At 47.3% G+C, this 144,179-nt stretch overlaps 1 protein-coding gene across 1 annotated transcript; it reads left to right on the forward strand.

The window, feature by feature from the left end:
• The first annotated feature begins 25,623 nt into the window (after positions 1-25,623).
• WBP1 (WW domain binding protein 1) lies at positions 25,624-84,641 on the forward strand. The gene is made up of 4 exons (XM_069632480.1): positions 25,624-26,089; positions 52,851-52,953; positions 81,757-81,918; positions 82,277-84,641. Exons 1-4 carry the CDS (start codon positions 26,000-26,002, stop codon positions 82,996-82,998), a joined length of 1,077 nt encoding a protein of 358 aa, XP_069488581.1. The 5' UTR covers positions 25,624-25,999; the 3' UTR covers positions 82,999-84,641.
• The last annotated feature ends 59,538 nt before the right edge of the window (positions 84,642-144,179 follow it).

Consider the following 144,179-nt stretch of genomic DNA (forward strand, 5'->3'; position numbering starts at 1 on the left):
AGCGCCATCTTGATGGGATAAAGACCCTGTTCGGGTGTCTTCTCCTCCATGGCTGCCTTAAGGACCATGTGTTTATATAATATGATAGGTTATTTATAACGTGCTTAATACCCAGAGGTTTCTAAGTGCGGACCCAGGAATCGAACCTGTGTTGCTCCGTGTCGTCTTGCTTCCAAGGCAAACATGTTGCCGCTGAGCTATCCTCCCGAGATGAGTCCTAACACTATCGGCTATCTTGCCCCCACTCCCTGAAGAGCCCTGACCCAGGTGATCCTTCTGCACTGGTCCACCACCAGGGTCTGGATCCAAATGTGATGGCCGTGCCCTAGACACCTGAGAGGGAGATCCTCAGGGACTAGAGGGTGAGATACCCTCTGGTTTCAGATGCTTGCCACAGATTTAGTATTCTTTCTCAGATTGTTAGAATACTCAAGTGATTGATCAATGTTCTATATGCTTTAGTTCTGCTCACAGGGTTGTTTATATACACAGTCTGACATTCAATATGTCGGTTTCACTTCAAATGTTTGTTCAGTATTCAATATAGCCTGGTCTTATTCAAATAGCAATTTCCATTTTGTTTGGTATTCAACATAACGTGGTTTCATTCAAATGGCAATTTCCATTCAGTTCAGTATTCAATACAGTTCGTATTTACTTATGTTCATGGACCATTACTTGCCTGTGCTCCCCTGGGAACACTCCAGTCCTCCAGTGTCCTCACACACTCACCGGCTCTTCGCATCTCCCCACAGCGGTTCCGGCTGCTCCTGCTCACCTTCTCCACAGCCGGGAAGCAGACCGCCTGGGCTCTGCTTACTCGCCAGACACGTCTCTGCATACCACAGCGTCCTTGTTGCTCTTCATTGGACGTGGACTGCATCCCCTCTGTTCCCGGCACTTTCCACAGCTCCGGCTGCACCTGGGCTTTGGTGTCGGCATGGACTGCGTCCTCTCTCCTCATCAGCTGTTTGGCAGCTCCAGCTGCCAGCCTTCCAATTCGAAGACACCCGGTCCTGCAACCACCACAAGACCTGATAGCTCCGGGTCCTGCAGGTCCTCCAGGATCATTACCAGCCTCCGGACCTACTGGTATCGTTCCACCACGGCAGTTCTCCCTCTCTCACTTCTTCGGGTTTTCTCCCTTTATGCACATGAGCCCTATCAAGGGGCCACAGGTGTGATTTGTTGGTTTGTCTTGCCTGGCCATAATGAACCCAAACAATGGGACATGCCTGACCTTCAGTACTGTATGCCTTCAGACCCCTCTTCTTCGTCCCAGTACTAGAGTGGTCTTTGGCATAGGAAGTGTGCACTACTCCTTATCTCTTCTTCCTCTTCTCGGTACTTGATGGGTATTTACAGGAGGAAACAGGGCATGAGTGGCAATAGCCTATGAAGGCTGAGAGAAGGGAAGATAAGTCAGAGTTATGGAAGTGGGGATACCATGTCTCACCGTCCAGCACACAATCCACAATCCTCGAGGACCCTCCACCCAGGTGATCCTCCTGTGCTTGTCCACCCCAGTGTCGGCATCCAACAGCGATGGCCTTTCCCTGGCCACCTGAATAGAGGATACTGGGGGAGAAAATGTGAGGATAACCTCTGACTTCTCACACCTTAGACAGTGGTATACGAAAATATACAATTTATTAGACCCAAGAATAAACACAAATGATTAATGGAAACATACTAATATCACAGTTTCAATCCAGGAATCTACCGCAGGAACTGGGGTAGGATGTGAAAGAATGGACGGTAGGACTGAAGGATGAAATCCTTGACTACAGAAGAAGGGACTGGTCTTGATAGCAGAATGATCCGAATTGTTGTATGCAAATTCGGCCACAGGTATTAAAGGATAGTTCCGGGACTTTTTTTTATTGTCCCTACGGTTCGGCCATGTGTTTTTAAGCATAAATCGGTAGATCGTAGAAAACTTTCCTATGGACCTTACCCGACTTTTCGTCCATTAATGCACTCGAAATCAGCCGCCATTTTCTGATAATCCTATCATTTCCCCCCATCGACCTGGCTCACCTGCTTTTGCGGCACTAAATCAAATCCCCCGCCCCTGAAACAGACTTTATCAAAACATATTCCCCGCCTCTATCCGTGACGTGACTGTGCTGCGTAGGCAAACGCGCCCAGGCGTCTTCTACGCGACTCCACACAGAACCCGGAAACCAACACAGATCAGCTCACAACACAGCGCGCCACAATTCGGAATATGAAACTGTACTTTTAAATCAAACCGCAAGATTGTAAATTTGGTAAAGTACATTTATTGGACATCAAATGTTTAGAGAATATTCAGCGATTTGCATTTTTCTTTGCTCTCGATCCAAAATAGTTCGTCTTGAGGCAAGCGATGTTCGTGTGCAGTACATAGGGTGTTGGTTTACGATAAAATAAGCTCTTCGGTCGCACTGATAATCGCATGGCTGTTCCAACAACGAGGCACTAGGCCACCACAACGGTCTGTATGTTGCATCTAGCCGTTAGTACCGCGTAAGGGCATACTTGTACTTGGCGATCGTCCCATAAAATGGTCAGGGTGGTAACGTTGTTCACGCGGAGAAGCAACTGGCGGTTGAAAAAGCCATCCGCCGGTGTCTGGTACTCGTGACACATACAATAATGAAGGATGTACCTGTTTTAAAAACATAAAAAATGAAATTAGTCTCACCATCAGATCTTTATAAAGATTATTCATTTTATATATTAGGTCGGGAAATTATTTCATAGCTAGGACAGTGCAACTGGGTATTATACGTCATGGGGGGGCTGTAGGATACTGAGACAGTCCCCCAGTGCAGGGGTTGACAGGGAGGCAGTGCAGGTGGAGAGTGGAAGGGCCCAGGACCGAGGTCGCAGACAGTGGACCACTTCGTCACTGATATGATATAATATGGCATTTGCAACGCGCCTATACACAAGTGTTTCAAGGCGTGGCGAGGCAGGGAGGGGGGGGGACAAGGAGAAGACAGACAACGACCCTACTAGGCCAGGTGTCATTCAGATCGCGCAAGTGCAGGGGTAGGGGGAAGGTAAAAGTGCAAGGGGAAGGGGAGGGGGAAGTGGAGTACAAGGTAAGTAGCATAAAATAATAAATACATAGGGCCAGCTGGTGGGGAGTGCAAGGTAAGTGCAGAACAAGTGCTGGGAAGGGGGGGCTATAGGATACTGAGACAGTCCCCCAGTGCAGGGGTTGACAGGGAGGCAGTGCAGGTGGAGAGTGGAAGGGCCCAGGACCGAGGTCGCAGACAGTGGACCAGTTGTAGCAGGGGAGAGGGAGAGAGAAAGCAGAAGCAAAGAGGAAGGTTTTGAGGTGCTTCCGTAAAAGGAGATGGTTCTCCTCAAGATAGTGCGCGGTACAAAACAATATGCCACATAGAACGAACAAGTACAACTTAACCCGTCTTTAAAGCTACTGTATAGTAATTAAATTGCGGTATAAACTCATCTAAAGAGTTACTTACATTATATTTGCATTTTCCATTGTGTCTGTGCGTAGGGCAGCCCCGAAATACCACTCCTTCTATGCCGACGTTATTTCTTCTAATGAAAGAACATTAAATGGCTTTCGTTTCTGAAATTATATTCATTATCGTTTCTTACGTTATTGCCCCACACCCCCAAAAAGAAGTCTTTCGGGATGGTCCCGGCCTGTCAAGGTCAAATAACATTAGAACCTTATACTGAGTCGTGGGCCATTCCGGGACCCGAGCAAAAAATCAAAGCAGCTGACCTTCACTTTGAACGAGCACACATTCCTAGTTAGCTACATTCAGTGTAAGGCCATCTCACAGGACTTGAAATTTACACTCCATCTTTGCATTTTGTCTGCGTGCATTTGCAGCCCCAGCGAACCATAAATACGGAGACATTCTATATTTTTTGAAAAATGATTTATATTACTGTTTGGTTTAATTTAATGCGCAAATGAACAAGGGTGGATAGACACATTGCATGTACACTGAGCAATCACTTTTATTTACACAATACATAGCTACACATATTCAATGGGCCTGCAACATGAGGAGACTCGAGAGAACAGACAATCAAATTACAATCATTTAAACCGTGATGTGTATTTCTCAATGAGCTCTGCTTTAGGTGGACATGGAACAGAGGCAATGTTGGGTGGCAATGCAGTTGTCCCCTGCAAAGGTTCGTTCACAACTCCATGTATGTGCCTATCTAGGACATCAACAATAAGTCTCTCAATAAACTCATATTGCATATCCTCAAACACTGGTTTTATCACCCATTGTTTACTTCTTTTAGTGAAGGCCTTATTGTAGCAAAGCGTCCCTAAAGTTCCGGTCGTCCTACTTTGTTGACGGCCAACATTATGGTTATGTGCCAAGACCGCTAGAAGAGTCCGATTTATCATGCCCTCCATGCCAAAATGCAATCGTTTTGGCCTGTACTTTAGGCACATATTGTGGAACACCTCCAAATCTCCTGTGTGGCAGAATTCCGTGAGTCCCCTCAAATCTCTTGTTATAGTTTTATCAAATACAATCTTTTCAATGGCTTTGTGAGTGGGTGATGAAGGAATCAACCACTTCTTCTTCCGTGCCTCCTCTGTGGACAAATGGCCATGTTCACAATTGTGGAAATGTTGGTTTGTGGTCCAGCGGTGAACGTTGCTACAGTGTAGCATTACTGACCGCCATTTTTCCAGTAGAATTTCCAACGACCCTCCACATGTTTTTGAGCTCCACCAAAGATGGTTGCTGATTGACTTGGACCACTGTGAAATACCTTGCATATCTTTTTTTTTACCTGCAGCCGACATTTTTTTATTGATTGTTTTTGCAAGATGCCAAACGTCAAATTGGTGATTTATATTTTTGTACTCTTCTCTCATTGTCTTGGCAATTGAAACGTGTCTGTCCGTGGCTATCAGGTCGATCACCATTCCCCGCGATTGTAGTTCTTGCAATGATGCTACAAAGCCAACTTTCTCCATGGCCACTGAGGATGTACTTTGTGACACCTGCACGACCACCGAACTCACAATTTTCTTACTTTCCATGTCCTGAAAGTGGTAGGTGCAGTACTTGGCTGAAAATCCTGGGCTGTCGCACTGTCCATCACCGGCTAGCCTGAAACGTTTGCCCGCGAATGTACTATCAATAGACATTTTTTCCATTCTCCAAGCTTCGCTAATGGCTGGAAATAGATAATCGGTTTGGTATTTGTAGAACTGAGTTTTCGCAATGAAATGGATTCCCACAAACTGAAAGAAAGACTCTAACTTTTTAAAACTTGAACCACTAAAAAGTGCATCCGCTGCACAAAGTAGATTGCCTGCTGGCAGTTGCCCCAGCATGGGTTGTGCAGACCATGAGAAAGGATGATATTCTGTACAGGTGGCATGTATTTTAAGGTTAGTGCCTCGAATTGCACGAGTCACATTAATCAATGGCTCCCCACATACTTCCCCACCAACCGAATGCCCACATTTCATCCGAATAATAATATCAATCAAACAACTATCGAATACAATGAATTTGGCCTCTTTCCTTATACTGTCACTCTGCATCCCAGCTGGTTCGGCCTGTAACGTTGAGGACATGTCACTCACATGAAAGGTAGAATCTCTGATATCGTCTTCCGCTATGTTCAGTGATATTGATGGTGTTTCATTGTCGTCCACTTCATTCTCTTCCATTGCAACATCTGTTCCTTCTCCGGCGATGGGTGAATAAAACAATTTCTTCAACTTTCTTGCGGTCTTAGTTTTTGCGGGTGTGGATTCTGTGAATTGATCTCCGACTGCATCCGAACTACCAGGAGGACATTCACTATCAATGGCTGGTGGTGGTATAGCTCCGTTGTCAATCACTTCATATTCTTCCCATTGGCACGATGCATCTCCAGTCTCAAGTCCCTGCCAAAAGGTTTGACAAGCAACATCTCTCGTTCGCTTCACTGTCTGTGTAGATCTAGTTCGTACACCCACTCGCAACTAGAGGACAGATTGGAAAAGGGATGTTCAGTTTAAACACAACTTACAGTATTGAACTATTAACAGTGAAAAACAACATAATATAGTGACCAGGACACTAACCTTCTTTTGCTTTCTTTTCTTTGAAACTTTCTTGCCTCGAACTTCAACATCAGGACGCTGTTGCTCCGACTCGTGTGTGCATGTCTCCACTTCTTCTTGCGCTGCAACGACTATATTTTCATGATAAGCACATCCATCACGCACTGACGCTCCATCGACTCCCTGAAACATAGAACTTTCATTAGTATGTATAATAATATTGAAAACACAAAATGTACTTGGGGACCAATACCCACGTACATCTCAATAGCAAAACACGAATGAACGCTTTGTGTAGAACATTCAAACGACAATTATTCACGCATTGTTGATCTAGTTAGATGGAACTGTCCATTGATGATATTATTGAAGATGATGCTTCAGTAACTCCCTGAAACACAGTAATTGCATTAGTATGGTTTTCTATTTTGTTAAAAAGAACATAAACTTTGTGCAGGCGTCAACGGCTCATCTAAATAGACCTGCACAAATGATCAGTTGTCTAAAATAAATAATGGATATGTAAATATGATTCCATTTGCTCGATCGTTGGAAGTGTCACCACCCAGAGATCTGCATCAACTACTAGGGGTGATGTTCTTGTAGAAGAAGCTCCGTCATCTCCCTGAAACATAGTACTTGCGTTAATAAAGAAGGAAGTATAGCGGATGTAATCACGTCATATGATTTCGCTTGATCGAACTGTCAGTATCCATACCTCGAAATGCATAAGAACATCAAGGGACGATGTAACTGCGGTGCACACTTCTGCAAGCTGTTGCGCCGACCCGTAACTGCATGCTCCCCCTTCTTCTTGGACTAATGCTCCATCGACTCCCTGAAACATAGGACTTTCATTAGTAATGAACACAATATTGAAAAAAGAAGACACATAGGAGGGCGACGACAGAAGGACGTATCAATGGCTAAAAACGAAAGAAACATTGTGTGTAACAATCACGCTACAAGAATGCAAGATCTGATGATCTCCATCGATGGAACTGTCCGGAAACGTACCTCGAGCATCTGAGTGACATCAACGGTTGTCGTCAATACGTTGGACTCCTCAGCATCTCCCTGAAAGACAGTACTTGCATTATTTTGGATAACAATAATTATAACTGAAAACAAAGTCTAGAGGACGAGTACAAGGGTGTACCATTAGGTAAAATAATTACACGATAAATTAAAACTATTGATTTACATGCCTAAAACAAGTCAGTGGCAGAATAGCCAAGTAAGATTACCCGATAGGCGCTTGAAGTGGCTGATGACTGCAATAACGACACGGATGGAGAATCTTCCGCCTTCATATTGAGTGGATACATAAATGGGGAAATTATTGTTAGCTAATGCTACACACTTCCGCAAGGCCGAGTGATAAATACGTAAACTTGACTCACCAGTGGAGGGATGTGGACAAATAGAGTGGGAATAGCGGTTGAGAGCAATTTTCGCCTCGCTCGCGGTGTGTTCTTCTTTATTAGCAATGATGTGGAGTACATGTCTGAGCTAAAGTGCCTGCTGCAGATGCGGTATCGATCACCCCTCTTGTCCGCAAAGACTTCTAGGACTCTACTTTCAAGCTCAGACGGTGGATATCCGCAATATCGGACCCATTCTCTTATCTGATCTATTGTCTTAGGGAAAACATGCATTATAGTACCTTCAGATTTATTATGGGTCTTCGAAGGGCAACCGCCAATGGAACAGGCAGGCATTGTGGAAAGTTCTGAAAAGTAAAGATCAACAATTCTCTATGAATACCAATGTGTTAAAAAATTAAATGACACATAAAAGGTTCAATGCAAGGTTCGTTTTGGTTCTTGGAACTATACACGTTATTCACATGCGGATAAGTATTTGAATAACTTTAAAAAAATAGAAAAATAATTTGACTAAACTCAGAACATGACCAAGTATTCAAAATGGCCGAAGGGTGTTCTAAAGGCTGTTTTCCATTCACCACCTTCTTTTATACGAATAAGATGGTAGGCAACCCTGAGATATTGTTTTGTGAAGATGACTGCACCTCTGACTGCTTCCAGGATGTCCGAGATGAGAGGCAATGGGTAACGATCCGTGAGAGTGCATTGGTTAAGGCCACGGTAATCCAGACATGGCCTGAGCTCCTTGGAATCCTTCTTTGGAACAAAGAAAAGGGAAGCGCCTGCTGGGGACTTGGATGGTCGAATAGTTCCATTTTCCAAGTTGGTATCCAGGTATTCCCGGAGGGCCTTTTTTTCAGGTTCTGACAAAATAAACATTCTTCCGAAAGGAATTACGGCTGAAGGTTCAGTGTCGATGGCACAATCCTCAGGTCTGTGGGGTGGTAGAGCTTGAACAATGGCTGTTGAAAATACATCAGTGTAAGCCTGGTAGGCCCAGGGAATCCGGATGATGTTAGAGACGGTGACTGGAATTTGCTGAGTTTCTTGAGAGTCTTCAGAGGACCTTGGTAAGGTGTCTAGGGACAAACAGTGGGGCATACAATGTTCTGAACCAAGAAACAAAGAGCCTGCTGCCCAATTGATGTAGGGGTTATGCTTCTGTAACCAGGGCATGCCTAGAACCATTGGATAGTGGGCAGATCTTATGATATCAAATTTAATCCTCTCTTGGTGATGTTTTATAGAAAGAAGAATCTCTTTGGTTTGAAGGGAAATGGGTCCTGAAGACAGTGGTCTCCCATCAATAGCTTCTACTCGTGTTTCGTGTGAAATGTTGTGGGTAGTGACCCAATCATGATCAATGAATATCCCCATGGCTCCGCAATCCACTAATGCCAGGATGGGGTAAGTTTCTTTCTTGGAAGGCGATAGTAATGCCTGTAGAATCACAAGATTATTTTGTCCAGGAGAGTTCAAGGAAGGAATTGATGTGGAGCAGACACCTTTCTCCCGAAACTGTGCCCCATCTAGGATCGGGAGCTGGCGTTTCCCGAACGCCGTGGAGGAGCGATAGGGCACTCTCTCACGAGGTGTTTATCGAATGCGCAGTACATGCACAGACCAGTGTGAATCCGGCGCATCCTTTCTTGTGGGGTACTGGGTCCACGGAAGGCCCCCGGTTGCATGGGTTCTGGATCCGAGGTTGGAGAGGCTGCGGGCTCTGGTCTGTAAGGATGGTCTGTGGAGCCTTTTGGAATGTTGACTTAGACTTCTTTTTCTCCGCCTTTCTTTCCTGGATTCGAAAGTCGATTTGTAGAGAAAGGCCCATGAAGGCCTGGAAGGATCTTGGGCGAGCTACGCTGGCTAACTCATCCTTTATTTCTTTGTTCAGGCCTCTTCGAAAGAGGGTGATGCTGGCTTCTTGGGACCAATCAGCCTCCTTCACAAGTTGTTTAAAGCGGGTCACATAGGTAAGCATATCCTGGGATCCTTGTTGAAATTCAAGTAGCCGTTCTTGAGCGCTGTAAACCTGCTCTGGACGATCAAACATGGTTTTTAGGGCTTCCACAAACCCATCATAATCATCCAGGAGGGCGTCGCCCGAATTAACTAGGGGGGTTGCCTAAGTCAAGGCGTTACCAGTGAGGTGTGAGATCATAAACCCCACCTTTGCTCTTGGGGTGGAAAAGTAGTAGGGCTTGATGGCGAAATGCACCAAACATGAATCAAGGAAGGCACAAAGGTTCTTTGAAGAGCCATCATATTTGTCCACTACTCCTCCCAATAACACACTTTCCTTAGTTGCAGAGTCACGAGACAAGACTAACTGCTTTAAAGCAGTGTTCTCTGCCTTAAGATTCTGGACTTCTGTGGTTAGTTCCTGCATACCTTGCATGAGGTCTTGAACCGCGGCTTCCATCTCTGTATCCGTATCGTTTTTTAGGCGTCTCAATCTGTCACAAGTCTCTCCCCTACTCACCTGTTTTTCCTGTTTGCTTGCGACCTTCTTTGATGATTTCTTTCTCACAGTCCGGGATTTATATAGACCCGTGTGTTGGTCTTGGGTTCCAGTGTGAGGATAGCAATCCAACTCCAGGAGACGTTCAGATGTCCGGGACGGGAACCAGGAAAGAACAATGTCCAGGCTCGGAGGCACGGAACGCCGTGGCCGAGAGCAGGCGAAAATCCAGTAAAATGCTCGAAGGTAAGTTCGAGGAAAGGAAAGGAAGGGAGGAGGATTCAAGGAATCGGAAATTAGGATTCGGAAGAAAGCCCAGAGCGAACTCTGGCAACACACGTCCAACTACAGCGAGCGGTAGCGTTGAGACGCGCAGAACCGCGGGGGCGTGTCTGTTTAGTAGAACGTTGAGCGTGGCGCGCAAAGACTGGCAAGCTGCGTTCGTGTCAAGCGGCCACGTTGGGAGGATCACGGCATTCAGTCCTCTATGAGTCAGGGACCACTAAGTCCAGAATGGTCGCAGGCGACGGTTCATGACAGTATCTGTCGTCTCGGTTGCAGGCCAAAGGAAGAACTGGTGCAGCTGGTCTCAGGACACTTGAAGCACCCTTACAGGTCTTCAGAGATCGAGCGCAAAGCAGGGCTCTACCGGGACAACAGCAGGCTCAGGGTGCCAACCTTCTTCTGCCCAGATCTGGATAGTCCTTTGGTCTGCTCCGCTCTTCTGGGTACCAAATCCACAAGTCCAGTGATTGCTCGCACCCAGCTGGCCAGTGAGGAGATCTGCCCCACTCATGCTCACCAGCTGTCGTCCAATCAGGACCACTACGGCTCTCCTGCCCTTGTGCACACAAAATGTCCTGGCACAAGTAGTGTTGATTGGGAGCAGACAGTCCAAGCCCACTTCCTAGGTACCAACACACGTGACCTGCAAAAGCCCACGAAAAGCGGCGGCTTTCGTAGGCAAATGCAGGCACAATTGAGGCCAACAGACAAAATGCAAAGGAGAAGACAAACGACCTTGTGGCACGGCCATGACGGACACTAGCCACAGTAATCAGCCAAACGCTGTAAGTGCAATATGGCTCTATAAAATATTGTAAAAATACATGAAAAAGCTTCTGCTGGTACAAGTCTACTCCTAGGCACATTGTCCAGTTACCAGAAAATCCTTAGTGAACGTCTAGGGCCCGAAAACGCAAGGATCCAATTGCATGGTACAGTAATGTACTTTGCGTAGTGAAATAAAGTTGCCAAAAGTGGCAACAAAGTCAAAAGACTAAGAGAAACTAAGTTTCTCAGTACTGACATTCTGAAGGACATGTCAGCTTCCCCATAACGATGAGCGAAAGCCCAGTAAAGTGCAGCTGAAGGCTGTGCTCCACTGGCAAAAGTCAGGACAGGAGGCTGTAACAAAAGCAAAAGGTTTTGGGTGGTGGACAAATATAGAGGTAAATTAGCAGGAAGTGAAATGTTCTCTAACACTGGCCACCACCTGCATACATCTGCAATAATCCACTACTAGTACTCACATCGCACATCACCTCTGCCACTAAAATGCAGCTAAGTTCCACGAAAACATTCGGTCTAGCTGGGCACATAGTATCCTTGACTTGCATATGCTCCAGACAGCTCATCTCAGCAGACTAGCCAGATCTCCATGGGTCGATAGCAGGGAATTAGCTGTCCCCAGCTACCTTCGTACTGGCTAAAATGCACACATGCATTCTAACATCATCATATCAATGCTCATACTCGGACTTCGATCGTTCAAGGGCGTTCACCCGCAGTGCTTGAGGCCATACTAACAGCCTCCCTGCCCCCTAAAACTTCAGGAGAACCATCTCCGGTTCCGGAAGCACCTCAAAACCTTCTTCGTTGCTTCTGCTTTCTCTTCTACTCTCCCCAGCTGAACTCCTGGCTAAAACTGAAACTGCAACGGTCGCCTGACTGGCTACCCTCTGATCCCGAGCCCAGGTCCGCTCCTCCGCCATTTGCACACCTGCACTGCCTCCCTGACAACCCTCACACTTGTGGACTGTTTCTGTATCCCTACAGTCCATTACCTGCACTTGACACCTGATGTCTGCACTCACCCTTGCACTTGCCACCAGCTGGCCGCACCTTTTACTTATGGCTTTCTATTTATTCTATATGTTCTACTGTTGATCTTGTGTACTGAACTGACTCATCCCCCTTCTTCCCCAGCACTTTTCCCCTTTCCCCTTCACCTGCACTTGCGCGATCTCAATGTCACCTGGCCTAGTAAGATCGTTGTCTCTGTCTTCCCTCTGTACCCACTCCCTTGCCTCATCGCGCCTTGAAACACTTGTGTATAGGCGCGTTATAAATGCCATATCATATCATATCACTGGGCGCTATACAAATGCCATATATAACATAACATACCTCTCAACTCACCGGCTTTAGGCCTTGGAATGAATGTGTTTATCCGCCAAGCCTCCCACCTGTCCCTTCATTTCAATGGGCTCTCACCTGCCTTTTACCTTTTTCATCTTCCCTGGGGATCTAAAAGGTTGAGAGGTATGTCTTGGGCACCATTCGCACTTGTCGCATTTTGCAGTACATGCATGTACGTTAATATCCGACCTTGGTCCTATTCCTCTGCGGCATGATTCAGTTGCCCTGAACCTCACCTACAGCTATGATTGTCAAATCATACAATGTGATAACAATAAAGGTAGACTACGTTTTTTTCTGTAAATGCTTAGTTTAGGAGAGAAAGAGAAAGAGAGAGATAAAGAGAGAGATAAAGAGAGAGAGAGAGAGGGAGAGAGAGAGGATGAGAGAGAGAGAGAGAGAGAGAGAGAGAGAGAGAGAGAGAGAGAGAGAGAGAGGGAGAGAGAGAGAGAATATATCAGCTTAGCATCAGCATTTTTCATTTATTTCCATCTGGGCAAACCTAAATAGGCGCATACGCATACCATGTTTTCTCAGGTCTAATTGTTACAAATGTGTTTAATCAGTGAATTCCATGAATACTCTGTTTTAATGAGTGTATTTGTAAGGAACATGTTAGGGTTGGCTCTTATACTTGCATGTGTGCTGAGCCAGGATTGATGTCATCATCAGAATGTGGGCTGTGAGTGTGGAGTGTGAGGTCAGAATGTTTAGAGTTGAATGGGTTCTAACCCAGGCAGTTAGATTATTTGAGCCTGGGTGGTGGGAGCCAGTGGGCTCCTGTCCCTTTCCTCTTTATCTCCTAATAACTATGATGTCATCTGATCCTTGTAACAGAAGAACCCTAATAAAGTAACCACTATGCGTACCAGGCCTGTGTATCCCGAGTGTCCCTTGGATTGACCCCTATGACCAGGAGCTGGTCATAACAGAACACAAATCATAATATACCATTTTGAAAAAAGCATAATCCCTTTTAAACATATATTAGGCAAAACATGTATAATGTTATAGCAGTAAAGGGCAGATTGGTCATGTCGAACAAAACTTCACGAACACTATACTTCAAAGATAGCTCACTGAGCTGAGTGCTCTTTAACGCTGCAGTGTCCCAGTGGATACAAGCTCAAAACGAAATCAAACGTGATTGATTCCCGTCACACGCAAAACATTTTTCTGCAGCTCAGAAATCCCAGAGCTATCCGCCTGCCTCCTGGAGACTGTCTGGAAAACCCAGAGTCTCCTGTCCAAACCTGGAGATTAGGCAGCTCTGCTCCGGCCCCCAACTGACCCTCACAGAACTCTCACCAGCAAACCTGATTTAGGCTGGTTCGCCTGATATTTTCATGAGAAACATTGCTATTTTCTTACTAACTCCTGCCTAAAATAATTAAATCTGTGTTGTAACTAAGGCTCTTCCTGGGGTCGTGCTCTGACATGTGTTGCGGACACGTTGCACACATCACGTGTCTGTGGCATACTTGCTAACCCTACTGATTCAGGCGGTAGAATACTGCTTTTTAAGTAGTGCTACAGCCTACCGATTTAGTGTCAACACCTTACCGATTTTATAGGCCTGGCTGCCTGAGGCCCAGCACAGCATGATCAGCATCCTCTGGTGGGCGTGTTAATGGCTTATGATTTTGATTAATGACTGCGCTGCCTGGCCAGCATGAAAGAGACACTCAACTCTGCCCTGCGCATCCTGAGGTCCAGGCAATCACTGTCCGCGTGAGATGCCTGCCATCGGCCTCCCGTGACACTCTCTGAGCAGAGCTGGCTGCCTGCCTCGTCGTCGTGCTGTGAGCTCCGAGCCTGTGTCTCTCACTAGAAATTCTTCACTTGTCTCGGTCTCAGCTCAGCTGTAAATATACCGCTGCAAGCCCGTAGTCTCCAGAATCTCTGCAGGTCAAATTTGTGAATTATTACTTTGGAAGTGCTCAGGCAGAAATGAGGGTGCCAGATCAAAGGATAGCGCTGCGAACTTGATCATCTGCAGGCAGGCTCTGGAGTCGCTGAAATTGAAAGGAAAAAGGTCACACACTCCACAGTAAATTCCATTTTCATGTGTTTCAACTCTTTACGTGTGGAATAGTTGCATACACACACGTCCCTATTGATGTTTCAGAGCCAACAGCTTCATGTGACTGGCTCTCGAAAACATTTTTGGGTTAGTGCAAAAATGCCCCACACTTGTGCAGAAGCAACTTCATGAACGGAGGCGCCTGGACGCTTTAATAGCAAAGCTTCTTTGTGTAGGGGGCCATGTCCGAAAGCCCAGTGGCCTGTCATCTGAGGGCAAGGGTAGAATCATGCGAGTGCTTCCTTCCCTATGAGGCCCTGGCCAGTCCCATTAGCTCCATGAGGCAGATTGAAACTGAAAGCAGCACTGAACACTTAGAAGGAAAGCTTGACTGAAGGGGCAGAGCAACGCGATCTGTGGCGGCAGGTAAGGACAAATGGGGGAGTGGAAGAGTGAGGAGGGGCGAAAGAGAGGTAAGCAGGGGGTCGATAGGAAAGCAATGAGCGAGGGAGGGGACAAGAGAAGCCGAGAGAGAGAGGGGGAAGAGAAGAAATCCGGACGTTAGGCAAACAATGGGAAAAATGTAGGGAGGGCAGGAGGCACCGAGGGGCCATGAGAAAAAACAGGCAGCTGCATGAGAAAGATGATAGGAGGGAAGGAGGCACTGAGGGGGCATGAGAAAAACAGCCAAAAAGCCAAGCAGCGATTCAGGGAGCCCTCCAGCAACTGCCCCATGTTGCCATTTAGCAGTCTTATAACGTGACAATATATGTATCGCTACATTACTTTTGTTCTGCTGGGGTTTGCCTTACAAGCTGCATTTGTGGGAGCCCTTGAGGCTGTCACTTCCCTTGGGGTGAGGCAGGTTTAATTAGTTACTTTTTGAAATATTTGATGTGTCAAGGGCATGAACGGCATCAGGGACTTTCAACATTTCAGTTGAAAGGGGCCATGAGCCTCAGGGAGGCCCCAGCAACTGCCCTATGTTACCAGCCAGCAGTTCTATAACACAGCAATATATTTCTCTCTATATTACTTTTGTTCTAGGCTTGCCTTACAAGCTGCATTTGCGGGAGTCTTTGCGGCCGCCACTTCCCTTGGGGTATACCGAAGTGTTATCACCTCGTTGCCTTTTCACACTGCTTCCTCCACAGCAAGCAGTTGTTGAAATAGAAGGATTTCAGTGGGTATTTTGTGTTTCAGCTCCCTGCTGGTTGGCCATCTTGTGATTATCAGCTGGTATGTTGAAGAGGAAAATATGTGTTAATGAGGAAGACGCTGGTCACATTTTTTGGTGCATTTCTTTCTAATGATGGGTCAGAGAATCTGGGATATAGGCATCTACCTTGATTCTACCCTATCCCTTACAAGACAAGCCAATGCAGTGGTCTCAGCATCTGCATACACATGCAAACATATCACTGCATGTAGGCCCTTCTTGACTACAGCCAACTGTATCATTTTAGCTAGAACCCTCATCATGGCCAAAATTGACTACTGCAATGCCATGTATCTCGGGACCAACGAAAGGAATATCAACAAGTTACAGGTATCACAAAACAATGCGATAAGAGCTGCCCTCAAAATTTTCAGAAAGGCCCACATCTCTGACACCAGGCGCAGTTTACACTGGTTCCTTGTTACACACAGAACATCCCTTAAAACACTTGCACTGACCCACAAATGCCGATCCAACTCAGCCCCTGCCTACTTAGCCAACCGCTTTATTACCCACTCTTCTTCCCGCCCACTTAGATCAGCTCATGCTCATACCTTATCCACACCCAGATTTAAGCTACAAAAAGCCGGTGGGTCCCAGTCCTTGCGGCCAAACTCTGGAATACACTTCCCAACGCACTCAGAGCCGAACCATCTTACGTCACATTCAAAAGTGAGGCCAAAACTTGGTTCTTTACCCAGGACCTAACTCCTACTCGAGCCTAACTCCACCATTTTATCTTCAATGTACCTTGAGTACCTGCTTGTGTATAACCTGTGCCTTTAATGTATATCATTTCCTATATGTACTTGACCATCTGTTTTTCTGGATATGTTTTTGTGACTCCTGTGACATTTCCCTTTCTGTACTGTTTGCTCTGCAACCTTTATTTAAATGTTTTATTGTTTTTATTGGCATTTATATGGTTACAATCGTGAAATGCAACTTCCATTTTCCATGCCTGCATTTAGAATATTAACAACAAATAACAACTGTCAAACAACTTCCTACATGTGCCATGTATATTTGTTACATTGGTTGGGGGCAAATGGTCCGAGTCTGGGGACCAGCTTTATTTGTGTTCTTCGTGTCAACCAGTTGGCCAATATATTGGATGTTGTGGAATGTTTGGCTGGGTTCATAGTGGGTGACTCCTGCCTTAATTGATGTACTCATGGGGGTTTGTCGTCGGACGGGTGGAACATGTCCCAGATCAGCGCTTTCCATGCTGCGCACTTGTCGTTACCATCTGGTTTTGACCTGTTCACTCCCTCCCCCCACATCTTTATCTCCGCCTCTGCCCACCTTTCAAGTTCCTTATACCATTTTCCATATTGTGGTCCTGCAGCGCTTTTCCAGGACATGGCGATAGTTCTCCTTTGTCAGTATGAATGCCGGATCCATAATCCTAACTACATGTTTGTGTTTGCTGAGTCTGGGATAAGCGCCAAGCAGGCATTCTTTCATTGACCACTCATACCTCTTTATTCCGGCCTCCCTGTAATCTCGCCCTATGTGTGCCCAGAAGGTTTGCATGCGTACACACCTCCAGAATATTGAAGCAGGTCGGCATCCTCACCTTTGCACCACGGGCATTGTGAACTCGCTTCCTTGTTGAACGTAGCTATCCTGTGCTGGGTCATGTATGAACGGTACAGCACATTCAGTTGTATTAGTTGAAGCGCTGGTTCCTCGACACTGCTTTAGGAAAGCACAGTATTCTCTCCCACTCTTTTTCCGTTATCTCTACACACAGGTCTTTCTCTCATTGCTCTTTCAGCGCTGTACCCTTGGGGTTAGGTGTGTCTATCAGCATGCTGTATAGCCGTCATTTAAGTTGTACATCAGGGTCAGCAGTGGGTACACCTGTGGTTCCTCTGGCCAGCCCTCCCACCTTTCTTTGGTCACTTCCCGGATTCTGTGATACCAGAGAATTTGCCCACACGGTAGCTCTTCTTTTTCTTGCATTGAGCTGAATTCTCTGAAGACCCTGTCTTCGTATACATCTCCCCATATGTATTTCCCTTTCCCTTCCCATTTTCTTACCACGACCAGGTCCGTGCTGTCTTTGCATATATCTGCCGCTATCGGCACCTCTGGTGAGTAGGGATGTGTTAATTTCAGCAGGGTTTGTGTCCTTCCCCATAGCTTCTTGCCCAGTGTCACCATCAGTGGGATGTGTTTTCCGGGCCTCTTGTGTTACCCGTAGTATTTCCTTTAGTTTGTTGGGAGCCACCATGTGTTGTAGTAAGACTGTTTCTGAGGTGGACTCATCTGTTGGCTGAGCTGGGCTGCCAGCTAATATCTCTCAGGGTTTGGCAATTTCACCCCTCCTTTGTCATATGGTAGATATAATGTTGCTAGTGAGAGTCTATGACGGTTAGCGCCCCATAAGAATTCACGGAGCAGCACCTCCAAGGAAAGGAAAAATTACACCTTAATAGTGCACATTGTTGAAGAAGTACAAGAACCTCGGGAGAATAATCATTTTGGTGATGGCTACCCTACCTAACAGTGACAGTGGCAGCTTGGTCCGGAATTTCATGGCCTTCCTCAAGCCTTGCACCACCTTTGTCGTGTTGTGTTTGTGCATTTGTTCCGGTGTGTGTCTGACGCTCACCCCCAGATTTGTTTGTTTGTTTGTTTATTTATTTGTAGGGCGCCCAAACCCTTAGGTAGCTGGGCGCACATCATGACAAGGTTACTTATAGCTTAGTTACATTTAGCATAGTTGAAGGTATATACAGGTGCATATATAATTACAATTTAGCATAGATACAGGTATATACAAGTGCATGGATAGTTGCAGTTAATACATAGTTAATGACTAGGAGGAGAGAAGAGAGAATGATCAAGTGTGGCTATGTGTTAGAGGTCGTTTTGACGTAGCCAGATGCGGGTGTTGCGCCTGAAGCTGTCGTAAAATTGCTCCCTTCTTAGCTCGACTGGTAAAGCATTCCATTGCTGTGCTGCTTTTATAGGGAAGCTGTTTCCACCTATTTTTGTAGGCGGAATCTGGGTATTTGGAGACAGCAGGAGTTGGCTGTGCTAGTAGGTCGTGAGGATGGTTTTCTAGTTATTCTCTCCTTTAGGTATGGGGGTGCTGCATTATTTAAGCATTTGTAATTTAAAGTGACCAGTTTGAAAAGGATCCGATCAGTAATTTTTAGCCAGTTGTGGTCTCTTCTGGCGTTAGAAATGTGCTCTCTCGTAGGGAGGTTCAGAGCCATTCTGAGCGCATTGTTTTGCAATGTTTGTAGTTTGTTAGTGATATATTTATTAGCTCCTGCATGAAGTGCATTGCAGTAGGTATTTGAACGAGTCCACCTCCCAGTTAAGTCCCACCACAGGCAGTTCGTTGACACCCTTTCCTCGTAGCCCGGCCAGTGGGAATACGCAGGATTTGGTCTTGCCAAAATGGATCCTCGATACTTTGGCATAATTGTCGAGTATGTCCAGGATCACCGGAACATTTAGGGGTCGATCTCTCACGTACAGCAGCACGTCGTCCACGTATAGTGACAGCAGGTGTCCTGTTCCTCCAACCCAGGTGCCAGCATCTAGGCGTTGCTTCCTGAGGTATATTGCTATTGGTTCTAGGCCCAGCACATATAGCATCGGGGATAATGGGCATCCCTGTCTTGTCCCTCTCTTTATATCCCAGATTGCGGACACTAACCTCCCTCCTTTTGACCCTAGCCTCTGGGTTCTTATATAGGATTTGTACCCATCAGATGAATCCCTCCCCAAAACCAAATTCTCTTAGTGTCACCACCAGCCATTCCCAGTATATTGAGTCAAATGCTTTTATGGAGTCCAGGGAGAGTATAGCGTATTGTTCTTGGGAGTCTACTGTTTGCGCAAGAATGTGCTGTATTCTGCGTAAGTTCAACGCAGTGCTGCGCCCCGGTATAAAACCCATTCTGGTCACTGTGTATCAGGCCCCCCATTATCTTGTTCAGACGCTTTGCCAGTATTGTGGTCAGGATCTTGACGTCATAATTTAGCATCGCTAATGGGCGTTAAGAGTCGCATTCGTCAAATGGCTTCCCGGGTTTGGGTATTGGTATCACTAGTGTTTCCCTCATGGATTCCGGCAGCTCCCCTTTGGTGTATGCCTCCCGGAAAACCTCAAGCAACACCAGTGTTAGGGTTGCCTCGTATGGTTTATAAAACTCTGAGGAGAGTCCATTGCTTCCTGGTGTTTTACTAGTGGCTACTGACCTTATTGCCTCAGTAATGTCGTCCCCTGTTATCTCCGCCTCTAGTATTTCCTGTTGTGACGAGCCTATCTTGGGGAGGCCTATTTCGTCAAATGTGTTTATTATGTCGATTATTGGCTCCTGGTGGTCATGGCTGTAGAGATGAGAATAGAAATCTCGGAATGTATCATTGATTCCCTGCGGTGTCATGCATGTTGTGGCTGTTGCGTCTTTGATTTCCGTGGTTTGAGATCGTGGGTGTTCCCTTCTACATAGCCAGGCTAGCGATCTGCCTGGCTTGTCTCCCTCAGTGTGTGCTCTTGCAGTTTTCACTGAGTAATCAAACTTGGAGAGCCTTCCCCATGCTTCCTGACAACTCCCTTGCAACCGTGCTAGCTCCCTTTCCTCCTCCCTTGTCCCACTAGCGTCTGACTCTTTGTGTTTTATCTCCTCTTCCAATTTCTCCAGAGCAGCTCTCAGTATTTTCCGTATGCCCCCTGCTCCTGCAATGGCCTCGCCTCTCACCACTACCATCATTGCTTCCCAAACTGTGCCACATCTTTCAACGCTGCCTACGTTCTTTTCCACATATTCCCCTATTTTATCTCGCAACTCCTCCGTGAAGGCCGGATCTGTCAGGGCATCTGATGTCATTCGCCACAGCGGTATGGGCGGTCTAGACCTCGTGTTTTCCAATTCATCAGCAGTGGTGAGAAGTCTGATATAGATCTGCCTAAGTACTGTGCGGATTGTATTTTGTGTTTGGTGGCCCTTGGCCACAAACAGGTAGTCGATTCTCGTGTGCAGAGAGTGTGGAGATGAGAAGTATGAATAACCTTTGTCTGTGGAGTGTAGCTCCCTCCACACATCTATTAGGTCCAGGGGTTCTACTAGTGCTTTTAGCGCCCCTGTTGCAGTGTCGTTTCTGGTTGCTGTCGGTTTAGACATGTCCAGCTCTCAATCCCTAACACAGTTAAGGTCGCCTCCCCATATGAAAAAGCTATCTCAGCATTGTGCTAGTTTGGCCCCCTCTGCGTCTAGGTGTTTAGGATTCCCATGATTGGGGAAATACGAATTTATTATGCAGACTTCCACCTGCCTTTTACTAATAGGTACCGGCCCTCCGGATCTGCCTCCCAGCTCAGTAGTTTGAATGGAATTGCTGGACTTATCCAGATGAGCACCCCCTTGGCGTACTTTGAGTAGGGGGCAAGGTAACATCCCAGTGTTCCGTTACCGCGGCCATGGCCTTCTGGGTCAGGTGGATCTCCTGTAACAGCGCATAGCCACCCTCTTCCTGTTAATGAAGGATTTCACCCGATTCCTGCCCATGTATGTTCCAAGGCCTCGAACATTCCATGTCAATACTCTGATTTCATTGGCCATTTCAGTGTATGGACCCTCCCCTACTTCCCCCGTCCCTCTGACCTCTAGTTGCTTCCTCAGGCTTTCCCAGTTGCATCACTCCCCAGGTAGCCCCCGCCCCAGTCCAATTGGGCAAAACCACATTCATACATCCCTTGGCACATACCTCGCTCCGTCTAGGATTCAAACCGATATAAACTTCAAACAAAACCAGAACTAGTAAACTGCACTCAGCTGCCACTTTCCAATCTTGGCGCTCGAGCGCCCCCGCATCTGCTTGGCCCATCCGGGCTTCAGCGTGCGGGCTATGATGCGTCAGCAACTGGCCGACACCTTCCAGCGTGTGGGGTGTGTCTGGTTGCTCCTTACGAGGTTCCCACCACGCTCCAGCCGTTTTTCAATGCAAAGTACTGTATCGTTCCATGTCGCTCACCCACAGGTTTGCTGTTGACGTGTCCCTCGTAAACCCGTTCTGCCCCTAGGCCGGCTGCCTCTCATGTGTTCGCCTCCTGTCCGTCATCCAAGTTATTATGTTCCAACCACATTGTGGCCGCCGCCACCTGTGTTTCCAAGAAAGCAGATTGTCCTTTGTAGATTACCTTGAGCCTGAATGGGTACATCAGCATGTACTTGAGGTTCAATTTCCTGAGTTTGAGCTTAATTGGCATGGATGAGTTTCTTGCCTTTTGCACTGCAGGTGTGTATAGCTATATTGGCATTGTCCCTACGAATCTCCCCTCCTTCTCTAGAGAATTTTAAGATGGTTTCCCTGTCACGAAGTTCAGTATCTTTGCTATCATAGGTCGAGGGTGTGAGCCCTGTGGCGGTCTCTTTTGCAGGGATCTGTGGGCCCTTTCTACCACAAATCCCTGCGACAGTGTTTCTGCCCCAATTTCTTGTAGTATTAGGTTCTCCACAAAGTCTGTTGGGTTGGTGCCTTCCATCCACTCCGGGACTCCCAGTAGGTGTACGTTGGTGCGCCAGGCGCCCCCTTCTGCGTCCTCTGCCTAGGATACCAGCGCCGCATTTTTCCTTTCTAGTTCAGTCAGCCACTTTTCTAGTACTGTGGTGGTTTCTGTCATGTCTTTTAACTCTGATTCCGCCGCTGTGACCCTTTCTGAGAGGTTGCGGATGTCTTGCCTCATTTGCTGCATGTCATATTTAACCTCCTCTATCTTGGTATCTATGAAGGATCTTAGGGCTGCAATTGCTTCCAATATTTGGCCCTGTTTGGTGGTGGTTTCTTTGTCTGGCTGTGCTGTTTGTGCTTCTGGGGTATCGTGCGGTTGCCCTTTCTGTTTGGCGGCGTTAAAGGAGTCCATAATCGTAGGGTCCTTTTTGTTTTTCGTTGAAGGCATATTTTCGCTGGTGTTTGGTTATTGGAAGAGTGCGGTGCAGGTGCTGGGTGCGCCTTCGGTTTTCGTTGTTGTCCCTCCCGTGCGGGGTTCCCTTGGCGTCTAATTGGTGCCTTGTTGTCAAGTTTTTTGTTTGTGTGCCTTGGGTCTGTGTTCCTTTGGTTCTGGTCTCAAGTTATGGGGTCTCAGTTCCTCTGTGTGGAGTCGCAGCTTGTCGGCGCTGTGTTGTGCCCTGTGCGGTGCCTTGCTATTGTTGTGATGCAGGTGCCGCAGCGTGTGGGCCTTGTTTCGCCTTTTCCAGCCCCAATCAGTGAATTTGCTAGTGACCCGCTCCGCCCCAGTCCAGGTTGTGCCTTTGCAGCGCGCTTCCGATTTACACTGCTGTCCCTCCCATGTGGGGGTCCCTCAGAACCGTTCAGCGCTTTGCTGCCAGATTTCCTATGTGAGCGTCTTTGGGTCTGTGTTTCCTTGTTTCTGACCACAAGCTATGGGGGCCTGGCTTTTCTGTGAGTGATCACAGCACTTTTGGCAGCGCTGTGCGTGTCTTGTTTAGCAGCGTGCTGTTGTTGCATTGCCGGTGTCGCTGCGCTGTGGGCCTTGCTTCGCCTGCTCCGGTCCCCGACAGTGCCTCCGTGAGCGCCCAGCACTTTTCCAGGTCTGTTTTTGCCTTCATGGCATGCCTTGATTGTGTTATTGTCCCTCATGCTTACTTGCTACTAGGCTTCTTGTACGGGAGTCTTGGGTTTGTATTCTCCTGTTATTAGCTGCTGGTCAGATCTTCAGTGTAGGGACTCAGCTTGTTAGTCGTTGCAGCCTGTGTTCCGTTTTGCACTGCGTTGTTGTTGCGTTGTGGGTGCCGCAATGTTGTGGGACGTGTTTCCCTTTCCAGGCCCTCCGTTAACGCCTCTGTGTATGCCTCGCTCCCAACAGTTTGGTTGGGACCAAGTCCCAGTGTGCTGTTACTGCTGCCTTTAGCCTTCGCCTCTGTGATCAGCTTTCAATCCCGCAGACCCAGCCCCCCGCCGTACCTGGGTCCGCCGCACTGTTGTTTCTCGGGTCCGGGCCAGGTTGCCACTCTCCCGTTATTGTGGCTCGACTTTGTTTCTCTTGGCCCGGCCCGGCGCCTGCCGTGGATAGCTTCCTCTGCCGTCCGCCTGCTTGAGTCCCTCCAGTGTCTCCTCTGGTTCATTGCGGTCCGTGTGTAGCCTCCTTTTTTGGCGAACCGAGTCGTGCTCCTTCTCCGTGCCACGCAGTGCCTCCTGTGGGTTCCGAGCCGCCCTCCGGGAACCTGCCGCTAGGTTCGCGTGTTCGGATTTGCGCTTCCAGTGCCGTACTGATCTTGGTTTACTTGCTTCTCCAGAGGTCCTGCTCCCCGTGTGCGTTCTCCGCCGGGCTCTTGTTGTCTGCAGTATCGGGTCGCTGCCTTCACCCTTCTGCTGCTGACGGCCAGGTGTTAAGGGCCGCCCGGTAGCCTGTGCTTCCAGTCCCCCTGGTATTGCCGGGAGCGGCTGTGATTCTGTGCTTCTCCTTCACTGTCCCTTCATCTGTGCTGGGGTCACCGCCGTGTGCGCAGTACGTCGCTGCTGCCGTGACCAACTCGCTCGTAGAGCCTTTTCTCCAGCCGCTATTGGGGTCCTGCATTGGGGCTCCCTGCGTTATCTCGCGTCTCGGCCCGTCTTCAGTTTCTTCCTCCTCACCGGTGTGGCGCTTCGTCCGCCATCTTGGATGTGCAGGTGGGTCTGCTTCACCGTCGCCTCGTTTCGCTGCCTCTGACCGATTTTTTCTGCTTTTTCGTTCCAGGCTCAGGGAATCGCTTGCTACGTCCACCGGTGTGCTTTTTTCCGTTCAGGCCGTCTTTTTTCAGGCAGTTATTCAGGATCTTTTAAAGGATCTCTGGAGGAGCTCAGGACGCACGCAGCCTCATGCCATGAGCTCAGGCCACGCCCCTGCTCTGTAACCTTTATACCTTGAAGCTATGCGCCCAGATGCCTCCAGGCAAGGTGCGCAACACAAATAAAATAAATACAAATAAAATAGGCCATACCAGGCAGTCTTTCTGTGATCTATACAAGGCCATATGTCACTTGAGGTCATTTCCTGCGATGTCATAAGGTCAAAGTTCATGTGGCATCGTGATATCATCATTATACTAATTACTATTTTTGAAACTGTAAGATTCCTACAGATTTTTGGTCACAGAATGTGCATGCCATGGTAATAAAGAGGCGAATGGGGCTGACACTCACCAGTCAATGCCACCCTGACTGCTGCCAGCAGTGTCTATTTGCAGTGCATGCCTGCGCTGCATGTGAATGCAGAGGCCTTGCCCAGCAGAGCTATTTATTCTCGTTGCTGGTCTGCTGGCAAAATAATAATCCCCAATGCAATTCTATGGGGAAATTCCTGTGTATGCTCTCTGTTGCAAATTCTCCCTCCCCAGACAACATTCTTGTGTATGCATCAACATTCTCCTGAGCTGCCACTCATTCCGGGCACCAACATTCTCTCAGCATATACATAGTTGGTGAGCAGGACAGGAGAACATTTAAACATCACAACAACTATTCTCACTTCCCCCTTCTCCCTCCCAGCCCCCACCTCCCAGCTGGGAGGATGTGGAAAAGAGCAGTCATCTTTAAAGGGGCATCCTTGTCTTCTCAGGTATGTACCCTCGCTCACAAAGGTGTGAAAGGAAGGATGAGATGTATTCTTTGTATTTGAAGGAAGCATCTATTGTATATGAATGGAAGACTATCACTTACAAAAAGAAGTTAATAAATATATCTAATTACATTTCCTAGGAACATGTAGATGCACTTTTCACAAATGTAAAAGCAAGTAGAAGTATTTGAGTGTTTTCAAAGTTAGCATAAAGTAATATTTTTCTGTGGTCATTGGCTTTCTGCCTGGAAATCACCCCTTCAAAGATGGCCGCCGCCCTGACTCGCAAATGTTTCCAAGGTCACAGAATTTCCCCGGAGCTTGTCTTTTTTTATGTCTATTAAACAAACAAGTTTTCCGTCTTGTTGCTGGGGGGAAGTCCAGGCAGTGGGGAACTTTGAGTCACGTTAGGGCGGACATATTCCGCATTCTTATTGTTAATTGGATAAGCAGTCGAGAAAAACAACAATTCTTGGCTCCTATTGGCCGCTCTGTCCGTCGTTTAGGGTGCAATGGCGTGCCCTGCGGGGCTCTTTGTCTGTCCTGTTGTTTAGCTCTTCGGTGAGGTGGAAGGGCGGGCCGCCGAGGTTGCTGATTGGTGCCGGATGGCAGCCTGGCTCGCGATTGGTCGAGGGGCCCGTCTGTCCGCTGGCAGCAGCGCTCCGTGATTGGCGCAGCCGGGGCCGGGCTGCATCTGCTGCTGGCCGGCGGGTGATGGCTGTGGTGGCCGGAGCGGAACAAGCGGCCGAGGCCCTGGCGGATCCGGGCCGGGGAGAGCCGGGAATGCTGGTGCGGAGAACGGCGGCAGGCGAGCAGGACGGACTGTGACGGGGCGGAGGGATGGAGCGGGCTTGGCTAGGCCTCGGGAACAGCAGCACAGAGCGGCCGCTCGGGGAGCAGACCTGGGCTGCCCGGCAACGCCAGCAGCAGGTGAGTGAGGCAGGCGGCCTGTCGCGACATGAGGCGCTCTCGCGATATGGGGGGGCCGGGAGACCGCCCTGTCCACTGCCGCAGTGTGCGCCGGGAAATGGAGCTCAGGAATGAAGAGGGCTGATGTCTGGGTCCCAGAGGGGGATGAACCACGGGAAAAGGGCGCAGAATGTGCATGTCCCCCTGGGGTGCAGTGGGGGCCCCAGAGGGGGAAATGCACCACGGGAAAAGGGTGCAGAATGTGCATGCCCCCTGGGGTGCAGCGGGGACCTCACTGCAACCACGGGAACAAAGGGTGCAGGAATGTGCATGCCTCCTGGGGTGCAGTGGGGACCCCACTAAACCATGGGGGGAAAAGGTGCAGAATGTGCATGCCCCACTGCACCATGGTAAAAGGGTGCAGGCATGTGCATGCCTCACTGGGGTGTACTGGGGACCCCACTAAACCATGGGAAAAGGGTGCAGGAATGTGCATGCCTCCTTGGGGTGCAGTGGGGACCCCACTAAAGAATGTGCATGCCCCCTGGGGTGCAGTGGGGACCTCAAACCATGGGGAAAAGGGTGCAGAAATGTGCATGCCCCCTGGGGTGTAGTGGGGACCTCACTGCACCCATGGGAACAAAGGGTGCAGTAATGTGCATGCCTCCTGGGGTGCAGTGATGTTAAGATGGATTTCTGAACTCTGTACTGGAGGGGTAAAGGTTCAGAAGGCCAGCCTAGTTTCTTGGAACAGGGTAACCTCTGGACAAGCCAGACCAATCAGGGTAGCGATGGTGGCGCTCAAGACTAGGTCTCAAGAGGGTTGAGGGTCACTGAAAGCCCGCAATGAGCACACAAAGCAAGGACACTTACAAATTACTCCAGACAGGTGTTATATTAAAAATATAGACACCTTTATTACAAGGCCTCTGTAACATTGAGCATAGTAAAGAATCACGATAAAACTCAAGTAAACCAACATATCACAATCAAATACAATATATATACAACTACTGAAGGGTCTAAAGAGTTCGAAGCACGAAATATGCAGACCACCTAGATTGGGAGGAAAACGGGCAGTGCAAGTAATCGTTAGACCCAGTTCGCCTTCAGAGGCCACCTAACTAGAAGGAAGTCCGAGCCCTACGAAGAGTGGAGCCTTGTGCTCAAAAGTACCTGCACACGCTGGTGCCAAGGGGAGTCTCTTCAAGGAAATCGGGCAGTTCAGAGCGGTGAACAAAGGAGGGCGAACATATCTCTGCTACTCAAGCGCAGCCTCCACTTGCGGGCAGAAGCAGAGTGCGAAAAAGGTGTGCTGTTTAACACGGCGAGGAAAAGCTACGGGCTACTGCAGGAGGGCGTCCAGTTCCTAGCGTTGCTACTCACTGGTCCCCGATGCAGGCAGACCCAGGCTTCTCCGTGTCAGTTTCCGTGCTGGCAGGTTCAGATACGAGCAGGGGACGTCTCGGCGTCGTGTAGATTGCGCGGCAGCAGAAGTTAGATTTGAGGATGTCCCAAACGCAGTGAACCCGCACAGATTGTTACCACAGCAGGGCAACGAAGCGGCTGTGTGTATTTCAGCCCAATGTACACTTCTCACTTCAGACCTGGGAATGCCAAGTGTACGAATCGTGTGAGAGTGTCAAGGACTCGGAATACAGCAGCAACCTGACGGCGGTTACAGAGCAAGACTCCTGGGTAAGCTGATCAGTCCACTGGATGGCCCAGAGACGCTTCCGAAGGTTTACGTGCAGGAGATGACGAAGATGCCGAGAATAGTTGTTCCCACTATTCCAAAGGGTCGAAGTACCAGTACAGGCCTTCTCGGTCGATCAGAGGCAGAATGGTTTCACAGGGCTACAGCCGTGCAGAGGAACGGTCCTTCAGCGGGTCACCAGCGATTCCTCGGTTCAGCCTCTTAGTTGCAAGATACTTGGCTCCTGTATCCGTCGTTCGTGAGAACTCGGGAGATCAACATGGTAGTGGTGTTTCCAGCCTCCTCTTATCCAGAGTTCCCTCCGCGCCAAAAAGGAGAGGAAACAATGGGAGATCTCCTCACAAAACACTCACACCATACGTGGACCTATCACGGACCATGGTGGTCCCAGGCATTCAAGACACACTAGACTCTCTGGCACCCAGGATGTGTATTGGGACCAGACATCCCAGCCCACAGCTTGGAGGCACACACAAGGCATGCAGAAGCCCGCGAAAGCATCTGTTTTGCGGGAAAGTACATGCCCAAATAAGGATGGCCCCGGGTCGGCTCGACCTGGGGAAGGTGAAGGGGCAAGATGGTCAACGGACAGGACAAAGAACTTCGTGGCATGGCAGTTTTGGAAGCCAGGCCACCCATTTTGGCCAAACGCGAGAAGTGCGGTTAACAGGGCAAAAGGGAGTTAAAAACACAAAGAAACGATCGCTGCCCGTCCGTGACATACTTGCACAGTTCGTTATTAATCCATCGAGAGTTACTAGGGCCTGTAGAATGACTAGAGACCCAAGAGCGTGGTAATGTAAGTTACGGTGCACTCTTCTGCCATGCTGCGCGAAAGCTGCAACATGAGAAAAGAACTACGGAAAACGTTTCCCAGTACTGACTGTCTTAAGGGGATGTCGGTTTCCCCGTAAGAATGGAGCGAAAGCCCAGAGGAGTGCGGCGGAAGGCTGCGCTTCTCTGGCAAAGTCTAGATCAGGTTGAAAACAGCAAAAGGTTTAGGGGTTGCCACATGGAAGGAAAATTACCTACAATTAAGAAATCTTTCCTAACAAGTGGGGACCCCACTAAAGAATGTGCATGCCCCCTGGGGTGCAGTGGGGACTGCACTGCACCATGGGAAAAGGGTGCAGGGATGTGCATGCCTCCTGGGGTGCAGTGGGGACCCCACTAAACCAGGGGGAGAAGGGGGATACTACCACCTCGATAGGTAGTTCATATACCCCAGGAATAATGGGGTGAATCTACCACAGTGTGATGAATCAGATATGTATAAACCACAGGGAGGGGTGGGAATCCTATATCTTGGGCATTGGGGTTACAGTAAGAAGGTGCAGTTGATGGCCTTATACCACAGGCAGAAGTGGTTGGGGTGTAGCTATCCCACAGGGAAGCTTGGGGGTGAGGGGGTCATATACTACAGGGATCTGAGGTGTACTATAGCACAGTCAAGGTGCAGGGATGCAATCTCCAGGTGGGATAGGTGTATCAAAACCTGGAGGTTGGGTAGGGGTATAATCATATAACTGGGAGAAGGGATACAATTCCACAAGTGAGAAGGTCCAGTTGTAATTTTATCACGGGGAGAAGGGATTTGGATGTGCCAGGGGGGAAAGGAGTGGAGATGAAACTAAACCACAGGGATAAAGGTGTAATCTATCACAATAAGAAGATGCAGGCATTTATCTATAACTGCGGTGGCGAGAGTCCCTGTGCCACCGGGAGAAGGGATGTGGATGTTCCTATAGCATAGGGGAGGTGGATCCAAGTAAGATGTGTATTGATGCTACAGAGTGAAGGGGCAACTGTACCAAGGTATGTAAATGCACCAATAATACCTGATGCCTGGGGTTGGATACAAAAATGTTGTGTGGGGATCCTATATCGGATGGCTTAAAAAAAAAAAAAGCACAGGTATGTATTTTTACCAGAGGAAGATGGGGCACACTGTACAATGGGTAGCAGTTTTGTTGATGATCCGATACACCTGGAGATGTGGCAGGTAAGTTACTACACCACAGCCAGAAGGGTGCCCACTAATGTACCACAGAGATGGGTAGGCAGAGCAGACGGAAATCCTACCCCAGCAAAAAGGTGCAGGGTATGTTGTTGCCACAGTGGTAAGCAATGTGGGTGTACCTTTATCGCCTGGAGATGGGGTGGGTTTGAAACTATCCCAAGGAAAAGTGCATACTGTCCCTCACAGAGAAGGGTTGCGGAGCGTACTGATAGGAGTGGGATACTCTACTGCAGGGAGAGGCAAAAGTGGAGGGATACCATCTACTGCGGGCAGGATATGGGGGCATACATGCTAACAAAGAGATAACATGAGGGTGTACACTATACCGTGTGGGGGCGTTCATGTGCCGCTGGAAAAAGGCAGCACTGTTAGCTACTGCAGTAGGAGTGTGGATAATGCATCACAGGGAGAAGGGGGTGTAACTGTGTTACAGAGAAGGGCTGCTAATATGCTGCCTTCAGAAGTGGCGTAGCTGCAGAACGGGCGCGGGGACATTGCCATACAACAATAACACAAGTACATGGATCAAAATGTAAGATTAGATAAGCAGGAGCTGAATACAGCTCCTGGGTATCCAGTGTTAACGAGTTACCTGGAGCTAGCAATGGGGAACGGGGAGCTAGTAAATAGTGCTCCCAAAATGTACCTTCCCCAAAAGTTGCAACCCTGTCCTTTTGTCAATTTCTTACGACACCTTATGTTTTAAATGTTGTAAATGTGTCCTAGTTTGTTTTTATTTATAGTGTGTCATAAATGCACATAGGTGGGTTTGTTCAGTTGCCCTGGTAAGCCACAAGTTGCTCCTGGTGGTTGGTATCAAGCTAACCAGGCTCTCTTGGGCTACAAGCAGGAGCTAAATAGCTCAGAGTTCCCCTCAATTTCGAACCCTGAAATGATGGCTGTGGTGATGGATAAACCACACTTAGCAGAACTCTGTGCTCTTTCAAAGCCACAACTTTCTGGGCAACTTTCAAGACACTCTCTATGGAAATCCTCACTGCCACCCTAGCATCCTCAGGGCCTCACCGTACGCAGACTACACTTGAGACATTTTGGACTCCATTGCTCAGGCAACTTCCCCATGTCCCTCAAGGACAGACAAAACCTCCTGTTTCTCATGAAAGCAACACTGGGCCCCGATAACCTCAGCAACTACTGGCCCATTACCCATCTTCTCTTACTAGGTAAGATCCTTGAGAAAGCAGTAGCCATGCAACTTCAACAACCTTATTCAGTCTTGCAACATTGCTTCAGAGGCCGCACAGAAATGGCTACTATCAAGTTGATTGATGCACTTGAAATTCTTGATGGTGGCTCTCTTTGACCTCTCAGCAGCTGTCGACACAGTAGACCACCAAACACTCGGTGGCATTCTACGTTGCCACATGGGGATCAGCGAGACTGTCCTCAGCTGGTTTAAATCCTACCTCGCTAACTGCCACCAATTCATGGATTCCCCCAGATCACCAATTCTACCTATCGCCAGTAGAGTGCCGCAAGGATCCATCTTCTGCCCTGTGATCTTTAGTCTTTACGTGGACCCGCTCGGAATCCTCCTGGCTCCGCATCCACCCATATGCAGATGACGCCTCACACTCTCTCTCTCTCGCATCAACAGCCCTTCGAGACCGACTTCCTTGTTGGTCAGCAGTAGGAACACCCCTAGCATCCAGACATGGCCCTCTACTATGATCCAGGGCTTAGTCCCTTGGGTTCTACATAGATGGACACTTCTCCAAACAGCACATGCCAAGGAAGGCACAAGCTGCTTGGTATCGGCTTTCTCCTGAGGAAAATAAAACCCTCCATCCCAATAAACCACTTCACATCTCCTGTCCATTCCTTCCTTGGTCCTCTCCCTCTTGGATGGTTTCAATGCTCTCTTGGGATGTGCCCTACATGCTGCAGCACGACTCATCGAAGGACGCCGCAAATTGGACAGCATCACCCCCGACCTTCATCGAAATGCACATGGTCTTCAAAATACTGCTGCGTCCTCCACAAGGATATCGCCCTAAAGTCCCCAGGCGACCTCACTGAGGAATTCTACATTTCTGGCAGCAGCCTACTATCTACCAGAAGTAGGACATTTAAGTCTGGTGCTGGAAGGCTTTCTCTGTCTAGGCATTAGGGTGTAATGTAGGAGTAGTGACCACATGAGTCAAGTGAAATACTGGGACTTAATCGATTGCTATGGCAGAATGAGGGTATTCATGCTTTATGGGTTTTGGGAATGCAAAATAAAGGCATGGCTATTAAATTAAAGGCTGTGCCCCTTTCATTTTGTTGATGGGCATCTTAGTCCTAGGATTGGCCCTACGATGTTCTTAAAACCGATGTGGCAGAACCTAGAATAGGTTTCAAACCACCAGGTAAACTGTATGTAAATGTCAACATTGTATGCCCCGCCCTCCCTTGAAGATCTTGTTTCCAGAAAACCGTTTCTTCAGCAAATCATTTGTCAGGCTGCAATTGACCCCAATATTAAATGTGAGCTGGTCTTTGCCCACTTTGTTCAGGCTGGAAATAATTGACACTTAGCGCCAAGATACCACGCAGGTGGCAACAGTCCGTGGTATAAGAATCTTTACATAACGCAAACAATAGTTCAGAAAGACTAATTGAGCTAGGATTTTAATCCATGTGAAATCGGAATGATTCAACATTCCGTTTCTAGCACGGATTTGATAGACTGCTAGTCTATGAATTTACTTTCAATACATGTGCTCTTGCAGTTAACTTAGAAATAGCTGATATAAATTCAAAGGTGGATTATAGTCTTCAATTACATCAGGCCAAACTCGTTTGCCACCTACCAAGCAGCCTAGACTAAACATGGTGAAGATTGGCTATGTGATCGACCCGCCTCGGTGCTGATGACTGGATGAGAGCTCCGGTTGGATTCACAGTGAAAGTTGAAAAACGGAGTTGATTCTACATAGTGAATCAAGATTCAGTGTTTCTGAAAAAGGGGGACGATTTAATAATTTTACAGCATATGGTATAAACATCACCTCACCTCTTGCCTATGAATCGCATCCTGTTTCACAATAGAGCAATTTTAGAGATCCGTAGTCGCATGCCTATTCAAAATAGACCTGCACCCCTTGGAGTGTGTAGTTGTATCAATAGTTTGTGATTGCTAACTGTAAAACTCTTTAGAGCAGATGGTTGCTCAGACTTCATAATTTGGTTATGATGTCGGGCTGAGGTAAAACTAATGAGGTTGTCTTCCGAGAAACATGATTATTAATATGGTACCTGTAAATTGTTCTACTCGCAGACTAGTAAATGTTACTGTCATATCTGCAGCACGTATGGGAAGCATTTCAATACGACAGGGTGGTGTTTGTATATTCGTTGGACCTTCTGGAAACCTGACTGGATATCGCTCTTTGGGGCCAAGGGTGTATGTCGAGCCACATGTTCACTAGTCTTGTGCTGAGACTGGACTGGAATGGGAGTATGAAACACTCCACTCCGAGGGGGCAACCAGACCCCCTCCTCCCTTTTCAGGAGCAACTAAGAGTGTACTAGGTGGACCACTCAGGGCAGGGGTACAGAGGGTCCAGTCCAAGAGATTTTGAAGCAGAACAGCAAAGCGACTCGTGGAAGTAAAGCACATCAAAACCCATTGAGAATTAGCTCTTTGCCCTCTGATATGAACTGTGGTGGAAGCCATCTGGGGTCTCCCTTCATATGCTGATGGAAAGGCCCTGCACCTCTGGCCTGCGCTTCCTATTTCTTCTTGAATAGAACAGTGTTTCTGCTTGTCTCCCTGACTAGTAACTGCAGCTGATTCAGGGACACTGAGTGTGCTCTAGCTGGTGTTGCTGAGAACCCACCGTTCATAGTGTGCCATCTGTAAGTGGGTCTTCTGTCTTTGGGTTGCTGCTTTGTGTATGTTCTACCTGTTGAATCTCTTAAAATTGTCGTACTTGATTTTGACCCTCGAAGAGTATTGGCCGTGTGTGACTTGCTTGCGCTCGCTGGTTACCCCCCTGCGTTTCTGTTGTACTCTGCAATACTCCATTATTACACACATTAGACAGACTATTACATCTAATGGATTGCATTGCAGACTGCCAACATCCCAACGTAAGTATCAGTTTAAAAAAAAAAATCCGTAGATATACTGGCAGTTCTCTCTGGAATTGGAAGAACGGTGTGGTGAACTGTAAGTAGACCAAACTGGTACGTCCAGCCAAAATAAAAGAAATAGCTCAAATAAGGTTCGACCAAGCTTGAACAGTGCCCTACATGGGAGAGAGCAAAGAAATCCTTCATGTAACTACTATCTATGTGGATGGAAGACTTGTTTTCATCGGTATGTGATTGGCTGTTTGAGGCTGAGACCTAAATCCAGAGAGCCCATGCAGGTGCCAGCTCATCAACACAAAGAAGAACATGGCAGACGTGCCAGTACTAAGCTGAGCTGGGTTCATTGGCTAGTGCAGCTCTTGGGCAAAATGCCTCCTGTTGATGACCCCGGCTGGTTTGCACACATGCTATCGGGGAACAAAAGCCCACTGTGAGTTTTGGCCAAAGAAATGGTTGCTGAATCAACTGGTGAAAAACAATGTTTCAAAACTGCCCAGGGTAGGAATCCCTCTTGGCACCCTTAGCTTGTTTCGAAATATAGGGGAGCCACAAACAGTTCTGAAATGCCTCAATTCGAAATTCACAAAGGTCACAAACACTGAAGTTCTCCAAATCATCTCAAGCTTCAAACCTTCCGGATGCCAAGGGGAGGCCTGTGCGTCCTCCGTCATCAAGGATTGCTGCGCACCCCACCTCCACCCATTCGTTACCAACCTCCTCAATTCCTCGTTCATTTGCCGCATGACCTAAAAAATACATGTGTTCTACCATTATAAAAAAAAAAACCTTCCCTCGACCCCAACATCCCCACAAATTACTGCCCCCATCACTACCATCCCATTACTATTAAACATTTTAGATGGAGTTGCCTACCTTCAAATTCAGAAATACCTGAAAGAAAACAACATCTTGTGACTTGGGCAATCCAGTTTCTGCCCCAGACATGGGACAGAAACGTCTCTCCTAGATTTAAAAGTACAAATGGACGACCTGAAAGATAAAGGGAAGCTTGCCTTGCTCCTCCTACTGTACCTCGGCTGCCTTCGGTCTGGTGGACCATAACATCCCATGCGACCACCTAACCACAGAAGCACAATTCTCACCTAACGCCACCTAATGGATAAAATCATTCCTCTTGGACAGAACTATGAAGGTCTTCTCACCGAAAGCAGAAGCACCACCCACTCTAGTCACCTCTGGAGTACTGCAAGGCTCATGTGTGTCTCCCACTTTGTATAACATTTTTACAAAGCCTGTTTGCCCGTTTTGATGGCCTGGGCGTCTCTTATACCAACTGTACAGATGACACTTAGGTCCTACTACCCATCACGGGAGACCATGCCGCTGACATCCTCACACTCAATGCCATCTACATAACTGTACAGGCATGGATGGCACATCACTGATTGTGCCTCAATTCAAACTTAGCGCTGCATTTCAATCCTTCAACATTGATGGCAACCCCATCAGTCTCCAGCCAGGTTAAAACACTGGGTTTCTACTTGGATTCCTCCCTCACCCTAGCTAAACAAGTGAACGCCACCACCTCTGTCGCCTCCTACACCTGCAGACCATTCCTCTCGCTCGACAGCTGCATCACTGGCTAGAGCGCTAGCGCTAACCACACTGCACTACTGTAACGCACTATCCTCTGGCACCTCGACTTACAACATACACAAACTCCAGCTCCTTCAAAATAACGCCATCAGAGCAGTGCTTAACATTCCCACATCGGCACACATTTCCGAAACCAGAGAAACTCCACTGGTTACCCATTCAAGAACGGATCTGGTTCAAAACGCTCACGCTGACTCACAAATGCCTCCACCGGGTAGCCCCTGCCTATCTCGCAGACAAAATATCCAAAACTCAATCATCCAGACCCACTAGAGCAGCCTACAAGCAGCTCCTTGTCACCCCCCCAAATTCAAGCTCCAAAAAGCGGGTGGCAGCAGCTTCCCCTCGATGGCCAGCAGTCTTTGGAGCGCCCTGCCTGTGCAGTTTGGAGCTCAGGATTCCATTTGAAATTTCCGTACACAACTTAACGCTCCTCTTTACTCATACATTGTACAACGTACAACTAGCGTACAACACTGGTGCCCCTCATAGTCCCATCCCACTGTACTAAATCCACCCAGTCATGTATATATTTGTAAAATATAATATTGGCAAAATGTATAAATTGCAAAAATGTAAATATGACCGTAACCTGTGTATTGTAGTCGTTCTATGTAAGCAAGTGCCCAGATGCCTTTTGGGCTTGCTGCGCTCTACAAGCAATACAAATAAATGAATATTGTAGACGAGTTGGATTTGTGGAATGCTTTGCACTAGCTCCTTGTTCCTCGGTGGTGGCGCCTGATCTCTGGCTTGTGCTGCAGACCCAGGAGCCTCTTTGTGCTCCTGCCTTAGTATGTGTGTTCACCAGGAATTAATGTAAAGATTATCTGAAGGAACCGCTGATTTCAGGGCCAGCCACGCAGCCACTTTAGAAGGAACCGAGGTTTCCGTTCCTCTGCTTCGGGCGAGGATGGCTGGATTTGGCGCTACTTTGTCATGGATTTTCCTTCACTGGGCTGGGAGCGCGTAAGTCTGTAGTGGGAGCGTGCAGTCGACTGTTTCTTCTGGTCAGGTCCGAGGAGACCTCCCTCCATCTATGTCTTAGATGAAGGCAGCGTGCCCTGGTACGCAGGCACTGACTCGGCGCAACCATTACACAGTTCAAGAAGTTCTTATGTACCTTGGATGTGGCCCCATAGATAGGTTTCATCTTGCTCTTCGTCCTCGGAGGTCCCTTCTTGGTAGGAAGTGACTCCCTGTAGAGATGGAGGGCTGCCCCATCGTGTTCTATTGGCCTTGGAACCTTTCCATGTGCAGCGAGTTACATCCTCGCATTTCTGAACTTCCTAACAGTTCGCCTGCAGTGTGCATTCCTGCAGCGACCGGTGCCCTCTAAGCAAGCGGTTGGCAAGCCCCATCCCTGCAACTGGTTACTTGAGCAATGAAGGCAAACTGGAGTGCTACAAAGATGGGCCCCATTGTACTAAAGGGTCCGTCATTTGTGGGCCCCTGCGAAGAGTTGAGCCATCACAGCATGTGCCTGCTTTTCAAGGGTGCACGTGGACTGTGGCCCCTCTTTGCAGAAGACTAGGCGCAGTCAAATGCTGCCGTATGGGGGCCCAGGTTCAGCAGGTAACTCCGAGGCAGAGGCTGCTGTTGACATGTGCATGGTGGATACCCCTTCTCCAGCCCCCACTGACCCAACATTGTGAATGGTGCTGAACGTGCAAATGCTGCAAACTAGCACCTTACTATAGTGTTCGGTGCATTGCAGGCTCTATCAATCTTGATAACACTTTATTTATTTTTAATGTTTATAGCGCGCCATATGGCTGTGGGCCTCAGGGCGCACACGGAGAAAAACAAAGGCAGACAAGGACATTGGACATTATAGAAAATCGTCCGTTACAGCATGGAACGACGTCCTTCAACGGGGTTCACTTTTGGGGCTTCTCCTCATGATCGCATTTATCTCGTCTTTTTTTGAAAGAAAGACAAATGTGTTGCGTTGTAGATTTTCTTGTGTTGCGATTTGAAAATGTGTATGTATTGTAGTAGGTTGCAGCGCAGCTTCTGCTAATTGTGATGCCTTTTGGTGCCTGGTTCTGCACACAACACGGCCTTTCTGTTGTGCCTCTTGGCTTCCTGCACCGGGGATCGTTTATCGGTTTATCTCCCGGACCACTTCAGTGTTCGGGATGTTTTTTCCGGTCGGTTGCTTTCTTTAAAGAAATGGCCATAAGAGCGCTTTTCTGGAGCACTGTCCGCAATGTGCATGTTTCTTTCAGCCAGTATGGTTGTAATGAACGTGGGGGTTGTCAACACTTCTCATTTAAGAGTCCTGTGTGGCCCCACCTGCCTTTACTCGAAGTTAAGCTTGGAAGGGTATCCTGCAGTAACCAGGAGCTACAAATGAGGGACTGGTACATAGTTCCGCAAAGCTAACTTCCATTTACAAGTATCCTTTTGTCCATTATTATCAATTACTGTATAGGTGTCCAGCTGTCGCAAACGCATAGTTAAATCCGCATGTGTTCTTTGTTTGGTCCGGGGAGCCAAAAGTAGCTTCTGGTTGCGGTTGGTGTCCAGCTAACCAGGATCTTCTAGGCTTCAAGCAGGAGCTAAATAGCTCCCAGCTCCTCTAATTTCGAACCCTGCCTGTTATTGTTTCCAATTACAGCCAAGGTTTACCTTGATGCCCTGAGGGGAGTTATGTACTTAAAATAAATGCGGTAGATTTCGCGATTGTAGCTAGCATAGTTGGCTAGACTTGTCATCTTAGCTCTCCTCAACCAGGAGAGGAGTGATTGAAGTGAACTATCATGGCACTGCTGTAAGCATTTAAGCGGTAATTTAACAAGCTCGTTAAATGACGGATTGTTTACTATTTTGTTAAGTTGACCTCAAACTGAGTAGCTTCTCATTATTCACAGATCTTTAGGGGCCTGACTGTTTTTATTATTGGGTGGTCTTTGTAAGCTACCGCAAGGTGTGTTGGTTTTTTTTTTTTTAAATTTATTTTCTTTCTCCTTTTCCTGTTCACTTGTTTGCATTTGTTGGGTAGGTAGCTGTGAAGGATGGCTTTGTAGTTTTCGCCTAGCCAGGTTCCTTTCGGTAGGTTGTTTCCTTGCATGGTTTCTTTTAGTGGTCGGGCATTGGGCGTGTCTTAGTCCAGTCGTTACAGCAGAGTCTCTGCAACACAGGGGCTGCATTTTAAGATGTGCACCCCTCCACCAAAGTATCCCATGACAGTGGCAGATGAACCCCTAAAATAAAGCTATGCCTGAGTTTATTATTGCAGCCACATCCAGTTTGATATTGCACATGTCAGCTCTTGTGAGTCCGCTTGGCGGTGGAATGTAATGAGTATTCTGGCCAGATAGGGTGAAACCCCACCCCTCCCCCAAAAATGACGGGACAGGAACTTGAATGGCCGTGCCTCCTCCTTTCATCTCATTGTGAGGGTAGGTAACAGCATTGACCAGGGACAGCCGCTCACCACACAGCTGCCTGGGGAATTTCTCCCAGTCTTTAGACAGACCCTTCAGGATATTGGGGCATGAAATGGGAAATTTTGCAGCACAGAATTGTACTAATTGTAGCATGCGTCACTTTTTTTTTTTTTTTAAATGATTTGAGGGTGTAAGATTGGCACATTGCAGGGAATATGCAGCGTGTAATGCTACAAGAGAGCCAGGTTGTCATTGTTTGGTACCGTTTTGCATTACTTTAATAGTCCCAAAATGTTCCTGGCTTGACAGAACAGTATTTGATTTGCTATACATTATTGGATTAATGCACATGCCTATTTAAGATTAATGGTGAAAATATTCCCCTTCTATGTTCTCCAATTCCTCATCACAACTTTCTTTCTCTCATGAGCATACTCGCATGCCCATCACATTGCCTAGTCACACCTTGCACTCTCCCAGTCTCGGCCACACTCCCACCTTAACTCTTCCCAATTCCGCCTGCGATCCAGTCTTTAATTCTTTTTTGCTGTGTCATTTTGCATCCTTTCTTCCATATCGCACATTTACCTCCTTCTTTCTTCCAATCTGTAGCTTGCTGCCTCTTTCCGGCCAACAACTCTGGCTGCTTTCTGGCCCACTGCTTCCTCTTTAGCCCATGCTACGTCTCTGCTTTATGGATCACTGCTCCTCCTCTGGCCAACCTCTTCCCTTTGTATTGTATTTGTATTTATTAGTCTTATATAGCGCTTTATATCAAAGCGCTGCACATGTACAACAACTGGGTACATTTAACATGACAAAAACAGTAACAGAAGCAAATTATTACAGTCATGAAAACAGTATGTAGAGCAATTGGAGGGGGGAGAGGAGGGGGAGGGCTAGCGTAGAAGAGGGGCGGAGGATGGGAGGAGGAGGGAAAGGAAGGAAGGAAGGGGTGGGTGAGGATCTGGTGGGGAAGAGGCTAAGGGGGGAAGGGGTGGGAGAGGGGGGTGAGGGGAGGGGGTGTCATGGCGGGGAATGGAGAAGGAGAGATTTGGGGCGTGCAGAAAGAGGAAAAAGTAAGAGTAGAGCGGATAGAAAGAGGTAAGAAGTTCCAGTGGAGGGGGTCCAGGAGTTGGGAGGAGGCACAAGGGGAGGGAGGAACAGTGAGGAAGAAGTGGTCAGCGGAACGGAGGGGACGAGAGGGAGTGTAGAAAGAGAGAAGGGAAGAGGGATAAGGGGGAGCAAGATCGTGGGGAGATTTGAAGACCAGGCAGAGGAAGTGAAATTTTGGCCCACTGCTCTTCCTTTGCTTTCCTGCCTTGAATACATTGCCAGGTGAGCAAGTCCAACACTAATCTTCTACCGGCTCCCAGTGCATTTCACAGTGACGGGACCTTGAGGGGTCAATGACTGTAAAATGCAATCCAAAAAAAACATTTTCTATCCCGTTTGAGGAACAAATGCAAGTGAGGTATCTGTGATTCATACTTGTGGTGCTGTCGCACTTATTGTGACATACTGATGTCATGCAGTGCGCTCAGCCGGCGCCTGTTCCAAGCAGTCACATGGGGTTGCCTTAGTCTACACAAGTAAAAGTGCATCCTGTTTGTAAATTTGGGATGTGCAGAAATGCTCCCTGATTTGTGCACATCTGAATGGGCGCATAAGGCCCTCTTCAGATGTCCTTTGTGTATTGGGCTGCTTTTTTTTTTTTTTTTTTTTTTTTTTTTTTTTCTCTTCAAAAGGCAGAATGTTTGAAAACTTGGCCCCTTATGTCATTTATTTTTAAAAAGACAGCAGTTTCTCAGCATATTGCTGGATCGCAGAAATCTCTATAAGCTGCATGGTCTGTTTTAGATCCTAGTGAGAGAAATGCATGACTGGGTTAGAGTAGTCTGGGGGGCGCTGTACAGTGCAAGTGGATGGAGCTTTTCTTTCTCTACCTCTTTTCTTCTTCCTATTCCCTCCACTTCCTCTAGAGTAAAGCACTTTGGATGTGATGTCAGAAGGGCAAAATCCACTTCTTTCGATAACTGGGATTGGCCCACTAAGGCAAGCTTAACTTTAGTCCAAATCGCCTGTGGAATTTTACATTTAGAAGAATGGCTCTCCCACCACTACTTTGATTCACTCGAACAAACACTTGAGAAGGATTCACTGGACCTCTTTTGGGAGAACTGTATTTTCCAAAGCTGTCAACCATTGAGGTGAAGAATGAGCAATCCAGAGCAGAGCTCTGCCCACTCCCAGGGCACATTGGGGCGATGTTTGCTTTGAACCAGGACCTGCTATTCTGTACCAGAATTTCGTATCGCTGGGCAAGCAGACCCAGGAAGGACACCGTCTCCCCCGACCTCATGCCCCTAAATTGGGTCTCTCGGGACCAGATCTGCTAAGACTCCCTGTTCCACCGCCTCAAAACCAGACCTACGGCCGCCGAAGTGAACTCTACGCCATTGATGCAGAGTGATCCCACCCGTGCTACTTTCTGGCACTCCAAACAATTGCTTGCACATTGAGCCTGCTTAATGCTGCATCGCAGAGACAACCTCCTAAGCTCAAATCGACTGCTCGACACCAGGACCCGAAATAAAACCGCTTGAGTCATTGTTAGGCAGAATCCTATGCAGTACCTTTTAGGAACCACTGCACACAATTAAGACTACAAGTGGTAATACAATTTCACCTCTGGTACAAGCCTGTACTACACAGAAAGAGTGGTAGCAATGGCTGAGCAGCCAGATTTATCTGAAGAGCAAATGAGCAGTAGTAGAGATTACACAAAGGACTACAATTACTGTGACTCAAGCAAACACATAGTCAAGGTTTCTGGTTAAAAAAATGTAAGTACGTTTATTTTTAAACCATCTGTTCACAAAATACTTCACTTCTACTAAAATAAAACCACACTTCTACTAAAATAAAACCACACTTCAAATATACTACACACAACCAATTCCCCTTGTGCAGAACAATTCAAGGTAAGTACATTGGAATTTGACAGACCGGTGTTGTGAAACAAAGATGTTACCGGGAGTTCATACGCGATCACTTTTTGACAGTAATGACAGTTCGGTTTTATGAAAGATAAGCGTACCCGCGGGAAGAAATGTAACCAAAGTCAAAACACACTTAGCACCTGAATTAACAAAAGATAATTGGGGATACAAATCTTAGTCCATACTTTTGTCAAGGCGGATAGAATCAGAGGGCACCTTCTAACTAGTAGATAAGTCAATAGGCCTGCACCAGTGTCAAATCTAACAGGGGTCCAGTTGCCGAGGATCACACTGTTGGAACAGTTCACGATTCGAGATGCCATGAGGACTTGGATATTGTCACAAAGGGAAGCAAAAGTTATAAGAAGGAAGGAAGAAAAGGACAAGCCTTTGGTGAGGAAGAATGGTTCACCCCAATTCCTCGAAGTCGGACACAGTACCTTATACAATTGAAGTCAGCTGGTACCACGGCAGTTGTTCCTGCAGACTCACGGTTCCTGGAGCTTCAGTCGTGGGGACAAAAAGGACGACGTCTGCAGCGATCTGCACTACCCAGGGATGTGGCCAGCAGCAGCGAAGCAACGGTGAATAAAAGGTGCTCTCCTTTAAAACAGGAGAGGCTCTTCAGATGGCTATCTAGACCACTACAGCTGTGTGCAGCGATTTCGACCAAGAAGAGGATCCTCTGCCTGTGGAAGGTGAGCTGGTTCATCCTACCAGGCTTAAGGGATGAAGACTCCGGACTGGATCTTCTGTTGTACGGTAGATGGCTCAGAGCTGCAGCAGGGCTTCACCGGGACTCTGAGTTGCAGCAGCCGTCTTCTTCTCCGCTTCTCTTTGGTTCTTGCAGTACCAGTGGCGACTCGGACTTCCAGCCCAAGAGTCCTGCCTTTTATGCCAAAATCCCCCATTCACACCGCCTTGCTGTCAATCGCTCGGCGGGGGGGTTGTCCGTCCCGGACAACCACCTCGGCCAATCGACACAAAGTGCGACTTGGGTCTCCAAGGAAACCCTGTGCAGGGGGTGCCTAAGCCCCTCCCTCACATTCAGCCCACCCAGACGCCAAAGGAGGGCTTCTGGACAGAAGCCCGCCAAAGGTCGGCGAACAAAGAAGGCAAACCTAGTTTGGCGTGAAAAGTAAAACACAAGAAGGATTTTAACAAAAAGAAATGGCAACTAAACCCAACTGGAGCCAAAATAATTTGGTCAAGCGGGTTTATGTTTGAGGGTAATATAATAGCCAAAAACAGCACCACGTTTATATACTACAATCGCGGTAGAAAAGTTAGGGTAGGTACCACTGCCACCAGCCAAGTCTTAATGTTAAGAGAGCAAAACAAAGCTCCAAGAGGCACAGACAAAAAGGGGTAAGGATTAACCCTCTCCAATACTCCATGTAAGATGCAGTGTACTGGGTCTGTAGTTTTAAAGAAACTACATAAAGTTAATGGCAATTTTACAGTAGTCGGCCCCAGAAAAATGGAGTCAGTGGGAAGTCTCAAAGACAACCCTGTGTCACTGCACTGAAAGTGCTGTATAACGCACACAAAGTGGGGCTCATGGAGTGGTGTGGCTCCAGAGCCCAAGCTCGCACAAAAAGTAGAAATACACATGGCAAAACACATGTCAGAGTGGCACAAAGGCTCACACTCTTACCAGGTGGAAAAAATAAACTCCAGAAGTCCAGCAAAGCTGCTGAGGGACCATAGGTGAGGGGAAATTAACCATAAATGAGAATTATCCCTAACAGTCACTTGACAACTTCAACCAGTGGATGCACATCAAACCCCCCTCCCCCACCCCCGTTTGCAACAGGATCACTATTTCGACCGCTGTCGCCCGCTGACTCGTACCGCTAGAATGTCATGCACCGACCCTTTCCGATAGTTAAAACCTTGCACACCTCGACCTTGAAGAGCTCCTGGTGAATGTCCTGACCTGCATCGTTGAAAGCTGCTTTAGAGCCACACGGGGCTACCACATTAGAACTTAATTAGCGCCCGCTTGATGCTTGGACTGACGCGACACATCACGTCCAAACTGCGCTTCATCTACTTGTATTACTGCTCGAAGAAGAGTAGAACGCTGTTAGCCCTCAGAAGACCTGAAACGAGTTGCTGTCGACCAATAACTGTTCCCTTGGTCCATTTGTCCCCAAGAAAGTAGTTGGGTTGCTTTTGCACCCTTTTTCACTCGCACGCCTATCATTTTTCTGGTTAATACGTTGCCTATCACCCCTCTATTCTTACTCTGAGTGCTAGATTCATCTGCCTGTTGCATCTCCTCTGTTCTTTTCACAGGGATGGGTTTTATTCATTGTTTTCTAGATGGCTCTATTGCAGATGGTCTGTTTGATAAAGTTTATATATTTTTATGGCAACTTGAATGGACGTTCCCTTTCTTTTTTTTTTACAGTATTACTGTGTGGTTTGGGTCTCTGCGGATCACATTTGCATCTCTAGCCTTCAATCCGCCACAGTTACAGCAAAAGGCTAAGGGGGTATATTGCTGAACTATGCTTTGTGTTGGCTCTTGGATTGGTGTGGGGCTGAGTCGGCATTGTCGACCTACTGGTCCTTGTAGATTCCAATTGGTCACATCTAATAATAATTGAGGTGTAAAATCACTTGTACTATTCACTTTGGAGTGTGCTGTTGTCTAAAGTGGCTGTGGTGCTTCCCCCTATACTGGGATTCCCATTGCAATAGCTGAAGATCTGACGCCCCCATATGCGAGATCGATATAGCACTTTTCAGGTTTTTTTGTATGCCTTCCAGGATGGGGGCAAATCAGTTTTGTCTTTTGCCTTATTGAGGGTTTTGCGGCCCTTTATGACCGCCTAAGCATTCTATATATAATGTATGCCTACAGCAGGGTGCAAAGTGTCACTCGCCGCTCACAGTTGGCTAGTCGTATTTGACTCTTGGTGATTAAGAAATGGTGTGCTTTGTGTGCATGGAATTGAGGTGGCGAGTCACTTTTTTTGTTTTTAATGGCTTGCAGCTTTTTTTCCTACTGGACAGGTGTGCCGCAGTGTACACCTTTCTAAGGACCGCATCAACCTTTTAATCCATATCATCTGATGGCTCTTCAATGGCCCCAGAGGAAGCGATGGTCCCCCTGTCCGACTTGGGCGGGATTTGATCTACTGGAATATTGTTCCTTACTACGGGACATGGGGATACCCAGTTTCTTCTGTTATTTGGAGGATTTTCTGTTTTAGGTCCGGGCTGACTGGCAGTGTCTCTTTAACCGCCTCGTCCTGAAGCCATCTGAGGATTTAAAGGTATCTGCATCTTTAAGCCACGCTTCTAGCCACGATCACCTACCTCTGCGACCGCCGCTCAGGCCAGGCATTTCTGCTTTGGCGGTTCGTCCCCATGGACTGAATCGTTTTGGAGGATGAGTCGCCCATGGAGGGTGAGGTGGTGTACAATGAGGAACAAGGGAGCCGCTTCTTAAGCTTCCTTCTTTTCTTTGCCTTTGCAAACCACAAAACCTTTCTCACCAACGGGAACAGGAATTTGTGGCAGCCTATGCCCATTAACGCTAATAATATTTTTCAAATATATATATATTATTTGGACTTCCTGTAGACATCCTTTATTCTCTTCCCTGGGAACAAAGTAGATCCCACTTCATCCACATTCCTTTCATATCCGGATTCTTGGGAAGCTGTGCGAATGTGCTGACCACCGCCTGTTCAATCCCATTCCAAGATAGCTGCCTACTCCTGCACCAAGCTTGCACCAAGTGCAAAGCAAGCATAATGAGGCTTTTTTAAAAAAAAATATATTTTTGTTTGCATTTTTAAAGCGCTAACACAACCCGCGGGCATTGAGGCGCTGTAACAGGAATTTTATTTTTTCAGTTGCGTAATCGTTTGTTTTGTTGTCCTGGTTGCGTATTTATAACGCACTTAAATACCCAGAGGTTTCTAAGTGCGGACCGGGGATTGAACCTGTTTGCTTCATGTCGTCTTGCTTCCAAGCCGAACGTGTTGCTGTTGAGCTATCTACCCCCCTACCAGCCCTTGTGAACTGAATGCGTGCTATAAGACTATAGGTACCATGTTCAGGGATCGAAATACAGATTTGTTGGGCAGTAGGTAAAAACAGCTCCTCGTTAATCTGGCATCATTCCTTATACAAGAATTGCCACTGGATAACAAGGAGATGACCGAGACGGCCTGGAGAATACTCGCTCCCAGAGACGGTTACAACTTTGTATTTAACCATTTGTCTTGGCCCTACACAGTCCAGCTCTAGCCTACAAGAACCAATCCCTCCCTAATCCTGGCATCCCTACTCCGCAGCTTAGTATATGTTACTGGTTTCTCCCTACTGTCTGTTTTGACTTTGCTATGAGGGTGGACGTAACTGCAAATGCTTTCTGTTCCCCCAGGGACTAGCTAGACTAACTACCCCATCAATGTTGTTGGTTAACTTAGATAATGGAAGTGCCTTTCAGACCCACTGCCAGTTCTACTTCCTAGTATTCCCACATGTTTGCTCCCTCTCTGATGTTCTCCTCTCGCTTCTGTGTCCAACTCCAACCGCATTCATTTTATATGCCCTATGTTGTCATCTGACCTCTGTCTCGTTCTAATCGCCTCCACTCTTTGTTGTTACCGCTCTACCCCACCTTCTCCCCAGTCACTCCTGTGACTCACCACTTCCCATGCACTCCCTACACACTCTTTAACAATCTCGCTCACCTATCCATGCATGCCCTCCAACCACTCAGTGCCACTTGCTCTTGCTAACTTGCACATTTTCCAAATACATTCATGCTGGGTCTCCGTGCCAAGACTGTTAGGATGGATTTCTAAATTCTGACCTAGTGGGCAGAAGTTTAGGAGGCCACCCTTGGTTTAGTGAAACAGGGGCACCTTCTGGACAAGCCAGACCAATCTAGGTAGCTTAGCAGGCAGTGAAGACTAAGTCTCAGGAGTGGTGAGAGTGATCAGATGCCCACAATAAGCACACACATCAATGAACCACACGTTACTCTTCGAAGTGTATAAGAAAAAAATATTTTTTAAAAAAAGTTTTTTTTTTGTCACCCGGACCAATAGATACAAGTAACTTTAATAATTAACACACAATCCTTATACTATCCCACATACATACATCACGTTTCCTAATTCAATACAGTGGTAAAATACAGACACAACCCGTAAAGAGAGGGTGGAGTTAACACATTAATAGCATTAGGCAATTCTTTGGAGTCATTCCCTAACTTTTGAGTTAAGCCCCAAGACGAGGGGGGAGCCTTGTGCTCAACAATACAGTTCTGCGTAAAAACACGCGTTCCTGCAGGTGAAGCAAAAATAGGGCCTTCTTGGGGAAGGCTGTAGCAAGTTAGGTAGGGGCTTGAGGGGATGAAGAATTGGTTCCCACTATTCGAGTAGGCCGTACCCTTGGCAGCAAAGCAGTGTTCAAAAGGCAAGGATAGCTACGGCGCGCAGGCTAACCATCCAAGATCGAATACCTTTCAAGGGTTACTTGTGCGTAAAATAGGTTGTGCCAGGGGCAAGAGATGCAAGTACTCACTGACCCTCTGCAGAGTCTGGATCAAACTTTGCCAGTTTAGTCGAGGCTGCTACTAGGTTGGAGTACTGCTGCGGGGGAGAACGATTGTCCGTGATGGGACAGTTTCCTTTTCTCAGCTTCCGACAGAGGTATGAAGAGAATTCAAGTGCAGCAGGCTTCAGGTAACGGGAGAGCAGAACAGCAAGGGGTCTACAGTGACCCTCGCCAACAAAGTAGTGATGCAGGAATCACTGATGCGAGTAGCGTTACGCACTCTCCTAATTCGGGACCAAGAGACGCTAGGCCTACGAAATGTGGCCGGAGAATGCACAGGACCACAAGCATGCAATGTCCCAAGTCTCGGGTTTGCACACGAGACTGTCCCGTTCTGCAGGATACCCTGAGGTAGAGCTGAACAGTTCACTGGATGGCCCAGGAACACTTCTGAAGGGGCTCATTCGGTCGGTAAGCAGGGGGCGCTGCGAGTAGTTCCCACTACTCGAGGGGCAAAGCACCTTGACGGGCCTTTTTGATCAACGAAGAAAGCTGGGTCCAACGGGACAGCTGAGGGCGAAGGGTGCCAAAATCTTTGGCGGTTTCACAAGTCCATTTCTTCATGCAGGAGACGTGGCTCCTTCTGTAGGTCGATGAGAATTAAGGTGATCGACCTGGAATGGATGTAGAGCCCCTTCTCTTATCCAAGATTAGCTTTGCGCCAAAATCAAAGACTCAAAGATCTGCTCTCATGCAGGCATCCCAGTCGTTGACCAATCGCAGTCCACAGTGGTCTCAGTCAAATAGGCACTCCAGACATCCTGGCACCAGTAGTGTGGATTGGGAGCGGGAGGCTGCATGCCCAAATAGGAAAATCCGGGTTACTCGACCTGGGTGAAGGCAAGGGACAAAATGGCCATGGGACAAACAAAAGGCTTTGTGGCTCGGCTAGTCTCGGACCTGGCTACACTTAACGCCATGTGATTCAGTAAAAAGAAGTAAAACGCTGCTGCCACCAGTTCAACCCAGGCACAATTGTACAATCACCAAAAAAATCCATCAAGGGTGTGGCCATAAGGGACCCTAGCGCACGGTACTGGAAGGTACATTGTGCACTGGAGCGTTGTGTGACACCTGTAAGCCGTATACTTTCCGGAATCTCCTTCACTGGTACTTTCTCTCTGCGTTGGTTCAGCGGCTCTGACTGCTGCAGAAGAATTGCGTGGGATGTGGATATGTTGCCATTTAATAGGTGGTGGGCCTGTATTATTGTGATTTCTTTGGCGATTCTGGATGTATAGCCACAAAACATTTTTTTTTTTTCCCGCATATCCCATTATTGTGAATTTACTAGTTACGAGAACATTGAATTGCTTTTTTGCCGATTACAACAAATTAATAAATTCCTACTTGAAATTGCCACTCATCTCGATGGCAAACGGCAGAAATGTCTGTGCACACTAGCTTGGGGGAGGAGGGGAATGGAACTTGGGTTGCGCAGGTGTCCCCCCGCATTAGGGTCCAGTTCTAACGGATCCTAATTTGTGATAACCTTTATAATGTGTGTGACGTAACTGTTCTAATGGTTACTTCATGGTTTGAATCAAGATTCCATGAGCAGGGGCTAAAGTAGGCAGGAGCTAGCTTTTGGCAACCAGGAGTGATTACACAGCGTTTTGCACATCTTAACTTCTACAGGAGAGTGAAACTTTAACTTTTTACACATTGTGTGATTCTTTATGGTTAAATGTGTACTAGATGTGTTCCAATTTTGCTTTGTGGACATTCTCAAATACAACGTTCGTGTCACATGAATGTTTGTAAAGCACCAGTAGCTGTTGGTTTCAAGCTAACCAGGCTCTCCTAGGCAAGAAGCAGGAGATAAAGGGCTCCAAGCTCCCCTCAATTTCAAATCCTGTACTTCCGATGTCTCGCGAGAGTTCTACATGACTTCCGGGTACGGAAGTCGCGTCCTCCGCCCTACACACTGAGGCTACTGTTTGCTAATGTATTGTGTACACTGTGCTGTAATATCCTAGATATTTCTGACGCTTTAATTATGTGCTGTCCGATTATCGAGTATTTTAGATTTGGTTGATTTGACATTTGATGTTTTCGGCCATTAAGTAATCGCGTAGATCCTTTCTGGAAAATAGAAAACCTGGACAGCGTTTTCTGCAGGCGGTATGAGGTGATGCAAAGACAAGTACTTGGGGAGGAGACAGGAAATGGGGCCCTGTCACTTTTCTCCTCTGTGATGAAACTGGCTCTGGCTGCCACCCTGATGGGCCTCCCACAAGGCCAGGTTACTGAACTGATCACAAGCTTGGTGCATAGGCAGTTGCAGATCTAACTTGCACATGGGCAGCATGCTATAACCTTTTGTTCATTATAAATGACTCATTAAGCTTTAAATACCTTCTACATGTATTATACACATCCTTTACCCCAACATCCCTGTTATTCCCGACGCCTCCATATGTTTTTGTGGAACAGAAAACGCTGTCCTCGTAGAACATACTGAGACTAGAAAGATTCCACCTAACCCTGTACAGCGTACTCGTATCAAGCCTGGGTCGAAGAAGCACTGTGGAGGAATATCCTGCAGCACCAAGGCACGCATTGCATTCAATGGAACTGTGCAGAGGATACAAAAAGAGGACTGCAAAAGGAGTTGGATCCTCCGTGGAGGAACTGCGAGAGGAAGCATGGTTTAGGAAGGAAGGGGGAGACTGGGATACGAGAACAAGCGGGAAAGTCCAGAGCCGGTCCAGGCCTGGAGACCGCTCGGACAAACCCTGAGAGAAGCTCTGGTTGTTCTTGAGGGCTAGAAAGCAGGGCGAACCGCGCGTTCTGATTGAAGCTTGCAGCTGCGGAGGCGCCGCTGACTGAAAGCCGACTCCAGAGTCGGGGAAGAAAGACGAGCCAAGAGAAGTAAGTCATTCTCTTGATAACCAGAACTTTTTGTTGGACCGTTTTCTTTCTGAAGCAGATAACGGTTGCTGCTTTGGAACTTGGCTTTAACCTTTTGAAAAAGGATTGCAACCTGGGGGGAGGGATCCATTCCCACCGGGAACTAGTTGTCCCAACTCGTGGAACTATGCCTATCTAGAAGGAGTCCTGCTAGGAGGAGGGGATTGCAGACAAAAGGTGCAGTGTGTCATTAATCATACTTAATGAAGAGCTAGGTTTTCACCAGTTTCTTGAAAGTAGTGCAGGAGGCTTTGCCTCTTATGTTTGAGGGAAGAGTTCAGAATGAGGGGGCAGCGACGGCGAAGCTCACACCTCGAGTCTTTTGGAAATTCTCTTGTTGTATGAATTAGCTTTGTGGGTGAAGAGAGTAAGACCTGTGCGAAGTTAGAATGGGTACTGAGGACTTTTCATCTACTTTTGCTGGAGGTTTATCCGAGAACCAGAAGTTGATGGGTTTGGAAATTTTGGCTTTGATGTTCGTGCATCATGACGAAGAGGCTGTTAGCTGGAGGTGTTGAAGTGAGAAAGGAGGAGAGGCGGGTGCGCATAAGCATTAAATTAAGATCGGACAAATTCAATGAGGAAATTGTCCGACCAGGATACCGGGGATGGTGGAGATTTCAAGGGCCATGTTGGTGAGGTGCCAGTCTAGTGTGCTTCCCTTACTGTGAGATGACTAGTTGTGTAAAGTAGAACTAGGGAGTTTTTCCATGAATGCCCCTTCTACTGTGCCCATTGTCTGAGTTTAGACTTGCCGTGATGCCTGCCTACTCGCAGATCAGTCCATCACACTTGATATCGATTGATATTGCTTCTCCTTCCCCCCGCCCACAGTCCCGGGTGTACTTCTCCTCACTCCCTCCTGCACCGCAGGACAAATGTCCTGAAGAAACACAGCAACATTGCTCCTTGTGGCCTATCGCAAGGAGGACTCCAGCCCTGCTGCTGTTTTCCTGTTGAGTGGGAAATGTTCCTGGGCCAGAGGTATGCCCACTTGGGTTAAGTACTGGACAAGGAACAAGGGAGGGGCAGGTACCACGTGGCTGCTTTTAGCTCCCATTTCCTTCTCTTGCGCTTTGATGACCTCGTGTCTTTGTTCATTGGAGCTATAGAAATAACAGTGATCTCGTCTTTTCCTCCACCCCTACACATCATATGGCCTGGCCTAGCCTACCGGCAGTGCATTGCAACACTGTCAAGATGTGCTGCTTGTCCACACTTGAGTTGACGTCTCGAACAATGTCGCATTTACAGTTTGGTTATTCTCTGTAAAACTTACTTCAGAGTTCTTGCACACATAAGGCAATAGGTTGGCTTTAAAATATGTGTTAATGTACCATAACGTTCATCTCCGGAAAGTTGCTGGAGGCGGGGAGTCCTCCTATGGGACAAAAAGCAAGATTTTTCAGCCAACGTTTGCATGGCCACGGCTGTGTGCCTCTAATCTGGAGGCGAACCTCCAGTGATGGCTGCTGGGTGGTGCTGTGCTTGGGTGGCTTTTTAGCTGAAATGGCCTAGTGCTATCTTGAACCTGTCATCCAGAATGTGAGGGGATTTTTGTTCTGAACCGTGTGCATTCCTTGTGATTTGATAAACTTGCAAGAGTTCATAAGTTGATCGTGTGGCTTTGCCTGGACCAGTAGTAGGCTTGCATGCAATGTCGCCAGCGTTGGTCATGCCAGCACAGTCCTCATGTAAACCATGTCCCCCGCCATGGGTCAGCTCTGGGCTGCAAAGTGAACGTCCAGCGCCCACCCGTTCCTCGAAGGGCAGAGAGGATGTGCGCGGGGATGTGAGTCTGCCTTTTCATTGAGTGACCCTACTCAAGGGAGCGGGGTGCAGCGGTGATCCGAGATGTGCTTCACGCCAGCTTCGTTACCTTCCTAGTTATTCTGCCAGCAGTCTCGAGAGCACGCTGCTTGACCACCCCCCTAGCTGTTGGAAACTGCCTATTGCATATGAATGGCTTTTACTGGGTTTTGTGTTGCTGCCCCGGCCATGTTTGTCCTCTTGGTCTGGTACAGCCTTGTTCTCTGCAGTTTGTTTAGCTAAGAGCCTATGTCGTGTTGGCAGCCTGTCTGGTAAATAAACCAACCGTGAATATACAGCACCGTACTGGCGTCGCTGCCCTATGTCTGCCAGGGCGAAGGGCAGAATGTGCCAAGCGTGCTTCAGCTGCACCTGTGAGGAGGGCGGTCTGAAGCCTGTTCTGGTCACCCACTGTCTTCAGAGCCGCGCACATGTAATATACCTGCATGGCTGGCAATCCTAGGCTAACTGTGCCTGTCCCCAGGGAGGGGTAACTGGCTGTCCTTCCTAAGTAGTATCTGATTGCAGCAGCTAACATGGGGGGTGAGGGGGAGCATAGAGCCAAAAGTGTGTGACTGCGCGCTGTTGTGAACTTCATGCTGAAATGTATTCCTTGCAGGCTCGTGAGTACTGTCCCGGGGTGAACAACCAGCCATACGTGTGTGAGACGGGCCACTGCTGCGGGGAGACGGGCTGCTGCACCTACTATTACGAACTATGGTGTAAGTATTGCGCAAGCGAGTCCCACGCAGCTCCGTGCTACTGGGAAGCTTCCTGCAAGTGGGGGGGGGGGGTTCTGGGGGTTCGCCATGTTTCATACTGTTCAGTGGTTCTCGTACTCAACTGGTCTGTGGGGGAGTTGGTTGACCGAATGCCTGGTCCATTGGAGCGCTTCATTACCTCCGCAGTAGTCCAAGCCTGTCCGTTTCTGCTGTTTCTAGAATTCTTACACTTCAGGCACCCTCGGGCACGTCCTTTTAGCCATACACATGTTTCCCTATTCAAGCTTCTACGGGCCGTTGGCATCTCGTTGATGGTTCCTTTAACTTGCTTGCATTCTGCGCTAGAGCGGTCTTGGGAACTTCAGAACACACTCTGGCTCTGTCTGGAGTTTCGACTGCATCTGTGACTCTGCCACAGTTACAAATGCATTCCACAAAAATATTCACTGTTGGCACATGGACATGGTTATTGACCTCCCCTCAGCCAATCCGAGTGCAGGCAATAACTACCAGCATTGGCTGCATTTTTTCTTCAAAGGTAAACCGTGAAGCAATAATGGAATTTCCAGGCAAGGTTTTATTTTCCAACAGCACACTTCCTTTCCAGGAGGGAGCAGCACACTTCCTTTCCGGGAGGGAGCAGCGAGCAGCACACTTCCTTTCCGGGAGGGAGCCGCGAGCAGCACACTTCCTTTCCGGGAGGGAGCCGCGAGCAGCACACTTCCTTTCCGGGAGGGAGCAGCGAGCAGCACACTTCCTTTCCGGGAGGGAGCTTCTTTCTGCTGCTACATCCCCTTCATCCAAACAAAGGGCTAAACCTGGGGAAATGCTCGAGGACCCCTAATGCATACTCATGTTAAACCCGCTCCAGTATATCCAAGTTTGCAATTTAAATGCTTTATGAAGACGCCTTAAATACTACTCACTAAATGCATTTAACAAACTCGTTTGTCCATATGATAGCTCAGCGGCAACGTGCTCGCCTTGGAAGCAAGACGACACGGGGCAACACAGGTTTGATCCCCGGGTCCGGGGCTTAGGAACCTCTGGGTATTAAGCGCGTTATAAATAACCTATCATTTAGTTTGCTCATTATTAAAGCAACGTTTTTACTTCTACCACAAACTCCAAAACATTAATATACGCACTATGCTGATATTCTTGGAGACCTTGGAAGGGGTCATTATGGCCTGGTATAATGACCCTTCCCCCCAACACTTGGCTTCACCTTGGGCCATTACTTGGTTGCGGTTCATTATCGCGTGATAATGACCCCTTTCCTCTTTCCACAAGGCTATATTAAACCTAACTTAATGCAAATTCGCATCCATCGAGAGGCAATAAGGTGGGCCTGGATCATACGTGGAAACCTGGTAACTGCTTGCTTTTTTCCCCCGCTCTCAATGCCTCTACCCCAGGTCCACACTGAAGCCTCTCACCCTCTGAGGCTGACTGTTCAACCCCAGCTCCTGAAAGTGAGAAGCCCCCCCCCCCACCCAAAATGCAGTTATGTCTCTTAATAAAGTCAATCAAGACACATCCCTGGAGGGAATGAGACCAAGACCAAGTGCTGGTTATAATAAAAGATTTCAAAACAGGGCAAGCAGACCCTACTCTGCTCACGCCGAGAGCGCTCTGCAGAAAACATGTTACAAATGACTTTTATACATTTGTGTCATCAAACAGAGCCAAGGCCTAAGGGGCACATGTACAATTGGTATTGGTCACTAGGGGTGAACACCTATAGGTGCTATAGGGTTGAAGGGATGTGGTTGGCTCAGGAACATATGGTGTGGCGATGATGCTTCTTGGGACAATCGGTCGGCTGGGCTCATCGAATTGGTATGCAGAATCGGCAACTGTCGAGATGTTTCTTTTCTTTATTAAATAGCCATTTGACATGTGCCCTTGTGGCCACACACTCCCATTCATGGAATACCATCATCTGCGTTGTCCAGCGAGCTCAGAGACCTGTGGGCTTAGGTACTTAGGAAAACATGTTTCTAATACATGTTAATTTATCACTGGCCAAGATACAGCTCTTAAATACAGTGGTTGTTCCATTGACAGGCTGGCTTAACTGTGTGATACAATACAAAATATATTGACAAACTATAAGACTTTTGAGGTCACTGTGTGGTCTGGAACGTTCATCTGACAAGCAACAAAGAGGGCTCTAAATCTAAGGCTGGACTTGCACATTAAAGGCTAGGTCACAAGAGGCACATACCATCATGGTCCTAAATGGTATTGTGAGAGTTAATGACCGGTTGTTTAAACATCATTAAATCTCTGTTAATCTGCTTTGACACTATGAAGAGTGGGGGAGAATCGAAACACCTTGGCAGTGTAGTTCTGCATCGCATGGAAACTCGGGGCCTTTAGGAATGGGTTTTACATAAAGGGCTTTTACATGTGGCTTATTACGCTTTGGTTACATTTGTCTACAAACTTATAATAAAAATATGCGCATGCTTAAATTGTCCATACTACATTAAGCAGTTCATGATTCAGGTTCTGCTTATGCGGCCTTAACCCAGTGTCATAATCTGAACATACTGGTCAGAGTGATTGGTGTATTGGTCTTACACAATATCATTCATGTATTTACATTGAACTTAAAAACGAGGTATCTTTGTGCTGGCATGTACAGTATTATGTTTGGTTATGCATTTCGTTATTGCAATCCATTTCTGTTAAACAAAGTTATACTACACGTTAACACACATTATACTTTTATAACTGTAGTCTAACGTTGAGCTTTTGATCACACATATATCATAAAGTATACTAATATGCTTATTGTTCTACTACAAGTCTTGCATTATTCTACAAAAAATTAGCAGCTTGTTCTAATCGCGTGCAGGTAGACACTTGGTTTTCTTCTATTGGTACGTGAACAATCAACCATACTTTAAGGGTCGCTTCTAGCTGCTTGACTATGTGTTTGGGGATAGTATTCTTTATGGCCAGGGTCTGTGGGGTGTGGGTCAGGTTTCTAGAGATGAACGACTTCTGTTGCCGGCCCCTGTGCTGGGACATGTCAGGGTCCATGAAGTCAGACGGAAGACAGAGGATACAGTGTAAAGTTTGTAGCATTCTCACGGCTAGTCTCATGAGTACCGAACAACTGCAGAGATGGCACAGGCGAGGACGTGGGGTGGCGGGGGGGGGGGGGGGGCTGGATGGGGGAGTAGCTTGCTCGCTGTGTGTGCTTGGCTGGGAGAGCTGCAGGCCTGTGTTCTAAGTTCACGGCTAGCCTGCCAGTACGAAATAACAAAATGGAGTCTGTAATCCACAAAATGGGAGTCTCGTCCAACTCTGGGTATATGCTGTCTTAATGGGGGGGGGGGTTACAGCAGTTCGGGGCATTCCCGCATGGGTGCTCCGGGGACCTCCCACACACTCCCTCCTGCAGGCCCACCCAGTATTCACGCCCCTTGTCCATGTCTGCACCACTTACCTAGCTTCTGCACCCAGACTGCCTCCCCGTTTGGCCTCTGTGCACGGCCCTCATGTACATTTTAAATAGATTTGCTCTCTTAAATGGCCGTCTTTGTAGTTTACCCTTCGTCACCCTCCCTCCAACTAGGCAATGTGTGCATGCGTGAAATGAGCAGCTGAAATCTGGCACTGAAATGAAATGCTTCTAGCTAGCAATACTTTGTTAGGGGTTGGAGTGGGCCAGTAACACCCTGAGCCATTGCTGTACTTGTGGCTCCCTTCTGGTCACAATGCTGTCCACCCTTGAATACAGGGCTGATACGCAAGTCGCCCTGTATCTCGGACAGGAAGTAGCGTCCGCTGAATGTCCGGCTTTGGGGTCCCGTCGTCTCGCACATCTTCATTCTGTCATGGGTACTCTTCAGGAGTCGGCGTGAGCGATTGTTTTGGGGTTCATTTTCATATTTACATTTAGCCAGTTCCTCAGTGTGCCACAGAGGCTTAATTCAATAGTTTTAAATACAATTGGTAAAATGCATCATTTTGTAATTGAAGCACTTGTGTATAAGCACTTTTCAAATAAACAAAGTGCTTCAAAGCGCTTCAACGCGGGAGGGCAACAGGGAATACAGTCGCCGTTCTTAGGCCTTGAAGATTCCAAATAATGGAACAGTAACTAGCATGCTAGGCCAGAGGTAGATCTTGTAAGTGCATGACGGGGGTGGGGTTTGGGAGGTGGGGTTAGAGGGAAAGGAACGTACAGTACAAGCAACTACAGTAGTAGGACTGGCTAGGTAGGGGTGGACAGAGGGACAACCGGGCAGACAGACTTGCTAGGCCTAGTACATTAAAGGTTGTGCAAGTGCGCAGGGAGGGGCAGAGGGGACAAGTGTGCCCAGTCTAGCAGGGGCCAAGTTTAACTGCAGAGTAGTTGCCCCTCTCATGGAGCATAGTGCAGCAGTGCCAAGCAAAGTGCAGAGGCCTGGAGGCAAGTGCCGGACTGGCAGGGGAGCATGGGACATGTAGACTCTGGAGGTGCACCAGGCAACCAGTCAGCGAGCTGAGCAGTTTGGGGAAGAGGAGGAAGGAGGGAAAAAAGCGAGAAGAGAGGAGGTTAGCAAGACAGAGGGAGAGGGAAAGAGGAAGAGAAAAGGAAGGCCTTGAGGAGTTTCCTGAATTTGAGGAGGTCCGGTTCAAGACTGTGAGGCAGGGAGGCTGTGCCAGAGGATGGTACCAGCAATGGTAATTCAATCAACGTTTATTGGGTATATACCATTAACATAACATCCATCATAATTCTGGGTACATCTCTACACACCAACTCCAAGCCTATGACTGGGTTCGTAATTGAGGTTTGTGCGGGCTAAGACCCGTTTTTGGGTGTCGAGCATCACCCAGTAGGGAGCAGATTGCTCCTGGGGAACCGGGAGCGAGTAGATACACACTTTAATGTTTTTGCTCCTTATGTTTTAATCATTGTTTAAATGTGAACTAGATGCATTCTAATTCTTCTTTATTAACATTCTGAAATAGTCACAGTTAATGTCACATGTGCATGTTTGTTGGGCACCAGTTGGCCTGGGGAGCCAAAAGTAGCTCCTGGTAGTCTCTTCTGGGCTAGAAGCTAGCGCTAAGTAGCTCCCAGCAATGTCCAGCCCTGGCGAAATTTCGAACAGCAACCTCTTTACTTGGAACATGTGACTACAAATCTGCCCGACCCTGCCACTGAGTGAATTGTACATTGTAAGCAGTCTTAAGTGTTGCCCCTCCGCCCTGTGCTCACCAAATCATCTTGAAGTGTTTCCCCCTGGAGCGGATACGTTGTTTTTCATCATTAGATCCCAGAGTGCCGGTGTGTGTTAGGAGTATTTCAGAATTTCAATACTTGGCTACTGTACACGTTCCTGGCAACCATTCTTTACCTGGGGTTCTTCACACATCACTCGTGCTGCATATACTGTACATAACTGACCTATATAATTGTAGGATTCCAAGGCAATTTTTTACTCTTAATTCTGTAAGGTAGGGATCGAAATTAGGGTTTGTTGACCGGGAGCAAAAAGTAGCTCCTGGGTATCCGGAATTACCAGTTGGGCAGGAGATTCTGTATTTTAATGTATGCGCTTCAGCTATGTCTTTTTATGCACATTTTCAAACCCACAGAGTTATCACATAGCAATGCTTGTATGGCACCACTTTCGTGTGGAGACAAAGTTGTAGCTGGTGGTTTTAAGCTAACCAGGCAGTAAATGGATCCTAGCCCATTGGAACCCTTAAGTGATTGCCCATTGTTCGCTTCTCCTAGTGCGCATGAGAAGGAGCAATGCTGATGGAAGGGCAGTGCACCACACCACACCACTGTGCTGTTATGGGAGGAGTGCACCACTGAACATGGGCTGGGCGGTAGCGGTGCCTATGCTGAGCGAGATGGACAGAAAAGGGGACTGCTTTACTTGTGGTGGAAAGCTAAGGGAGATATTTCTAACGTTGGCCATAAAGGGAGCAAGTGGATACATTGAATGTATATTTTGGCAGATTGATTAGGGTTCTCATTTGGGACCCCACCATGTCATTCTTATCCCCTATTCCAGTCGTTTTATTTCAACAAAAAACTGCTCTGTACTTGTACTCCAATCTGTTGAGAGCAACCAGCACTGTGCTTTTCCTTCCTTGAAGACATCTAGTTCGCATAACCCCCCGTAACCCTCGTAAACACTCTTTGAATTATAACCTAAACGAAGAATTTTCGTTTTTATCTTGCATATAAATGGCACATCCACGTGCACTTGCACTACTGGGCTTCCTTCCCATAAAACCTTCAACAATAACTCCAATGTATAGCTCACTAGTGTATGCTTGCCTGGCTCTTCGCAGGATACTAATCTTTACTAGGCAGTCACCGTTGAGGCCAAATGTGTTTTCTTCACCTCCCGGCTTGAATTGGTGGTCAACCAGCCTATGGAAATGTTTAAACGTGTTCAATCCCTTTCTTCTGACTAATCTTCTACCTCGGTGGTCCCCTCATCTTTTTACTTTGTCTCTTTTTGTTTCTATACGAAAAGATTGTCAATTCAACTTAAGATATCGGACTCTGTCTCCTGTATCTGCTGTTAGTGTTGGCGCAGTTTCCTTTCCCGCGTTCCATGTGCAGGATGTTCTCCACGCTACTACCACTTTGAAGTCGGTGTACCCCTCAGATTATATCCCTTTCATCATCCTTAAGGATATCAACCCTTCCATTGCACCCGCCAGTCTCGTCTGCAATCAATCTGTCATTTGCTAACCGCTATAACCCCTTGGTGCTTAAACACCCTGGTAATTCCCTCCCCCTACTCCCCCCGTCTTAAGAAACCTTCTCTGGACCCACTTATCCCTCTTAACTATCGCTCGATGTCCCTTCTCTCTTTCCTGATGAAACTGCTTGAATCTTTGGTTACCACTCTTCCTTTTTTTTTTTCTTGAGGGTTCTGGACGGGGCACTGAGTCTGTTTTGATTTCCGCCTTGGACACATTGGTCTGGTTGATCAGGGTGATGTTGGGGCCTTGCTTTGTTAGATCTTTCAGCCGCTTTCAACACCACTGATGGCTGTCTGCTCCGGGTATCTCTGGCTTGGTGCTTGCTTGGTTTCGTTCCTTTCTATCCGATCGTTCCCTCTTTGTCTCGCTCCTTACACTTTTTTGTCTGTTACAATCACTTGTGGTGTGCCCTAAGGCTCTGCTTTCTCCTCTCCTGTTTAATGTCTACATCCAAGTTGATTCACTCTTTTGGGTTTCGCTGCCTTTCCTGTGTGGATGGTGCACACATTCTTGTTTGTCTCCATCTTTTGCTGCAGGTCACTGCTGTGCGATGTCACTCTTGTTTACTCTCTGTACGCACATAGATGAGCGACAACTGGCTTTGCACAAATGGTGACAAAGTGAGGATTTGGTGTGTGGACCCTGTTGCCTCTGCCAATCTTTGGTCCTCTGCTTTCTGGGGTATGCACTACTGAAGCCTGCCTCGGTTGTGCAGAATGTCAGAGTAGGTTTTTTTGCTTCTTTCTCTGGATGTTCAGGTTAGCTCAGTATGTCGGTCCATCTCGGGCTCCTAATTCTTCTTAATGTTCTTCCTTACCTGCAGTCTCATCTGCCTCACTTGGTGAGTTCCTCTTTGGCATCTGGGTACCTTGATTACTGTAAGTTTCTGTATCTGGGTCAGCCTGCTTACCTCATTCAAATGTTACAGATTTCCTCAAACTCTGCAGCTAGGATTGCTACTGGCACCCCACTGTTCTCGGGTTGCTTCACTGGCTTCCCGTATCTCAACATGGGAAGTTCAAGTCCCCATTGTATAGTTCATTGGGCGTTCTACGAAACCGGACCGGAGTTCTTGGGGCCCAAATTCTGCCCTTAGCACCTTCTCGCCCTTTGCATTCTGCCGCTGCACTGCGCATCTGTCCCGCGCTTCAGACAATCCCGTATTAAGGGTTGTGCTTTTTCTGTTGAATCAGTTATTGTGGAACAGGTGTTGAGTAAAAAAATCCAGGATCATTTGCTTTTCCGGTGTTTCCTAAAGCGCCACCTTAAGCAGACTATTGCATGAGAGTACATCTAGGCAGAAATGGCATATGATGGATACAAAGCTTGTAAGTTTGTTAATTATTTGTAAAGCTCACACCACCCTCGGGCATCTTGGCGCTGACTTTAAGAATATGGTTACAGTAAGTGCAGTACAGAGAATTACAGCCCTGGTATACAATAGTCCAGGTAAGTGCGGGAGGCTTCTTGTGCCACGGCATAAATTACATGCATATGAGGACCTAGTAGGTATAGGCAGGTACAAGGGTCAAATAGGTGGTTTACCAGCATGGCGCCAGCCCCATGTTGCAGGGAGGCGGCACACACGAGTACAAGAGTCAAGCCTTCCGTGGTCCGGTAGTGGACAGGGAGTAGACAGAGGACATGGGATCGGGCCTTAGAGGAGGGCCGGCAGGCCTGCCAGCTTGTAGATAGGCCGCTTATGTGAGCAGCATCAGCCAATCGCAGGCCGCCAGCGCGGGCACTCCTGCAATGTGGATGCGGGCTGCCATCTTAGAATGTGTGCCTCGCATCGGTAAACGAGCACAGGTCGCACGTTGCAAGTGGCAGTGTTATTATTAGAGGAAAAACAAGTGCAGGAAACGCATATCCAAAAGCATGTGGGCAGTTAGATATGCGTAGCAGGAAATCAGTAAATTAGCAAAATAAGGATGGCCTGCGAGCGCGATGTAGAACTAGCCCAGAAAGGGGCTTACCTATGGTCCAGGTAGTGGTGCAAGGCATTGGGCACTCTAACCTTGCATTCCTGCAGACCTCGTTGGTGTGAAGACGGAATAGAATTAAGACGGGGCCACTATCAGGCCTTTGGAGGGGGGCTGGCAAGGCGTACTTGCTTACCCTTTGACTGCCCATGGCCATGCTAATCCCTATGGCCATTCCCACCCACTTCCTGCCTAAGACGCATCCGCCTGGGATCTATTTAAGCTAGCTTTTTTTTTTAAACCTTACCATTAAACTGTGTGCTTGAAGTGCCTGCTAGCGTTTTTCAAAGCAGTCTTATGGGAGTTAATTGGAGCTGTAAACTCAATAGTGGTGTAATAAGTCTTAAGCGAGTCTGCCTTCAGCCCCTTGATTTATACGAACTATGCAGGTCCTTCACTGAGGTCTTGTTAAAACAATCCCTGGCAAAAACCAATAGTATTGGACATTTGGCAGGTAGTGCTTTTATATGCTCGGGTACTTGCACCATCGTGCAGCTTTTACCATCGATGGCCAGTTAATACCACTGCAGCGCTTCCCATGGCTACACAAAAGCACTTTCGGCATTGTCAATGTTTGTTTACGATACAACAACCATCTAAGCTTCTTGAGTCATCCTTGTGTTAGTTTTCAGTCCTTTCATAAAGGTAATCCCATTGCAAATGAGCGGATCCTCCTTGCGCAGTAACGTTTGCCTGACCACTGCTCTGTGGCTTGCCTGCTTTAGGTAGGTACAGGAGACCTGTTTGAAGCGCAGGAACTCTGCTCTACAGACACTGCGTACCAACCACTCCTGTGCCCTAAAACTGGGAAATACAACCCAACAAAATACCATAGGGAGTAAAAATACTCCAACAAACAAATAAGAAACTTTTTGTTTCCACCCACACAGCTCAACTATGCTCATTTCTGCTGTGCTGCGGGAAATGCACATTTCAGCTTGTAACAAAGTATGGATTACAAAAAACGAATTTGAGTTAAATGCTTCTTATTTGGCCAAAAAAAGACCATGCTAGCGGTATTCCCTAATAAATAACTTCCAAAAATGGGCTGTAAAATACAAAGTAAATGTACCACGTCCTGCTCAGCTGGGAAATGAAACCCACTGTTCACTGTGGTTCCTTCAGCTTAAACAAAGCAGCAAAGTTACAATGGGTGTTCAGAAAATTGGCATCTCTTTTGTCACCCATCACACTTATTTAAAAAAATATATATATTGTATAAAAGTATTTTTGCAAGCCACTAAATCTCTGGCCCTATTTGGACTTGTTACTCCATCGCCTCCATCCACTGTCCCAAAAGTGTTGTAACAACCTGGCCCAATCTTTGATGAAATATGACTAGGCAGTTGGCAGATAAAATGTGCTGACTTGAGTGATAAATTAGTTTTCAAAAATTGATTAGCAGTTTGCAAAGAACATTTTTCTTGATTAGCAAACACACCCATTTGATTTGCAATGATGTACCAATATAATGTCACCATAAGTTATTTCTACCCAAGGCATAAAATGCAAAAATAAAACCGTTTTGTGTACCGCTGAAGTAAGACATTAGTGAGTGGAGACGGGCCTTGGACGTTGAAAAAAAAATTCTGCTTGACCTGCAGGTCGAGTACATTAGTTCACCTACTCGACCTAAGAGAAATGCACTCGACCCATGGCAACCGATAACGCATTTAAATGTGTGTTTTGAAAAACAGTGAATGTCAACACAAACCCACTGTGTTTGCTACACTGCTGCCACTGCATGCCAGCCATGCACAGTTAAACCTTTATTTGACATTTACTGCAAACGAAGAAAACTCTCCCTTCATTAAATCTATTCGAGTGGGCAAGAAGACTTTGTGAGCTCTGAATGAGTGTCTGTAAAAGGTTAGCTGCATGAATGCACACAAATAAACAGATATGATAAAAAAGCGGTGTAAACAGTTTTGCCATCTATCTCTTACAGGTGCTAATATATAATGCAATCACAGAGCAAAGTGAGCTCTGGAGGCCATCTACAGTGTATGGTAGTGCAGTAGATCAGACTGGATTGAACTATTGATCATTACTTGATACACACATCTAACTATATGTTTATTATAATTATATAAGAGGAAGGAAAGTAAGAGACTAATCCTGGTGTAACAGGCAGAGAACTGGACAAACCAGGGGGAATATTGTAGTTTGCTGGCCATCTCCCTTTCAGAGTAGCTGGTGTAAAGCAACAGGGTGATGAAATCGAGAATGTCAAGGGGTATGGGATCGGCTCGTGGGGTGAGCCCCTACTCGATGCACCAATGTGTGCAACCAGCAAGTTGCAGAACTAGGCTTGCCAATACTGTTGTTATGAATTATGTAACCACGTGAATGTTTAGGAATTAAATGACATGACTGTCAAGTTAACACATACTAGTCTTTGCTAGACAGGATATAGTTAGCTTAATAAAAAATCATTCTGATTCTTTTTCAAATAATTGCAAACCAGAAGTAAAGTCTTGCCCTGCAGTCCCACACTGGCCTTTAGCAGGTGGAGGAGATGATTACTGCTGCCCTTCTATCCATTAGACCCTTTGAACTTGCAGTTAACGGAGAACAGAGGCGCAAGAGAGGAAGGCAGGGCAAGCTGTGCTTTCATTTAACAGGTTAACTTAAATGGCCATATTTGCTTCACAAGTGTCGCTTTGATTAGCAAACCTACAGAATTGTATAGCAAATTGCTATGCGACACAATTTATTTTGTGCCTTGTCTCTTCCTGACAGAACAAACTTTAGCTTCACCCTCTTAAATTCTAATAGCCAGTTTGTACAACAGCCTTGCTGTTGAAACCCATTTACCCTCCACTGCCAATTCATCCCAAAACTTGGGAATTTTCAATCCCTGGTGCCTACCCTTTCAACCCGTATCAACCCTTGATGGTAGAGCAACTTTCCATGCCTGTGCCCTTTATTCTGAGCTTCCTATAAGTAAAAATGGTTAATTCTTTAAGTGCAGAAAATCATTTATTGAATGAAGCACTAATCTGCCTCGTGACAGTGTATAGCTGTAGGAGAGCGGGTGGTGAAATCCCGGGAGGATAGCTCCGTGGCAATGTGCTCGCCTTGGAAGCAAGACGACACAAAGCAACACAGGTTCGATTTCCCTGGGTCCGCGCTTAGAAACCTACGGGTATTTAAGCGCGTTATAGATATGCAGCTAAGACAACAACAAATTCTGTAACTGCGCCTCGATGCCCCCCCGGCTGTGTGAGCGCTTTAAAAATGTAAAAAAAATTAAGTGAGCAGATAGCTAATTTGAAGAATGTCCAGTGGGGAACATATTGAAATGGATTTCGGAGACTAAAACCGTAATAGTCTGGTGATCATGTTATTAGCTGGGTGGTGGTAATATTTTTCTAATGTTGAGGACAACTAGGGAGCTGCATTGCGATTGTTTATTCAAATTGTAAACCTGGTCTTTATTCAGGATTTTTTTAAATGTAGCCTGGAGAGACTTCATAGTGTGACGGGCATGGCAAAGTTTGATTATGTGGTGCCTCCTAACATATGGAAAGGCAATGTTTCATGTTGTTAATAAAACACGATCTTGTCTTGGTTACACAAACCTCTAATACTAAAGTAATCCGAAATAAGTGCCACATCCAGGACTTGACTGGAAATCTGGTTTAACCTAGATCGGGAGACTGTTCCACAGGTTGCAGCCTGCCACTGCTGGTTTTACCTAGATCGGGAGACTGTTCCACAGGTCGCAGCCTGCCACTGCTGGTTTAACTTGGATCGGGAGACTGTTCCACAGATCGCAGCCTGCCACTGCTGGTTTAACCTGGATCGGGAGACTGATCCACAGGTCAGGGCCTGCCACTGCTGATTTAACCTGGATTGAAAGACTGTTCCACAGGTCAGGGCCTGCCGCTGCTGGTTTAACCTAGATCGGGAGGGAGACTGTTCCACAGGTTAGGGCCTGTTGCTGCTGGTTTAATCTAGATCGGGAGACTTCCACAAGTCAGAGCGTGCCATTGCTTGTTTAACCTAGATTGAGAGGTATAAACTGCCTCTACGTTTCTTCCCAAATGTTTTTTGCCTTTTGGTTCAAGCATTGCTCCTATCCCATCTTGATGGCGCAATTCCCTCCTGGAAGGGCACTTGTAATCCTCCCTGATGCCCCTGAGAAGTGTCCTACATGCGGCAGAATGTCTCATTAAGGGGCGACGCAGATACGACCACGTCACCCTGGCCCTCAACGACTTTTACTGGCTCCCACTGCACGCGCAAATCACCTTCAAGTCTTGCTACGTCATCTACAAAGCTGTTGCCCTCCAGTCATTCAGCTACTTTGCAGAAAAACTCAGCATGTCTGTCAGACAGCGCACCACCAGAAATCCACTGCTGCAAAAAGGAAAGGACCAGAAAACAAGCCGCCCATGTCCCAAGACTATGGAACCTCCTCCCCATCGGCATCCGACTCGCCCCCACACTTCTGTAATCTAGAAAAGAACTTAAGACCCAGATTTTCAAGTAGTCTCTTCTCCTCAACACCTAGGCCATGACATCGGCCTTGCGCCGCATGGCTTGCTAGATGCTGCCCACCCCTCACCTCCCTGCCACCCGGTACTTCTGTACCCCATCCTCTGTGCTCTTCTGTATCCGCCCCCCTTTCTGCTCTATCTGTTGTGTTCGTTGCTAGTCTTCTGGTGACACACGGCACCTTAAAATCCATTCAAAGTGTTCTTGGGAACCAGTGCAGGTTTTAAGGACCTGGAGGTGTTGCTTGGGTCCGGAAAGCAAGCATGCTCCCCTGTTTTGGGTGGCCAGTGCTCTTGCTGCTTGCAGTAGATATGGGGGAGGTCGAGGAGGGGGGTAGAGGTATTGCCAAAGACCGCTAAGGTTCTTGGCTTCTGTTACTGACCTGGGGTCCTTTGGACACATCGAAGGAATGTTTGATGGGCACATTGCCCTAGCCATCAGACTTTGCGCCTGCCAGTGTTTTTTCATTTTTTTTTTTTTTCAAAGCACTCTCGAGAGTTAATGAGTTCATTGTAGTTGATATACAGGTCTGCATTCAGCCACTCGATTTAAAAGCACTCTGCTGTCTTTAACAACATTTCTGTTGAAAACCATGTGTATCGTTGTTGGTCCTTTGCCAGGCACTCGCACCTTTTCTCACCACCGCTACCACCGCTACCAATGTGCCTGGCAGGCGTCTTTCCCATTCCTACACAAAAGTCCAAACTGTTGCTTGTTTCATTAAAGGGCCGCTCTGATGCTTGACGCGGAAATCTAAAGTGTGTAACATGTGTTGCCCTGTTTAATGCTACAAGGAAAAACCCTGCATGCTTGCTCTCTAGTCGGGAATTGGATGAGGCAACTTTGTGAAAATAGCAAACTAGTCCGACCGACAGTAAACTTCCCCCCGCATAAATGGCGTTAAAATGCAATTATGCTGCATATAATGGAATGGCCGCCTTAATAAGAACGTAGGAAAGACTGCAGTATAGCGGAAAATAAATGTAATGCTAAATTTATTAATATTGTGTTTGTTCTGAATAAATGTGAAGTTTGTTAGCTAAACACCAAATGGCAAACTAGTAATGTTTGAATGGAAGCTGATGTTTGAATGTTTAGTCGTATCGTGTCTTCAAAAGTGCAGTCACATAGGTTCAAAAGTCATGAGAACTGTCAATAGGTAACTTGGCAAGCAAACGCAGAGTTAATTATTCATAATACCCCCAGCCGCCTCTGTTGTTGGCCCAGAATTCCTTCAGTTTATTTTGATAAGAATCCCCTTAACTGTTTGATGGCTTTCTTGGTGTTTACACAGTATTCCCTCTCCACCGGCACTTGCAACTCCTTTTTGGTGTACTGCTGTTAGTAACCCCTAGATCGATCATTACACGAGTGTGCTCTTCAGTACACAATGTCCCTGGGACCGTTCTCGTTCAGAAAGTGTTTGAGAGTAGGTTTTAAAAGTCCTGCATCCCAGACATTTTGTTTTGATGTCTTTATTGTATTGGCCCATGAGGACCAGTCAGAATTTCTGCTCTGCCTGGAGGGAGGGTCTGCCCCCTCCACTCCACCTCCTTCATTGCATCCAAACTCCCTTTATCCCGTTTTATAGTATTTTAAAAACAAAACTTTTATACTGGAATCTCATATCTATACAAGATTATGGGAGCAGGGGGCCACCCGTTTATTTTTTTAAATGTTATTTTTTTTTCTTACCACCTGAATGCCTTACAATCTCCAATGTCACGTTCACGTCCTCCTACCTCTTTTGAATTCTACAACTCTACTATTGCTCTGCCTCCCTCGGGTCATATCTTCTCCATCTATCGCCCTCGTGATCTCACTGAACCATTCTTTGATGATCTTGGGCAGCTCCTTTTATTCTCTTTCCACAAGACATCGCCTCATTATCATAGATTACTTTAATCTTCCATCTCCAACCACTTTTCAGAAATATGAACTTCAGTCTTTTGTTAGTGACTACGCTCTCTGTTCTATCCATACCCCCCTGTGCGAGTAGGTAGGTTAACTCTTTGGATATCTTATTCATATCCACCTCTCTCAGCCACTAATACTACTGTCGCATCATACAGATCTGATCACTCGTTTCCACCACCATCTCCTTTCCGCCCGCTGACCTTTCCTCACCACTTGCTTTAATCTATTACTAGAAGGACACGTAAACCTTTGCTACCCCCTCCCCTTTCTCTCCAACCTACAGTTTTCACTCTCCTTCACACCTGATGCCTATTCCACCAACGCTGCCTAGTCCAGCTTCCAATCCCTCCTATATGGCTCCTTCTCCTCTCTTCCCACTGCTAACTTTCACCCCTAAGTCTCTGCATCCTCGACCATGGGTCACCCCATTCATATGCTCTATCTGCACAGACATGCGGCTGCGCAAATGGAGGCGTACCCCCTCGCATGACGACCTGCAACTCTATACCTCTGTCCTGAACACTCTCGTCCACTCTTGATGGAGCAAAACAGAATTCTGCCTAACTCATTGACTCACTTCAACCATCCTCGCCGGCTACAGGGCACTCTAAACTCACTACTCCTAAGTCTATCCACTTCACTCACAGCTAATGACCTAGTGCTGCACTCATTTCCAGCATTTGGAGACTTGCCTGACCTTCCACACACTCGCCTATATTTTGCACTCCACCTGCTCTACCCTCATCCTCTTACCTCCCACTTTAGTCACACTGATAGTGACAAAGTGCTATCTCTACTGATGAAGACTAACCGCTCTTGTACCCCATCTGACCCTCTTGCTCCTCAGCTAGTCAAACCTATTTCCCATGTAGTGGCATCTCGCATCGCTGAACTCTTCAACCTGTGCACCTACTCCGCTTGCTTTCCCCAGGTTTTTGAAAACAGCCACAGTCGTACCTCCCAAATAAAAAGAAAGCAAGGGGTTGATCTGAAACTGCTGACTAACTTTCGCCCTGTGTCTCTTCTTCCACACTACTCTAAAGTGCTTGACAGGGCTGTGTTCAGTAGTCTTATCGATTTTCTTAGACATCCACAACCTTTGAGCACCCCCCCACCCCTCACCCCCTCGGATAGGTTTCAGCTCCTGTCACTCAACGGAAACTTCTCTCATGAATGTCTCTAACTTATTCGCCTCTGCTTAGCACAGCAATCAATCCTATTTCTCCCTGACCTGTCTGCTGCCTTTGACGCTGTCGATCCCTCTGATCTCCATAATGGAGCCCTTGTCTAGATTGAATCCTACCTTGCACCTCGCCAATTATGTCTCCTGGTGTATACCTCTCCAACTGTTGGTGTTCCACAAGGCTCTATTCTGGGTCCACTTGTTTTTACGCTATACACCTCTGCTCTTGGGGCCCTAATCTCCTCCTTTGGGTTCTCTTACCAACTCTTTGTGAATGACGCACAACTCTTTTCCTGAACTCTCCTCTGACCGCTCTATTAATTTCCAACTGTCTCTGCCACATATTGGGCCAAAGCAGAGGACGACTTCTTCCCTGCCAAAGCTCTCTCTCCCCCCTTTCTTCCTCTGCCCATCCAGTTCCCAACTGACATTCTCCCCTACTCTTCAGCTAGAAACCACAATGTCATCTATGACTACAACTTCTCTACTTTCATCTACCAGACTGGAACAGCAGCACGCCTCAACCTCCTAAATATTAGTACAATCGGGGACCTCATTCCTTTTCAACATTGCCAAACATCTCTTACCCACTATTGTCTTCTCTAAACTGAACTACTGTGCCAGAATCCTCTTTGGTGCCCCCATTATGCTTTCTTTGCTCTTGCCAAGATCATTAACTTCGCTTCCAGGGCTCTTTGAACTCCCTCACTTCACACCTACAGCCCGTACCTTCTGCAGGCTGAATGGCCCATGATGGAAAACGGAGCCCTGGTTCACAAAACTATCCACAGTAAGGCATCACTGTATCGGTCCAACTCTGCAAGCCTTCTTGTAATCTCTGATGTGATGCTGGAAATGCATTGGAGGGACAGGGCCTCCCTGTCTTTGTTCTGTAGTCCTTTTCATGTATTTCTCTTTTCTGACCAGGAGAGGGACTCCTGGTAGTGCAGCTCTTCCTCTTTTTGGTTTGCTGTACAGACCCTTGGGATACCCTTATGGCACCCATAGGTGGGGGTACAACCCTGTACCCCTAGTGTATGTTTTGGGACAACTGTGTGTGGCCCACAGGGCAGGGTATGGGCTCGTGGCAGCTCCATGCTGAATTTGACAAGTGCTCCAAGTATCCTCCATTTTGGGATACCCAGGCCCTGCCATTGGAATCAGTTGATTCCTGAAAGAAGACCAGATGGCCCCTGTGGCCTCTTGCTTTCTGTTGCCTGTTACCGGTTATCTTGTTTTTCCCAAAGTCCTGGGAAGCCCTGACTCTGTCCCTTCCCCCTAACTGGCTGTTGGGTGGAAGTTCCATATATGGTATTGTGGGGAAATCCAGGCCAGACTGGCTGAGCCTTCCCAGTGACTGTATGTTGTGGGTACACCCTTGGGGTGGGACCTGGGTGAATGGAGTGTGTGACCAATATGTACTTCTTCTTGTTATGGGTGTCTACTTTCTGGTATGTGACACACTGAGACAGCCCTGCCGAAGTGTGGAGTGCTGAATGGCTGGGTATTTGTCCCAATACATATTCCTTGTTGTGAGTGTCTGAGAGGGAGGAGAATGGCCTGAATGCACTGTAAGCATGATTGGCTGCCTGACTGCCCTTCTGAGTGATTGGTTGCCGGAGTGTGACCCAGCAGAGTGAATGAGACAGAACAGTATATCTGGGGTCCCCTCACTGCTAGAAATCATTCAGAAGCTTAAGTCGAAACTGATGCTTAATCTCGAAACCGAGCTCGAAGAGAAGATTGACTGCTGTTACCTTCACCTCAATCCGAAAGCCGCCGGACCGTCGCAACTGATCCAAGAGAGGACCTGGCTAGGAGACTACATGGGACAATCGCACACCGCTAACCTTCGCCCAAACGTACTTAAAGCCAACCTTGAAAAGACTGTCAACCGGAGACGGGGACCGTCGAGGCTAACGAAGAGAAGCCCCGGATAGCCGCCACCATCGTCGACCAGGGTTTGCATGTTTGCTATAACCGCTGGAGGCCCATCGAAGCTGTGTTGCACAGAAGCGGGAACTGCTCGACACCGAGCTGCCGACGACCGGAGCCGCAACGCTCCATTAAGACTCTTTGAACTCAAGGACTCCCTCGCCAGCACCACCGACTGCTTTGTCCCGCCAGAGAAAGTCAAGGCCGCCAATGAGCATCCAGCGGTGGGTTTCCCACCACCCAAAGACCGCAGAAACGCAGACGACTCGATGCCCTTGCTGGGCCAAAGTTATTCAGTGACAATTTGCAGCAACAAACTACTGTCGTCGAGGTGTACCGCACGCCTAGTCTTCGCAGGATGTCCACAAGCACTCTTCTACGAGCACCGCAAGGCCCGAAGCTGCTGCCTCAACGCCTTTGTTCACCATTTCTTCGAGGGATCTCGACGATCCGTGGCTCCTGCCTTTTTTTAAAGGGAGCCGTTCAAGAAGGATCCGTCGACGACCCAACGTCGAATTCTATCTACTATTCCAGGTACATTGGGGTGGTAGAACATTTATAGAAGGAAAAAGACTCCTATAAACAATATATGGACTGGGATTGTAGTGTATCGTTGTTTACCAGTTTCCCAGGTGGGGGGAATCCTTGTACAGAACTGTGCCTGATGGTAGGGGCCTAGTATTCTGCCTATTGTTTTAACCAACCTGCTTTCCTTCTAGGTCTATTGTTGGTTCACTTTATTAACTGATTTGTATGACATTTGAGCTGAGTACAGTTGATGCATTTTAATGGAATAGAGTAATTGTGGTACCACATTGAGACTGTATATATTTACTATTTTAGAATTGTCGAAGCATAAAGTGTTATTGTATGTGTGCATAATCAAAGCCTTATTTATATAAAGACTGTGTTTTCACTAACCTAGTATGTGGACATTCCTTTATGGGTGCTTGTGGACTACAGTGTACTTCGGAACCAGCCTGCATCACCTCATGAGGGAGCTTAAGCCTTGATTGCTTATCCATAGCTACCCTATAGAGAATCTTGGCTGGGGTGCTTTGAAGCTTTACTGTACCATATAGAGAGCAGGAGTACAGATGTCCCCCTCCAGTCTTTACATCTGCTGTGCCTCCTCAGCTACCCTGTGGCTCCTCACCCTTCCTTCGCTTCTGTTCTTGCTTCACTTGCATGGAATTATCTTCCATATGACAACCGAGAAATGGTCCACACAGATTTGTTCAAAACCAAACCTAAAGCTACTTCATTGCCTCATTCTTTAACAGTACATTTTTTATCATGCATTTTCAAGATTGACAGCAGAAAACCTTTCCCCCACACCCTCTTCCCCTCCCTCCCTGTCCCGGTACAGTTCCTGGAAGATTTGGAGTCGGTCTGGGGCTACTACGTTGACTTATGTTTCCACCCCTTTGTTTGGTTGGTGCCTTGTTACTGCTCCTTTTTACAAGTCTTTGTCCTCCAGGTTAGCGATTATTCCCAGGAGGGACATGGCTCAGGGACACCATGCTCGGTCTGCACCTTCCTTGAGATATCTCAGCAGCGTTGACCATTCTGAGTTGAACTTGGCATGGGCACCTTGTAGCGAATATGTTAACCATTACATTGTGAGCAGCGATCACATTTTTGCGATCCATTCATAGTCCATGGTGGCTTGTGTGGATGTCCACTTGCGAGCCAGGACCAGCACAGCCACCATCCTCATAATGATGTAGAGTTTCCGGTCTGCTTTTGTCCGGATTTCCCCCAAGGTCCCGCTAAGCCCTATAGTGGCCAACCCCCAGTTTGCCTCACATTTGACTCCCACCACCTGTTCGATTGCTGTGTGGATGGTCTGCCAGTAGTGGACTAGTTTTAGACAGTTCCACCATATGTGGTTCCAATTTCCTATCTGCCCGCACTCCCTCCAGCATAGTTGTGACACCTTCGGGTATATCCTGTGGAGCCTGACTGGTGTTAGGTGCCACTGCACCATCGCCTTCAGTCAGATCGCTCTAATTCTGTATCAATCTCGTCAGTTTTGGTATCTGCCCCCCATAGCTTTGTCCATTCGGCTGGGTCTATTGCAACCCCCGCGTCCTCTTGCCTTTTCTCCATGTATAGTCTGTTCTGTGGGTGTTTCCCCCTCTTTAATCAGTTTATAAATGTTCGCCACCAGCTTCCTCTCCCCTGCGTTAGTGTCCAAATATTTCTCGAATGGCGTAAGGTCCCAGGTACCTGTGTGTTTCATGTCCGGGTGCGCCAACCAATGTCTTAATTGGACGTAGGGGTACCTTGGTTTTCCCCGAGATCGAATGCCGCTTTGCATTGTTTGAGTTTTGATCTGGTTTCCGGCGTACATATCCCTAATTCTGCGGCACCGCCCCTTTTTGCCATGACTGGAAGGTGGACTTGTTGTAGCCGGGGGAGAACTGAGGATTGCAGAAGAGTGGCGTGTGTGGCGAGGGGAAGTAGGTGATGCGAGCCCTTTTCACTGCAGAGTCCCAAGCTTTGCCGACAGTTTTCTAGGATCAAGCTGGCGTGCATTTGTACTGGTCTGTCCTCCCTCGGCTTCCATAGGATTTCTTCCAATGCAGCCCCCAATACTGCTCTGTCCATTGGCCTCCATACTTTCCCTCGGTTGTCTACTTGCCAGTCTCTAATAACCATTATTTGGGCAGCTACCAGAGCCACGAGACTCATTAATTTTGCTGCCACTCTCTGGGTTTTATTGTTACAGAGGAATGTTCTGTTTCTTTGTGGAGATTTTTAAAGAAACGGGGAGGTATGTGGATCGGGATGGAGACCAAGTGGTAGAGGGTTTATGGGAGTATTAGCATTTTCAGGACGTTGATGCGGCCCAACCATGATATTGCTAGTCGTCCCCAGTCAATCAGTTTTGTTTTTAGTCTCTGTAGAAAGGGGGGTAAGGAATAATTGGCGTGGTACAGACCGCTCGCTGATCTGGTCAACTTTACGCCTAGATAAATTATGGAGTTGTTAACCCGTCTGTAGCTATAGAAGTGTTTCAGGTTTTGTTCTTCCGAGACTGATGGAGTCAGATTTAGTATTTTGGTCTTACTTTTTTAGCCCCGCGACAGCCCCGAAGCGATCTAGCTCTTTGTGCCATCCCCAGGTAGGTGTGTGGTTGGGTTATTGACGGAATCAGGTCGCCAGTGAAGCCTGCCATTTTATGAGCTTCCACCAAAGGGTATTGCCCGTCATGTTATCGTTCTCCCTTATGGCTGCTAGGAAGGGTTCTAAATGTAGAGCATGTAAGATGGGAGAAAGTGGACAACCCTGCTTGGTGCCCCGCTCCACTTGAATTGGGTCTGATACGTGCCTATTTATCGCCAGTCTGAGGAGAGGTTGTCGTTAGCTTGCACTCTACCAAAGAAGCGCGTGTCGAAGCCCATCTTTGCCATGTTTGCGAAGAGGAATCCACACTCCACGATCAAAAGCCTTCTCGGCATCTATGGCCAGGAGAAGGGCGGGGATTCCTCTTTTGGGCCTTTTCGATTAAATGAGGAATTCTTCTTATGTTCCCGGTCTGCCGTTTGGATGAGTTTGAGGAGGATCGCATCGAGTCAGGAGGCCAGGATTTTAGTGGTTTTTTCGCATCCACGTTTATTAAGGCAATGGGATGATACGACCCGCATTCGGTCGGATCTTTACCTTTTTTGGGGATAAATATCACCTTGGCTTCTTCCCTTGATTTCAGTAATGTTGTGGATTGCCCTATGTGGATGAACAGGTTCGCAAGGTGTGTTTCCTTGTGTAGTTTATAAAACTCTCCTTCATAGCCGTCGGGGCCCAGGGACTTGTTGATTGGCAGAGCGTTTATAGCGGTCCTAACCTCATCCCTTGTACTATCCCCTTCCAGAATTTCTTTCTTCTCCCGATAGGTGGTGTAAGGCTATCTCTCTCGGGGTATGCTTCCTGGTTCTCCAAGGACAGGCGGTTGGAGCCATACAGAGTGGAGTAGTATTTCACAAACTCTCTGTCTTCGCACTTGGTGCTCGTCCGATCTCGTTTGATTTTCAGGATCGTTCTGTCCCTTTCCTCAACGTTTTGGCTAGGAGGCACTCCGATTTGTTGGCTTTAACTTCTGCTTAAGGTGCAGTAGTTTGTGCTCCCCCCGCTCTGGTTTGGATCGTATCTAGTTGCCCAATTATAGCCCTATACTCTTTTGGCAGCGGGGGTCTGCTTCTGACCCATTTTGCTCATGATCTCTTTTAATTTTGTTTCTAATCAGGCTTCCTCCAGCCTCAGTTCTCTTGTGCGTCTTGCTTTTATAGCTATGATTTTACCTCTTAGTGTCACTTTCAGTGCGTCCCACCAGGTGTGACAGGTGGTGTTCCTTATTTTGTTGGTTACAGAAAAGCTTTCTCTCTCCTCCCTTACTTCTTCTGCTAGTGTTCTATCTTTGAACAGTTAGGCCAGGTATCTCCATTTCCAAATCCCTGGTGACCCCCTGTTCCTTTTTTAGTTCTATTGTCATTGGGGTATGATCAGTAAGGGTAGTGGCTCCTAGGGTTAGGTCCGTGGCCATGCCCATCAGCGCGCTGGATAGCCAATTATTGTCGATCCTAGAGTGTGATCTGTAGGCATGGGAGTAGAAGGTGTACCCTTCCCTGCCGCTGTGCATAAGCCTCCAGGCGTCCACTTAGGGTTAGGTCTTTTTATTTTCTGCTTTAGGTGCCCGGCGGGTAGCACCGGTGGGCCCCAGTAATTCGTGTTCCTGTCTTTAACCGGGTCCAAGGCCAGGTTGAAGTCTCCTGTGAAAATTATGGGCGTTTTCACAAACATTTCTCTTCGAGTAAGCGTGGTATGTATATAGGTGTCCTGGCCAGTGTTTGGTGCATAGAGGGTCGCTACTGTGTAGGCCTCCCCTTCCTTCCAATGTGACTGCCATTGGTTGTCCTTATCCGCTCCCTTTACACAGAGTTCGAACCCATCTTTCAGCGCTCTGAAAGGACTCCCCCTTCCCTTCCCTTTTTACAGGGTTGTGGCCTGAAAGATTCTCTTATACCCCCCCCAAACCATAATCCTGTGGGTGTCTAGCGTTTGTATGTGGGTTTCTTGCATCGTGACTGTGGGGCTTCTCTCCTCGGGTATCGCTCCACTTTTTTTTTTCCTCTTGAGAGGTGAGTTGAGCCAGTTGATGTTTACTGATAACTTGTGACCTGGTCTAGCCATGTTCGGTTTCTTGGGTTATGCTCTGAAGGAGTAGTTTAGGGTGCACCTGCCCGGAACCCCTCCCTCCTTTTAAATGCACTTTCTCTTCCTTCCTGTTCCATTCCCTTCCCCCTTTGCCCCGCCTCCCACCCCTCCCCCTTACTGGGTGGGCCCAGCTGGCTCTCAGCCCCCCTCGCATTGTGGTCAGGAGAGCTGGACCCTGGTAAATACCCAGCATGTCCCCACGTAGGATCTCCCAATCCCATTCCAAGGAGCCATTCGAAATCCCACTCCACCCCCCCCGTACTCCCGCTGTTGTGTTATAACCTTTCCTTGTCTCTCGAGCTCATAGTTTATCTAACTGTGTGCCCTCCCCAGGGAATCTGTAGCTGTGGAAAGCGTGCCCCTGTTTTGGATTCATTTGCTGCTTTCATCTATACGCCTTGGTTGGCGATGTGTGGCAAGGGGCCACGGATGGTTTGTTCCCCTTTCTTCGCTCTTCTGGATTCGACTGGCGTCCATTCCCATATTTTCCGGGCAGTAGTTTGGCCGGGTGGTGAGGGGCGTGTTAGTTGGGGGTCCTCCTCGAGTCCCAGTATAGTTGCCCCTTGCTTGCAAGCTATTTTGCGGTGGCTCCCCTGCCAGGTGAAGCTCAGAGCGAATGGGTGTAACCACCTGTATCGAACTTGCTTCTCCCTCAGGTAGGCCAGTATCGGGGCCATGCGTCTCCTTCTGTTTAGGGTGATCTGGGATAGGTCTTGGTAAAGGTAGATTTCTATGCTGTTATAAGTGATTTCCTTTGCCTTTCTGGCCTTTTCTAAAATGTGTTCTTTCAAGGTATAATAGTGTTCTTTCAAGGTATAATTGTGAAACGCCGCTAAGCCCTCTTGGCCTTGCCCCTGTTTCTTGTCCTTTTGGGCCCACTCTGTATCCTGTCAAATCGGATCTCGGTGTCCTGCTCTGCTTCCGGGAGGTCTTCAAAGATCTATCGCATGACTTGAGTCAGATCTTGGTCTTGGGTGGTCTCCGGCATGCATTTGACCCGTATATTGGATTGCCTGGACCTGTTTTCCAGGTCTTCGGCCCTTGGCTCAAGGTCATGGGTTGCTACTGCTAGGGTCTCCAAGAAGGTGTCTGCTTTCCGTACATCCTCTGTTAGCTCTTGGATGGCACTTTCGTTGATGTCTACCAACGTCTCTGCATATTTCTTGTATCCCTTCAGCCAAGTCTTCTTTTAGGGTGTGCTTTTTCCCTGCGTCAGTGATCTTCTCTATTTCTCCCAGTAGACTTAAGTGATGCGTGGGTCACAGGTCTCTCCTGGTCCTCCTGTCCGTCGCCTGTGCCAAATTCAGCTCCCCACTCCTTACTGTTGTGCCCCCCAGCTATTGTGTCCGCTTCCCTGGCCCATATTTGCTGAGGGTTCCTTCTTGCGTTTTCTTTTCCATTTTGGAGGGGACTGGCGTGTCTTTATTTTTGTTTCTTGAAATCCCTGCAGGGGGTTCGCTGTGTGGAGTTGTACCTGGGGGTGATCCGGCTAAGACAAGGCTAATACAACCGGGATCCGTGTGATGATGTCTTGTAGACTGCGATAGTGAATGGCCACCTGCGCTGTCTGGATATGCGCTTTGCCATCCCCTTTCCCCTGTGGATGCCAACGTTACGTGGGCATGCTCTGTGTGGAAATCCCCATCGGTCTCTTGGGAGGTATGGCCCCGCTGGTTGCCCAAATCCGGACTCGTCGCTGGAGGATCTGCTCAGGTGCTCCACTCGGGCGTGCGGTAGGTTGCAGCGAGGTGTTCAGTGCCCACCTTTTGGCCACTGCCAGGGGGTTGTTGCTCCCTCTCCCAGTTGTGCACCGGCTCTAGTAGCACTGATGGCTTGGGCGCCTGTTAGGTGGGGGTGAGGGGAGGTGGGGGGTTCCCTGTGTGATGCGGGGGCCTCCCGGATGGGTTGGGTCGCCCCTGTCGCTATGTGGTGGCACTTGTGAGGCTTCTGACTGGGTGCTCCTGAATGGTTGGGTCTTGATGCAGCGGTAGTCTCCGGAGCGGGGGGGCCTCTCCCATGAGGCATGGTGATGGGGCCTTCTGCGCTGCGGGAGGCACAGGCGTTCGTGCGGAGAAAGGAGGTTAAAGGGCCCTGTGTAGGCCGTATCTGTTGGTTATTCCCCCCGACAGGCTGGGGGAGTCCATCCCCTTTCCGCCCCCGCTATTTCCCCCCCATCCCCCCCCCGCACCGCACTTAACTTGTTTGGGAATCACTGCAGGGTCGGTGTTGGCCCTCGTGGATCTTGCTGGCTGGTGTAAGATTCTTTTGGAGTCATCGGCGGAGGAGAGTAGCCAGGACGGCCTCGGTAGCTGGTGTCAGCTTGGCTCGAAATCGCTTTATCCCCTCTGTATGCTGCGGGTTCTTGGCTGGGAGTGACCGTAGTTTGCCGGTTGGCCTGGGGAAGTCCTAGCGCTTCGCCTTCCTGCGGCCTCCGGAGTCTGTATGCGTTGTGTCCCCTTTATCTAGGGAGAGGTCTGGATCTGTCAGGTGCCCACCTACACTGGGCCCCAGCTGTAAGCGAGGGAGGTCCGTGCGGAGGGACCGGCACTGGGGTGCCCCGCCACTCCTCGGTGAGCCCCTGCTGGTATTCTGGTGGGCCTTGGCACTAGGGACGCGGGGCTTGGCTGGCAGCACTGCATCTCCGATTCTTCTTGTAGATCGCGACACAGGTCTCCTCTGTCGGAGAGGCAAGTGTTGATGGGCAAAGGGGGGTTGGGGGGGGCTCGTCAGCAGCGTTCTCCTTTTGTGGTGTAACGACAGGGAGTAGGACCAGGCTGGCCCCACAAGTGCAGCGGATGAGGATATTTTCGGGAGTCGCTTCTTAGACAAACGGGTCTGCGTTGTTCAGTGTGGGTCCCCTCGCAGGAGGGCGGGACTCGAGGTAGTAGCCGTCTGGGCTAGAGGTGCTCCGCAGATCCCGTCTCGAGTCGCTCCTAGGTGGCATGTTGTGGGGTATTCTGCCTCCCTGTTTCCGGCATTTGGCGTGTGGGGGACGGGACCTCCCTCGCCCAAGGACGGATTCCCCAGCAGGCGTCGGGGACATTGCAGGCCATCGCCACCCTGTATGCGGTGCTTGTCCCGTTCCTGGGGTGTCGGGAGCAGAGCTTTTGTCGCCCCAAGGGATCTTCCTTTATTTAAGTGATACGCACTGCTGCTTTTGAGCTACTAATTGCTTTTTCTAAACGGGTGCTCGGAGGACATGCTGCTCAGCAAAGCGCGGCCATCTTGGAATCCCACTGGCCTCATTCTTAACCTACCTATTATGCTGGTTAACATTCTTCCTCGCTTCTAACCTGCCTCTCTCCCTCACTTCCTCCAACACTTGTGTATAGGCGCGTTAGAAATGCCATATCGTATCGTATATCATGCTCACATTGTGAGCACAGCTGGCCGTACCCCATACCTGCACTTAAAAATGTCCGATGTTGATTGTCCGTAATCTTTGTGTCCACTTATATATTGTCCCCGGTGACTGTTCCAATTACTTCCCTTCACAAACTCATAAGAACATCCCTCAAACTCACCCCATTGTAAGAAGCTTGCTGCTTCCCTTCAAATCTGATTTCTTATCTATTCTACTTTCTTTTGTGATCAAAAGAACATTGTTCCTCGTATACATTTAAAAAAATAAACTACTGGACAGGTTTACCCCAAACCAGAAACAAAATATTGTAATGCTTTGTGCCCAAGTAGTTATTTATTTGGTCCAATCGGTCAGTGTTTTTTCTCGGAGAAAAAGAAGTTGCGTTTCTCCAGCTCTGCCTTGCACCAGTCACATGTATTGAAAGCCCCAGTTAATTTGGTGCTGTTACCTTCTAGCTTCTGATACAAATCTTAGTCCAAATGTTCCATAAGAGTGGAAGTTGTGACCAACATCTTTTTGGGAAAATGGGGTGATTTAATCCGGATCAGTCAGTCAAAAATTGTAAGCAAGTATCATTTTGCGAAAAGTCTGCAAACGCAGGCTTCACTTTAACTATCGCCACCGTGTGGTGGGCCTGTAGGAGAATCCTTTGGAGCCAAGTTGCGCATGCCACCTAGTAGCCGCCACTGGAATTCACCTTCAGTTCAGAGCCACGACGGTGACCACATCAAATTAGGCAATACTAACTCTATCTTGGGTTTATAAAGCAATGTATATAGTAGCACTGACCTGTAAGAAGAGACGGACCATTTCCCAGAGCAAAAGGCTTGCATGTGTATTTTGTATTTGTTTTATTTGTAACGCGCACCGTCAGGCCCAGAGGCATAAGGGCGCAACTTTGGACATGGTTACATGACGAGCATACATATATTCACATTTTAGATACAGTGCAAAGTATTCAGAGCATACAGCAATATACATCATTTACAGAGTAGAGATTAGATCCGGCGTTTTACTGGGGCAGGGCTCCCAGGTACATAAGAAATCTGAGTTTCAAAGCTGATTGAAGAGCCAGGATTTCGTTTTGGACTTGAAGGCACTAAAGCATTCTTCTGATCTGATGGTGAGGGGGAGGGCATTCCAAAGCTTGGAAGCTAGGACGGGGAAGCTTGATCCACCCGCTTTTTGTAGTTTGAACCTAGGGATAGTTAAACAGTGGGTCTGGGCGGTTCTTTGAGGGCGAGTAGGCGCGTGGCGGGATAGCCGGCTGCATAGATACGGGCGGGGGGGAGGGGGGGAATTGGTTGGCTAGGCATTTGTGGGTCATTTGCATACCCACAACGCCTCGCTGTTGTGTTTATCAACTGGAAGTAACTTCAAGCGATAGCGTTGTGTGAACTTGGCTCAAATGTTTTTTTTTTTAAAACCATTAAACCGAACATAACTTTTTTGTGTGTGTAAGTATATATGTATTTGCTCCAGAAAAGAGTGAAGACCTACTGCTGTCACCTTACCATTCAGAACGAGGTGGAAAGGCTACACAGAGGTTACTTTTCTCCCTCTTAGTACTGTGGGTTCTCAGCCTAATGACGAAATATTCAAAGTCTGCGAATTTAAAAAAGACAGAGAAACCATGGTGAACTATAGTTACAGTGGCATGTCTTGAAGTTCGATTCTTTCATAACAGAAACCTGTTCTTGAATCCAATACGGCTGACTGGCGTTTAACCGGTTATAAAGGTTTAATTGACTGACCTGCTGAAGTTGGGTCCCTTATGAGTGTTTGATGCGTGTGTGTACTGTGGCAGAAATGCATGTGCTTGAAATGTGCCATTTCTCCCCCACCCTGTTACGTTGTGGTGGCAGTCATTGTAGGGATATCAACCATGTCCTAAATCAGATACGCAATAGCCCCCATGCACTTCACAGGCTTGATCTGGTACCTTCTATTTTTCCATTCAGGGTTTTGGCTTCTTTGGACCATACTCATTCTCTTCAGCTGCTGCTGTGCATACAGACACCGCCGTGCCAAACTGCGCCTACAGCAGCAGCAGCGCCAGAGGGAGATTAACCTCATCGCCTACCACGGTGCCTGCAACTATCCCCCTTCTATGCTGGATCTTGGTGAGTAGTAACCCACCACGCAATATGAGTGCCTCTGTCACTCTGACTGCTCCCTCTTGGGAAGGAAGGATCCATTAGAGACCTTCCTCATCTTTCAAAAACTCCATCCTTTTCCCTGCACCGCTATAAATTCATAGCAGAAATAGTTGCGTTATATCTCCATCCCAAGTTCACTGCACATCTGGATGCACGTCAGTTCTTCATTCATTGACTGGGTTTTACTTTCTCTACCCTCACTAAAACATTGCTGAAATGAAATTTCTTTTATTTAAGCTCTGACATTTAAATGTTCCTTTATGTATTTAGGATGGTTACTCTAATGTGTGTATTTGTGTTCTTCTTTTCTCTCCTTCTCCAGGGATGTTGGCATCTTTCAAGTTGCCAGCATATGAGGAGGTGGCACATCGTCCAAGCACCCCACCTCCGCCTTACAGTGCCATTCTCACCCAAATGAGTGGGCCAAACACCCGCCTTGAGTCCAGTACCATGACCCCTTCACCAAGCTCTGAAAACTACACCACCTGTTCATGTGAGTCGAGTACAGTTACCTCCCCCAGCAGCACCTCTGTCTCTGTGCAAGTTACTGATGAGACTGATACGAGTCATGCCAGCACTCCCAGCGAAGACGCTAGCAGACCTCTGAGCGGAGATACCTTGAGTGCCAGCCCTGGCATTGAAGATCTGGATGTCACGGATTCCACTGTGGAGCCTGCACCCAGGGACTACCCGCCTTCGAAGCAGACAGTGTTTTCCTCCTATGTCGACTTCTTTGAGGTCGACTGTCATCACTGCTCTGACATTGAGGAAGAGGATGAAGAGGAAGGTGACGAAGAGCATTTCAGGCATCGACGGCTCACTGGTGATTCTGGAATAGAAGTATGTCGCTGTCAGGTCCAGGGAGAGGAAGGCGAAGAGAGTGAAGAGGAACTCCACCTGCTGCATGACAGCCCGGGCTGCTCGGGCCGACTGAAGGGGATCGGCGACCCTCCACACGTGGACGCTGCACTGCCCTCGGAGTGCGAGAGCCTGTGCACCCATCAAGAAGGCAAGGAGCTTGATCCGCCGGTTCAGCCTGTGTGAACACAAGATCAAGAAAGGCAGAGCACGTAAGCTTCAATGGGCTAGAAGGAGCAATTGGTAGTGCCCCTCTTGCAGCCAGCCCATCTTGGAGGAATCTGTCTAATCCAACTGCTGCAATGTAGAGGAAAGGCACTGTTGGCACCTGGTGGATCTGCAGACAGGTGAACTCTTTGAGAAGCTCAGGCCCTGCTGCATAGTCTCTGCTTTGGAGCCACTTGATGTGTGCTCTGTTTGGCTAATTGCCATATGGACTCTGTGCTCTTAATCCAATCTCTAGCAGGCAGGAATCTACCTTCTGTCACCATGCCGGTCTTCCTGCAGTAGCTTTCTGGTGAAGGGGCTTCTTAGCTTCCCTCTGTGCGATGATGGGGCAGCCATAAACGCATAATTATGAATTAAATGTGGACTGTCCCTTGTCCTGCACCCCTTTACATCAGTGGAGGAAGGCCTCGAAGCAGGAGCTGTGGGGACATGCAATAGCATAGATACAGGAGATTGCTGATCATGCAACGGTTGGCTATTCACAATGGCCTAATTCTGTATCTAATTCTGTAACGCGCATTCGTGACTGGTGAAATGAGTTTTAAGCTGTGTTCAGTTCTCAGGGAGTAGGCTTTTGTCACCAACAAACCCACCATACCAATTGCCACTGATCACATAAAGGTGTCTCAACTGTGCACAGGTTACTTTTTATAACTACCGTATAACCACTATAGAAGGGTCCGCCTATAGCACTGGTCTCCCGATCGTAGCACATATGGAAGGCAGTGTTTTCAGAAAGTGGGGGTGATTTGTAGAAAGGAGCGTTTGGCTGTGTCCGTGTATTTAGTGCTGGGAATTAAGCACATTTATGGCATTGAATTAATTCTAACAAGCAGGAGTTTCATCCTCTCCCTCCCCAGCTCATAAATATACCAGCAGTAATTAGTCGGGTGAAGGAGGGAAAAGGAAGGTGAGCATATTTCATGTTTGCGCACATGAAGGATTTTCCGACATTAAATGTGCTGCACATTATTTTCACGAGGGGATGCTGAAGCTGCTTGGTGCTTCATACACCTGGTTGTGTAGCTTGACCAGGTCTGTTGAAGTCCTCGTTAAGGAGTGATTGATCTGTCGGGCGGTTCTGGCCCACTGATCTTTTGTAAGAACAATTGGTTCTTTACTGTGCGTGTGTATACTCCATCTTAGACTCTGTCATTTGGTACGAAGACCTCTAGGTTTGAGCTGTATGAAAATTGATTGGGCGTCTGTGCCCGCAGCATTATGACTTTCTTGGCAGGAGCTTCCAGAGAATATGTGGTGAAGGGAAGATTGATTCTGGACATCACCCTTGCCTTTGAAATGCGGAGGACTGGCCCCCCCCACTTGAGGCGATTGCGCATATTGGAGGATGTTGTCTGGTTGAAGTGCAGATTCTCACAACCTACTTACTCTTCTCTTGGCTTTGGTATTTGACAGGACTTTAATCAAAGATATTTTTCGCAAGGATGTTCCAGTTGGGTGGCGCCATGAATTATACCTACAGAATGTGGATGCCAAGAGTGACCTCTCGGACAGTAGGATGTTCTCTGGTTTGTAGTCTCTGCTCTGTGGGATATTCACCTGTGTAGCATTATCTCGCTATTAAAGAGACATTTAAATGACTTGCCTCAGATAAGTTATTTTTCATAACTGCATAAAAATACAGCGCCTCCTTATGCAACGCCTCTTGCTTTGGACCAATTGAGCGCTTCTGTCTACTTTGAATTTGTTTGTGTCTTAGTATTCTGTGTGGGAAGAGTGGGTGAGACCGTCCTAACGGGTCACGCTAATGTGGTGTCCCTCAACTGCTGCATTACCCATCTCCCCAAGTCTGTCTCTAGATACAGCATGCACTGTGTTTTTCCTTGTGAAAGTAACCTCACACAGCTGTCTTGGGTAATAGGGAGGGTATCATTTTGGTGGCAGCCTTTTTCTAATTTTAGGATCACAGAGATGCATATGAAACACTTGCGCACCACTCCCACATAAAGCCACAATCTTAGAGTACAGACCTCCATCGTATGGGGAGTATCTAAGGTGTAGTCAACTCAACCTAGAAGTGGGCTTCTGCATAGTGAGCCTTGCCCTTAGCATAGTGGGCGATCTTCTGCAAACTGTCTCTGCCAGCCCGTTGCTCCATCTGCGTAGTGAACTGAAAGGGTGTCCACCCGATCGTGCTCTCTACTCTTATGCCACCCTCTATTACTCCTAGCACCCAGGTAGATGTATGCTTATGGGGGAGAATTGAGGGGCGACAACCTGCCCCATGCCACTGTTTAGTGAGGTCGACAGCGGCATTCCTGGCACCTCTGTCAGAACTCTGCACCCCAATTCATAGTAAGACTTTACCACTCTCCCCACTTCCCTCCCCACTACCTCTCTCCTGTATTCTCTACAGTGCTTTTACATGCTGCATGGGTTGCTTTAGGCATGAAACCCACAAACGCAGTTCCTGTATGAGATTAATTGGATAAGTGTGTCCAGTATCTCCAGGCCATTGAACAAGTCTCCTGACTTAACGGCTTTGCCCATATGGCAAGAGAATAACTCCTTAGCTTGGTGGAAAAAAGCAAAAAGGCAGGCTCCCCAATTGACCCCCCTACCCCCCCGGCATCAATAAATCAATCCTTACACAGGGTATACCATTGGAAAGCTACCAAAACCTCTTAAATATATCATTCAACCCGGAGCATGATATATTTGATAGCCCCTTATGTCCTTGAGGAGTGGTTTATGTGGAATACTTCTCAAACTACAGACCTATCTCAAACATCCCCTATCCAGCTAAACTATTAAGAGACCTAGGTCTACAAACAAACACTGGAACACGTAGAAAATCATCAACTATTGGATAAGGCTCAAGTAGGCTTCAGACCATGAGATGGGTGGAGACGGGACGGCCTAAAGACAAATGCAGATACAAACTGCACTGATCTTACTCAACCTCTCCGCGGCATTGGACACAATCAACCATAACGTCCTCAAGAGACTGGAAGAAATGGGGATTGCTGGCACGGCGCTGCTCGTGAATAAATCTTTGACTGAAATAAACAGTATGGATGAAACCATTCAAATCCAAACTGTGGGACCCCAACTGTGGCGTACTACAAGGATCCTCGTTATCCCTGCTTCCCTTCAACATCAATATGACGCCACCAGCCTTATCAAGACACGGCTACACTTGCTACAATTAACTATGCAGATGATCTCCAAATCCTCTACAAATTCAGTGATAAACAAGAGAACACAACGCTAATAGATTGTCTCAAAGAACTCTAACAATGGATGAACACTAACGCCTCAAACAACCCCGAAATCATGATTACAACCAAGGAAGCAACCAATGCATCCCATGGCCCACAGAACTGTGAACACCACCCACACAATCCTAAAGAACGAGTTAACCCTAGAACCACAAGTAAACGTGATGATTAAGAAATCTTTCTGGCTTCTACACCCAATCAAATAAATTCTACCATTCCTCTCCTTAAAGCACCAAAACGCCAGCCAGGATAGACTACGCCAACAGCTCATACCTCGGAATACCAGGCTATTTGTTGAGGAAACTTCAACGAATACAGAATTCAACCGCCAGACTTCTCAAACTCTCACAAGGGGACCACATCACACCAGTGCTAAGGTTGCTACATTGGCTCCCACTCAAAAAGCAAATCCCCTTCAAAACAATGTGTATACTACATGGATCGACCCAGTGGGGAGTAAAATGGATCCGAGTGGCGGGCAGGGGAGGCGTCTGAATGGAAGGGGTGGTATTGAGACCTAGGGTGTGCCCACAGCGATGGAGTGCCTAAGATTTAAACCCGGGTGGAGTGAGAGAGGCGGAGACCCTGCTCTTGCACTGATGGACCACAAGGCATGGAGAACATACCACCCCCGATGGAAGTGTGGGGGTGGTAATTGCAGCAGAAATTTAATGGGGAAGGAATTTGGGCGGCACTTAGTCAGAGCTGCAGGGTTAGAAAAGGGACTTCTATTAAAAACTCACTTAAATGCAACCATACATACTTGAACACAACAAACAACTTTCACTTCACTACACCACCACCACAATGATACAAATCACAGTCTCGCCCAACACCATATGGCGGCTACCAACAGAAACACACCTATGCTCAGTGATCTGTGTCACCGAACTGTTGTCACAGCTCTTGCTATTTGTTACCGCTTGGTCCTATTAACTTACCCTCCTTGCCTTAGAGATATAACAGAGCGCCAAGAAACCATCCAGGTGGCAACATTGCATGATATAAGAACCTTCAACATAACATGGTTAACAGCAGTGGGCATGGCTAGATAAAGGTGTTTTTTTAAAATCGTCTCAAGCTAGATTCTTATCCGAAGGTTGTGTGGTGCAAATCCTGCAACAGTGAAATGTGGTGACCCACTCTTATTGGGTGATGTGAAGAATGACCTGCAAAACACATGTAACAAAGTAGTGTTTAACCCTCATACCTTCAACACAGCCCCGTTGCGTAGGTGTCCTAATCGGGCAGTTCCACTTCAACTGAAAAGGAAATGGCGGCTCTTAAATGCTAAGATGGATAATGAGTTGACAGCTTCCCGCAACCCATAAGACTGGGGCTTCCCCCATTCTAAGGCTACTTTGCCGTGGGTTTCAATGATCGGTATAAAATTATCAGTATGGTCACTTAAGTGAGGAGTGTAACCCTTTTGCAGGACAACTGGTCTCTTCAGGAATCCTTGGTCTATTCTAATCTGAATCGCACATGTTCACCTTTGGACTCGCAGTTGATTGGTTATATTGCCTAGGTAGCTCTGTTCTTGCTCTCCCCTCCTAGATCTAGCCACGTGCAGGAATTTAGGTTTCTCTCTGGGGGTCTAGTTTGCTCTCCTTGATCTCTTGTGCTTTTTATTTAGCCCCCCCCCCCTTATTGTTGCTGCACGGACATACTTTTTTGTAGGCTGGCCAAAAACAAGTACCTGATAATCAAAATGCTGATCTACGATTTTGAGGAGGCTAAAATTGAATGTTGAGGTATGCACTAAATAGCAGTATTTGGGAGCTGGCAGTGTAGTGAACGATTTGAGGAGGAAAGATGACGCTAAAACCTGCAAAGTGGCAAAAGCAACACATTGTACTTGGTTGAAGGAGCAGTCCGGTAAGCTAAACAGTCTACAAATTAAACTCCTTTTATGTTGAGAGTTCTTATGGGTTTCTAGGTTTGTGCCTTTCCCGGTCATCTGTAGTAGGATCCAAGATTTCCAGTCTAGCCTGACATTGATTGAAATCTGAACAGTGGTGCAATTTGGAATCTTAGGACAACCTTGACATTTTGCCAGCACAGCTACTCCATTCTAGACGGTCTGCAGCGCTGTCAGGACTTGTGGTTGTGTTCCCTTCTCCCCGCCTCAGGCATCTTCCAGAAGCCAGCATCAATGCAGAGGATCTAGGCAGTGATTGTTCAATGTAAACTAGATATGTTGATGCCACTTCCCCCTTCAACCAATGTCCACGTAGGTAATGGACAAATAGTTCACCTATTGAAACAAAAGGCCACTTCTATCTTGAACACAGAAGTGGAGGCGGGGGGAGTTCACTGTCGCGCCTCTTATAGTACGAGGGAGCGGGCAGAAATGTAGCCTTCTCTGGACTCTAATAGGTGTGGTCTATCAGTAAGCAGTTCCACGAACGCAAATGTGAGGAAAGTCCCTTCTTTATGCTCTTTTTATTAAGTGACTCCAGCTCTGCCATCTAGTGACTCCACCAATCACACATTGGAGAATGCCCCTAGCAATCCATTGAGTGATCCAGGAACCTTGCACCAGTCACATGTATGAAAAGCTCCAGTTAATCTTGGTCCTGGTTCATACAACGGAATCTAGTCTCCATTCTTAACTTGTCTGCTTCTGCCCCCTGAGTTCCAGCACTGGTACCTCACAGTAACTGCATGCATCCATGCTAGAAAATGCACTTTAATGTGCCTAGTTAATGCGCCAGGAAGGGGAAAACAGTGGGTGCTGAGGTAATTGGACAGAGACTGGTTTTTGGTCTATATAGACGGGAAGCACGAGGAATGCAGCAGCGACATATAGTTGAGGATTAAGAGTAGGGACTCTTTGGCCAGAGTGGTTGAATCTGGTCATTGACAGGCATTTGACAGCTAGGAGGTGGTAACATGCATGTGTAGGGGACTGCAACTTAGGTGTGTATAGAAAGCCACATCAGGATGCCGGAGTGCAGCTGCATGTAGGAGCAATTGCGTGCACTAGGCTGCATTGGACTTCTGCAAGCATCGTAGGTCAGACCCTGTTGGAATGCTTTCAGGGTAGGGTTTATCAGGATGTGCCGAGTGAAAATGCTCATGCATGGAGCAGCATGCTCTTGAGCTGCTGGCTCCCAGTGTTCTCTCCAGCATGTAATCCTGCACTAAGATAAGGCATGTGTCCCCAACATGTAAAACTGCCCATGGTCAGTTGTAAAGCTTATCTGATTTCCCTTCCCCCCCCCCACGCCCCTGTATATATCCCTCCTGCCCCCTGTAGATGACCACTGGATGTGGATTTCTTTCTTTGTTAGCAACAGATCTGAACCGTGTAATGTACTGATTATTTTGATCATGTTCCTGACTAAAACCAGAGCAGTTCAAGCTTCTTATTAGTTTCAGGGCATATTTACACTTTCTTGATGAGCCAATGCTGTGTTCTAATGTTGATTTGCTTATTAGCACCTGGGACGGGGGAGCCAGCCAATCTAATTGTTCTGATTGTCAGCTGAATCCCAAGACCTTTGCCTGTGTTCCGAGTAGCCTGAGAGCTGCTCCTTTCCCCAACTACCTCCGCATCTCGCTGGCTGCCATGGAAATGGAAGAGGGGCTCCGTATGGACTCCGGTCTTCCAGCTCCACGTCACCATCTTGGGTAAGCAATCAATTGTCATCCAGTATTTTCGGCTGCAGTCTCTGATTTGAGGCTGGCAAAAATAAACGCAAACTAACTTGCACATGTTTCACTTCACCAGGTCGGTTTTTGGACAGTAGTCCTGTATGCAGGATTAGGTGTGACACGTCTTGGGATAGAAAGATGTACCCATGCACAAGAGTAATATTGCCAATTCACTCATCCTTCGTATAATTTGTGTTAGGGAGATTGATCATTTGTATGCTTCATCCCCTCCTAGTGAGACCCCCGGCATGTTTTGCTGGACTTCTGGAACTACTTTTTCCCTTTAATCCTGAATGAGTGGAGCCTTTTTTTCACTCATTCATTCTTATGGGCTCTGTCTTTTGGAATTTTCCTCCATATCTCTTAGGGCATCTGTATTCTAATGTTGCAGCTCCTTATGGGCAGTGTTGCTGGGAACCCTTTGGGCTCTTATTTGATATTCTCTATGTATCCTAACTTTGTACTGATCTTAGTATCACTCATATTAGGAGAGCTTGGCACACCCCACCTCATTTGGAGTACCTTCTGCTCCTGTGATTTTATGTCACATAGCCTGCTGTAAAAATTAACAATGACTATGTTCAACCTCCAGAGACATGTCTAAGTCCCTTAACAAGAGTGCAGGACTTCATGAACAGAAGAAGATTGTCTAGACGAGTAGCGTCCGTTCTTGGTGCTGCAAAAAAAGGCGCCAAAACCGCAGTGACCAGGGAAGTTGCTGAAATCTGTGCCAGAGGGACTTCATCAAGACTGCTGCTGAGATCCCGTCCGTTGTCCTGCTTTTCGTCACCAGGCCAAAGAATCCAGAGGTCGGGTTCAGTGCTGACTCATCGAGGAGAATCCAGCAATTAACATTTCTTCAAACAAAAGGTGTTGCTTGCTTTCTGTAATCTTAAAAGTCGCTCCAGAGCGTTAATGTGCACGTAGAGGTGTTCTGGGTAAACGCCTCTTACCTACGACCCAAGCTGTTGCTTGTGTCCCTTTTAGCAAGTCTCCATCTTAATGTGTCTTACAGACTCTGAAATATCCACAGAAGTTTTCGTTGTTCTGCTGCTTGTTAAGCGACACCTCTCTGAACTGCCTTTAGCTAGGGTTGCGTTTTGGACTTTAAAAGCCGTACTGCGCAATGAAACTGCCTATAGAACCTTAAGCTCTGCTAGTGTTGTACTAACCATTTGTTTTTCTTCGTAAAAGTCATTATTTTATGTGGTTGTGCTAACTAAATACAATGACCTTATTATTTTGTGTGCGTGCAACATTACGGTAGAACTGTCTTTTGTGTCGAAAGCTGTAACAATTGTATCCGTGAGCAACTACACACTAAGCAGTGGCCTTGGAAAGTGTCTTAGAGTGATCTTGCGTTTTGGTTAATTGTATTTTAAATCTATCTTGTGTAAATATAATATATATTTTAATCTACATTTATTGAGTGTTTCTTTGAGTTGCATTACTAACTCGGTTCAGTGTACTTACCTACAGCTCATATCTTCCACTTAAGCCTGACTTCTCTGCCACTTTACCAAGGTTCCATGAATAGTACAGATTGATATCAAAAGTTGAATCTACAAACCACTGGGATAGTGTTGTAAAGTCTACCTCACAATGGACTTTGTAAAAATGCCTGTAACCATTTACGTACATGGAAATCCCAGCAGGGGGATACCTGTTCTAACATTTTATGTGAGCATGCTACCACGTGAGTATGGAGTGTATCCTTGGATTGCAGAAACAATGTTTTGTCCTGGAAATTGCAAGGGCTTGCTCTACTCCTAGAAGTTATGCATTCTGGTTAATGCATCCACTTTCCTGGTCTTTGGGGCTGAGCGATGTGCACATTTCAATGAAAAGCAAAGGAGAGCGGCCACTGTTTGTCTTTGCGTGAGATACGGCTGTAAAGGAGTTCTTGTGCTCAGGACACCTGGATTATATGACTTTCTCCTACCAGATGTCTGTTCAGAGAATACTGCCTTAATGGCTGGCACATCTGGAGCATGGGATAATTGTTTGGATTAAGCAAGCGTTGTGGACTTGGACTGCAGCAGGCTTGTTTTGCCTTTTTGAATATGGACGCTGGATAATGAACTCTTCCCTTCACTGTTCTCCAAACACCACTCTCATCCTTTGGGTGGTGAGCAAATTATTATTCAAGTGTTTATTGAGCATGGATATAGCTTCAGGAAGCAACAGAGCATTTTACAATCTTAGTGAGGGAAGCAGAGGAAAACACAGAGTAGGTTGCTAACTGGAGCGGGTGGCCGGGCAGCAAGGGATCTACAAACAACCAGGGGGAAACAGTAAGTAGCAGATCACTGAGTAGAGGGTGAATGGACTTTGTTGCTTTGGGAGCAAGTCAAAGACCTCACAGGAGGCAGGGTAGCATTGGGAAGTGGTGTGATTTGACACCAATGGGTTTGTGGGGTGATACTCCACACCATTAATGTTGTGGGAACTGAGATCTGGCTTTTACTACTACTGGCAACATTGAAATATTGAAATTTATCCCACATTAGTGTAAAAGTGCCATTAAATAATAAACATTGAACTAAAATTAACCCCTTCTCATCTAACTACTGCTCAATGAATGAAAAAGCATAATGCCATTCTGCAGGTCAGACAGGAACAATGCATCCTCCAAAGTGGAATGTCATGGAAGCAGCAACATAGTGAGCATTTTCAGAACAACTTGGAAGAGGAGTCATTGTTGTTGCATTAAAAAGTAATACCTACAAGTTGAACTCTCCAGCCCTTTAAACATGCCCACAAACGGAAGCAAACTCATTCCAAACATTGTAGTCAGTTTTTGCATATAGTTTGGATAATGTGTTCGAACGTTACTGTGTTCTGTGCGACAGTCTCTAACGCTGAGCATGTTATTCAGCCAAGTTAATTGTACTTGATGAGCATACAGCATTGTATGTCCTCTTTGCTGAGGACATGCATGTTGAACAGGAACCTGGCACTTCTTGCCCACCGCATTGCCGCTCTCTGCCCCAACTTCCAGTTCTATACGGATGACACTCAGCTCGTTTTCAGGCTACTCTCAGCCACCTCTTCTCCTTCACTCATCTCCGACTGTCAACTATCCAGGAGTGGTGTGCCGCCAATGATCTCTGCCTTAATGCCAACAAGACTGAGATTCTCCTCCTCAACACACCTGCTCCCTCCTTTCCTGTCACACTCTGGCCGGCCTCTCTTGACCCTCATCCTGCTCCCACCTGCAAGGCTAAAAACCTCTGGGTCATCTTCGACTCCACACTCTCCTTCTCTCCTCACATCTCTAAGAAGTCGCACTACCAGCTGCACCTCCTCAGAGGTATTCTTCCTTTCTTCCCCCAGAACCTCAGTGTATCAAGAGCTCTGGTTCTCTCTAGACTTAACTATGCAACAGCCTCTTTCTAATTGTGCCTGCTTCTACTCTCCGCCCTCTGCAACTCATCCAGAACATGACTGCAAGACTTTTCCTTGGCCTCAAGCCCAGGGATCATCTCTCCCCAGGACTGAAATCTCTGCACTGGCTCCCAGTGGCTGTGAGGATTAAGTTCAAAACCTTCTGTGTTGTCCTCAAGCCCTTCTGGGGCCTCAATACCTTCAACTCTCTTCCTAAATATCTTCCTTCTTGAGCTCTTCGCTCATCTACCTCCAACTCTCTTAGGGTCAGTCGCTTCCCAAGCAACAAGTTGGTGGTACATCTGTCTTTGGCCAGGGTCTTCCTCTGGAACAGCCTCCCTAGCCCCCTGAAACTTGAGGAGAAACATCTCTGGTTCTGGAAGCACCTCAAAACCTTCCTCTTTGCTTCGGCTTTCTCTCTACCTCTCCCCTGCTGAATTCCTGGCTGAAACTGAAACTGCACTGGTTACCCAGCCACCCTCTGATCGTGGGCCTAGGTCACCTCCCCCCGCCAGTTGCACATCTGCACTGCCTCCCTGGCAACCCCCGCACTTTGGGACTGTTTTTCTGTTCCCTTCAGTGCTCCTACCAACACTTGCACCTGATGTCTGTATTTACCCTTGCACTTGCCACCAGCTGGCTGTATTCTTTATTTGTTTATTCATTGCACTTGTGCGATCTGGCCTAGATAAAATTGTTGTCCGTCTCCCTCTGTTCCCCCTCCCTTGCCTCAAAACACTTGTGTATAGGTGTGTTATAATTGCCATATCATATCACCTGAAAATCAACCCAGGAAAGAAAGAAATCATGATCATATCCAAAGACCAAGAGAACGAAACCGCCATCTCGTGGTCAATGGAAATAGGAACCACACCATCACCATCTAAGGTAGTAAAAAATCTGGGAGTCCTGATGGACAACACCCTAACCTTAGAGCCACAAATAAATGCAACAGTCAAGAAATGCTTTTTCCTCCTCCACACGGCAAGAAGAATCTTACTGTTCCTCTCCTTTACGCACAAAAAACTCACAATCGTCGCCCTCATCATGTCACGAATCGACTATGCATACAGCCTCTACCTCGGAATACCTCCTGAAGAAATTACAACGGATCCAAAATACAGCAGCCAGACTACTACTCAAATTATCCAGAAGAGATTACATCTCTCCTGCTCTAAAAACATTACACTGGCTCCCAGTAAAACATTGCATCACCTTCAAAACAATGTGCATAATGCACAGGGCAATCAGTGGACAAGGAGCAGAATTCCTAAAAAAAAAAAAAAAAATGTACAAGCCAACAAGACTTCTCAGGTCAAGCAACAAAACCCGCCTGGAACTAAAACCATACCTTAAGAAAAAACTTTGAGGCACATCCTTCTACCACCTAGCCGCAAAAACCTGGAACAACATCCCAAAAGAAATAAACACCAAAGATCACCTAAAATTCAGGAAATTACTAAAAACCTGGCTCTTCAACACCACAGATGCAAACTGAAACAGAAAGGAAAGAATTAATTAACTTGGAGGACACTGACAACACCCAGAACCGTTCAAGAAACTCCCACCATGACTAGACAGATAAAGGCAAGTCAAATAGAACACAATCGACTCCCATTAAGACAGAATCAACAATCCCAGCCAACATCCTCACTCGGCCCTTAAGTGTTACCAGGTACCACACTGTTGGAGAATTTCTATGTTAGCAATTACCACATTCAAACTGAGCTGTGGAGCTTAGCAGGTACACTGGCTGTATGAGTGGCAAAGGAAGCCAGGTAAGGTTATGAAGGTAGTTGATAGAAGTGGAGGACAGAAGGGAAAGGGACTGTGAATAATGGACAAGCCCAGATCAGAACAGAGGGGCTGAAATGTCCCCAGATCCCTTCTGGTAAGAACGCTAACCCATCGCCTTGCTTCAAGACAGAAATGCCAACTAACCAATCCACTAACGGCTTCCCTCTCTGCATACACCTCTCAAACTCCAAACCAAACGCCACCACAAACCGCACAAACTTCGTTACATTGCAACAACAAAACAAAAGCACACACTCGCACAACAGTACATGACAACTACCGTCAGCAAACACCCCAGGCCCAGCCAACGGACCCACTGGGCTGAGGCTGCCAACAGCACATCACTGCTCTCTTTCACTTGTCCAGCTTCCTCCCACTAACCCCTCCTTTCCCCTCCTTGTTTCAGTGCCGCCAGGGGACCAATCTGGTGGTGATAGTGCACGGTACAAATGTCCTTTAACATAGCCTGTCTTAAAGCAAGCCTGTGCCAGTCTATTTTTGTTCTGAGCACAGTTTTCAATGCGATACTTTACATGGCTTTTGCTTGCAGGAGTTTTCTGTCATGCTCACCTGAACTCTGGAGAACGATGGGTAACTCTTCTCAATAGCTGGTTGGGTAGGCTGGGTCTGCCAAGTGTTGTTTTCCCCTGGGGCTCCTTGATTTCCCCCACCCCTTGATTACCCCGTGTATGTCTCTCCCAAATATGTCGTGCAAGCTCACCTTTATAGCATGTATGGTGGGCTCTCCATCCTGCAAGGCGCAGGGGTGCCAAGTCTTGGTACTGTGTGGTTGCCAGTTAGTTCACTGGATCCTTATTAGTCCTGTGGAGGTGTCGGTAAGTTAAATTATCAGTAGCTTACTGACTCACAAGTTCTGTCCTGATGATTGGAGCCTGTGGCGGTTGTTTTTTTCCCCCCTGAATTAACAGTTCATCTGGGGTTATCAACTGTATTGCCTGCTGTCCTTTCTTTTCTCCCCTGTACGTCTTCTGCAGATGAGGTTAAACTGTTGATTACCCTCTGGAAATGAGCGCTGTGCGTTGAAAATGGGAAGTTGGTGAGGCTTGGGTGGATCGAAATGCGTCTTGCCGCGATCCTAATTATGTATGCGGCCTCGGAACGTGGAGAACTAACTGTTGTTTAAGGTAAGTTCCTTCGGGCCCTTGGCCGCTGGTGGGGAGTCTCTTTGAATAGCAGCGTTGCATGCGATGGTTGTGTAGCGTTCCGCTGTTCCAGGCATGCCGTGACTTCCTGAAGCAGTCTTACTTGTCTTTCTTCCTCCCTTCTCTGCAGGTGCGGCTAACGTGGAGCAGAGGGTCCTGCAGTAGGAATATGCAGATCGAAGTTCGGCGTGCTGCAAACCTGTGGATCAGCTAAGCGGAAACTGGTAAGTAGCACATAGAGAATATTAACTTGGTTTTTGTACTAATCTGGAATGTCTTTTTCTTTCCAGGTCGAGGTGGAGCTGTGGTGAGCGTGTTGTTACTTCAGAACTACGCGAAGCAATGACTGGTTTCTGGGCGTGGCTTAAATAGGCAGCCACGCTCTGAAACTAGAATGCGTTCACAGTTAAACAAAGACTCTTTGGCTGAACATCTTGGGAGGCCAGGAAGTGTTCATTTCTGAAAGGGCGTAGCACGCCAGGCTATCACCCATTTTGCCCCCACATGCATGTTTTGAAACTGCCTAAAAATCAAGAGATGAATGCCCTGCCAGCAGAGCAGTGCCCATGACATTTTAAATCTCCCCTGATGTTGCGATGCAGAAGATTTCAGGTGTCAGTCTTGCAAAGTTGATGCTATGCTCTTTATTAATGAGAAAAGAAGTTACTGCAATGTGTGCTGCCATAAAGCGGAATAAACTCAAATATGTGATTACATGAATTTATGACACTGCCATGAAATGGGCTTGCTTAAATGTAAGTAGGCCATGGTGTGAAAAAGGTCTCAAGTGTCTTGTTTTAGATGCCAGGTCATTCCATTTTGAATCTTTTTAGAGCATCGTCGGCATATGTACTAAACGGATCTTCAAGCATCTGTGTTCCCAGAAATGTGCTTTTCTGATGCTTGTTAATCTGCTTAGAATCACATGCTGTGCATATAGTCTGACATCCAGTGGTAACCACAGAGTATTCCATCTTGTCTTTCGGGGACCGAAAGGGGACGACAGCATAGGCGTGTCTGTAACACTATCCCTATTGTGACGTGTAGTGTACCCAAAATCCCTCACGCGCCGAGGTCCCTCTTATTATTTTTTTCCGCCCAGATAACTGGTCGCCCTATAGCGGAGCTCTTACAGAAGAGACATTGTTTATCTTCTACCGGCTTGTTGTTTATTCCCCTCCCTGTTAAGGCACTTCGGTCACAAGAACATCTTCGACGAAGACTGCAGGGGATTTGTCTACGGCACCAGATTTTCCATGTGGTCGGTCCCTCTGGCCGACCTTTACAGTAGGTAGAGTGGGGTCGGGGTGGCCATATTTTCGGTATGTCTTTCCTCCTTTCCCCTTTTGGTCTTGTCATCTTCCCCTTTGGCAATGGAAAGGACTCCTTTTAGGTTCTGCCCTAAGTGTAGGGTCAGATATCCTTAGAAGGACGAACACAGGATGTGTAACGCCTGTCTCCCCCTAGAGCACGACGAAAAGCGGTGTGCGGCCTGCAAACTCCTTCGACCTGAGACCCTTAAGGAGCGCCGTGTAAAGCGGTGGGATGTGTACGGTAAGTCGCGGGTGGAACCCCTTTCCCCCTCCGCCACACCTGCTGCGAGTGACCGGGGGCACCTCAGATGACCATACATCCGTTGCGGATGTTATAGACCTCGAGGCGGACACTTCTAGGTCTGCCACGCCTGTCCCCGACCCTTAAAGGCCTGACTCTGGTCTCGCTTTAGGGACAACGGCGACAGGGGCGTACAAACGCATCACACCAAGAAGACCACCCCTACACCGGTTTCGACGTCTTCGTAGAAAAAGGTGGAAGCACCAACAAGGCCGCCGAAAATTTCGACAGTTTCCTCGGATCGCTCAGATCTAAAGCCTTCCCTACATCTGCAACAGCGTCTTGCGACTGGGCAATCAAAAACAAGTAAAGGGCGCTACTCCAAAAACTTCACACGTCGAAGTGCGGAAATGCGACGGTCCTGAAGCCCGCGGTAGCCCCGAAAACTACGGCTAGGCCTCTAGTCGAAAAACTAACCGCTAGGTCCTCTAGCACTGCGGAAGGTAGTATACCTACCGATAGACCATCAGAGTAACTATCTCTCGCCAATTTGGCAACTATCGAACACAGCATCGAGAGAATTACCGCGGCGGTGGGTCTTAGGTCGGTTCCGCCTAAAATCATGGGGCAAGCCATGGAAAAATCTTCGGATGCGGTTTGTGGCCCTGATGCTCACAATACGTATGAAGATAGCCCAGAGCCTCTTTCCGACACCCTAAGAGATACTTTTTGGCATCATAGGGTGGAAGACGACGTTTTTCCACCCATAGGTCTGTCTGGGTCCTCCAAATGGACTAGAGAGATATTCGAAGGTTGTATGGATCGGCTGAGAAGATTATCAGTTTTTCTGATCATCCATCCCCAAAAAGGTCTCGTGTAGAGCCTAACATCCTTTTTTTCTTCTCAAAATCAAGATCATCAGCCTTCTGTCCCCGTCCAGCAGGACGACATTGTCTACATGGACACATATAGGGACATTTACAATGAAGAGGAAGAAGCTTCATTTCTACAGAATTATGAAGAGGAACCGCAGGGTATCACATATAATTGGGAGGGAACCCAACAGGAAGGAACAGACCCATGGACAGTGCCACAGCAAGATCAGGACACTGATGTTTTGTGTCTGTCTAGATACCCCTCCGTCCTCCCCGGCTCGCCAGGCCTCACCTGAAGATGACCAAATGGCCTTCAACTATATGTTGAAAAAAGCAGCTGAACACTTTCAGATCCCTACTCAATAGGCTGTGCCTGAGCAATATTTTGTAGAGGATATCCTTAAGGAGAAGCCTCCATCTAGCCAAGCCACCCCCCTCCTTAATTCCATCAAGAGAAGGTTGGCCCCCTCCTTGGTATCACCAGCTCAAACTCGGGCAGTGAACCGAAGAGTGGAAAAATTGTTTCGCCCTTCTGCTTCCGACCCTCTATACATTAGAGGGAACGCCATCCCCGACTCATTGGTTGTGACTACCACCCGAAAAAGGGCAGGTGTACCCTTGCCACTGGGGAAGCACCTCCGGACAAGGAATCCAAGAGACTGTATGCGCTAGGCAAACAAGTCACCTCGGCTGCTGCATACACTACACTGATTGCAAATTATACCACACTAATGGCAAGCTATGCTGATGCTCAGTGGAACCTGCTCCAGGAAGGCCTCCGAGAGGTTCCTGAACCCGTCAAATCCAAGCTTCTCTCTATTGTAATCGAGGGAAGACAAGTTAACCAGAATGTGATTAAAACACCCTGGACACGGCTGAAATAGCAGGCAGGTCTCTGGTCCAAGGGACCTTACTCAAAAGACACGCTTGGCTGCGTACTTCAGGGTCAGCGACACGGCAGAGGTAGAGGCCCCAATCCCAGAAAAGCCGCAGCCTCTGGTCAGAAATGACCACCAGATCCACGTCCCCTCCCATGTCACCCCGGTCGGGGGGTGATTAACATATTTCCTCACGGCATGGGAGGGGATGACTTCAGACCAGTGAGTCATAAAAACGGTCGCCCATGGTTACTGCGTGGAATTCGCCCGACCTCCACAATTCAGACCGACACGCTCGCGGTGTCTTTCACCGGACCATCTGGAGATACTGAATCAAGAGGTGGAAGTGCTGCTGGGAAAGGACGCCATAGAAGCCATCCCTATTCTTCAGGTAAACGAGGGTATGTATTTGGTGTACTTCCTTGTACCCAAAAAAGACCTCACCATGCGCCCTGTTCTAGGCCTGCGCCCAGTGAACAAGTTCATAAAACCCCAGAAGTTTCGCATGGTAACACTACAGTAGGTGATCCCATTGCTGAAACAATGGGGACTACGTGGCAAAATTGGACATGAAAGTTGCATACTTTCATATTTCAATGTTGCCAGTGCACAGGAAATATCTAAGGTTCATGGTAGAGGGCAGGCATTACCAATTCAAGGTACTCCCCTTCGGCATCACCTCAGCGCCAAGGGTGTTTACCAAGGTCCTGGCAGTGGCTGCAGCACACCTGTGCAGACTATCTGTCCCAGTTTACCCTTACCTTGACAACTGGCTCATCAAGGGGGACTCATTCCACACATGTTTTTCGAACACCCAAAAAAACAGCAGTTCTTCTCTTCAGTCTGGGTTTCTCAATCAACGAGAAGAAATCCAGTCCAGTCCCCAGTCAAACAAAACAATTTCTGGGAGCTCTAATTCGGACGGAAGACGGTCTCGTCTTCCCCTCCAACAAGAGGGTTCAGAACATGCTTTTTCAGATTCCTCATGATGTAGCCAGTCGGGAGGTGATGGTGCGCAAAGCCATGCGCTTGCTAGGAATGATGGCGTTGTGCATATACTTGGATCCCCATGCGCGGCTGCACATGTGTCCCATGCAAGAGGGGCTCAACAGCCAATGGTGTCAGGCCAGTGGACAATGGGAAGATCTGGTAGCGGTCTCGCCAGCCCTCGTTCTCTCTCTGCAGTGGTGGTCAAGAGAAAACCTCTCTAAGGGGGAAGACCTTCACCACCCCTGCAATGGAAGCCACTCTCATTACAGATGCATCTCTCACAGGGGGGATCCTCACCTGCTTGAGCAGACAGCACACAGAGTGTGTTCCCCACAAGTAGCGTCCAACTATATAAACTTACTGGAGCTATTAGCAGTATTCTAGGTATTGAAGGGCTTTCAGATGCAACTGCAAGGGAAGACAGTGCTGATTCTAACAGACAGCACTACAGCCATGTATTACCTGAACAAACAGGGGGGCACTCACTCTCAAGGGCTATCCAAGCTGTCCCAAAACATTTGGATATGGGCTCTCAGACACAAGAAAGATGTTTCTGTTGTCCCAACATGTTCCAGGGGAACTCGATCTTCTGGCAGACGTGCTCAGCAGAGATTTTCCTCTGCCCGAAGAATACGAATGGCGTCTGCACGAAGACATTGTGTCCAACATGTTCGCAGAATGGGGCTGCCCAGAGATCGACCTGTTCACAACTCAGGAGAACACCCAATGCCAAGACTACGCCTCCAGGTACCCCCAGAACCGATCCAAGTGTAACGGTCGGTCTCTGGATAACCTGGTCAGGGAAATTTGTCTCTGCTCCCCCAAACCCCCCCTCCCCCCCACCCCCTGACTCCCCTTCTCAACAAGATAGTGCACAAGATGCACCAGGAACCAGTTACCATGATACTGGTGGCCCCCATGTGGGCCCGTCAACCCTAGTTTGCTCATCTGTTGGAAATGTCCCTCCCCCACCAGTGAAACTACCCTGCCCGTACAACATGTTGTCTCAGGACAGCGGGGAGACCCTACACCCATGGCCACAAACTCTGAACTTAGCAGCTTGGCTCCTGAGGTCATAGAGTTTGGACACCTACCGCTCCCTCAGAGGTGCATGGACATACTCAAGGAAGCTAGGAAACCGAACACCTGTTATTCCTATCCTAGCAAATGGAAACGTTTTGTCATCTGGTGTAATTCCAAGGATGTCAATCCAATCGATTGCTCACCCACACACATGGTGCTGTACCTAACCCATTTGTTGGACACTGGGTTAGTCTTCAATTCCCTAAAGGTTCATCTGGCTGCTCTGTCAGCCTACACTACATCACAACCCCTTCCATAAAGGCCTTTATCACCAGTATCTTCCACCACAACACTTTTTGTTAAGAGGATTTATCCTCCCATTTCTCACCCAGCTCCTGGGTGGGACCTAAATGTGGTTTTGACCAGGCTCATGGGAGCTCCCTTTGAGCCTATGCATAAAGCAAATCTAAAGAACCTGACTTATAAGACGGCCTTTCTAGTGGCTATCACTTCTATCGGAAGGGTTAGGGAACTGCAGGCACTTTCTGTCTTGGACCCCTTTGTTACAGTTCACAAGGATTAGGTAATTCTGCGCACGCACCCCAGATGTGTGCCTCAATTCATATAAATTCCATGTGAACCAGTCGATTGAACTACCTACCTTTTTCCAGAATCCGCCTAGCATGGCCGAAAGAAGCCTACACACACTAGAGGTGCGCAGTGCAGTTATGTTCCACCTTGAAAGAACTAAACCACTGAGGAAAACAAAACAATTTTTCATCTCTGCGGCAGCTGGAAGAGAAGGGGATCCTGTCTCTAAATCAGCTATCTCAAGGTGGATTGTCAAATGCATCACACTATGTTACACTCTTGCTAAGAGAGCACTGCCCTTCAAACCTAGAGCACGTTCTACTCAAGGCACTGGGGCATCCATAGCATATGTTCCCCTCGAGTCCATTTGCAAAGCGGCAACCTGGAGTTCTGTACACGCCTTTGCAAAACACTATTGCCTAGACACTCGTTCTAGGTCTGATTCTCAGGTGGGACAAGCAGTACTAAGACATCTTTACTGTTCCTTCTCACAACTCGCCTCCAACTCTGGGTACTGCTAGCTAGTCTATGCACAGCATGTGATGCTAAGCAGATTACCAAGCATCAGAAGATACCGTAATAGCATTTCTGATGATTGTATCTGCTTAGATTCACATGCGCCCTCCCGTCTCACCGCTCGGGGTGGGAGGAACATAGACATCTCTTTTTATGTACTCACTCACTATAGCCTTGGGCTCCCTCATGGCAGAAAAAATACAGAGGGACCTCGCCGCGTGAGGGAATTTGGGTACACTACACTTCATGACAGGGATAGTGTTACAGACACGCCTATGCCGATGTCCCCTTTCGGTCCCTGAAAGACGAGATGCAATACTCCGCGGTTACCACTGGATGTCGGAATATATGCACAGCATGTGAATCTAAGCAGATGCAATCATCAGAAATGCTATTACAGTAAGTAATGCATGTCATATTCATTGCATAATACTCGACATGCATGGTTTTTCATTCAGCTGTTTCTGAAACATTATGAAAAAGGATTGCATGTGTGCATACAGCCGATTGGCAAATGGGCTGTCCCTTGTAGTGGTTTATGCATGTCTGCAGGCTACCTGGCAATGTCAACTAGATTTTCAAAGTCATTCAAGCAGGCATCATCATCCAGGAAGCAGACACCTTTTGCAATGAAGGTTTTTCATCAAGTGGTGACCAGAATCTTGATGGTCCTGCTGAGCCAACAAGCGTGGCATGGAAACCAAAGTTTTGGGGGGGGGCAAGGGGGCAGGGTTGTGTGTGTTTGCAAAGCTAGGAGTTTATGGTCTTGTACCAACAACAAAGGCTTGGAACTGCCAATATCAAACAGCACTGCTCCCTCCTTTTACTGTGTGAAATAGACTACAAAGCGAGATATTCCATCGTAGGTTCAAACTCCAGGGACTTTGTACACAGTTTGTCTTGGTGAATTATGCAGTGATGGGTGATGGCATCTAATGCCCTGACTTGACCAGTGAACTGACAGATCCATGTGGTGTGCTGATCATTGCAGGTACTGGACATCTTGTCCTTTAGGAGCAAGAATTTCAGTAAGATCTAGTTCTACGGAGACACAAGTCCCACAACTAGCTACCCTGCATCCCAAAACGCAGGTTGTAGGTGAAACAACCCCCAAGTGACTACAAAAGGCTATTGCCAAAACCTATATATAGCCATAAACCAGATATAGTAGAACAACATATTTGGTATAAAAAAGGTTTAAGGATTTTTTTCAAAAGAATAAAAAACCATTTGCCAAAAGATTGTTTGGTTGCATTTTGAAGAGAGAGAAAAACAATGCATCAACATACACAATGAATATACAGAAATTCAACTGTTCATTCAGTCGAGTGTGATGTTAGTAACACAGGTCACTATTCAAATCCATGTATAGATTGCTGTTGAACATGGAGCGTCAACGCTGATTTGTGTTTCTGGGTGTAGAAGCAAAGCACCAGAAAGGAATGACTCGGTGTCGGTGTGTGTTCGAACCCCCATCTTCAGGACGCTTTTTTCACAATTGGTAACAAGACGAATGCTGCTTCATGCACAGGGCCCTGTGCCTCAAATGTTAAAAAAACCCTACAATTTTAACAATAAAATATACACTACTAACCTTTTTTAATTTCACTGAGTGTAGGGAGTGGTTTTCTTCAAAATGTATTTTAGCTCATCGGTATGGCAAAATCAGAATTAGTCCATTGCTAACAAGGAAGGAAGGAAGCATATATATTTTTAGTGCTTGCTCTCCTGTCCATAATAGAGCACAGAGCCAAATGATGTGTCACAGTATCTATTTATATAGATTAGTATTCCATTCTTATTTGAAGGGTATTTCATTTTCCATTTGCAGAGAATTATCTGTGTCTTATTTCAAAAAAGACGTGCTTCCAATCGCGAGTTCCAGCAAGTGCATCACTGTTAAGGAAGATTCAGGTTTCACTGTGCATGTAAAGGTATAGTACCCGGGTCTGGATAGTGATATCATTTTCAGCTAGAGTACGCCATCCGCGAAAGATCTAATAAAATAGATACATGGCAGCGATTTTTCAATCATAACTACATGACTAACTTCAGTGCACACACAATTTTGTATGGAGATGGAGCAGGTAGACGCATACCGTCTAAATTGGATTAGATTCCCTTGAGTAGAGTTCCGAGAGCTGCGTGCACCGTCGGCAGAGACAATCAGTTAGACACCGCACGGCGTATGTTGTGTTTCCACCTAGCACCTTATTCAAACCAAGTAATCTAGTGGCAGACACAATGTTTATGATTACCGAAGCGCCAATGGATTGGGTGTGGGAAAAATGACTCTCTTCAGCGATACCATTTTCAATTACTGTTTAGTTTGTGCTGGGTGCCCTCACTCACGGCATAGTTACAATCATGAACACTACGAAACCGTGTTAGTGCATTTTTACTTTCTTAACTTGTAGCATAGACGCATTACTCAGCGTACTACGTTTGTCAATGTGTGTCAGCGGAGCCGCCGTCTTGGATGGTCTCATGCATCCAGAGCGCTGAATGGACAAACAGGGCGTTTTAGGTTGTAAGATATAGTTGTCATTGAAAATGTCCCGTTTTGGATGTTCCCTTAACGTGGACCGATATGATCAGGGATTGTACAAATGGAGCCAATTGAGTTTTCTCACATCTGTGTTTGCATCCACCACTGAACTGTAATAGTGACCAGCAGTCTTCCTTGGTGAGCCTACAGTTTTTCTATGTGGTCTACTCTTCTATTAAAGGTTGATTTTTGCCACCCTTGTTTTGTTGGGGAATGCCACGGATCTAAACCATCTCATGTGATCTTTTACACATTCTCCATCTGACTTCACAGGAGGATGGCTGAGGGGCAATATGCTCACCTTGGAAGCCAGGCGAGACAGATCAACATGGGTTCGCACCCCGGGTTTGCTTCCCGGGTCTGCTCTTAGAAACCTCTGGGTGTTAAGCATGTTATAAATGACCAATTACTTCAGTTTTGCTTTTTTTTTTTAAACGGTTTTTATTATTTTTAAAACAAACCAACAATACAAACCAAACTAACTGGCAGTGTTATTTGCAAAAAAACACATGAACATCAATTAGTCAAGACCACTGCTCCCCAATCCCTCCCCCCTCAAGAGCTTCTTTGTCCTTCTCATTCCGTATCTGCTGCGTGTGGCAGGGTATCACCTCCTTCTGAGACTCCAGAATCCGTTATTGTTCCAAACAGTCCTGCTATTAACACTCTCCATGCTAGCAGGGTACTCACTTCTTCTTCCCCACTCTTGCTACATGCCTCCTGCCATACCACCGTTTCAGCCTCCACCCATTTTTGCAAATCCCGCCACCATACCTCCACCCGTGGCTCATGGCACTGCTTCCAGCCCATGGCAATCCTTCGTTTTGCGAGCACACATGCCAAGTCCTTCAATTCCCCAACATGTTTAAGTTTGCGTGGTCTGGGAAACCCTCCCAGACCGTATCTATAATGAGCGTGACCCCCTTTGTCCGCTAGTTTTTGCGCCACTTCTCCCGAGAAACTCTCAATCACTGGGCAAGACCAAAACATGTGTGTCATATCGACATCTTCCTTATCACATTTTGGGCACGCTTGTCGTCCCGCATTTACAAACTTCGATATTCTCATCGGGTCATGTAGGCTCTGTGCGTTATGTACAACTGTATTTGTTGTAATCTGGTATCCCATAGCACGCTCCCACATCCCATCTTCCATCTGTGCTCCCACCTCTGTTTCCCAATCCAGCCTCAAATGCGTCAATTCCTTCCCAACCCGGGTCATCACCATCTCATACAATCTAGAGATCTCATGCCCTCCTTCTGATATGTCATATATTGTCCCCATAGTGGCGTCTGGATCCTCCGCCAATACAGTCTCAGGCCAGATTTTACGAATATTCTGCACCAGCCTTCGATACGTGACATACTGGGCCCTATGCAAGCCCGCCTCTTCCCCTAGTGCTTCAAAATTCTTAATGGCCCCCTCTTGCCAGACATCTCCCAATGTAACCATCCCGACCGACTCCCAATAGGTCCCGATTATCATCCTTAGTAGTTTTCTTCCCCTGCCAAGGCCACCAGCGGCACCTGCGGGGAACATGGGTACGGGTCCTCCATCATTCGACATACTCTACGCCACATCTTCCACCCAAGCAACATCATACCCGGGCGCTCCGTCATTTCTGACCTAAGCAACCAGATAATTTCCTTCAAGTAAAACGAAGTGCAGTCCTGTCCAAACAGCCTAAATTCGGGAGTTACCTCATCAGAGAGCCATTTGACCACATATTGAAACTGGCCAGCTACATAATAGGCCTCAAAATTAGGCAGCTTAATACCCCCTTTTTCATAGAAATTCTGCAACTTCCATAGTGCCACTCTATTCCGAGTGCCATGCCATAGGAAGTCTCTGCACATACTATTCAGCTTGGCAAAAAACTTCTTAGGTATCATGTACGGGATATTGCTGAAAAAATGTAAGCGTCTAGGTAGGACCACCATTTTGAGCATCGCCCCCCGTCCCATCATTGCCAACGGCAACTTCTCCCAAAACTTCATACTTATACAGATTTTTCCCACAGCCACCTCGGTGTTATGCAAATGTTCCTCCTCTACCGTGTGATACACATCTATTCCGAGGTAGCAGAAGGAGCCAACCGCCCATGGTATCGACAACACTGGCAACCGCTCCAGAGGGGTTCCTCTGTAGCTACCCAATGGGAACATGATCAATTTTTGGGGGTTCACCGCTATGCCAGACAGTTCTGCATACCTTTCCATTACCTCCAGAATATATTGAAGTTTTTCCTCTGGATATTTCAGATATAATAGCAAATCGTCAGCACACAGGGATATTAGGCGTTTCTCTCCCCCTACCTCAATGCCTATCATGTCATATTGTTGTCGAAGGTACACTGCCAGGGGCTCCAGGGCCAGAATATATAACATCGGGGACCAGGGGCACCCTTGTCTGGTGCCTCTGCTAAGTTGCCACCTCTCGGATATCACCGCTCCTGTACGTACCCTAGCCAGCGGCTCACTACAGCAACTTCGCCCACCTAACATAGCCCGGCCCCATCCCGTATTCCCTCGGCCTCCAGCAACCACGGCCACCTCAAGGAGTCGAAAGCTTTGACTGCATCTAGGGACACAACCGCCATTTCACCCTCGCTCTTGCTCCCCCCTTCAATCACCCGGTGGAGTCGCCTATGGTTGTGGGTTATATTTCTGTTGGGGACATAGCCTGTCTGGTCCGGATGTATCAATTTACTAATAACTCTACGCAACCTATTTGCCAGGCCCGCCGTCAATATCTTGCCGTCCTGATTCAGCATTGACAAGGGCCTATAGGAGCCGCAGCTATGCCCTGGTTTGTTGGGCTTAGGGAGCGGCATTATTATCGCTTCTCTAAGCGATTCCGGCAGCCGGCCCACCTCAAACGATTCATTGAGCATTTCTAGCATGGGGGGGGAATACCTCCTCTCTATATGCTTTATAAAATTTGCTGGGGAGTCCGTCCGCGCCCGGGGTCTTACTGGTGGGCAGCTGCTTCACCACCTCCTCCAAATCCTCTAAAGTAATCGCTGCATCCAGCTCCTCCCTTTCTTTGGCACTAATCTTAGGTAATCCCATATCTCTTAAAGTTTCTCTTATCTCCTCTCGGTTGCCCCCCCTTTGTCCTCATATAGTGCCCTGTAATAATCTAAGAATGCCTCATTGGGTGTCCGCTAGCTCTCTGTCCTCTCTGGTTATCGTCCTAATCGGGGGCCTAAGAGTTTCGCTCTTGTATAACCACGCCAAGAGAAGGCCCGTTTTATCCCCACCTGCATGCTGTCTCTCAACATACTACTTATAGTTAAGGTTGCAGAGCCTTTCCCAAAGTTCCGCACACCGCTGCTGTAGTTTAAGTACTAGATTCGCATCCCCCCACCTCCCCTATTGAGTTCCGTTCCAGTTCGTCCTCAGCTTCCCCTAACTCCATTAGGAGCCCACCCTGCAGGCTCTTTGATTTAGCAATGGCAGCACCCTGCAATACCACCTTAAAGGCTTCCCAGAGCGTGCCCGCCGAATCCACACTGCCAGCGTTCTGCTTGAAATAATGTGTGATCTCATCCCTGATATCCTCTCTAAAGACCGGATCCTTGAGCGCCTCAGCCCGGAGGCGCCACGTCGGTATTCGCGCTCTGGGGCAGCCGTACTGCCAACCCAGGACCAGAGGTGAGTAGTCCGACAGGACCCTCGCTTTGTAGTCTATTTGGGTGGTCTCTATCACCACATCTGGCGTGGCATAAAAATAAGTCTTGTATGCAGTTGTTGCGGGGCTGAGTAATGCAAGTACTGTGCCTCATTAGGATGTTTTAGCCTCCAAACATCTGCCAGCCCGAAGTCGTCGAGCAGTGTCTGCAATGCCCTGGCCGCTGGGGTGGGCCTATCAATCTTATCATCAGATCTGTCTATCCTGGGGTTCAGCACGCAATTAAACACAGAGTCCTAAAATATGCCGCCGTATTTTGATTGGGGGCATACGTATTTACGATGCACACCTACCTATTCTCCACCAGTGCCTTCAATATGACCATCCTCCCCTCCGTATCCACCACCTCTTGTGTAAGTTGGAGGGGAACGTGCAGTGCCACCCAGACCAACACTCCCCTAGCGTAGGCAGAATACGGAGAGCCCACTACAGTACCTCTCCACTTCTTCCCCACCAGTTCCAACTTTTGCCAACAGTGCAATATCAATCTTCTGTCTTTTCAAATACATCATGACCTTGTTCCTCTTTAGGTAACTATTGAGTCCCCTGACATTCCACGTTACGATCTTAAGATGCCCCATAGCTCATAAGTAGCCCCCCCCCCATGCAGCAAATCCCACCTGCCCACGCGATACAGGTACACCCCTCTGGCTTTTTCTTGTAGCCTCTTGTACAAACTCGAACTCCCCATAACTATACACACCCCAAGCTCCCCACTTCCCTCCCCACCCTCTACCCATCCCTTCCCCAACACCACACACCCCAACTGCTGCCCAGCTCCATCCTCGGAACTCAGGCACCCCCACATCTAGCCCTGCAAGCACCAAACAATACCCAGAGCTCAGTAGGGTGAAGTCGCCCTAATGGCCACTTAACTAAAGTTACTAAGTGGGGTAAAGAGATCCGCTTTGCAAGGCTCCCCTAAATACAGCAATAGTCACAGTGCTCATAATATCTTGTGCAACAGTCTGACCTTCTCTGCCTAAGGCCGCGCAAATGACTATAATCAAGCCCAAGAGATCTATTCTGCGCCATCGTGTAGCACCCTCATCGTGCACTACTTATCTCCTCCATCTCCTCTTCCCGTCCGAACGTCAGGCTCCTGGGGACATCCCTGCACGTCGAGCCATCCCATGGCGTCCTCCGGAGTCTCAAAAAACAAAGTTTTGTGTTTATGAAAAACTTTCAATTTCGCCGGATACAGCAACATGTATTTATGGCCCGCCTCTCTCAATCTCCGCTTTACCGTCCCAAAGTTCATGCGGCTACGCTGCACAGTCAGGGTATATTCCGGGTAGGCCGTTATGTTTGCCGCTCCTCGTGTAATCGTTCCTCCCTTGCGGAAGTGTTCTAGTATCCTCTCCCAGTCCCGGTAATTAAGGATTTTGGCGATTACTGGCCTAGGCGTTTTTCCCGGCAGTGGCCTCCTTGTTAGGGCTCTATGTGCACGTTCCACCGCAAATCCTTGAGATAAGGCTCCTCCGGGTATCTCCTGCAACAGCATAGATTCGATGAACTCCATAGGATCGTGGCCCTCTGATCCTTCTGGCAGGCCCACGATGCGAATGTTGTTCCGTCGGGCGCGTCCTTCTGCCTCCTCCGCCATGCTCTCCAAGTTGCCCACTCTCTGCACCAGGGCATGCAATTCGGCCTTATGGGAAGCACAATCCGCGGTGTTCGGGCTCACCTCTTTCTCAAGGGTCTCGGTGCGCTCTGCAAGGACCTGACGTCCTGCTGGAGTAAATTCACCTCCTCCTCCACCTCACCGACCTTGAGGTCCAATGCCGTCTTCAGCTCAGTTCAAGCTTAGCTTCCCAGGTCGCCTTCAAGTCCGCAATCGCAGCCAGGACCTCTTGGTTAGTACCCGTTGCAGGCATGCCGCCTCTAGGCGACTTATCCTTACTCTTGGAATTTTCCGGACCAGGCGAAGTCGTCCAAGGTGGGCTGCTTCGCCTTTGGTCTCACTGTTCTATTAGACATGACCCAGAGGACCTGCGTTCTGCACAAGTTACAAATGCGCACACAGTTCCCTTCTTTCGCCCGACCACCGTGCGGCCTGCTCCTTCCTTTGTTCCGGTCGTTGATCGGCCATTTTGTTTCGTCTTTCATCTCCGGCGCTCCTTATCTTTTTCGCACAAAACTCCACCACCGTTCCTCCCACGCCTTCCAAAAGTTCACCAAGCGCAGTCAGACCGTTCACACACCGGCATGTGTGTTTTCAGCAGTCATAGGCACGTTGTTATGCACTATTTTGCCAGGATCATTTCAGGATCTCGGGAGCGCCTCCAGATCGCGTCCGCCTACATGGCCCTCATAGCCACGCCCCCCGGTTTTGCTCTTTGCTGTGGTCTCGGATAGCAATGTCTATTACTAATATCCAACACCATAAGGACAACCACCGCCACCATCCACTTCAGCTCAACCATCGACTCTTTAGAGGTCCTACTTCCTCCTCGAACTGCCAACACAAAGATCAACCGATATCTGCTCTATCCACCCAAACTGGCATAAAAGGTGCATTAATAAATGCCTGCTCCATAGTAGCCCATGCCACAGATATAGCAGACATAATCCAAAATGAAAACATAGACCTCCTGGCCATTACCGAATCCTGGCTTCACCCTGCAGCAGGCCCAGCAATTATGGTAGCCACTCCAGACAACTATACTCTTATAAGACTGGATCGCACCACCTCCAGAGGTGGAGGCCTTGCTATAATCGTTAAGCACAACCTAACGCTAAGACTTTCCACTCCCTATAACACAAATTCCTGTGAATCTCTCGCGGCCAAACTCGCCATCGCCAACAATCAAACTATCACCATTCATCTGATATACCGACCCCCCAGTCCCTCTAGGCTCCTTTGAGGAAGACCTCATGAACTTACTATCTGACAACTTAACACATTCTTCACATTGCCTTATCGTAGGAGACTTCAAACTCGGATTTAGTGACCCACTAGACCCCAATGCCTTACAGATTAATAACTCCCTCGAGGAACTAGGATTCACCCAAAAGATTACAGAAGCTACGCATATTAAAGGAAGGACCCTCGACTGGATTGCTGAACACAACTGCCCAACCACTATCACTTCCATAATGCCTCAGCCCTGGTCCGACCACTACCTGATATCCTTCATCCTAGAAGCCACACCACCCATGAATACTAGCAACATAGCTCCTGCCACTCCCACCTGCAACAAAAGAAATATTACTCCTGAAAATCTCATCCCCCTCATCCTTCCCACACTAAACTCTATCTCAGACCAGACTGACCCAGCCACCATGGTAGAAATGTACAACGAAGTGATGCTCGCATCTTTAGACGTCATTGCACCACTGAAGATCAGAAAGAGCAAACCCTGCCAACACTTGAACACCTGGTTTATGCCTCATCTGAAAGCTATCAGACAAGAGAAACGTCTAAGCGAAAAAATCTGGAGATCAGACCTCAACAAAAATAACTTGAATAAACTAGCCACCCTCTACAAAAAAAAATAATAATTTTAGCTAAACAAACATCCTACAACTCCCGAATCTCCCAAGCCAAATCAAACACCAAAGAATTGTTCACCATCCTTAAAGAGGTAGAATCCCCCATACAAGCCCCTGACTCCTGTCTTAAGGATAAGAATTGGTGCATGAGTGTACAAAATGCCTTGGCCAATAAGATAACGCTCCAGGTGAAGATTAACAATAAAAAAGATACCATTACTGCTTCCAAGGCTGATATCAATGGTACCACCTCTAAGGCTGCCACAAATATCTTACCATTACTGCAATCTAACTTAACCCCTCCCATATCACTAACCCCTAGCTTCCACTTTCGCAAAGTATCTACCAAAGAAGTTGAGAAAGTTATCCTCACCCTCAAACCTTCCAATTGTCAAGGCGACCCATGTCCAGACCAAATTATAAAAGACGCTGCCTGTGAACTCTCCCCTTTCATCACAAAACTTATAAACGCTTCATTCACACCAGGCACCATACCTAGTAACCTGAAACATTCCTGGGTCCTCCCCCTCCTAAAAAAACAAACCCTCAACCCCTCTATCCCAACTAATTACCGCCCCATAACCACAGTGCCATTCCTACTTAAAATCTTGGATAAAGTAGCATACGTACAAATTCAGCACCATCTGGAACAAAACCACCTCCTAGGTGTTCGTCAGTCTGGCTTCAGACCTTAGCATGGTACTGAGACTGCGCTCTTAGACCTCAAGGCACAAATAGACACTCTATGAGACAAAGGTAAGACGGCACTCCTACTACTCCTCGACCTTTCAGCCATGTTCGATCTGGTGGACCACTCAATACTCTGCAACCATCTGGTCTCTGCGGCCTGCTTCTCTCAGGAGGCAGTCGCTTGGATCCAGTCCTTCCTTGATAACAGGACAATGCGAGTATTCTCTCCCCTAGCAGCCGCGGACCCCATGCCCATATCATGCGGTGTTCCTCAAGGCTCCTGCGTATCGCCCACTCTGTACAACATCTTCACAAAGCCCCTTTTCGATGATCTAGATGGTCTAGGTATCACCTACACAAATTATGCCGATGATACACAGATCCTCATTCCTGTTGATGGGAGATTATGACAAGGATTTAGCCTTTGTGAACAGAGTTTACCTCATCATCGAGGCATGGATGGCCTCTCACGATCTATGCCTGAATGATGACAAAACAGAACTCCTCATTCTAGGTACACCATCCAACATTAAAAAACTAGGTCCTAACTACGCCTCCCTCATAAACGACATCAACATTACTGTGGCCAAGGTAGTTAAAACTCTTGGCTTCTACATAGACTCCACGCTCACCTTTGGTAAACAAGTACATGCTATGGCCTCAGCCACATCCTACATTTGCAAGCTAATAAGAGCAGCCAAGCCCTTCCTTTCACCTGACAACTGCATCACTTTAGCGAGAGCACTAATCTTATCCAAATTGGATTATTGTAATGCTTTATATATAAGCAGCAACAAATACATTACATCCAAAATTCAGACTCTTCAAAACAATGCCCTGAGAGCTGCCCTAAATCTCCCCAAAAATGCCCATATATCTGATCTTAGGAGATCCGTCAATTGGCTCTCCACAAAAGATAAAATCCTCCTTAAAACTGCATCTCTGTTAGCATTTTTTTTTAAAAATATATTTTTATTGGCATTTCTTAAACATTAACTTTGCGACTCAACATAGTCCCAAACTTCCCTTTCCCACCCCCCTCCCTCCCCTCCGGTATTAGTGTCTCTGCGGTCCTTCGAGTCCCATGTGTGTTTCTGATTCAGCTTGTAAACATGTCTAATATTCGGATGTTATGTGGGCACCATTGGAGCATGTAGTCACTTTGCAGGAATTCTATGGTGTCTCCCCAGTCTGTAGCGAATCTCTGTCTGTCCCCTTGGAGGGTATATGTTATCCTTTCCATCGCCACATATGTCCATATCCTGTGGAGCCATTCTTGCGTTGTTGGGGGGGTCTTTTGTTTCCAATGTTGTGCTATTGCCAGCCAGGCGGCTATGAGGAATCCCATAAAATTACGTTTTTGTGTCCTATTAAGTGTTTTGTCTGTGGGAGCCCACATGCCGCACATCCAAATCTCTTCTTCTAGGTTGGCCGTGTCCTTGAATATTTCTTGCATCTTATTTTTGACATCCACCCAGAACTGTTTTAGCTCTCGACAGTCCCACCAGATATGTCTCCAGGTGCCCACTGAGTCACATCCCCTCCAGCAGTTATTTTGTGTTGTCGGGAACATTTTATGTAGCCTTTCCGGGGTGTAGTGCCATTGGATCATCACTTTAGTCCATGCTTCCCTTGTTTGAATTGCTCGCGTCCACTTGGGAATTATATACCACAGGTATGTCCACTGCGTTCTCGGGATTTGTTTTCCTAGCGTAATTTCCCATTTTTTCATGTAGTACCATGTGATGTGTTCTTCTTGGACGTTGATGAATTTGTAAAGGGAGGAGACAAATTTCTTTTCTCCCGTTTGGGTTAGTATGTAGCTCTCAAACGAGGTTGGATCTCTGTGGTCAGTGCCTTTGTGATTCTGGGTGACATGAGCCAGTGGTGGATTTGCTCGTACTGGTATCTGTCCTTCTCCGTGAGGCCTAGTATATCCTGGCAGTCTGTGAATGATCTTATCTGCCCACCCTCAAACATGTCGCCCACTTTCGTGCACTCTGCGTTTCTCCATTTCTGGAATGTGCCTTTTTCTACCCCTGGGGGGAAGTCTGGATTGTCGAACATTGGGATGAATGGAGCTGGGTCAATCGTGAGGGTTTCTCTTTTGGTGGCTCAATCCCAGATGTCCATTGTGGTGCTCAGGATTTCGCTTCTCTCGATGTTTTGATGCCTGTGTGTGGGTCTCTTCCATAATAGATGTTGCAAGTTGGATCTCGCCACTGCCCTGTCCTGAGCCATCCACCATTTATCTGATGTGTCTGTGATCCATTCGTGTAACACCCACAGCTGGGCCGCTTCGTAATATTTCCTGAAGTGTGGGAGCGCCATCCCTCCGTCTGGTTTTTGGGCGGTAAGCGCTTGTTGTGAGAGTCTTGGTGTCTTGTTTTGCCAAATGTATTTAGTGATTAGTTTTGTGAGTGACTTGAAAAATGATGTTGGGACTCTTATGGGGAGTGCTTGGAAGTAATAGAGCAGTCTGGGTAAAATCGTCATCTTAACGACCGTTATTCTGCCCCACCAGGATACTTTCAGAGGGTTCCATCTGCTCAGGTCTGATTTGACTTGTTCCAGGAGTGTCGTGTAGTTCCCGGGGTATAGGTCTCTTATCGTGGGTGTGAGGGTTACTCCTAGTTATCTCACTCCTTCCTCTGCCATTTGGAGACCTAGATCTTTCGTTATCTTGCGTGTCTCCAATTTGTCTCCGGCCAACGTCATTATCGACGATTTCGGCTTGTTTATTTTGAGGCCTGATATTTCTCCGTAATCATCAATCAGTTGGATAAGATGCGGGAGCGTCGTACTGGGTTCTGTGATGGTCATCATCATGTCGTCTGCGTAAGCTGCTGTCTTATGATTTAGACCTCCCATTTCTATTCCCTTGACTTCTGGCGTTACTCTGATTTTTTCCAATAGTGGTTCGAGGAATATTGCATAGAGAAGGGGCGACAGGGGGCATCCCTGCTTCGTACCCCTTCCTATTCTGATGGGGTTTGAGAGCTCCTGATTGACTGCAATCCTAGCGGTCGGTGTCTTGTAGATGGCTCGGATCATGTTTATGAATTCATTCCCCATTCCCATTTTCTTGAGGGTTGCCATCAGCATCGTCCATTCGACTCGGTCAAATGCTTTTTCTGCATCTAACGATATTATTGCTGATGGAAGTTTCATGATGCCTGCCTTCTCTATGAGATGTATAATCCTTCTTATGTTGTCGTGTGTTTTTCTGGTGGGGATGAAACCGGCTTGTTCCTGGTGGATTAGTGTGGGGAGTAGCGGCGCCAGCCGATTCGCTAGTGTCTTTGTATAGAGTTTGGCATCTATATTGATTAGGGCTATCGGGCGGTAGGAGCTTGGGCTCTCTGGGTCTTTCCCCTTTTTATGAAAGACCAGAATCTTTGCTTCGTTCATCGATGGGGTAATGTTATTTTGTAATCTGAAGGTGTTGAATAAGGTGGTCAGATGTGGGATCAGGGTTTCCGCATATGTTTTGTAAAATGCCGCAGTGAAGCCGTCCGGCCCCGGGGCTTTATTCTTTGGCAGGTCTCTGATTGCCTACCTCACCTCTTTTGGCGTTATTGGCGCATCCAGGGCTTCTTTCTCTGACGGGGATATTGTTGGCAGGGAGATGTCCTCGAGGAAGGCCTCTTGTTCTTGCTCGTTCGGGTGTTGCGAGGAATATAGGTTCTGATAGTAGTTTCGGAATACTTCTTTAATGTCTGTTGTTTGTGTTTTCTTTGTTCCTTGTTGGTCTTTTATGGTTTGCACCGTTTGTTCCTGCCTTTTGCCTTTCAATTGTCTTGCTAATAGTTTGTCCGCTTTATTGGATTTCATTGCATACCAGTGTTTCGTGTATAACAGCTGTGTTTCTGCTCTTTTAGTTCTGATAAGGTCTATTTGGCTCTGTATGTGTCTGTATGCCCTTTTGATCTTTCTGGAGGGGTTCTTAGACATTTCTTCTCTTGTTTCTTCCAATTTTACTTCGAGTTCTTCTTCCCATTTGTGTGTGATCCTGTCTTTTTGTGCTTTTATAGCTATTATGTGTCCCCTCGTCACCGCTTTGAAGGCTTCCCATGTCGTGCTTGGGGTGACTTCCGGGGTGGTGTTGTCCTCGAAGTATTCCTCTATTTTCTCTCTGATGGTTTCTTTCGCTACTGGGTCTTGTATCACTTCAGCAGGTAATGTCCATCTCCATAGGTTCGATCTTTTCGCAAATTTTGGGAGTGAGATCCACAACGGAGCATGATCTGAGAGCGAGATATGGCCTTTTTCGATGTCTTGTATTTCCCCTACTAGTGTCCCCGTTGTCCAGATATAATCTATCCTGGAGCTTGTATTATGTGCATGCGAGTGGTAGGTATATCCTTCTGTCGTTCCTTTGAGTCTTCTCCAGATGTCTTCTAGAGCTAGGTTTTGCATTGCCTTCTTCAGCGCCTGCTTGGGGGATCCTTGCTGGGTGCCTTTGGGGTTCGAGCGATCTTCCATGCGGTTCCATGCCAGGTTGAAGTCTCCGGTCAGGATTATCTCTCCCTCTGCGAAGGGTTCTAGTTTGTTTATTGTGTCTTTGATGAAGCCTTCCTGGCCTGTGTTAGGCGCGTACAGGGTGGCTATTGTAAGTATGCGGTTATGTATCTGGGCCTTCGTGAATATATATTGGCCTTCCTTATCCGTTAGTGTCTCCTTGATTCTTACTTGCAAGTGGTTTGCAAAGGCAAGGAGTACTCCTTTCTTTTTTCCTTCATTGTTTGATTGTAGGATTAGCTTGTAGCCTCTTAGCCTGAACTGTCCTCTCTTTTTTTTCTGTATGTGAGTTTCTTGGAGGGTGATTATGTCGAATTTTTCTTTGTGTAGGAAATGTTCTATTTTCTTTCGTTTCACTGGTGAGTTCAGTCCTCTGACATTGTACGTTAGGATTTTCAGCCCCATTCTTTTTGGTTGGTTTGTTGTTTCGTATTATTTCCACCTCGTGGGACTCTACTGCGTTCGTTGATACCGGTTTTGGGGTCCCTTCCCCTTTGAACTTTCCCTTCTATTTTCTCCCTCTTCCACCTCCCCCCCCCAACTTTGTCCCTGAGGAGGGCACTGGGCCCTATGGTTGCTCTGGCGTTGTGCCTTTGCTCCATGCCCTCTAACTTCTCAGGGGTAGCGGTTTGCAGGGAGTCCTAAACCCTGCTTGTGGAGTGGATTCCATGGCCGTCCTCCGGCACGGCCGCGCTTGTGGTCGCCTCCTGCTCTGGCTGTCTTAATTTTGCGGATATTGCCTTCCCCTCCGGGTGGTTCTCTCTCGTGTGGAGGGGTTCTGATGTCTCAGCATTTTTCTGGTTTGCGTGATTGGAGTCTCGTTTTCCGTTTCTCCGTTTGCCAGCCCTTCGGTTGTCTCCTTTGCCTTCGGGGTTCACTATCGTTTGTGGTCTCTGGTTCCTGGTCTCCCAGGATCTTAAGGCCGTCTTCGCAATTCGTTACTCGGTGTTGTCTTTCTTCCCAAGTGAATAGGAGGCCGAATGGGAATGTCCATTTGTATCGTATTTGTTTTTGTGAGAGGATTTTTGTTACTTGACTCATTTCTCTTCTTTTTCTAAGCGTTGATTGGGCTAGATCTTGGAACAGCTGGATTTCTTTCCCGTTCATTCTTATTTGCCCCATTGTTCTGGCCTTCCTAAGAAGTTGTTCTTTCTGTGTGTATCTTGTCATGGCCACAAGTACGTCCCTTGGGCGGGATCCGGGTTTGCTTGTTCTGCGGGGCCCTACTCTGTGTATCCTGTCTATTTGGATATCTTCCTCTGATCCCTCCTGTAAGATTTCCTGGAACACTTGTTGTACTGCCGTTAGGAGGTCTTTGTCGTCTATTGTTTCCGTCATGTTTTTAATTCTGATGTTCGATCTTCTAGACCTGTTCTCCAAATCCTCGCACTGGGATTCTAGTTCCTGCGCTAAGCGGGCGAGTCTGTCTTGCGCTTCCGCTTGTTGGAGTGCCTCCTCATCCATGTTCTGGACCGTCTTTTCCAGATTGTCTGTTCTCTCTCCGAGGTTGTCTATATCCTTTTTTAGTTCCTGTACTGCTTGCTTCATTTCGTCCTTCATGTTGTCAAATTGCGCCTGGGTAGATGCGATGAACTGTTCCTGAAATTCCTTGAACCAGGATTTCATATCGTCCCTCGTGGCCATTTCTGCGTTTTCTACCTGTTCCGGTGTGTCGCCTCCTTTATGTTTTTGTTTGATTGGACGTTTTGGTATCGAGTGTCCCAGTCCCCAGATTTGGGTCAGGTCTTGGTCTTGTCTGGGTTTGCCTTTTCCGCCACCGTTGCTTGTGATCCACTCTTCGTTCTGGGCTTTGACATGTGTTTGGGCCTCTTCGCTTGGATGTTTTTGATCTCCTGAGTGTGGGCGGTGGAGTCGTTTCTTCTGTGGGGTTTTCTGGGGCTTATGATTCGCTTCTGAGATTCCTTAAGTGGGGTTCTCCTTAGTGGTAATTCGTTTGTGTTGGATGCTTGTGGAGTTCTGCTTTCTCGTGTTTCCCCGTGGTCTCTGCTACGTTTTTCTTTCTCGGCTTTTTGTTATTTGCCGGGACCCGGGTTAGACCCTGCCTGATGGTCTCCCCTTTTCGCGTTTGCATTGTGTTTCTGCTGTCTTTTGCTAACCCGCTTTTCTGCCTTGTGCCGGGGGGGGGGGGGGGGGGTGTCTGCCGTGGAGGTTCCCTATCTCCCTCCAACTTTGGGTGTTGCACGAGGATTTGTCTCCCGTCTTCCCCCTGCCTCGACGTGTCTATCTTTTTTCTCTGCGCTGGATGGGGGGGGGTCCTCGTTGCCAACGACTTTTGTGGGGATATCTCTTTCCCACTTATCCCTCTGCCTTCCCCCCGCCTCGTACCTTTGATCCGTTAGTTGCTCCGGGGGCTCTGTCGAGGGTCTGCCGTCCGCCTCTCAGCCGCCGCGGGCACCTCGCTCCCTTCGCTGGGCTCGCTCGATTCCTGATGTGGGGGTGGGTCTCGCTGTCTGGTCTCGTCCTTGTCGGTGTGCTTCCCGCCGCTGTGTGCGGCGTCGGATCTGGGGCTGATCTTGTGCTTGCGGGGTGCGCCGGTTGGGGACTTGGGGAGCTTGCTTCGCTCAGTCTGGCTGTGACCCGGCTGGTCCCCCCTCGTTCCGCCCGGGCTGATTCTTTCGGCGGGAGTCGTGCCCCTTGGTGCGGGACGATTCCTTGCTTCTTGCGGGGGAGGGGCGGGTCCGGGCCGGCGCTCGATCTCTTTTGATGTTCCCCACGTTCCGTTGCTTGTCGGAGGGAGGTTGTTTCACCTTCCTCCCTATCTGGGGGGGAAGTCGCTTCTCGGGTGTCTCGGTAGGCTCTCGAAGTGAGGTGCTTAATGTTGCGGCCCGAGCCGGGGGCCGGAGCTACGCTCACGCACGTCCGCTCCGCTCGGCCGCCATCTTGGAATCCTAAAACTGCATCTCTGACACATAAATGCCTTAACCACGCAGCCCCACAATACCTCACAGACAGATTCATCAGACAAACAGCATCTCGCCCCTAAGAAAAGCTAACTCTCACCTCTTACTAGTTCCTAGATTTAGGCTCATTAAATCTGTCGGGAGTAGTTTCCCTATTAAAGCAGCACAATATTGGAACTCCATTCCCCCTGCTTTAAGGGAAGACCTACCCTACCTACAATTTAGATCTAGTCTCATTCACTGGCTAAAGGAACATGACGTCTGACCCTACCTGACCTGCATCCTTCCTAGGATCTATTGTATATACGAGACCTCACTGCTTTTGCTATATTTATGGGCTTCACGCTTATTCCTGTTACTTATTGTACATGCCTACTGCCTGTTGTTTCATGCATACAGCATTGTAATCTTAGCTGTATTTTTCATGTCCACTATGTAACTTAAGCTTAACAACCCTCTTTATGCTTTTGCACCCGAATACCCCTGGGTCTGGTGCATAATATAAATAATAAAAAATAAAAAAAATAAACAAACAAATGAATCGGTCTTGGTTGCTGCATCAGAATTTTGACTGGCATCTTTCAAGAAAGACTGTTGCATGATCAAGTTGTGTTTTAGAGAGTTCACCCGGTAGAATCTACTATGGCCAACCAGGTTCTCAAATTTTGTGCTTGTTTAGGAAAAGACCAGTTTTTCCCATTTTCTTCATTGTCAAAAAAGTCTGTTCTTGAGCTGTGCATCAAAATGTGATATTTCTGCATCAGTTTTTCTTTTCCCTTCTTTTGCCGTTGTTTAATAGTTGCAAGCCCTTGGTTAATAGAGCCAAGAAGAACTGCTTTGAAGCACCAGTAAGGCTAAAAATAATATACCAGATCAAATTCACTGCTTATTATTAGAATGTGGTATTAGTTTAGGCACTCTGTTGGGTATAGTAAGGTACAGCCTGTCCTGTGCAGGTATGGTTTTGTTTATTTATAAAGCGTCTATACACTGGCAGTGTTTCAAAGGGCTCAAGGAGGGTGGGAACAGGGGACAAAAACAGTCGCTCAGCGCCCTTGAAATTCTGAGATAATAGTCTGCACGGGCAGAGTAAGTGCGTGAAATACATTTAACAGCTTGAGATAAAGAAAATAGGCTTGACAGCGATTCTGCATTTTTGCCAGTGCAATTAAGGGGTGAAGACCAGGGAGAGGGAGGACGAAGTGCGCTGGGTCGGTAGATACTGGGGTAAGTGCAGAGGGAGCCACTCTCTTGGGTTAATTCACAAGTGCAGTGAGTTTGGGTGGGGTGTAGGGACCTGAGGCAAGTGTGAAAGAGGACTGGTGGGGGTGTCTGGGACCTGTGAAACTCTGAGGTACACCAGTCAGCTAGCTGTAAGGAAGAGGAGAGAAGGAGCAGAGAGCTAGGTTAGCAAGGTAGCAGGAGAGCGAAGGAAGAGTAGAAGAGGAAGGTTTTGAGGAGTTTCTGGAATTTAAGAAGATCTGGCTCAAGACAGAGCGTGGAAAAGTGGCTATTCCAGAGGGAGGCCCCTGCAGAGGATGGGGATCTCCCTCCAAATCTCTGCTTGGAGAACCGGCTCATTCACAGAAGGTTGGAGGTAGATGAGCAGAGTGCTCCTGAGGACAGTATTTAGGTAGGCAGCATTGCAGGTAGGTAGGCCCCAGGCCCCAGAAAGCCTTATTAATAATGCAGAGGGTCTTCAACTTGATCATTGCAGCCACAGGGAGCCAGTGAAGGGATTTCGGCGGCAGAGAAATCTGGTCCCTGGGCTTGAGATTCAAGGAGAAGTCTTGTGGTTCTGTACTGAATGAGTTGCAGAGGGTGCAGGGCAGAGCAAGGGAGGTTGAGGAAGAGGCTGTTGCAGTAGTCCAGCCTAGAGAGAACCAAGGCAGTGGGGGAAAGTGAGAAACAGTAGAGTACCTCTGAGTAGGTGTAGCTGATAAGTCACATTTCTTTTCGAGATGTCTGAAATGTGAGAAAAGAAATGAGTGAAGTAAAAAACGACCCCAAGGTTTCTAGCCTTGCAGGTGGGTGTGACCACAGGGCCAAGGGAGACCAGCCAGAGTGAAAGTGGGAAAGCGGGGGCAGGGGTCTCAATGCAAACGATTTCAGCCTTACTGTTGTTAAGGCAGAGGTTGTTTGTAGCACGCCAGGACTGAATAGCGGACAGTCGGATATTAGCGAGAGGGAGGAGGCGGATGTGGGTTCCTTGAAAGAAAGTTGTGTGTCATCCGTGTAATACTGGAAGTTAGAAGTGAAAGTGGCAATTACACGTGCCAGGGCAGCCGTATAGATGTCGAAGATCTAGGGTGATAGGTTAGATCCCTAGGGAATGCCACAGGTTGAGCAAGCTATTGTCGAGAGAAAGGCTGAGAGTTCCACCTGGGATGGGCATTCGGAAAGAAGGAGGTTACCCACGTCAGAGCCTGACCTGATTTCCCAGGGGTCAAGGAGATGTGCGATCAGGATTTTGTGGTTAACCATGTCAAGGGAAGAAGAGAGGTCAAGGAGAATAAGGACAGAGGGAGTGTTAGTGTCAAGATTTAAGAGCAGGTCTTCACGGGTGTTCAGCAGTTTCAGTGCCTCTTGGTGCTCTAAAGCCAGACTGATGGTCATGAAAGCAACCAATTATTTTTCCTTCGGTTTACAGTTTATTACAAACTTTTAACAATATCCCAAAAAAGAAGCCACTCCCTCCCTCATATTTGAGTATGTAGATTTTCAAAAACGTTTGTCAAGGCATGATTCCATCTAGGCTTCTCCCCAGCGTAAAGAGCCTCCCACCATGCATTGGCGTTTTGTCCAAATTCAGGGATAAGTGACCGTATAAATATAGAGTTTTTAAAATTTGCAGCTCTTGGCAAAACCAGGTCAGATGTTTTGACGACTCCTCAACATTGCAAAGTCTACATCTAGGATTTGTTGTCCGGTCAGATCGATGTAATGTGGCATTATTCTCTAAACCGAACTTGATGTTTATCATTAGGAAATGTTAAGTATGCCAGAGTTTGATTATAGGAGGCTGTCAAGTGTGTGTCCTCGATAGGTCTTTTTGACTCTGTCTCTTGCCTATCATTTGTCCATACAGCTTTTTTCACATATGCAGGATTATTACTCAGGGTTTCTCTTGGAATACCCAGTTCTAGTAAGATGTCAAGGAATCTTTTTGACCATAAGTCCAGGGTCCAATCAGGGGCGCTTCCAAGTTCTGTCACCAACATTCAAATTGCATCGGGCAAGGATATTTGATTTTGCTGAACAGTTGTAAAGTCTTCCATTTTACTCTCGCGTATAGAGAAAGTAGACCAAGTTCATGGCGAATAATGGCTACAGGAACTGCGTTTGGTAAATTCAAGACAGAATGCCGAAATGTTCCCTCCAACTGATCCATGAGTCCCATGGAAGGCTAAGGCAAGATTCAGCTCCATAAGTTAGTGTTGGAGCAGCCTTTTGGTAATAGACGTGAACCATCGGGAGGAGTGAAAACTTACTGCATTTGCGTACCATTAGCTTTCCCTGTGCAATTAGTTGCATTGCTTTTCTGTCCAAATAATCCTTCCAAGGTGTCTCATTTACACTTGCACTAATCATGGTTCCAAGATATTTGATGCAGGCAACTGGGTGTAAGCGTTGATTAAAACCCAGACAAGATTTTTTGATTTCCGCAAGCTCCTCTCCACGATTAAGATTTCAGATTTTTTGGTGTTATACGTAGGCCATTTTGATGGATGTGCTGCTGGATGATTTCTAGTTTTCGATTAGTAGCCCAGGAAGAGTTCTGTCCCGTATCACCAAATCATCTACATTGAACAGCCACCCACCCCACTTATTTGATTTTTCAATTTTGGCGAACAAGAGGGTGTCTGGTTCATGATGTGTTGTATGTCTGCTATGAGGAAATTAAACTGCAACTGGGCATCTTGCTTTAGACCCTTCATGGTTGTTATGGGTTCTTCCAGAAGAGGGTTCTCTCCCCTGCTGATATGCTCTCACTTGGCACTGTGCGCCTGGCCACCCTCTGTCCCCTGGGCCCAGGTACCTGCTCACCCTGCCACCCTCCTGGCCACCCCTTGCTCTGGGAACTGTATCTATACCCATACAGTCCCCCCACACACCCCATTATCTTCTTTTTCTGCACCTATCAGACTTACCCAGTCTGCTGCCGTAAACACAGCACTTACTGGCTGCACTACCACTGTTTATTGCTTCTATTATCTATTTATTATTATTTATCTGTTTCTACTCTCCACTCTCCCCCTTCCATGCACTTTTCCCCTTTCCCATGCACTTGCGCATTTTCAATGTCACTGGGCCTAGTAAGATTGTTGTTTTGTTCTCCCCCGTTCCCCTCCCCTCCCTTGCTTTTTTGCGCTCTGAAACACTTGTGTATGAGCGTGATACAAATAAAATATCACATATCAATGCCTTCGCGATTGAGTCTGTGCATTGAAGTTTGTGTATAGAACTCTTGTTGGACTCAGAAGGCCGGGGGGGGGGGGGGCATCCAGCCGCTTCCATCTTTTCCCAAAGCTGATCCCTCATGATACTATCAAATGCCTATTTGAGGTCAATACATGCCATATAGATTTTATGATCTCCTCAAAGGATCTTAATTTCAATAAGCTCAACAAGAAGAGGTTAAGGTTGCATCCAACGCCCTTAATGAAACCAGTGTGTCTGCTGTCCAAGACCCCAGTTCTTAGGGTCCATTCGTTTAGCCGTTTTAGCAGCACAGACGCAAAGACCTTCCTCCAAGACAGCCAATAGGGTGATTGGCCTATAATTGGCAGGCTTCACGCGGTCATTCTTCTTAAATATTAAAATGGTGACACTCTTTTTTCCAGGAATCCGGCACACAGCGTTATAGAGCAATCCTATCAAATAGTGTGTAACTAAGTTGGGCCCATTCCTCAGGGGCTGCCCTTAAGATTACATTAGTCAAGCCGTCTGGAGGTGAGGTTCCATGGTCGGATAGACCTTGCATTTTGCAAGGCTATTTTTCCAGCATTGTTATATAAATGCATGAAGTTTGATACCCATGTCCGTTCTGGGATAGGGTTTGATAAAAGCCTACAAGTAGATTAGCTTTTACTGTTCAGTAGTAGACACACGTTCCTGTTAATCTTCTCTCCCATCGCTTTCATCGTGTTTTCAGCATCATTCTGGAGCAATACAGCATTTTGAGCTCCTACCCAATTTCGGTACTTTTGTCTCCTATTTCTGATATGGTCTCGTTTTACCACCAAAGGAGTGTGTCGAAGAGCTCTCGCCTCCTTGTGCATGATGCGTCGTTGATTGATCAGCAGTTTGTTGTAGCTGTGTTTCGGTAAGGAGGTGGGTTTTGTTCCCTTTAGGTTCTAAAGAGCAGTTAGTGATGTGGTGTAAGTACTAGCTCTCTCACTTTCTAGCCAGGTACTCCATTTCTCCGGTAGTTAGTTTGGATCATGTAGGTTCAAACACACTCAGTTAGAGGTGTGTCTCGAACATGATAATATAATGGGTTCATGATCACTGGATATATTTGGAACCACCTTCATGGATGTTACATATCTCAATAGGTTAGAAGAGACCAAGAAATAGTCCTGTTTGGCTTCGAGGGAGCAATTTTTCCAGGTTTCTGCACCTGGAATGTCTCCCTGCATGTTACCATTTAGCATGTGGAGGTGTCTCGTGTTCATTGCTTCGATCCATTGTTTAAGATGGACATATTTAGCTGTTCTCGATGAAGCTGTATGGTTTGTTTCTTCCTTGTGTGCCAATCAATCTATGTTTAGGTCTCTGCAAAGGATAACCATTGGTTCTTCGTAGGTTGATTGATTGATATTTTATTTCTATCGTGCTCGTACACAAGTGTTTCAGAGCACGACAAGGCAAGGGAGGGGAACAGGGGAGAACAAAACAGCGATCTTACTAGGCCCAGTGACATTGAGAATGCGCAAGTGCATGGGAGAGGGGGGAGGGGAAAAGTACATGGAAGGGGGGAGAGGTGGAAAGTGCGAAGCAGAGGAGGAACAGATAAATAACAATAAATAAATAATAAAGGCAACAAACAGTGGTAATGCAGCCAGCAATTTGCAAGTGCTAGGTTTAAGGCAGCAGACAGGGTAGGTCCGATAAGTGCAGGAAGAAAAAGGGGGGGCTGTATGGTACAGATACAGACCCCAGTGCAAGGGGTGGCCCGGAGGCAGTGCGGGAGGGTGACAGGATGAGCAGGTACCTAGGCCCAAAAGACAGAGGGTGCCCAGGTGCACGGTGCCAAGAGAGAACAGATCAGCAGGGCAGAAGGGGAGCGAAGGCAGAAGAAAAGAGGAAGGTCTTGAGGTGCTTCCGGAACCGGAGATGGGTCTCCTCAAGTTTTAGAGTGGCAGGGGGAGGCCCCAGCTGAAGACAGAGATCTACCCCCAGCTCGTTTCTTAGAAAAACGACTGACCCTGAGTGAGTTGGAGGTAGAGGAGCGAAGAGCTCGAGAGGGGAGGTATTTGCGGAGGGATAGCTGAAGGTATTTTGGACCCAGGCCCCAGAAAGCCTTGTGGACAATGCAGAGGGTTTTGAATTCAATCCTTGCATCCACTGGGAGCCAGTGAAGAGATTTCAGAGCTGGCGAGATACGATCCCAGGGCTTGAGGCCAAGGACAAGTCTTGCAGTCCTGTTCTGGATTAGTTGCAGAGGGCGGAGAGTAGAGGCAGGTAGATTTAGAAAGAGGCTGTTACAATAGTCCAAGCTAGACAGAACCAGAGCTTGAGATACCATGAGCTTCTGGGGGAAGGAGAGGAAAGGCACAGTACCTCTGAGGAGGTGCAGTCGGATATTTGACTTTTTAGAGACCTCAGAGATGTGGGCGGAGAAGGAAAGGTTCTTAGACCTCGCAGGTTCTTAGGACCCCGAGGTTCTTAGCCTCGCAGGTGGGGGTAGGAGGAGGGCCAAGGGAGGCCGGCCAGAGAGTGAGGGGAAAGGATGGTGAAGGTGTGCCGACGAGGAGGATCTCCGTCTTGCTGGCATTCAGACAAAGATCATTGGCGGCACACCAATCTTGAATGGCAGTTAGGCAATCAGAGATGAGAGAGGGAGAGGAGGTGGGAGAGGGCAGCCTGAAAATGAGTTGAGTGTCCTCCGCGTATCACTGGAAATTTGAGCAGAAAATGGCAATGCAGTGGGCGAGAGTTGCCAGGTATTGGTTGAAAAGCCAGGGCGAGAGGTTAGACCCCTGGGGAACACCACAGGTAGAGAGGAAGATAGATGAAAGGAAGGACCCAAGTTGGACCTGGGAGGGTCAATCTGAGAGGAAAGAGGTCAGCCAGGCCAGAGCCTGATCAGTGATACCCAGCTTTTCACAGAGACGGTTGAGCAGGATGGTATGGTTGACCGTGTCATAGGCAGAAGAGAGATCGAGGAGGATGAGGGAATGTTAGAGTCAAGGTTTGTGAGCAGATCCTCACAGATGTTTAGGAGAGCAGTTTCCGTGCTTCTGGCAGCTCCGAAGCCAGACTTGTGGTCATGGAGACAGCCAATAGAATTGGAATGAAGGTTAAGCTGAGAGATGGCCAACTTTTCCAGGAGTTTGCCAAGAAAGGGAGTAATGGAAATTGGGAAGTAGTTAGCTGGACACGAAGGATCAGCTGTGGGTTTCTTGAGAAGAGGATGCACAAAGGAGTGCTTCAGAGGGGAGGGGAAGGATCCAGAGGCAAAGGAGTGGTTGCAAAAATCAGCAAGGGCCGGAGCGAGGGCGTCAATGTGGTCCTTGATGGTTTTAGAGGAACAGGGATGAACCTGTTTTGAAGAGGCTTTCATAGATCGGACTTGTCTAGCAACCTCGTCAGGGGTGAAAAGAGGAAAGGACGAGAAGGATGGTGGGAGGTTGGCTAAAGGAGGGTCAGCAAGCACAGATGGAGAGGGAAGAGGAGGAGTGTGGGTGGAGAGGGTGGACAGGATGTCCTGGGTTTTTGAAATGAAGTGAAAGGCAAGGGCATTGCAAAGAGCCTGGGAGGTTGCATAAATGTCGACCTGATGCATAACTATCTCCAAAAAATCAGTGCAGGCTACATTACCAGGATTCCAATATAAGTTGAATAGAGAAAGGTGTTTGCAAAGGTCTTTATTTCCACAAGACCCAAGTCTTAAAATCAGGATGTGTATGAAAGGATTTGGATGGATTTTTTTTCACTACCTCTAAATTTCCACAAAGATACTCGGGCCAGCGAATGGTCTTCCTGCAATCCCGTTCAGAGCTTTATTATGATACGTAGTACAGCCATCTGGAAATGGAGCCTCCACCAGCCATGATTCTTGGAGACATAAGATGTTAACTGGAGTCAGTGGCCCTCATTACGAGTTCGGCAATAGCCATGCCGCTATTCGCGGCATGGCTGCCGCTGAAATCGCATCTGTGTCCTCAGAATGAGGAATAACCAGGCCATTCTGAGTTCGGAAGGCCCGGTATTTCCTCCTTCCAAGGACCCGGTCCTTCCACATTCCCATTTCAGCCCCCACAGGGCTGAATGGGAATGGGAGAGGGAGCAAACAGGCCATTACGAGTTGGTGCGTTGTTTGCTCCCTCTTCCCCTTGCGGGAACCCGGTAAGCACGCCTGGTTTGATCAGGCGTTGCTTCCTGGGTCCTGCGAGGGGACCTCGTAATGAGGCGGTACGGGGTAAACGGCACCGGCACCTTTTACGGCGCCGTTTACCCCGTACCGCCAGGGTTGTAATGAGCCCCAGTGTGTGTGGGCGGCCCTGTTTAAGATGCTGGGCACATTGCGTGTTCTAGGAAATGATCGTCCAGTTCTATTGGTTCTCGTCCTTCTGGCTTTACTGCTGTTTGTGACACTCCAAAGTCTTTGCCAGCCAATTCCAACCATAATTGTCAGGACTTCCAATTAGATCTGCTTTCTCATCATTGCAATCCTGCAAGATTTGGGCTTTGTTTCTGTTGTGAATTTGAATGTCTTGGTGTTCGGAAGCTTAAATCATTTTCCACTTGCCCAATAATCTGAGTCAGATTTTGATTGTAACGGCTCTATGCTTTGTTCCATGTCTGTTAGATGTTTAAGTGGTGGCTGAGTTTGCTGCTCCGAGTGTGTGTCTCATGAATTTTGTTCATGATATTTTACATCGAATCCAAGTGATAGTTTCCATTAATAGTATGGCCAAGACAGGCAAAGCCATATGTAGCAGCACCCTATAGTTTTCTTCCTCATAGAAGAAGGCGATGATTTTAATGTTGCTGGATTGGATGACTCTCAGTTTTGGAATATAATGCAAGACACCTAATGTGTCGATTTAAGGATGAGATTTGTCATCCGCTCGGCGAACGCATTCTAGGATCACTACATTTGCTGTTGAAGATGGTGTCGGAGAAGCTCTTGAAGTTGACTTGCTCAAATTTACTCTTGCATTGCTTTTAGCATTGTGATTCTCAAAATTAACTCTCTTGTTATGTCCAGTAGGCGCAGAGTTTTTAATCATCTTGGCTAGCAGGTTAACTGGTGATGATTTACTTCCAGTAGGAGCAGAGTTTTTAATCGTCTTATGCAACCAGTTTTTAACTGGTGATGATTTAGTGGTCATTTCAGTGTATTGGATCCATTTTTGTTGCAACGTTGGAAATGGTAAGGGTGCTGAAAATAAGTTGACCTCTTTTGTTGAGGATGGTGTCACTTCATAGAGGTTTCTACTGTTGGCTATTTCAACTTGAACCTCCTTGTACATGGACAATTCCATCCAGGGATCGTTGAGGGGCTCATGGTCACTCTTAACTACTTCGTTGTCTATCTTCTCGACTTGCGGAGCTTCATCAATATGTCTTGCTGTTTTTCCCCCCCAGATGTTCTTGGGACTTCCTGCAGCTCCATATCGTTTGGTTTTGTATGAGATGGCAACTTTAAAATTTTTCACAAAGCTTCTTATGCTTGTCGTCTTGATGTTATTCCTAGGAGTCGGTAGATTTATTTATTTGTGGTATTGGTTTGGCAGATTTCTTTCTGTTTAGCACCGGGTTTTGTTGTTTCGCTATAAATATAGGGTAAGGCGTTACGTTGTCTGTCTGATCAAGATACAGAACTCTTCTTGGTGCTCGCATATTGTCAAACACGCTGCCATCAAGCTGTGTTGAAGTAATAGGGGTCTCTTTGTCAATAACAGCGGGAGTTCCTTCCCTTTCATCAGATAAAAGCGGAGGATCAGTTAAGGCATCAGTTTGCTGTGTGAACTCGGTCGCCATAACAGTTCTACTATCCTTGAGCATCTGCTTATCGGTTCTCAGCTCTTCTACAATTTCAATTAATGCTTTAAGCATCGCCGCGTCTAGTTCTTTATCTTAGAATTGTCTTTATCTGGCTGCTTCTATGAAAGATTCTATTATTAAGATCAGCTTGGAATTCATTAGAGCACGGTCCCTTTGGGTTTCGAATAAGCTCTCATAGAGTTTCAAATAGGGGGCCAATGTAATGGTAACTGCTGAGATGATGTTGGCCTGAAGCTGTGCAATCTGTGTGGGACTAGTTTCTTCTTTTCAAATTTGTTTTTTGTTGCATCGACACTTTCGTGCTTTTTCTTGAAGCCTTAAACACCAATTGCGTGTCAAGGTCAGAGTCTGAATCTGCACTTCTTGATTCTGATATGAGGGGAGTTGCATCAATGGTGTGGTTCCCAATTGGCAAAGAAGGGAGTGCAACTGCAGACTGATACAAAATCTGATCAACATTGCCAGGTACATCACTGAAGAGGGGTTCTTCTGATGACTGAGATTTCTCATATGTCAACTGTAAGGCATTCATTTTAGTGTTTTGAGGGTCCTTTTCAGTCAAGGCCAGTACGCCATTATTCAGGGCTGCCCATTCAATATTATCGAGCAAGTCATTATTGCAGTTGGAGGTGGGCGTTTCTTGTCTGTTAAGTCACACTCTGCTAGATGCCCCTTCGCTCCTAGTAAAGGTGGATGGAGCTCTTTTATTGAATCATTAGAGCCTGATGCGGCCTGGTTCAAATTGATGTGTGCCGTTAATGAAGGCAACTTTACTGGACCATTATTATAGTTTCCTGCATATTTACAAGGGGCTCGGTAGGTCCTTCCCTTTGTTCTATATGCCGGTGGGTCACTCTAATTCCAGGCGTAAAATGAGAAGCGATGTCACTGTGAGTTAATTACTCCGTATCAGACAGTGGGATCCAAGGCACAGTATTTTCTGTTACCGATTGGGTCAATTTGAGAAAACATGATTGGTTTGTCTGTTTTTCTCTCAGGCTTTGACCACCGGATAGAACATCTGATGTAGCTAGCTTTGCCTGCTTAAAATGCCATCTTAAATTTGGTGAGTCTGACATTGATTTTCTTCTTTTTGTTAGAAGAGTTTTCTTTAAGTGGCCAAGTGCAATGGGTTATTCCAATCAATTGGCCCCGTGGACTTGAAATCCATTTAACACCCATTTTGCGGTAGGACTGGCCTTTTGTAGGTTCTGAAAGCAGTCTCGCGCTGCAGCATTAGCCTGGAAAAACTGACTTCTTCCACAGGTGAGTAAGCAAGGAGTGTGCTGACTACTGACTGCAATCCTTCCAATAGATTCAGTATGGAGGATCAGCTGAGAGATAGCCAACTTCTCCAGAAGTTTGCCAAGGAAAGGGCTGATGGAGCTAGGGCATTAGTTTGCTGGAATGGAGGGGTCGGTTCTCCTCCTGTTTCAAGTACAACCTTCCTCAGTAATGCCATGAAATGCTTTATCTGCCTGGTGGAAGTACATCGTCAAACGTGAAGTTGTGGCTATCTATAGTTTGCTAAGTGCAATCTCAAAACTGTAGAAATATCCTCTGATATGTTTGTTTCTGTAGAAGGTGCCTCATGACTATTCTATTTAATGCATCATGGCAGGAGTCTATGTATGTAAAGAACATAGCAGTATGCTGATTTCCTGTGTTTCCTGATTTCCTGTGTTTCATCCTTTCTGCTTACCCCATGTGCAACATGTGCCCATTTATACATCTTCCCTTTAGGCTAGTGACAACCCGTTCGTGCCTCGCGCCTGTGACAACCTGCTTGTGCCTTTATATATTCTATCTTGCCTGTATTCTGTATCCGATCTTCTACGGACAGTATATATTTTGTTTTTGCTTGTTATCTGTAATCATGTAACCCTAAGCCTCGCATATTCTGTACTGCTGTGCCAGGTTACCTTCGGGTCTAAATAAAACAAACAAACTTCATTAAAGTACCGGGTTTCAAATATTGCATCAGTGTGAAAGTGCCCCAATGTAATTGAGACCAAGTTGGTGCTTCAGCACTTACTTGCTGGCCTCCTCTGAGATGTATGGTGTGGTGCAGGAGCACCTACACTTTTCATCTGCTGGATGGCATATATTCCTGTGCACTCAGCACTGGAATTTCATAACGATGCAGTCTGGTAGAAAGATGGGGTGTTCTTGAGTGTTCTTGCCCACTATCCTTTCCCAGCTCACCAGCAGCCATTGTTTATGGAGGGACAGGTGTTTACTATTTCAGCAGGTAAACCAGACTCTCAAAGCTGTGGTTGCATTCTGTTCCGTGAGGCACAGGCCACATGTTGGATTAGGCAAAACATTTTACACAACCAGATATGATCAGAATCTGATCATACATACACATTATTCTCTACCCTCCCATGTAACCACATATATTCTAATCTATGTGGGGAAATGGTGTTACATTTGAGTAGCAGATAAGACCATTTAATGGTTTCCTGACACCCATTGCAAGAAACCATTTTGAATGTGGTTTCTGTATAACTGTTTTTATTCTTAGTTTCTAATTTAATTTTTCTCTTTACAAATTTATGATTGTTTGAAATAACCTCTATGTTGAAAATAATTCTTTCATAATTTTGAATACATTTCTGTATTTTCCTTGCTTTACTCCTTCTTCGATGACTCAACTCTAGGCATCAGCACTGGTCTTTTCTCAAACATGATTAACACCTACAAATAACTGGGTCATTATATGTGGATTTCTCTCTCTCTCTCTCTCTCTCTCTCTCTCTCTCTCTCTCTCTCTCTCTCTCTCTTCTCTCTCTCTTTCTCTCTCTCTTTCTCTCTCTCTTTCTCTCTCTCTCTCTTTCTCTCGTTTGAACACATGTTGGATAAGCCTGGACTACAGGATGAAGAGTACTTTGATAATACTGCGCTTCCACAGTTGCTAGACATCAGGGTGCTGTACAGTTAGGTGTTGAAACACTGCGATAGGATTTTCTCACTGCATCAATAACCCCACACATATCAAAGGCAGAACTCTGGATTGGCTGGCAGATCTCAACTGCAAGATCCTTTCTAACACCCCATGTCCATGGTCCGACCATCAAGGCATTGCCTTCGCTATCCCTAAGAACTACCCCATAGATCAATCCTCTAAACAAGCATCTGTCTCTTTTACTAGAAATACACGCAACGTTACAGCAGAGAAACTATTAACACTGATGTACCCTATTACCAAATTCATGCATAAACAGAGCAATGACCCATCTGCTATGGTAGAGAGATGCAACTAAACCCTCCTAGCTGCCCTTGACGAAGTCGCACCAATGAGCAGATGCACATATAAGCCCACCTAAACTCTTGTTACACCCTGAATCTTTGCGCAGTACGAAAAGAATAGCGGAGACTAACTGGAAAAAATATCCCACAGAATCTAACAACTTTACAGTTGCGTCAAAAAACTATAAATTTGCCATCCTCCAAACAAAAGGTTCCACCTATAATGAGAGAATGTCTTAAGCCAACTCCGGCATCAAGGAGCTCTTCTCAATACTTTGAGAACTTGAAATCACCAGTGCCACCAAAAGAATCTTGTTTCAAAGACACGGCCTGGTGTACAGACATTCAAAAGCCCTTGTTGATAAAATTCAATATTACAATCAAAAATCGAAATAAAAACGCTGAACTTAACACCTGACCAAACCCTTCAGGCCCCTACTCCCCCCGCCCCCCACCCCCTGAACTGCAATACACAATTTGAATTTGCCCCTGTCTCAACGTCAGAAGTATGGAAAATGATCATGAGCCTCAAACCTTCCAGGTGCCAAGGCGTTATCTGCCCAGCCTCATTCATTAAAGACTGCATGACTGAACCTACTCCCTTCATCACATCACTAATCAATGCCTCATTTGAAACAAGCACTGTCCCATCCAATCTCAAAGATATGTGGGTCATCTCACTGATAAAAGAAACCTACCTTAGACCCCACCATCTCTAAAAACTACTGCCCTATAACAGTAACTTTCCTTCTCAAAATAATGGAGCGGGTAACCTGTCTGCAAATTCAAAACCACCTGAAAGCCAACAACCTCCTAGGCCTTCGCCAATCTGGCTCCCGGCCAGGACATAGCACTGAATCAGCCCTATGTGATCTAAAAATGCAAATGGATGAGATCAAAGACTATGGCAACTTCGCACTCCTGCTCTAACTAGACCTCTCAGCAACCTTCGATTTAGTCAACCACAATATACTCTGCAAACATCTTGCTTCGGTGGCCAACTGCTCAACAAAAGCCATACGCTGGATACAGTCCTTCCTTTCTGACAGAACTATAGGGGTCATCGCACCTACCCTAGCAGCAGCCCAAGCTTATTGTATATATAATATATTACTATAATATATTTACAAAACTGCTATTTGACCATCTGGATGACTTGGGTGTCCCCTATACTAATTATGTAGATGATACTCAAATCCACATACCCATTACAGGCACATATGATAGACTGAAAACTACTTAATGAAATCTACCAAACTATCCAAACTTGGATGGTGAGACATGCCTAAACGACAAAATAACAGAGTTACTCCTCATAGACTCTTAGAACCGCCTAAACAAACTAGGCAACCACTTTTAATCCTTTGCTATCGACGGCATCACTATCTGTCTCAAAGGTAGTAAAAACCCTAGGTGTTTATCGCGACTCACTAACCAGACAAGTCAATGCCACAGCATCTGCCGCAGCTTACACCTCCAAGCTTATCAATGCCTGCAGGCCATTTTTTTGTCCTCTGACAGTTGTATCACACTATCCAGAGCCCTTATCTTATCCAGACTAGGCTACACTACTGCAACACACTGTATGCAGGCACTAAAAGCTGCAACCTAAAACAACCTCTGGTGATTGAAAACAACGCCCTAAGAGCAGCCCTTAACATACCGAAAACTAATCACATTACGACAGCGAGATAGAACTTCCACTGGCTGCCAGTGCAGGAAGGAAACCTATTCAAAACCCTCTCCTTAACGCACAAGTGCTGGTCCAATTTAGCTCACAGGTATCTATCCATCAAATTCCACAAAAACCAATCCAACAGACCTACGCGCTCAACCAACGAGCATCTACTTACCATACCTAGATACATATTACATAAAGCAAGAGGTAGCAGCTTTCCAGTGTTAGCTGCCAAACAATGGAACACCTTACCATGTTCATTAAGAGCTGACCCCTCCCCCCCTCTCCTTCTGGACCTTCTGCAAAAAGCTGAAAACCTGGCTCTTTATACGAGAGCTGAAACTCATCCGCTGTCTCTAGCCGACATTAAGTCACCGACACGACCTAACTGTAAGCCCCCCTACTACCTATGTGCTGTTATTAAGCTGTTTCCTTTTCCCAAAATTGTACCAACTTAATATTGCTAAGATGTATTTGTCTGGGAATACCCAACTGTACAGGTCACAATTGTATTAACCTACTATTGTTATTATGTATTTCCCTGTGACCTATCTAATGTTGATAACTCGACTGCACGTTGCAAAAACTTGCGCCTAGATGCCCCAGGGCTTTGTGCGCGATACAAATGCCTAAATAAATCAATGAATATGGCCAGTCAGATTCTCTTCGCTCTCTTGGTAGCACTCTTGTGAGGGGACTTCAGGGATTCGTGTCTCTGGAGGTCCAGCAGGAGGTCATCAAAGTTTTGCAATGAATCGGACTTTAGATGTGCCCTCACTGGCTTGAGGTCACCTGGTATTGGCGGTTTGCAGCCCAGAAAGCTCGCAGCATGTCGAGGGTTGGCTCTAAATGCTGGACTTCTCCAGACTAGTGAGTCTCACAAGCTTCTGGGTAGGAGTAGTCTTTGGGATCCCCAGGTCGCGTGGAAGGAAGACTTAAAACAGGCTCTGATTACACAGCAGGGTTCTCTGGTCCCTGGAATCGGTTACAGCCATCTTTGGATTTGGTTCCAGTGGTCGACTTATCAACAGCAGGCAGAAAAAGGCTTTTATCCAGGAACCCAAGCACTACCTCTGCAAAGTCTCCCTGCGGTTTACAGCAGGGGGCGGGTGGCTGGTTCCTTTCAGGCAGACTGGAAGACAAAAGGCTGCATAGTTTTGGACTCCTCCCTCAATTCCAGCCTTCACAGACACTCTGGAGCCTTGGTGGGAAACGGAAAGGATTCCTGCCGAAGACAAACTTTCAACTAGGACATCCCCCACCTAGGACAGAAGAGGAAGACTCAAGAAGAAACAAGCACAGACAAAACAGCTGAAAAAAGAAGGAAGCCACCATTCTAGTAGAATTGTGCATTACCACAGGTGATTTGACAGCCTGCGAGTAATATGACTAAAAAGTCATTAAGGTATAACCACTGCCACCAGCTATTTGAGTTAGCTTGCCATTGTAACAAAAATGTTGCCAGGTCAATGAGAAAGGGGATATCGTGTATCTCTCCAGCACCGCACATAAGGTTGGGTGTGCTGTTCTCGCGTACAAAATGTAAAGGGAATGGAAATCCTCGGGAATAGTAGTTCACCCTAGGCAAGTTGAGAGGAGGGAAGCACAAAGGCAACTGAGCAACACTGCACGGAAGATGCTGTGTGCTACCACAAACATTATAGGGACCTATAAATCCAAACATACAGTTTGGTGAGACAAAGAGGTCACACAGAAAGGTAAATAAGGGTGAGAGAGGAATAATATTCCCGCTCACCCAGGAATAAGGACAAATAATCACCAAGTCAAGCAAAAGGTTCCGCTCACACAGGTGAGATTTATTACAAATTTGAAAATCATACTTGACGAGGGGAGCCCTGATCTACATAGATACTGCTGAGAGGGACGTATGCAGTAGAGCATCTGTTACCTGCGATGAAGCTCGTGATGTCTAGGATCTGCTTAGGGTCCTGGAATTTGAGGTCTATCTGGGTTACTGTTTATTAATTCAGTACAGGTGATGGGAGGGTGTGTGCGTATTTCTGACTCCCTGTGTACATAAAATGTTATTGGTATTTGCCACCAAACCCCTTCATCTTGTGCATGAGTCCCAAAATGGCAGTGTTCTGAATTTGCACTGCAAGATTATTGTACAGCTGCTGGGAAAACTGCAGCTGTCCATTCCTTGGGTATATATCTTTATTTTGCGAGTTCCTCGTGTCCTGGTGGTTGCCCTAACAATGTCTGAAGGCCCTGGAGCCTTACAGTGGCCTGCAGTTCCATAGTTTGAGACGTATGTGCGAGATTTGCCATCTGTTGGATCACTGATGTTTTTTTTTTTTTTACTAGATCACTGTTTGCCCGTGTTGGATCTTTCTAAGCAGATTCTGCTGCTCAGACTATTCTCTGTCTTCAGGCTGTGAATCTTTGATGGGTGTATATGTAATGTGACTGTACAGTAAAGTAAGACTTTGCCCCTCGATTGCCACCAATTAGGCCAGAGGTACAGTCCAACTCTCTGGTGTCCTCCTTGGATTTTCCTGCTGTTCCTGGTGTAGGGAATCCACTGCTCAGCTATTCCTTTTATTTTACCTTTGTGTCCTTGTTCTTTTCCCACAGTTTACTGGAGAGTAGATCTTCCTACTGTACACTTTCCCACTCTGATTCTTGTTACCTAGTTTCGAGACCGCGTAGGGTTGAACCTGTGTCCGATCAGGTCCAAGATGTTCTTTTTTAAGGACTGAATGATGTGTGGAAAAATAAACCTCTTTCTGAAGAGTCTGCATGATGAGAGCATCTCTTTTCTCCACTCCGACCTTGGGCAGAAGAATTTGGAATCTGTAGATCATTCTTTCAGAAAAGCTTCGGATAAGTGAGGGAGTTGCGGTATCTTCTCGTGGAGTCAGTACGAGTGATACAAGGGGTCACAAGTGAGCACACTATGAAGAAAGCTGCATGAGTAAGCAACTTAAATTACTCCTACAAGAAGGTCATGGGAAACACTTATCCAAGGCTAGCATGTGGCACGGCTGGCATGGACAGGTCATCCACGAGTGCTGGCACTTTGGTTCATAATATGGCGTTCAATGGCTTGCTGACTGACTGTTGATGTGAAAACATGCCTGCGAAGAAGTCCTCGACGATGCCCCCATCAAAAGACAACTCGCCTATTTGTATCTTATCAAACGCTGTTTTGTCTGGGAAGACTTCATCGTCCGGAGTTCTTTTCATGAAGGTCCTGCTGCCTGCCTCTAAAATACAGAAGACTGGCTTTCCGGGAAGGGTTTATTGTCCTAACCCACCAGCACAAACTTTGTTGATGGAGGCCTTGTCAACGAGCAATTGAAAGGCATGGAAAGCGAAGCGCTAAATCGGTTCAGGGATTATCAAGACAACTTTGGGGGCACTAGCAGAGGCCGCAAGTTGAAAATAAAGTACTGATGGCAATGGTGAATACCAGACGAATTTAGGACATCCTGGTGCTGTCACCAGACTTTATCATGGCTTTACTTTACTTTACTACATTTGTATTGCGCAACAATGAACCCTTGGGCATGATGGCGCGGATGAAACTAACAACAAAAAACAAGTATGAGTCAGAAAACAGGCTGTCAATCGCTACCACTCAACTGAACTTTATTTAAAAAGCCATGTTTTAGCTTTCTTTTAAAGGCCTCAAGGGCCGTGTCCAACCTTAGGTCCAGAGGTAGGCAATTCCAGGCAGTTGGAGCTGCTATAGCAAAGGCTCCTTTTACCGCTTTCCTGGACTTGCTTTTCAGGATTATGAGCATTTTCGTCTCCTGTGGCCTAAGGACCCGTAAGGAACTCTTGGGCAGAATCAGTTCATTAAGGTAACAGGGCATGGTGCCCAGAAGGCTCTTAAAGGTTAGAAGAATGAGGTGATACTGAATTCTCGCCTCTACATGTAGCCAGTGCAGGGCTCTTCTAGCTGGTGTGACATGGTCCCGTCTGGAGAGACCCATGCCTACCCTCACTGCACCATTTTGAATGACTTGCAGTCTGTTGATTTCCTTTTTGCTGATACCGGTCAGCAGACTGCAACAGTAGTCCATTTTGGCTCAAACTATGGCTCTCGCCAATGTTTCAGCATTAGCCTGGGAGATCATAGGTCTGAGGTGTGTGAAAAGTTTTAAGTAGTAGGCTGCCCCTGATACAACACTTCCCACATGAGCGTTCATAGAGAGGTGTTGATCGAGAATCACCCCTAGCGACTTAACTTTCTTGATTGTGTCTATTTTCACTTCACCAAGCTGGATTTTGCTATACCTGGGGTCGAGCTTTGAGATCCGATTGGGGGATCCCACGATAATGAGCTCTGTTTTTGTTCTATTTAGCGACAATCCATTCTGTACCAAAAGTTCTCAACACAGGTGTAAACTTTGTTCACATGCTCTTCGTCTCAGGTGTGACCTCGCGTCAAAGGGATGATGCATTGTGTATCATCTGCGAAGTTGGTGTACCAGATGTTTTCGAGAACCAACATAGAGAAGAAGGAGACAGTAAAGATGTTATAAAAACAGAGCTGTTGTGGACATCACACCAGCTTGGGTTGCAAAGGAGACTCGTATGTTTTCAGAAGATGAGTACGTTGATGATATAACGTTCATGTCTCCTGGGCTAATAGAGAAGAATTGTGAAGTAATATGGAAATGTTCAGAAGCTCCGTACGCTTTAACACCAATGACGACAGTACACGCCTTGGGTGATGCCCACAGCCAATGATTCGAAAGAAGAATTTGAGTACGAACACATTGCTCCAATCAAGCCCTCCACATCACAGTTAGGAAACACTCTAAAAAGTGGAGTTCTGCCCTAACCTAGGGCATCCCCCGCATCACTGTTCTGCTCCCCATCATACAGTGGATCTGTTTTTCAATCAGTTCTGTACGGGTCTCTCTGACATTATGCTTATATTTCTTCTCAGACCTCAAGCCATATTGCGCTCCCTAAATTGTACAGTGCCTTGGTGACTCCAGATCACCCATTTGAACGTGGTGTGTGCAAGTGTCTGGTCAAAACGCCTGTTTCTTCAATAAATAGAAATTGCACCCCAGATTCGAACCTCAGTAACTAACCTCTCCTCCCACTAACCAGCCCAGGCTTCATGCTTCCTCTTCCACCTAGCCTATCCTCCCCCTAACCAACCTAGGCTTCATACTGCTTCTTCCACCTAGCCTATCCTCCCACTAACCAACCTAGGCTTCATGCTGCCTCTTCCAGCTCGCCTATCCTCCCAATAACCAACCTAGGCTTCATGCTGCCTCCTCCACCTCGCCTATCCTCCCACTAACCAGCCCAGGCGTCGTGCTTCCACTTCCACCTAGCCTATCCTACCACTAACCAACCAACCCAAGCTTCATGCTTCCTCTTCCACCTAGCCTATCCTCCCACTAACCAACCTAGGCTTCATACTGCCTCTTCCACCTAGCCTATCCTCCCACTAACCAACCCAGGCGTCATGCTTCCACTTCCACCTAGCCTATTCTCCCACTAACCAACCTAGGCTTCATGCTGCCTCTTCCACCTAGCCTATCTTTCCACTAACCAACCCAGGCGTCGTGCTGCCTCTTCCACCTCGCCTATCCTCCCACTAACCAACCTAGGCTTCATGCTGCCTCTTCCACCTCGCCTATCCTCCCACTAACCAGCCCAGGCGTTGTGCTTCCACTTCCACCTAGCCTATCCTACCACCCTAGGCTTCATGCTGCCTCTGCCACCTAGCTTATCCTCCCACTAACCAACCCAGGCGTCATGCTTCCACTTCCACCTCGCCTATCCTCCCACTAACCAACCTAGGCTTCATGCTGCCTCTTCCACCTCGCCTATCCTCCCACTAACCAACCTAGGCTTCATGCTGCCTCCTCCACCTCGCCTATCCTCCCACTAACCAACCTAGGCTTCATGCTGCCTCTTCCACCGCGCCTATCCTCCCACTAACCAACCTAGGCTTCATGCTGCCTCCTCCACCTTGCCTATCCTCCCACTAACCAACCCAGGCGTCGTGCTTCCTCTTCCACCTCGCCTATCCTACCACTAACCAACCTAGGCTTCATGCTGCCTCTTCCACCTCGCCTATCCTCCCACTAACCAACCTAGGCTTCATGCTGCCTCCTCCACCTCGCCTATCCTCCCACTAACCAACCTAGGCTTCATGCTGCCTCTTCCACCGCGCCTATCCTCCCACTAACCAACCTAGGCTTCATGCTGCCTCCTCCACCTCGCCTATCCTCCCACTAACCAACCCAGGCGTCATGCTTCCTCTTCCACCTAGCCTATCCTCCCACTAACCATCCTAGGCTTCATGCTGCCTCTTCCACCTCGCCTATCCTCCCACTAACCAACCTAGGCTTCATGCTGTCTCCTCCACCTCGCCTATCCTCCCACTAACCAACCTAGGCTTCATGCTGCCTCCTCCACCTCGCCTATCCTCTCACTAACCAACCCAGGCGTCGTGCTTCCTCTTCCACCTAGCCTATCCTACCACTAACCAACCAACCTAGGCTTCATGCTGCCTCTTCCTCCTCGCCTATCCTCCCACTAACCAACCAACCCAAGCTTCATGCTTCCTCTTCCACCTAGCCTATCCTACCACTAACCAACCAACCCAGGCGTCGTGCTTCCTCTTCCACCTCGCCTATTCTACCACTAACCAACCAACCCAAGCTTCATGCTTCCTCTTCCACCTCGCCTATCCTACCACTAACCAACCAACCCAAGCTTCATGCTTCCTCTTCCACCTCGCCTATCCTCCCACTAACCAACCCAGGCGTCGTGCTTCCTCTTCCACCTCGCCTATCCTCCCACTAACCAACCCAGGCGTCGTGCTTCCTCTTCCACCTCGCCTATCCTCCCACTAACCAACCTAGGCTTCATGCTTCCTCTTCCACCTCGCCTATCCTCCCACTAACCAACCTAGGCTTCATGCTGCCTCTTCCACCTCGCCTATCCTTCCATTAAACAACCTAGGCTTCATGCTGCCTCTTCCACCTCGCCTATCATCCCACTAACCAACCCAGGCGTCGTGCTTCCACTTCCACCTAGCCTATCCTACCACTAACCAACCCAGGCTTCATGCTGCCTCTTCCACCTCGCCTATCCTCCCACTAACCAACCTAGGCTTCATGCAGCCTCTTCCACCTCGCCTATCCTCCCACTAACCAACCCAGGCATCGTGCTGCCTCTTCCACCTAGCCTATCCTCCCACTAACCAACCTAGGCTTCATGCTGCCTCTTCCACCTAGCCTATCCTCCCACTAACCAACCCAGGCGTCATGCTTCCACTTCCACCTCGCCTATCCTCCCACTAACCAACCTAGGCTTCATGCTGCCTCTTTCTCCTCGCCTATCCTTCCACTAACCAAGCTAGGCTTCATGCAGCCTATCCTCCACTAAGATACGCCCAGCATTAGTTCAAACCAATTTCCTGATAAAACAATCCGAGATCAATTTCTAAGATTTCGCTTAAATATACTACCAACCAGAGACTACCTAGCAGCATTTGACAAAACTGGCACTGTCGCAGTGGAGTTTAGATTCCGTAAAGAAGCACATTGCCCAGAAACATTATTTCATTTAATTATGGTGTGTCCGAGGCTGAAAGAAAAAAGAGATCTATGGAGAAGTTTCTTCCGGATCTCGAGTAAAGTGTTGACGACAGAGGAAAGATGGGAGAATCTTCTAAGAGGAAATGACCAGTGGTTAATAATCACAATAATGAAATTTTGGGGCGAAATCATAAAATGAGTCCTAATCTTCAGAAGAAACGAAATTGTTCTTTTAAAGAATAAATCGGAATAGACTTGAATGTAAAGTTTGAAAAATCAAACCAAACATAAAAAAAAAAAAAAATGGGTTCATCTGCTCATCTCGAGCCCACCACAAACAAATGATTAACTGCCCACCACACTGCATTCCAGTATCCTACTAGGCTCGTAGGAGGAATCTCGCTAGGGAGCATCAAACCCCATGTGTTCCACTCCTAAATATGGCTGGCACGCCGCAGTTATGTCTGAATTCACTCTCCTCTATCTGTCTGTTTGCTGCTCCCTCTGTTATCCACACCAGTCCCGACCGCCACCCCAGTTACATTACATCAGAAAGACGACTGCCCCTGCTCTGGAATGATGCTGTATCAGAATCTGCAGGTGGACATATGGAAGTCTCCTTTCAGCGCTGGGACTTCAAGTCAACCGGGAGGAGAAATAACCACTTCCAGCACACAGGCTCCAATACATGGGCACCGTTCACGGCACAAGAGCGTCATCTAAGACAGGAACCATATCTTTGATCCACCAGAAGTGCTTCAATCCAACTCTTCCACAACCATTGGCGGGAGAGGAATTTTTCCTTCTGGGTTCCACGGCATTCTGCACCTTTATTGTCCACAGCAATGTGCAGTGAATCAGTGGTCCCAGAAGACTAGGTAG

This window comes from Ambystoma mexicanum, chromosome 6q, assembly GCF_040938575.1.
Source record: "Ambystoma mexicanum isolate Mex_15411 chromosome 6q, UKY_AmexF1_1, whole genome shotgun sequence".
Lineage (NCBI taxonomy): Eukaryota > Metazoa > Chordata > Amphibia > Caudata > Ambystomatidae > Ambystoma > Ambystoma mexicanum.

Coding starts and splice junctions, on each gene's coding strand:
- WBP1 (XM_069632480.1), top strand. CDS start 26,000: ATGGAGCGGGCTTGGCTAGGCCTCGGGAACAGCAGCACAGAGCGGCCG. Junction 52,954..81,756: donor CTACTATTACGAACTATGGT/GTAAGTATTGCG, acceptor TTTTCCATTCAG/GGTTTTGGCTTCTTTGGACC. Junction 81,919..82,276: donor CCCTTCTATGCTGGATCTTG/GTGAGTAGTAAC, acceptor CTCCTTCTCCAG/GGATGTTGGCATCTTTCAAG.